This window comes from Oppia nitens, unplaced genomic scaffold (genome assembly GCF_028296485.1).
Source record: "Oppia nitens isolate AA-2021 unplaced genomic scaffold, nextdenovo-longstitch-racon4-pilon3 scaffold3_pilon_pilon_pilon, whole genome shotgun sequence".
In the NCBI taxonomy this organism is placed as follows: domain Eukaryota; kingdom Metazoa; phylum Arthropoda; class Arachnida; order Sarcoptiformes; family Oppiidae; genus Oppia; species Oppia nitens.
In genome coordinates, this window is record NW_026533221.1 from 5,383,978 (window position 1) to 5,493,550 (window position 109,573).

General features: G+C 24.9%; 15 protein-coding genes and 1 pseudogene across 16 annotated transcripts; 8 read left to right on the forward strand and 8 right to left on the reverse strand.

The window, feature by feature from the left end:
- The first annotated feature begins 6,013 nt into the window (after nt 1-6,013).
- On the forward strand, nt 6,014-13,438 carry LOC128957925 (transcription initiation factor TFIID subunit 1-like). The gene is made up of 11 exons (XM_054303741.1): nt 6,014-6,648; nt 7,140-7,696; nt 7,784-8,446; nt 8,505-9,200; nt 9,271-9,461; nt 9,530-9,644; nt 9,738-9,879; nt 10,089-10,450; nt 10,531-10,653; nt 10,805-12,400; nt 12,455-13,438. Exons 1-11 carry the CDS (start codon nt 6,192-6,194, stop codon nt 13,436-13,438), a joined length of 5,886 nt encoding a protein of 1,961 aa, XP_054159716.1. The 5' UTR covers nt 6,014-6,191.
- Nucleotides 13,439-17,032: 3,594 nt separating this feature from the next.
- LOC128957927 (uncharacterized) lies at nt 17,033-21,750 on the forward strand. The gene is made up of 7 exons (XM_054303742.1): nt 17,033-17,442; nt 17,520-17,579; nt 17,630-18,357; nt 18,517-19,022; nt 20,310-20,485; nt 20,543-21,309; nt 21,386-21,750. Exons 1-7 carry the CDS (start codon nt 17,267-17,269, stop codon nt 21,730-21,732), a joined length of 2,760 nt encoding a protein of 919 aa, XP_054159717.1. The 5' UTR covers nt 17,033-17,266; the 3' UTR covers nt 21,733-21,750.
- Nucleotides 21,751-21,785: 35 nt separating this feature from the next.
- Nucleotides 21,786-23,438, reverse strand: LOC128957714 (metalloendopeptidase OMA1, mitochondrial-like). Its single transcript, XM_054303521.1, has 3 exons — nt 23,051-23,438; nt 22,441-22,963; nt 21,786-22,374 (listed from the first exon to the last, which is right to left on the reverse strand). The coding sequence occupies exons 1-3, from the start codon at nt 23,416-23,418 to the stop codon at nt 21,823-21,825; spliced, it is 1,443 nt and encodes a 480-aa protein (XP_054159496.1). The 5' UTR covers nt 23,419-23,438; the 3' UTR covers nt 21,786-21,822.
- Nucleotides 23,439-24,749: 1,311 nt separating this feature from the next.
- Nucleotides 24,750-30,404, reverse strand: LOC128957928 (putative inorganic phosphate cotransporter). Its single transcript, XM_054303743.1, has 5 exons — nt 29,602-30,404; nt 25,500-25,649; nt 25,312-25,444; nt 25,011-25,252; nt 24,750-24,926 (listed from the first exon to the last, which is right to left on the reverse strand). The coding sequence occupies exons 1-5, from the start codon at nt 30,370-30,372 to the stop codon at nt 24,750-24,752; spliced, it is 1,473 nt and encodes a 490-aa protein (XP_054159718.1). The 5' UTR covers nt 30,373-30,404.
- A 737-nt stretch (nt 30,405-31,141) lies between these two features.
- LOC128957929 (putative inorganic phosphate cotransporter) lies at nt 31,142-32,856 on the reverse strand. Its single transcript, XM_054303744.1, has 6 exons — nt 32,052-32,856; nt 31,841-31,990; nt 31,628-31,757; nt 31,317-31,558; nt 31,230-31,253; nt 31,142-31,162 (listed from the first exon to the last, which is right to left on the reverse strand). Exons 1-6 carry the CDS (start codon nt 32,838-32,840, stop codon nt 31,142-31,144), a joined length of 1,356 nt encoding a protein of 451 aa, XP_054159719.1. The 5' UTR covers nt 32,841-32,856.
- A 4,461-nt stretch (nt 32,857-37,317) lies between these two features.
- LOC128957930 (uncharacterized) lies at nt 37,318-38,127 on the forward strand. Its single transcript, XM_054303746.1, has 2 exons — nt 37,318-37,372; nt 37,441-38,127. The coding sequence occupies exons 1-2, from the start codon at nt 37,364-37,366 to the stop codon at nt 38,125-38,127; spliced, it is 696 nt and encodes a 231-aa protein (XP_054159721.1). The 5' UTR covers nt 37,318-37,363.
- Nucleotides 38,128-41,713: 3,586 nt separating this feature from the next.
- LOC128957931 (uncharacterized) lies at nt 41,714-42,629 on the reverse strand. The gene is made up of 2 exons (XM_054303747.1): nt 42,621-42,629; nt 41,714-42,556 (listed from the first exon to the last, which is right to left on the reverse strand). Exons 1-2 carry the CDS (start codon nt 42,627-42,629, stop codon nt 41,714-41,716), a joined length of 852 nt encoding a protein of 283 aa, XP_054159722.1.
- Nucleotides 42,630-50,611: 7,982 nt separating this feature from the next.
- On the reverse strand, nt 50,612-52,454 carry LOC128958405 (uncharacterized). Its single transcript, XM_054304254.1, has 2 exons — nt 52,389-52,454; nt 50,612-51,374 (listed from the first exon to the last, which is right to left on the reverse strand). The coding sequence occupies exons 1-2, from the start codon at nt 52,395-52,397 to the stop codon at nt 50,718-50,720; spliced, it is 666 nt and encodes a 221-aa protein (XP_054160229.1). The 5' UTR covers nt 52,398-52,454; the 3' UTR covers nt 50,612-50,717.
- A 5,280-nt stretch (nt 52,455-57,734) lies between these two features.
- LOC128957573 (ABC transporter G family member 20-like) lies at nt 57,735-61,129 on the forward strand. The gene is made up of 4 exons (XM_054303363.1): nt 57,735-58,034; nt 58,098-58,565; nt 58,948-60,125; nt 60,813-61,129. The coding sequence occupies exons 1-4, from the start codon at nt 57,857-57,859 to the stop codon at nt 61,071-61,073; spliced, it is 2,085 nt and encodes a 694-aa protein (XP_054159338.1). The 5' UTR covers nt 57,735-57,856; the 3' UTR covers nt 61,074-61,129.
- Nucleotides 61,130-63,791: 2,662 nt separating this feature from the next.
- Nucleotides 63,792-65,630, forward strand: LOC128957932 (sialin-like; annotated as a pseudogene).
- Nucleotides 65,631-66,380: 750 nt separating this feature from the next.
- On the reverse strand, nt 66,381-70,613 carry LOC128958802 (amidophosphoribosyltransferase-like). The gene is made up of 14 exons (XM_054304738.1): nt 70,137-70,613; nt 69,676-69,719; nt 69,107-69,364; nt 68,541-68,668; nt 68,385-68,471; nt 68,095-68,203; nt 67,831-68,019; nt 67,687-67,757; nt 67,384-67,606; nt 67,194-67,316; nt 67,081-67,122; nt 66,975-66,996; nt 66,802-66,911; nt 66,381-66,738 (listed from the first exon to the last, which is right to left on the reverse strand). The coding sequence occupies exons 1-14, from the start codon at nt 70,316-70,318 to the stop codon at nt 66,563-66,565; spliced, it is 1,764 nt and encodes a 587-aa protein (XP_054160713.1). The 5' UTR covers nt 70,319-70,613; the 3' UTR covers nt 66,381-66,562.
- A 6,428-nt stretch (nt 70,614-77,041) lies between these two features.
- LOC128957933 (uncharacterized) lies at nt 77,042-78,485 on the forward strand. The gene is made up of 2 exons (XM_054303748.1): nt 77,042-77,392; nt 77,865-78,485. The coding sequence occupies exons 1-2, from the start codon at nt 77,384-77,386 to the stop codon at nt 78,483-78,485; spliced, it is 630 nt and encodes a 209-aa protein (XP_054159723.1). The 5' UTR covers nt 77,042-77,383.
- A 10,183-nt stretch (nt 78,486-88,668) lies between these two features.
- Nucleotides 88,669-93,934, reverse strand: LOC128957934 (uncharacterized). Its single transcript, XM_054303749.1, has 6 exons — nt 93,878-93,934; nt 93,444-93,779; nt 92,624-92,667; nt 91,704-91,758; nt 90,837-91,508; nt 88,669-89,366 (listed from the first exon to the last, which is right to left on the reverse strand). Exons 1-6 carry the CDS (start codon nt 93,884-93,886, stop codon nt 88,896-88,898), a joined length of 1,587 nt encoding a protein of 528 aa, XP_054159724.1. The 5' UTR covers nt 93,887-93,934; the 3' UTR covers nt 88,669-88,895.
- A 4,001-nt stretch (nt 93,935-97,935) lies between these two features.
- Nucleotides 97,936-98,368, forward strand: LOC128957935 (cuticle protein 16.8-like). The gene is made up of 2 exons (XM_054303750.1): nt 97,936-97,950; nt 98,024-98,368. The coding sequence occupies exons 1-2, from the start codon at nt 97,936-97,938 to the stop codon at nt 98,366-98,368; spliced, it is 360 nt and encodes a 119-aa protein (XP_054159725.1).
- A 674-nt stretch (nt 98,369-99,042) lies between these two features.
- Nucleotides 99,043-102,361, forward strand: LOC128957438 (beta-1-syntrophin-like). 2 transcript variants are annotated; one of them, XM_054303198.1, is made up of 5 exons: nt 99,043-99,764; nt 100,908-101,368; nt 101,434-101,824; nt 101,907-102,082; nt 102,147-102,361. In XM_054303198.1, exons 1-5 carry the CDS (start codon nt 99,266-99,268, stop codon nt 102,243-102,245), a joined length of 1,626 nt encoding a protein of 541 aa, XP_054159173.1. In that variant the 5' UTR covers nt 99,043-99,265; the 3' UTR covers nt 102,246-102,361. The 2 variants fall into 2 exon arrangements, with proteins under 2 accessions (XP_054159173.1, XP_054159174.1); XM_054303199.1 differs by having other exon boundaries at nt 100,935-101,368.
- A 2,380-nt stretch (nt 102,362-104,741) lies between these two features.
- Nucleotides 104,742-106,475, reverse strand: LOC128957936 (raf homolog serine/threonine-protein kinase Raf-like). Its single transcript, XM_054303751.1, has 5 exons — nt 106,417-106,475; nt 105,764-106,111; nt 105,452-105,704; nt 105,005-105,390; nt 104,742-104,927 (listed from the first exon to the last, which is right to left on the reverse strand). The coding sequence occupies exons 2-5, from the start codon at nt 105,917-105,919 to the stop codon at nt 104,742-104,744; spliced, it is 981 nt and encodes a 326-aa protein (XP_054159726.1). The 5' UTR covers nt 105,920-106,111; nt 106,417-106,475.
- Nucleotides 106,476-109,573: the final 3,098 nt, after the last annotated feature.

Here is a 109,573-nt window from a genome sequence, read left to right on the forward strand (position 1 = left end):
ATATAGTTTGCAATAAAAAAAGCAATTGTAAAATTTTGAATACAAATAAAAATTGACACATGCTATTACGTCAAACATATAAACTTTAAAATTAAAGTTATGTACTGTACTGTACTATATTATACTGTACCTAGGTAATATTCTAAACAGTTATAGTCATATTTTAGAGTTCACACGTGTTTTACTCTTTTAAAATAATATTTTTTGAACTGAATTTATAAAATATATAATTAAATAGAAAAAATACAAATACTTTTATATGTTTAGCTCATACTTTACATTAAGGTTTATTTTAAACATGTTTACATAATTATATGTTTAATATATGTATTTATTTATAATTTTGGATCATTAGTGTCTCAATTGTGTCTTTACTTAATACAAATTAATGTAATGTAATATATAATACAATCTAATCATTTGATAAGTTATAGCATATCATAAAACACATCTTTGAGCTTGATCATTTTAAATCATTTACATTATAAATGTAATAATATTTTAAATATACAGTACTATATAATGTATGTATAGATATTACCTGTATATATATTGATTTATACAGTAGTATAAATGTGTATGTATTATTTAATTTGTCACATATTACATTAGTTGATATAATTTATTTATCACAAAATTATAGATACACCAATAATTAATAAATAATGCATTATTAAAAATTTTATAATAGAAATATAATTTTGTATTATATATTAGTCAATAATCTTATTAATTATATTTTTAAATAATTGAAGATTTTTAATACAAAATAATATTTAATGACAACTTAAACAAAATTAACATAAATATTGATATCTATAAATAATTATTTAAAGTTGATTTAAATTAAAAACATTAATTTATGAATTATTTATTTGAAAAGTTACATATAATTAATATTTTATTATATTGTTATATTTTATATGTTATATAATGTGTTATTTTAATTATAAAAACTATTTACAACTAAAATTAAGTTTTAGTTTTTAATATGTTTTAATTTTAATAAGTGTCTGTTTTTCATCTATAAAAATATTATACTTAAAAAGTGACCAAAAAGTTAATATCACTCTTACTTTCAATAAGTTTATATCAGACTTGTGTTAATAATAGTCCCAAATTGACAGTGAAAACAGTCGAGTGTTTAGTAAAGTACTAACACATTGTCACCAAAAGTGTTTTGAATTGTAAGTTTTTTTTTATAAAAAAAAAACAAACTAAAAACTAATTATATTATAAAATAAAACTGTATTAATCATACAATTTATATTCATCAATTATTATGTAAAAATAATAGTATTTTAATTAAAGATAATTTAATTTATAAAACAAATAAAAGTAATAAAATATAAAATCCGGTATATTTCTCATATATGACCCTCGATTCATAAAATAATTTTATTTTTATATAATTGTAATAATATAAACAAATTTTTATATAAATATATGTTTGTATACTTATATCTGAATTAAAATATGAAAATATCAAATTATTATTATAGTAATTATTCAAAAATGCAATTAACATCTTTTAACAATATTTCTTACGTTTTCATCATAAATGGGTTAATTTAAAACATGTTTATTATACTATTGTATTTATACAATAAACCTGTTATTACTTAATGTGTTTACATTAAACATCCAATTGTTATTAAACAATGTTGACAAGTGTCTGATGATATTAAACTTATTATAATTGCAGTTAAAAAAATTAATTAAATTTTTATTTAACAAATCTTAATATAATTGCTTTATTTTTGTTTATTATTAAATAATATTCTTACATTGATATTGAAATTTCATGAATTAATTTTTATGTGATAAAATACAATAATACTGTATATAAATTTATATACAATATATTGATACTTTATTACAGTATTTTAATCAAAATTACATCTAAATTAATTGTTAATATAAAATAAATTAATAAAAATAAGCAGTATATATACACTGTATATTATACAGTATAATATATATATATATATATATAATTACTATTATTTACTAGCATAACAACTATATTACATAAAATATAAATTATATATTTATAATTACTAAAATGTATTTGTAAATTGGAAATTTTGTTTAATCAAAAAATCAAATATAATAAAATCTTTGAATTAATTTGTACTTTAATTTGTACTTTACTTTAATTTGTACTACAGATATATGCATACGTATATGTTAATTGTTAAATTATATAAGAGTAGTATATAATATAGTTGTTATATATAGTGATTATAATATATCTATGTGTGTGTGTAGTGATTATTAATACTAAAAATAAGACATTTTACATAATGAAAAAATTAATTTAACTAACTTTTTTAAATAAAATAATGAGAAACTGTAGGAAATCCAAATTATAAAAAATGATGAAATGTTTTCACTAATTTGCACAAAATATTGTTAAATTTACTTTTTATATGAATACAAATATCGATTGTCATATTGACGATGTGTTATATTCATACAATATTTGATAATCATTAATAAATACATTATATAATAATTAATTTATTAAGATTTTTAAAGTTGATGTCACACATTATAATAAAAATTGTAAGTTTGACTTACTTTTTCATCACTTAATAGCAACAATTAACTAGTTGATTTGTGGACACTATTGGTCAATTTTGGGATCAATTATTTATATAATTTTATTATTATACATATTTAATAAAAACAAATAAGTTTGTATATCATATGTCTAACCCAAACACCGACTTCCCGTATGGCTTAAAGCACTGGTATGTCTTTGACTATCAGTGCAACAGTGCTGATGAAGGTACTAAGTGAGTACCGAAACACTAGTGTCCACAAATCAACTAGTTAATTGTTGCTATTAAGTGATGAAAAAGTAAGTCAAACTTACAATTTTTATCATTATATAATATTATTTTTTGATTAATAATTATACTTTATATTATATAAATCTATTTTTGCACATTAAAGTTATTTTATTATTATATTTATGTCAAGATAAAATAAATTTACATTTTAAAAATTTAAATTATGTAAAAATTTTATATAGAATTAAAAACAAATATTATAATTTACTATTCAATTAATTTTTGTATTTAAAATTTTATATGGCTAATTATTTATACTTAAAAATAGTTTATTAAAAACTATTTATATAAATGTCAATATTTTTGTTAATTGTTATAAAACTTTGATATAAATGCTTAACAATTAGATTTACCGGTAGTATAAACAATATATAGTTTTGCTATATTGATATATTTTACTGATTACTGAATAATATTGTTATTATAATAATTGATAATAATAGGTCATGTCATATAAACTGATAGCTTCATATATTATCTCAATAAATCAAACATTACTTTCAATAAAGATATACTATATATACAATAAAACCTGACTTTAATACTAATTTACAAATTAAATGTTTCTATATTTAGAACTTTCATTTAACAAAACTTTTATTTTTTTAAAGAATATAATTATTTTTTTTTTGAAAACATTTAATTTATTTTATATGTAAGCAATTTAAAGATAAATTGTTTGAACCAAGAAATATGATTTATTATTTAAATATTAACTTTCGACAAAAAATATTACAAAATAAAAGCAAAAAACAATAATCTCCTTATTATTGGAAATTTGTATTCAACAAAACAAAATGAGTGTTAGGTCTACAAAACAAAATTTGGGCCATATATTTATATGATATATTTGAATTTATTTTTAGTAAATTTAATGCTAACAATTTATGTATAAAATAATAGTAAATCACTTATGAAAAAATTGATTTTAAATATTGTTATACATAGTTATAAATTACTGTAAAACATCAGTATTTCCCCAAAACTTTATTTACAGTATTTTGAATTAAAAAACTTTAGTATTTTTGTTTCAAACAATTTAGTTCAATGCAAACCAGTCGATCATATAATGCCATACAATAAGTAGCGATGAAATACAACTATAGACAGCTTTTTTGTTTGGTATAAACTTTTCTATCGACTCTTATTATTGATAGCTAAGTCTAGACTTGACTGTCGTATTAATAATGTCTATATTAACGGTGCATATTATAAAATATATGCGCATATAATTTAAGTCAATTTGTGTTTGACCTGAAAGTCAATATAGCTATTAAATACATTTTTAATTATTTTATACACTAATAAAACACAGTATTATAGAAAGTTTATAGTTTTATAATCAATTAATTAAGACTAAGTTAAAGACTCTTACTATTAGTTAAAGTAATGCAAAGTTTGAAAAAATACTCACAATTTTTAAAAATCAATTATTTGCTAATATATATAAATATTATAAATTGATTATCATAAATAAACAATTTACATTAATAAAACTTGTGTCAAAAATAATCTTTCAATTAGTAATACGATATTGAATATAACATTTTTTACAAAAATTAGATAACTTTTTCATAATTAATTATAATTTTATCAAATATTTATAATTTAATGGCTATACAAAATGTACACTAATGTAAATAATAGATTATAATTTAGTGTAAGACAATAAAATTTGTACAATTATTTATTGAATAAATTAAAATAAATAGATAATACAAATTGTATTATACAATTAATAATCCTTATAATGATATACATACATATATACTAAGTGGTCCATCGAGAAATGTCAGTTGAAAAACACAAATATTTAAAAAACTGATAAATTTATTTTATTCAAACAAAAATTTTTATAAAATTGAGTAAAAAGTTCCTATTTTGATAAAATTAAATTTCATAGTACCCGCCATTAATTGAAATTATATTTCAAAGTTGAAGACTGTATGAAATTTATTCATTTATAGTATTTTTATGCATCCATTTATTATTGTTTAAATTTAAAGAATTTTGATTTTTAAAATTAAATTACTCTTCTTTAATAAGAACATAAATAGTCATTATCACTAAAATTAAATTTAAAAATAAATTTTATCATTTATAAAAATATGAAAAATTTAAGTATTTTAAAATATTTATAACTTAGTTTTAATATATTTTTCAATGAATTTTTTATGTTTGTTAAATTTGGCTTTATATTCAATAACAGAGGGCTGATTACCATATTTTTTTAAAATAAAGGTCGTGAAGCTATTTAACTTTTTTTATAATTTATTTAATGTCTCATAACTCCGCCATTTTGATTTTTAAAAATTTAATTTTATTAAAATAAGAATTTCCATTTACTTAATTTTATAAAATTTTTTGTTTGATTAAAATAAATTTATCAGTTTTTTAAATATTTGTGTTTTTCGAATGACATAACTTTTTGGACCAATCAGTATATAATTTGAATTAAAAATAAAATAATTTTATAAAACAACGATTCTTTGAATATTTGTTTTATTAGATTATATAATAATCATATTATATTATAATATATATCCTATTATAATCTAGAATATATACATATCTAGATATAAATTTGAAATTTTAATAAAAATATTTTTTAATTAAAATACTTTATTAATAATATAAAAAATAACAAGAGTGTCATTATTTGCATATTAATAATTCAAAAGTATCTATTAATTGACGATATATTTCAATACATTCATGATATAAGTTATAGTATTTATTATATATTGTTTGGACAACAAATTAAGCCATTTATATAAATTATTATCATATATAAAATCAATTAACTAATAAATCAATAACATATAATTTATTAAATTGTCCATGTTAATCTATTTTATTTTTAATATTTATAAACTGTTGTATCAATTTGACTGTATATTAGCTATAAAGCGATTATTTTATTATTAATTAGTTTAAGTAACAAAATTTTTGTCATTTATTGTTGCATTTGAACGATAATAAACACATAAATATTTTTTAAAAGTATTTTAATATAATTTATGAATAAAAAACATTATAAAATACAGTATAAACTCGAAACTACTCTAATCTTATATTGAGTTAAGTTTAAACTTTAAACCCCTTTTATAACAACTATTTTTAACTGTTTTATAGTAACACATAATTGTGATAAAAAAGCATTGAAAGTATGTTTATAATTGAGTGCATGTAATGTGTTTGGAGTGTAGACTGAAATAAGTGTTTATTTGACAACAAATATGTCTGACTTATGAATTGTTATGAGTTTTGAAATAAAATCATTTATTTATTTATTTATTTGTTAATTGTGTTGTGTTTGTGACCATTAAGAGGATGTCATCCGATGAAGACTACGATACGGTGACGACCGGTCGCGATGACGGCGAAAGACATTCACGCAATAGTATGGCCTCCAGTCTGACATCAATATTGTTCGGCAATATCGACGCCGACGGCAATCTTGTCGACGATATCTTTGACGAGACATCCAAAAGACACTTATCGTCAATCAAATCACATTTGTTATCATATATACCATTCAATGATATCGTAGATGAAGACGACGATTACGAAAGTGGAGCCGAAGAGAGTGACAGTACTCGAGAGTCGACCCCAAGAAAAACAGAGGACAATGACTATAATACTAGTGATAATAAAGTGAATGGTCTTAACAATGATGTCAATGATAGTAGTGGTCAACGACGACAAAGACGTAATAGTATTGACAGCAGTTATGGTTCACAGAGTCAGTCAAACCAATTGGACACAAATGATCGTAAATCAGATGACTGTATGAATCATTGATTGTCTTTGTTTGCCATCATTTTTAATGATATTTCTGTTATTAGATTTACTATTGAATTCAAATCTTTAGACTTAATTACATAATACAGTATATGATATAAATAATAATTTTCAATAAATTTTGTTTAATTCAAAAAAATGAAAACTATTTTTATTAGATTTTTATATTTAGATATAAAATATTATTACTTATTTAATGTTCATTAAGATTAAATCAATTATTAGTATTAAACATTAAGTATTTATAAATAACAAATTATTCACAGTTTATCTGATATTTTATTAATTTTTTTTTCATTTTATTTTTTCTTTATTATTAATTGTTTTTATAAATAGTTTTGATTGTATTATTATTTTGACAAGTTTTGATTAATTTTTTTTTATTGATCTAATACTCTATTATATATTTTGTTTTATTTAAATTATCAAATATTTATTGAATATTTGTTAAATTTATTTATTTTGGTATATTTTAAGACGATTTTAGCAACAAATCTCCGACTGCTGTCGACTATTCGGATATTAATGAATTGGTAGACGTGAGCGCTGATGAGGAAAAATCATTTGAAGAGTCACTCAAACTTTCGACACAATTATTTAAAACAAAGACTGACGAAGACGACGATTATGATACACCCGATGTCACGGAAGTCAAAGTGGACAGCGATGGCTTTAAAATACCCGATAAAGCTATTAGTTCTATAAAGCGTGAATTGCAAACTAATCTGTCAGCTCTACAATTAAATAATATAAATAATTTAAATAATAATAATTTAAACAATGCTAATAACGAATCAAAAGAATTATCAGAACAAAAATCTAAAAAATTGGACACTCCTTTGGCCGCAATGTTGCCAACAAAATATGTCGATCTCGATGTTTCCGAACTATTCCCCGAATTTCGGTCGAACAAAGTTTTACGATTTTCCCGTTTGTTTGGTCGCGGAAAACCATCGAGTCTTCCACAGCTTTGGAAAGGAGTTAAAAATAAGAGAAAAAGGAAATTATTTGATACTTTAGTAAATAGACGATCGGTAAATGAATTTTTTTATTGGTTATTATTATTATTGATTTTAAATACTGTTTTTTGAATATTAAATATATTTATCACAAAATTTCAGTCTGAATCAGATGACAGCTTATCAGATGAAGACTCTAAATGGAAATTTAATTTCGCACCGACACCACCACCAGAAATGATTGAAGAGGATGACGAAGAAAAGCTTAAGAGACCTCTTGAGCTTAAAAATTATAGCGGAAGACAAGAAAATGACTCGAAAGATGAATCGAATCAAAATGTTGCCGATTGGAGGTACGGACCGGCACAGTACTGGTACGACAATTTGAATGTACCAGAAAATGGAGACGGTTTTGATTATGGGTTCAAAGTCGGCAAACAGGACACTTCAGATGATGAAGAAGCATATAATGGTGACAATGAAAATAGTATTGATTCAGACGATGCTTATCATATGGTAACACAAGTGCAATGGGAAAATGACATCATTTGGAATGGCGATGAAATAAAGTCCAAAGTTTTGGCCAAATTGAACGATAAGAATCACGCGGCCGGTTGGGTACCGTCTGGTCTTAACAGAACAGCTTCGGCATTCACTCAACATTTACGTGGAAGTGTTCCGCCGACGCCGACAATTAATAAACCAATTATTGCGAGTAACAAAAAAGGGGATAACAAAAAAATTGAGATTCAGGAACCACCCGACAATACCTGGTATTCTATATTTCCCGTTGAAAATGAGGAATTAGTTTATGGAAATTGGGAGGTAATGACAGTGTGTTTAGTTTGATATACTGTAAGTATTTAATATTGTTTTAAAACAGGAAGAAGTAATATGGGATCCGGAAAACATTTACAAAGTACCGGAACCAAGAATATTGACTCTCGACCCCAACGATGAAAATATTGTTCTCGATATTCCCGATGATATCGACCCGAACGCTGAACCACAGAAAACAGCTATAACTCCAAAAGAGAAGAAAGTGATGGTCAAGAAATCACGACTTATTTTAGGCAAAGCTGGTGTTATTGCTGAACCAGAGATGGCGAGTCCACCATCACCTATAAATGAAGAGAAAGATCCTTTCAATATATCAAACGATGAATACTATAATCCAAAACTGGCCACCGATGCCGCTCTTAAAACCAATGTTGGAGCTAATCTTATTCAGCACTCTATTCCAGCTCTCGAATTAAGACAACCGTTTTTTCCAACATTTTTAAATTATCAAAGATTACGTGCGTTTCATAGACCAGCTCTTAAACGATATTCTCACGGAGCTATAGCTGATTCTTTACCACACGGTGTGGTTCCACTCCTTAAGCATATCAAACGAAAGGCGAAAATGAGAGAACAGGAAAGGATTGCCAGCGGTGGCGGAGATATGTTTTTTATGAGAAAACCCGATGACTTGACCGGTAAAGATGGGGAACTCATACTTTGTGAGTACTCGGAAGAGCACCCGCCACTTATGATGCAAGTGGGAATGGCCACTAAAGTCAAAAATTATTATAAACGGGTTTGTTTTATATATTTATTTTCGTTTAGATTAACATATTGATTGAATATTTTTTATGATTAAATAATAGAAATTAGGAAAGGACCCGGGTCCTCCTGTATATAAATATGGAGAAAAAGCATACTTTTCGAAATCACCATTTCTCGGCAATTTATCTCCGGGACAATCACAACAAACACTAGAAAACCATTTATTCAGAGCTCCTATATATGAACACCAATTACCAGAAACAGATTTTCTTATCATAAGAACCAGAGAAAGGTATTGTTTGTAGAGTTTTATTATATGTTTTATTTATATTACTTTATGTATAAAATATTTTCTAACAGTTACCACATTCGTGAAGTGGAAACCATTTATACTGTCGGTCAAGAATTACCTCTTTATGAAGTTCCCGGACCTAACTCTAAAAAATCTAATAATTTTATTCGTGACTTTTTACAAGTATTACATTTAAAAAATTAATTTAAATTTACAATTAATTTTTAAAAATTACATAAAATAGTTGACTTAAATTTTGTTATCATTTTTCTTCAGGTATTTATCTATCGGTTATTTTGGAAGAGCACAGACACTCCTCGTAGGATTAAAATGGAGGACATAAAGAAAGCGTTTCCTTCACATTCAGAAAGTTCAATACGTAAACGTCTTAAGCTATGTGCAGACTTTAAAAGAACAGGTAATGGTAATTATTCCAATTTTAATCTGGTTTTTCCTTATGGGTTCGTATCTATCATTGGTTACTCTGAGCACTGCCTACTAATTGATTACTAACTAAACATTTCCGGTATTTTCGGGAAATTTATTTTTAACCACTATCTCCTGTGCTTACGGTAACTGATGTTAATTTTGGACGACATTCAAATTGTTTTGGTGTGTCAATCATAGGTATGGATTCCAATTGGTGGGTATTAAAACCAGAGTTTAGATTACCATCAGAAGATGAGATACGGGCTGTAGTGTCTCCAGAGGCTTGTTGTGCCTACTATTCAATGATAGCGGCCGAACAAAGACTTAAAGACGCCGGTTATGGCGAAAAGTTTATGTTTGCACCCGAAGATAATGATGATGAAGACGTTCAAATCAAAATGGATGACGAAGTGAAGGCCGCACCTTGGAATACAACCCGTGCTTTCATAGCTGCTATGAATAAAAAATGTTTATTACAGTTGGTTGGAGTGGCCGATCCTACCGGTTGTGGGGAAGGCTTTTCTTATGTCAGAATTCCTAATAAACCACAACAAACAAAGGTTTGTTTGCCAACCAAATGACATATTTTTTACTTTAAAAAATTGAATTATAAATTAACTTAACATAATATGTCAAACAGGAAGACAATCAGAAAGAGGCAGCGCCTAAAAAGACAGTTACGGGAACTGATGCCGATCTCAGAAGATTACCATTAAATAAGGCCAAACAGCTGTTGAGAAATTCGGGTATTTCTGATGAATTTGTGAGTTCAAATATTTTTGTTATTTGTATTTTCAAGTATTTTAATAGACATTCATTATATGATATAATTATATATTTTCTGTCATTTTAAAAATATATTTTGATTTCAATTAAAATAATTAAATTTTGTATTTATATATATGTGAAAACAGATAAAGAAGTTGTCGCGTTGGGAAGTGATAGATGTTGTGAGGACACTATCCACAGAACAGGCCAAACAACAGGGCGAGGAAACGGGTGATGTCATGAGTAAGTTTGCCCGCGGAAACAGATTTAGTATTGCAGAACATCAGGAAAGATATCTGGAAGAATGTCAACGAGTATTTGAACTCCAAAACCGTATTCTTTCTTCAAGAGAGGAGTTATCTACAGATGAAGATGAAAGTGAAGAAGAAGACTCAGATATCGAAGAAATGGGCAAAAATATAGAGTCAATGTTAGCCAACAAAAAGACTAGTCATGATCTCAGACGTGAGAGAGAAGAAGCTGAAAGACGAGAACTCAAGAAACTTATTATGGGTGAGGAGTCCAATCAAGGAGAGCCGTCATCCAAAAGGAAAAAGCTGGACAATCGTGACGATGACACCGATGATGCCGTTAGTCTGAGCTCACAGGCCGGTCGTATACTTAAAATATATCGAACTTTTGTTAACGCCGAAGGAAAAGAGTACGTCCGCATTGAGACTGTCCGCAAACCAGCAGTTATTGATACATATGTTCGCATTCGCACCACAAAAGACGATACATTTATTAAACAATTTGCCACTGCTTTGGATGACCAACAGAAAGAAGAAATTCGACGCGAAAGACGACGAATACAGGAACAGTTAAGACGATTAAAGCGTAATCAGGAAAAAGATAAATTAGCTAATAGTTTACGACAACAAATGGGTATACAAACGAATACCAATGAATTTTCAACTATTTTTTCGTCTCCCACTACACCCACTGTAACACCAACTAAATCACCGAAAGAGCCGAAGATTAAGAGAATTAAGAAAGAAAAAGAACTGAATGTTAAACTTAAATGTGGAGCCTGTGGTGCAGTCGGACACATGAGAACCAACAGAGCCTGTCCTTTGTTTAAGGGCACTGATATTGTACCTCCAGTTCAGGTGGCGATGACTGATGAACAACTAGAAGAAGAAGAAAGACTTGTATTAAATGAAGACCATTTGGTTAAAGTGGATGAAACAAAAGTGGTTCTCTCGAAATCACTTATTAAACATATGGACGAAGTTAAGAGTAAGGCGTTAAAACTGAAAATACCTAAACAAGCGTTGGCTATGAAACGCAAACGACGGGTCGGTACTGCTGACCACTGCGATTATCTACAAAAACCTGATTATAAATCTGCGAATCGGCGACGAACTGATCCATTGGTAACTTTGTCGGGCATTTTAGAAGAGATACTCAACGAAATGCGAGACTTACCCGACACAACATTGTTTCATTGTCCGGTCAACGCTAAGATGGTTCCCGATTATTATAAATTAATCCAAAATCCAATGGATTTGCAAACAATGCGGAGTAAGATTCGCGAGAAGAAGTATACCTGTAGGGATGACTTTCTTCAAAATGTTAATCAAATTATTGAAAACTCTAAACTTTATAACGGAATAAATCATGCATTGACTGCAACCTCACAGAAAATGATGGATTTGTGTCTCAAGAGGTTTAAAGACATGGAAGAAAAGTTAATGCGAATCGAAAAGGCTATCAATCCATTGCTCGACGATAACGATCAGGTAATCATATTATTGACTACAAAATGAATTGATTTTAAAATTATTTATAATTAGGTCGCCTTATCTTATATTCTCGAGACAATTATTGAACAAAAACTAAAGACAATACCCGAGTCGTGGCCTTTTCATAAACCGGTTGACAAGAAATTTGTTAAAAACTATTATGAAGTGATTGAAACTCCAATTTCATTGGAAGCGATAGAAAAGTCAATAAAACAACATAAATATCAATCACGTACTCAATTCTTAGACGACATTGAGCTTATGTTTCGTAATAGTGAGCGATATAACGGAGCCGACAGTCAATTCACAAAAAAGGCAAAAGAAATACTGGAAACGGCAAAGGAATACATTAATGTTTACGACGAACAGCTCATAGTTTATGAACAGGCAATCATTGACGCAAAAGAGAGAGCTCTCGATGACGCAGACAATGATTCTGTTGTTACCGGTATGTCTAAAGACGGCGCTGAAGATATGTCTTCAACTCGTCCACCTTCTTCAGCAGCACTTAGTTTTGGTGATAGAGAAGGAGATAATGCTTTTGATGATTTTGATGAGAACAGTGAGTCTAATATTATGGATACTAAAGAGCCCCGAAGCTCTTTGGCTAATGACCTGGACATGAGTCCAGATAATAGTGATAACGAGGAAATGGAAATCGTAGCGAATGTTAACAATAATAATGATAACGATGAAGATGTTATAGACGAGAGTTACGATCCGTCAGAGTTTTTACTCGAAAGGTTTGCTCAGCCAAAGACATCTCAAACCCAAATGAAAAGCCATCCATATTCTCAATTGTCGCCAAACTTTTCATCTTCGATGCCATTTTCAGTCAAACATTCTTCGGCAGTAAATATATCTCAAGATTTAGCCGTTTCTGACGACTCAGACTCTGATAATAATAATAATAATAATAATACTAATAATAACACTAATAATAATAATAATAATAATAATAATAATAATAATCAATCAAACGATATGCAAACTACTGATGATCACAACGACGAAGACAATGATCTCTGGTTTTAACAATATTTATATTTTTTCGATACAAAAAAAATTCTCTTTTAGTCTTCATTTGTAATATATTTTATTAATTGAAAATAGAGTTTATTTAATAACTAATTTAAATTTATATTTTGAAAATGTCTTAATTTTATGCATTACATGATTTGTTTGTTGGTTTAACGGTACTATGTTTTGCTTATATATTGTATAATAATGTATGAATTCATTAAAAATCATTTACATAAACATTGCATCCTTTAGTACTAAAAGTAAAACGATATACAGTTTTACTTTTAGTACTAAAATAACTTAAATTATATATTGTTTTAATAAATTATTTCTACAATATATTCATTTTCATTTATTTCAATTTTCAAACAAATTTCAAACATTTGGAAGAGTAAAAAAGTGAAAAAGTTAAAAATGTTAAAATTATTAATTGAAATCGAAAAATATTCGAAAAATCTTGGGGGTGGGAGTGGGGTGGGGTGGGGGTAGAGTTTATTGCATTTTTAAACAATTTTTCCAAATTTGAGTAAATTCCCTATAAATTAACTAAAAATGAAATATTGCCAACTTTTTAATTTTTTAATACTCTAAATATTTACTCAAAATAATATTTGTTTTTAATTTTAAAAATTATAATATTAATAGTTAATTAAAAACAGAAATATTGGATGAAGTTGTGGACAAATTCAAAGTTAAATAACAATTAAAATTAACGATATTTTTCGATATGAAGACACCTTATAATAGATTTGACGACATCTATGACTCCAACTTTTCAGTGCATTTGTTGACTATATTTTGGAACACTTTCTTAACCTTTTCTATAATAGCTTTTTAAGTGAAGATATTTTTTGGTTATTTTTCTTTTATTCAATCGTTTCTTGAGATAACCGCAGAATAAATAGTCCATTTGTGTCGCATCAGGACTATAGGTCATCCATTGTTCAGGTGTTATGAACTCTACATTTTGTTCCCGAAGAAAGTTTACTAACTTTTTAGACACATTACTGGGAACCGAATCTTTGATGCAAACAATAGTCATAATTCGGGTATAATTTCGGGATATCTCGACAAACAAATAATTTGTATATTATGTGAACTATTATTTTAAAATATAAATTATTTATATATAACTAATTTATATAAACTAAATATATTTACAATAATTATTATTACATTATAGACACGCACTGACTCTCGGTATGCTTTACAATGCATTGCCAGTTGATTATGCTATCGGAGTCAACACTATGTTCTGTGTGTTATATGCAGTAAACGGCAAACTTTATTAACAACTATATTGTAGAGTATATACAATACATTTATATGTAATTTTCAAATATACTAATATTTCATTTAATGCTTTCCTATATTATGGTTGTCTAATAAAGTTTGCCTCTTCTAGTGTTGTGTTGTATATAACATACAATATTAATCAATATTCTCTTATTTTTGTGATTTTAATTTAGTTAATAATTTGTTAATTATTTCATATTTGTGTGAATATTATTTTGGTGCCGATATCTACACACAATCAACAAAACCATTTAGTTAGTAGTCCTGGCCGTAGCCTATTCTGTGCATAACTTTTTGGATTTAGGCAAAAGGGGGGGTAAGACACAAAAAATGTCGATCTCAGAGGGGGTTCAATGCTTTAGAAACCCTATATAATACATATATTGTACACTATTATGATATGAATGACTATTTATTTAACTTTTATTTAACTACAATATATATAAACTTTTATTTAAATGGAAATCTATTGTAAATAACTTGAATTTACTATTAATACATAAATAGTAAACAAATAATGTATAAGTTTTGTGCTTAAGATACCTAAACTTGTATTAAACTTGTGTTTAAACGATTGGTTGAATTACATAAAGATTAGGCGTTGTTCACATATTACGTTCGCAGTTTTTAAAAAATCTAGACCCCCTCCCCCCCTATGTTCGCAATTGTTCGCATGTAATGATATCTAAAAATTACGTTCGCATGTCCTTAACCCCCCCACCATTTAAATAAATATTTTATAAAATTATTTTCACTTTTAAAATAATAAAATAATAAAATAAATTAATATTATTCAAAAGTCATATATTTATTCAAAATTAGTTATTAAACCGTTTATCAAAGGATTAAGTTTACTCAAAATTAATCCCTTAAATTCATTCATTATTTAAATGCGAACGTTCTTATAGACTTTACCCCCCCCCCCCTCGTTCGCAAAAGTTCGCTTTGGCCGACCCCCCCTCCCCTCAAGTGCGAACGTAATATGTGAACAACGCCTTATTATAATTTATAATACAGTAGTAGTAGTCAATTGACAATAAAAAGTGTGAAAATTGTTGACCCATTAATGTGATCAACACCTGTATGTACTGTACTGTAGTGTATGTTATAGAGTATTGGTATTAATATGAGTTTGAGTGACATATAGATTGTTGAGTCGACTCAACCCTAAACTTGTATCAAAAGATTAGTTGATTTCAATTATTACATTAATATTATATCAATATATTAAATAAATATTTAATTTAATAACTAAATCACTTTAACAACATTTAGACAACAGTCAAATTAAATAAAACTTATGTTTTATTTTTATTATAATAAAAAAGGACTTTTCGTAACAAATTTTACTAACATTTTCACCAAATTGTACATAAATTTCTACAATTCTCCACATTTTCGTGAAATATTTGTAAATTTATGTAAAATTAAATTTAGGTGAAAATGTTAGTAAAATTTTTCGTATTTTTTTTATAATTTGTGTATGAATTAGGAGAATATACTGTTTGATTGCTATAATTATAAATATAAGTGTTTTAAATGTTATACAATATATGATACCTTACTTTATATTATAGTATAAAAGTTTGACTGTAGTTCTCAATACTTGTGTTTCAAATGTACTGTTATTTTGTGTTATATAATATGTTGTCTCTCATAGACATCCCTTCACTCCAAATGCTATAACTCACACACACTTCACACTAACATTACCTCACATTTCACACACTTTTCAGATGTTTCTCTCAAATAAAATCATTTAAAACAAATACTTTTATCAAATTTGTTTATACTTTACTGTATATTATTTTTTGTGATTCAAAAATCAGTGAAAAAATAAAAGTATTTAAAAAAAATAAAATAAAATTAACAAAACAGTCATTCATTTGTTATTTAAGTAATATTATTGCTTACCATTGAAGACCTCGACAGCAATTAATGTAAGTTATATTGAAAATGTTTTATTTAAAACTTTATTATAAAGTAAACTATTGTTATATGATATAAGTATAATATTTTCAATAAATATCAAATTATAAAATATTATACATTATATCACATATTATTAACACAATTATGAATCAAATGAATATTTAGTTCAAATAAATGACATATTTTTAAATAATATATTGCATTGCATAGCATTGCCTTAATATTAAATATAGGATAACTTATAGTGTGTTTAATGTTAATAATATAGTAATTTATTATTAATTAACATAAATTCAATTGACTTTTATTATTATAAGAGTCAACACTAATGTTAATCAAATAAATACATTAAATTTAAAGTCATTTGAGTCTATAATTACGTGATTCCCGACATTTCACGTCTCGTCACTATTTAATCCATTCATACGTTAATTCAAAAGCTAATGAAAATAATTATAACGTTGTTTACGAATGACTCTATTTGTCAGATTTGGCCGATTGTTGAATGTATTAGTGATTAGTGACCACAAACTGACCACAATTTGTGACCAATTTATGGGTCAAAGACATCATTGAAATACATAATTGAAATTTTGGTCGTCATTATCATCGATGACAATGAATGCCGACTTATGTCAACTCGACTACCATTTGGACAAAAGTCGAGTTATAGTTCACATCGATATCGACTTCTTTGCGGTCCAACTATTCCTCAGACATCAGCCGCACCTGAAGGACAACCCGTGTATTACAACACAACAGAAAACAGTGGACAACCAGAACCCGAGGTATGCCATGAATTGAATTTCATGTCTTATTGATTGTTATGAATAACTTGTAATCCATGTCTTAATTTGATTGACAGAATCGTTTCAATCAATACAATCGGTAAACAATACGGTATTACACGCGACCATAGGCTTAGGTATTGATTGTTTAAATGATATGACAATTGTTATAATGGTTTGATTACAGAGACGCACAAAAATTGTGTCCAAATGTTGTCATATTTGAAGAAGAATTTAAGTACAACAAGACGTGGGACCGGAAGTGCGTCGAAGCCAGCGATGAGATCCTCGATGTGATCACACGTTATGCAGAACTTTATGGCAATATAATTGTCGAGAGAGACTCATCCGATGGATTTTTTTTGGACATAACAGCCATTTTGGAGAATTGTAATGAATATTACGATCAGCAAGTATTGGATCAATTAACAGATGTCAAAGTTGAATACGGTTCGGGCACTTATGGTCTCTGGAATTATGACGACCAAAAACATCAGGCCATCACTTGCGCCGCTCTTTTTGTTAACGATCTCCGCAAACAAATACTAAAACAAACCCGATTTCAGACATCTATGGGAATCAGTTATAACACACTTTTGGCCAAAATTGGTTGTGAACTCAATAAACCTAATAAAATAACAATTATATTGTCCAGATGTGCCATCACTAGAATCTTCGACAAAATGGACATTAAGTCAATTCGCGGCTTTAAACAAGAATTAGGTGATAGAGTGCTTGCATTGGGAGTGCGTAAAGCAATTGAGTTAAGAAAGTATTCAAAGAATGGACTAATCAATCGTTTGGGAGAAAGTGATGGACAGAAAGTGTGGAACATTTGTCGCGGTATTGATGACAATCCAGTGGTCGAGAAATGGAGAAACAATGGCGTCAAGTCTGCGAAGAGATATTTCAAAGGTATTCTAATTTTTGCTATTTTATTGAATTTTAATGATTGAAACTCAAAGTTATATATTCGATGCTTTTATTGCTTAGAAAAATAATTATTTATTTAAAAATATAATAAATTAGATCTGATTTATTGATTACATACAAAATAATTGTTTATCACTTTAGGCACTAATTTGATCGTTGGTTTGCCAAATCTGATTCTTGAAATTCTTAGTCTTTACGATAAACTTGAATATGATTTGCAACGAAACAAAAGAATTGCAAAACAAATCCGATTAGAGTTTTATCTGTCAAACGCCGAAAAACCCAAATTAAATGATGTCATTGTCTTAAGTGATACCAATTCAAAGTACAATCTGACAGAACTCGTGGATAAAATAAAAACTAAAGCGTTAGAGATTGTCGATGACATTAGTTACTATAAAAGTCAATTTGTTGCAAATTGTTTCAAAGATATGGAAAATGCGACACAAAAGTCGGACAAAAAGACAACTTCGGATCCAGAGAAGCAACAAAGTGGTGAAAATCCGTGTTTGTTTGCTCCCGAAACGTGGGACAGTAGATATGCAAAGTGGACTCATTTAAAGCCCGAGTCATCACTTGATGAACAATACGAGACTTTTCTTACCGAGAATTTGAAGTTACTTTATATCAATTCAGATAAAGATTTAGTATAATTAAACAATTTATGATTTACCTAAACATTTGTCTTACTTTAATACTCTTAAATACTTAAAATAAATTTCAATTACATGTTTTCTTTTTAATAATTTTATCACATTATAATAATTAAATCGTTTGAATAATTGATTCATTTTTGTGGTTAGAATATTATATCATATCTATCATACATTTTCAATTTTGTATTTATAAAAAACATTAATTTTATAATACATTGTAATATTAATATATTAGGTAAATAAAATTAATTAAAAACAAAATATAACTTTAAAAAGTTGCAATTATATTGAATTAATAACTACCGGTAGCTTATACTGAGTATTAACTTAGTAAAGTGCTATATTTAGTTGAAATTAAATTTATTAAACAATTCAATTAAAAATGAGACATTAGTATATAAGACACATAATATTTAACTAAATGATGATACAGTACGATCAGCACTTAGACTCCAAACCAACACTTATCATATATTTTAATCCGATTAGACTGACAGTCTTAATGGCAACTTTTGCCATTAATGAATCTACAATCTATTGAATACATACAGATATAATCATTTTAATTTTAATTTATTATTAAAGTACTATACTATGTATATACTATTGTACATATATACTGCATAAATATGTCTCGTAGATTATAAAATTTAATGTACGGTAAGTATAAATATATTTTATTGATATTTTAGAAAAGTAAACAATTTATTTATAATTAACGAATTCAGTGTTTTTACCAGTAATTAAAAATTATAAACAAATTTCACTTTCTATTTACACAATGTATTGTATATGTGATTCACTAATCCATAAATCTAAATTTGATTGTCACTAAAATTGATATAAAAATAAAATGTTTTATACATATAGTTTGTTTGTGTAGATTTTATTGGTAATAAACTTCAATTAATATTAAAATTTTTACAGTATTATTAATTGAAAAAATTTTCAACTATTAAGAGGTAAACTTTAAAATTAACAATAAAAACTATATTATTTTAAATTTATCAATAATTTAATATTTTCGTTAGACTTATAAATTACACTGTTATACAGTGACTGTACAACAATCAGTGTTAAAACTTTTTAATATTTAGCTTAAGTTTATAGAGTATAACACATTGACAAATGAATCTAATTTTTATACTAAAATTGTCATTGAATTAAAAATTTTGTCATATTTTTTAACTAATATAAGTTTACGTCAATATATATATATAATATAAAAAGTAATAATCTATTGTCACGTATTGATTGAAACTATAGTCGTGTTAAATGATTGATCGCACAACTGAAACAATGGTCCGAAGTTATCATCTAAACAAAGATCGAGTGATCGCACATTTGGACATCGATTGCTTCTCAGTTCAGTTACAACAATGGCCTAAATATAAGGGACTTCCGTGTGTTGTGTTAGGCAAATGTGAAAGCGATGTAAAGACAGAAAAGTACGGGTAATTGATTTCTAAAATTATTTTGTTTTGAAATTTTATAAAATTTTTAATTTAAAGGATTATTTCGATGAGTTATGAGGCAAAGATTATTGGTATCACTAAAGGCATGTCTAAAGATGAAGCCATTAATTTGTGTCCAAATTTAAAGATTTGCAAAAAATCTGAAAACTTGTCGAAAGACAAATCGAATCAATTGTTTGATGCGATCATAAACTTCTGCAAAAATAAAAGCGTGACAATAGAGAAGTCATCGGTGGACGACCTTTACATTGATTTGACTGAATTATGTACCAAATTCTTGAGAGATAATTACGATTATGACATCGATTTCTTCAAGTCATTGGATGCCTTAGTCGAAGGCGCTAACAGACAGTACTTATTTGGATGTATACCCAACACAAGTGACCGCCGTATCACTAAAGCTGTTGTTTTTATCACTGATTTATGCGATGAAATAACTCGTAAGACGGGTCTTATATGTTCAGCGGGGATCAGTTATAACAAGTTTTTGGCCAAAATTGCCTGCAAACTAAACAAACCCAACAATATCACAGTTTTGATTAGTAAGCCGGGAATCGCTCGCATCTCTCAAGAACTTCCCATTGAAAGTGTTGAAGGATTTGGACGAAAGTTGGGCCAAAAGATTAAAGCAAAATTGAATGTCAAGACACTGAAAGATTTGCGTAATTTTAGGAGAAGAAGATTAATAAATCAATTTAGAGGATCAGAAAACTTATGGGAGAAATCACGCGGTATTGATAACCGACCAGTTCTTCATAAACCAAGCTTTAATTTCATTGATTATGTCATCAAATACAGAACAGGTATATTAATATATTGGTTGACTAATATTAATAGCATTTGTAAATAAAACTAATGTAATAAATATATCAATTATAGGAATGTCACCAAAAGGAAGAAAACTTAGAGATGATTTGGTAGTCGGATGTCAAACATTTACAAATAAACTGATCAAACGTATGAATAAAGAGAGAGAGATAGCGCACACCATAAGGCTCGAGAGCTACGATAGTCAGGGACGGACTGATTATACAACTATCCTTTTGATGAATCAAATCTATCAATCGGATGATATTCTTAACAATATTCGGGCAAAACTAAAGTATTGTCTCAATCTTTGTCAGATCTATGGCTTCCGTTTTTCTGCACCTGTAATGAAAAAAGGGTCGAATTTGACTGATTTCAGTGAATTAACGAATCAAATGCATAGATTGACTATTGAATGAAAGAAATAATTTAAAATACGAATAAAATTTACTAAAATTGATTTATTAACTAATTATTATATTTTCATAATTTAAATAACAATTGAATCGTTAAGAATCTCTACGCAAAAGATTTGGAGGTATCGGAGGTTTGGGTAAAATAGTGACGCCTTCTCTTCGTTTAAGTTCGTAATAGTCTTTAATATGTTTCTTCATTAGTTCGATATTAGTTCTCGGATCGTATTTCGGTAGTTGAGGACAATTACATTTAGTCCTAAGTTTAATGGCGTCGTCCATCAAAGAGTCCAAGTATTGATACCTCGTTTCATGACTCGGATGTGTTGACAAAAACTCAATTTTTGTCGGTAACTGTATTTCGTCAGTTGTAACGATATGAAAGTCTTCTGCATTCTCCATGAGTGCCATTTTATGCCAGAAAACACTCGTCTCGCGGACATCAAAGCACGCCTTCGCTGCTAATTCTAGTCCTACAATATCTGCTTCGGTTTCAAGCATACGACTATACGGCGCATCTGATATTAAATTCATTATTAATCGCGAGATACCAGTTGTTATTGAGGCCGTGATGTCGGACGGAAGTAATGTCCAAATGGTAGCAATTAGACAAATGAACACCAAATCAATGAGATGGGCGTGACTTAGCTGTAGTGGACATTACATTAATTATAAATTTTATATAAGTTATATAAACACAATATAAGATAATACCAGTTCAGCTCCGTGTCCGAGTACGGCGTGTGCCATCTCGTGTGCCAATACAGTGCCCAACTGTTGGTCGTTATCACATATGTTTAACATTCCCGTGAAGACAAAAATCTGTCCCGAAGGCATAACAAAGGCATTTTTATTTTGTGGGTCATTGACTACCGATACCGACCACTCGTGATCGTGAATCTCTTGTATATCATTATTGCCATTAAGCAATTGAGTGGCCACTCGGGCCACACGTTTAGACGATTCATGAGACGACGGCAACAGTTTATCCTTAAACGTGTGTAACTGAACCTCAAATTCATAATTGTTTAGTTCTTCGACTTGTTTTGCCGTAAAAGCAACAAATCGTTTGCGTCTTGTGATTGGCGTCTCTGAGATATGGCTTAAATAATAGACACCAAACATAGCTATCAATGCGGTTAACGAGAGACCAAATTTCCATTTGTGGCGAATAAACCACTGATAAACCAATTGTCGCTTATTTGGTGGTAAGTCTCGCCACCACTTCCTCACTACTCTAAAGACAATACATTATCATTAAATGTTAAGTCATGTCAAATATCTGATTAAATTTGGATCAATTAATTTCAATCTTATCACTAACCTGCCGGTAATAACGGCTGCCACTTTGGCCACTTGTCTCAAAACAATGGCCACTAACGGGTTATATCGTTTTGGAGACAAATGAATAAAACACTTTTGTTGACCATTTGGACCAAATGTCTTGACTTTGGGATTAATATTTAATTTAAAGTTATTTTTATTACTTAAGTTTTTGTGTCTTATTAGTGGCCACTCGTGTCTCCACCGCTGTTGACAACAATTACGGACATTGCGGACAATGAGTTGAGTAGCAATTTGTGCTGTTTTTGGACTCAATAAGAGTCGTACCGAAGCCATAGTGTGGCCACAAATGGACACAAATTGACAGTCAATTTGACGACAAAACAACTGTTTATCAAAACATTGCATCAAAACACGTGACACTTATTGACACCAAATAACGTCATAATTGTCTAAAACTGTATTTATTATAATAAAACTTTTCGGTGATTGTGTCCACCGATTGTGATATCATTAAGACATTAAAATTACAATTGACTGACAATAAGACTTATTATAAATAATTATTCAAAGTATTTAACAGAAATACAATACAAAATTAATTCAAAATTTTCTCCAAAAATATAAAGTTATTAAACAAAAGTTATAGAAAAATAAAAAATGAATTATTAATAATCGGTAAACAAGTTGTCCACTTCTGTCTCATGATGTGATGTTTCGGCCAATAATTCATAAAATATTGAAATTTTCTGATTAGAGCTTTTGTTTCGTTTGCTATATCTTTTGGCCAGAAGTCGGCGCTTCACTGAAATGCCAAAGTTTCGGTTGTTTTGATCAAAATGGTCGCTAAACTCAAACGATGTCTCTGTTTGTGGCCAATCGGAGTCCACCATTGATTCAGTTGATTCTTGACTAACATTCAGACTATTTTCTGATTCTTTATTAAATTGACTAACAATTGGACTCAAATTAAAGGCAAACGATTCTTCTGAAGGTTCAACACTTGATTGACTTATTATCACTGATTGGCTCTGACTGTCAACTTGTGGTACCACTTGGTCTTTATCAGACTCGACTCCACTATTTGATGACAATGACGGCTCAAATGGTCGTTCATTTTCAAGTGACTCTTGAGATGAATTGGATATGAGTTCAATCTGTGGTACAATCGGTGGTGAATACTGTAAGAGTGGTGACGGAGTGATAATTATTGAGCTGTGATTTATAAATTGCGGTGTTGTTGGCACCTCTTGAGTGCCTCTTGAGTCTAATAGTGTAGTCATCGGTGGTAACAATTGATCAAAACTGTTGACAGAAAACTAGTGAATAATTGCAAACTAACTGACAGTCAGTTCATTGAAATCAATGCATTCGGTGTTTGACTTCAATTGTCAATACATTTACTATTCATTCATTGACTAACACTTGTATTCAATGCTTTCATTCAATACTTTATAATTTGAATCCAAATTCAAAGTTAAATAAATCAAAGTTATTATAACCAGTGTTTATATTACGAAAAATCATCAAAATTAGTATTTTATTAAAAATATTTAATTAATTTTTAAATTTTGTTATTGTACACCATATTTGCTAATTAGTTATTTAGCAACAAATTATTTTTTTTAGTAATGTTTTTTTATAAAATCAATATATTTAATAATATAAATATAACAATTATTATTATTAACTAAAAAATATTTTTACGAAATTACATGTAATATACAATTAATTATTGATTATCTCAGTTGTCTAACATTTAAATTATTATTATTATTATTATTTTCTTTATTATTGCCACCACTTATACCCCACGGCTGAAGCTCTGCCGTTGAAAATAATATATGAATTACTTGTGTGAATACATAGACTGCAACACACGTGTAAAATACATGCGACCAGTTCGCCAAAGTTTGCTAATTATTTTAAAAAATTGTTTTATTATTATTATTATTATATGTATATATCATTGTTTTTTAAAAAATAAATAAATTTAATACCCCTTTGGAGTAGAAGTTTGCGGCAACAATAGGTGCTACAAATCCCGGAATATTCCCGAAACAATTACAAATACCCATTAAAACTCCCGAAAAATCGGGTGACATATCGACATAATTGGAGTTAAATCCCGGATAACAGAAACCATTGAGTCCTAGAGCTAACACAAACAATACTATACAAAGAGTTTGATTGCATTCAACCGCAACAATGGCAACCATACAAATGGCCGGACCGAAGAAGGCTAACATAATAACACTTTCTTAATATAAATCTTTAATTGTTATATACTGTATATAATACCAATAGAATTGTTAATTTTTCTTAAAAGTGATACATTGATGACATCCCGTTCCCTAATCTTATCGCTTATATATGAAGATATTATTGAGACGATTGCTTGACTCAAATACGGAAGACTCGATAACAAACCATTCTTTAAAAATATAGTCATTTGTAATGTATTTTGTTTTAAATATTTTAAATATTACTGTTTTAATATCCATAAGAAGTATTTTAGTAAAATATGTGGGCATTAGTGTCAATATTGTGAGATAACCCCAATTCTGGCCAAAGTGTGTGATAATCATTGCATAGACTCTGTATGAACTGAGTATGGATTTCCACGGAATTACACGTTTCTGTAATATTTCAAACATTATTTATATTTACCCATAAAATTACACTAAGATATACTAAGATATTATGATTTATTAAAATATTCACTAATTATGTTATTAGTTGTGTTTTTATTTTAAAAAATTAAAAAATATAAAAAATATAATCAAAAAATACAATATGAAAACAAGGATCCGAACTCTGGTACTATAGTGAGGTGCTAATATTATTATTTATTTTAAATTAGATATATTTTCTATAATTTATAATATACCATGGTCAAAAAGGGGCGCATCAGGGAAAAACGTTCCATTGTAAGATATACTAAGATATTATGATTTATTAAAATATTCACAGTGAGAAAAATGCAGCGGAAGCGCCACTGTAGAATGAGTTTTCAAAGCTAATGGACCAATGAGAGACGAGATTTTATGCGCAAAATTTGAAGCATGTTGGCGTAAAATTGTGAAAATTCAGTCGACCAATGAGAGTCGAGCTTTCAGGCGCTCACTTATAAAGTTGTTTGTGCATAGCGTTGAAAAGTAAAAATTTTTCTCAAAAATAGTAATAAAAGTGTACACCAGATGTTGGGTCGAGTGTTTTTTGATTGATTTGATCGAAAAAGTAAAATCATTACTCGAAATTATAAGTCATGTGATGTTTTTGTTGATGGAAATCGTTGGAAAGTAATAATTTTTCTCAGATATAGGGAAAATATTGTCCACCAGATGTTGGGTCGAGTGTTTTTTGATTCATTAGTTCGAAAAAGTAAAATTATTACTCGAAATTATAAGTCATGTGATGTTTTTGTTGATGGAAATCGTTGGAAAGTAATAATTTTTCTCAGATATAGGGAAAATATTGTCCACCAGATGTTGGGTCGAGTGTTTTTTGATTCATTAGTTCGAAAAAGTAAAATTATTACTCGAAATTATAAGTCATGTGATGTTATGTGATGTTTTGTAATTTTGAAAAATGTTGAAAAGTAATAGTATTTCTTATAGATAGTAATAAAATTGTACACTAGATGTTGAGTCATGAGTTTTTTGATTCATTAGTTCGAAAGAGTAATATATTTACTCAAATTTATTACTCATATTTTATTTTGATAGCTTATTGAAAATTATTCTAAAGTAATTAAATTACTTTTAACTTACTGACACTAAAAAAAAGTATTAGTCATATTTTATTTTAATAGCTTATTGAAAATTATTATAAAAAGTGTGTTTATGTTTAGTAATTTAAAATAAATTTTACATGTTTTTCAAAAAATATATTAATTCTATGATTTTATTTCAAAATTTTAATTTTAACAACAATATTCAATGTATTATATAAAATTTTAATAAACAAAGCAAAAAATTATTATTTAAATAATTCTGTTTTATTTATTTTAGAAGAACTAATATTATAGTATAATTTACTCTATAAAACATTTTTAAGAAAAGTTGAACTACTTTATTATATAGTAACATAATATATAAATATAGAAATATTTTTTCTTTGATAGTTGTTGATAATCTTTAGTCTTTAGTCGTAGTGACTTGAGAAACCTTATTACTTTTGTTATACTTTCTAAATGAATTCATGTTTTTTGAAACATGTAATCTTAAATGCTTTCCACAGCGGTTATCAAATTCACGATTTAAGCATTTATCTTTAGCTTTAAACGATTCCAGTGTTTCAGTGTCCGAAACCCTAAAGGATGGTGAGTACTCTTTGCGACAATTATCAAAACAACAGACAAACTTTCCTTTATTCAGTCCTTTAGAATAATGTTCAATATAAACATGTTTACGAAAATTTTTCAAATCAATAGATATGAAATTACATTGATAACACTTGAAATCAGTTGACATTATGATTAATTGATTGAATGTTGTGAAATACAGTTAATATGAAATAATTGACAAATTACGGTATATATTTGTTAAGTTAAATGGAAAATGATAAATATATATATATACTTTAACATAAAAAAAATTATAATATATTTATTTTATAACAATCATTCAAAAAAATAGTAAAAGTTTACTAAAAATGCGTAATTATTTGTTGGATACTATCATTATCCAATAATAGTTGAGAATAATAAGTGTTGACGCAGTTTAAACTAATGCTTGTATTAATCTTGAAACAGTAAAGTTAATTAGTTTATATTGTGTTTAATGTGCTTCTATTGAATCTCTAATATTGGTTAAGTGAAGACATCACAATACTAAAATGGATGACAAGTCGTGTCGTAAATCGGCTCAAAAATTTCGAAAACCGATAAAGTTTGGGATCGACAACAACCAAACTGTTGCCACTAGTAAAAAAATCACTGAAGAGTTGTCAAAAACTATTAGTCATTCACTATCATCTCGTAAGTGATTTTTTTTATTTTTTATAATTTATAAATTTTATTTTAATGATAATTAAATAACTAACTGATTAAATAAATATATGGTACACTAATAATATTATGCTTAAAAGATATGCTTACGAGAAAACATTCGACAGTTAGTGTCTATAACAAGTGGATCAAATACCAAAATACTAATGTCATTTTTGCTACATGATTGTGCTCTTGAATCGATAGACAATTTGTCATCACAGTGATCAACAAATGGCTTATTTGATATTAAATTAAGGCCACAGTTCGATAGTACCGATGATTATGTAGAGAAAGTATTTTACTTATTTTTCTCGTCTGTCTATCAGTGCACATTGACCAATGACTCTGAAAAACAAGTCATATTCAAAGTATTCAATCGTCACTGTCAAGCCTATAATGAGTTAAGTTCAACAAATCTAATATAAATAATTAATATTGTTTTATATATTAATACTATACTATAACTCAACTTGAAGAGCTATGAAATTGCTGTCAAATAGTAAAAATGAGCGTCACTTTACGGTAATACGCGGTATTACGGCTTATCTTTTTTTAAAATTTCCTTTATTGTTTGGCTCAGCAAAGAAGACGTTTGTAAGAATTGAAAAAATGATTTTTTAAATACGTAAAATAATTATTTATTTTAACAAAGAAATCGCTTGGTATACAATAGACGTCATAAACTTAAGCAAAATGGTTGAACCAACAACATCAGAGCGATGATTCAGAGGCTAATGAGACTAACGACAACACAATATCGTATAAATGATTAGTTAACTTTATTTAATAGAAACTAAATAAAAAAATATAAAATTATATAAATAATTATTATTATCAGCGAAGATGAAGATGATGAGACTGAGTTGATGGATTGTCAATGTATACCAAAAACCCCACTACTAATGTAAAGACCCTGACGTGTTTATTGAGGCAAATTTGCCCAAAGATGCCGATTACGACAAACGATCGATTGAGTCGCCAACAATTATCAATGACGACGCCGACAATTAAGATGTTTATGTTGTATATAAAAATGCTTAATTTTTCAGCAATTTTGTTTCTTTTTAATAGAATTTTTAAAAGTAATTTTGTTTCTTTTTCATATTTCTAATACATTTTTAAAAGTATTTTAATTACTTTTTTGATAAGTAATTTTGTTTCTCTATGTTGTATTATAAAAGTAATTTTGTTTCTTTTTTATTAATCTCATTAGTAAAGTAACTATGTTACTTTACATTTAATCATTAATTACGTTATTTAATAAATATATTGTTTTAAAACGTTGTTTATGTATGTTTTTTAAGTAAATAATTTTCTTTAGAGAAGAAGTAACTAAATTACTCCGATGATGAATTCAATGTTGGAGTAACTAAATTACTCCGATGATGAATTCGAACTAAAAGTCAAGTTCATTGAATTTTTTTTGAATTCGAACTAAGTAATAAATTTACTTATGAAATTTTTTCAACAACAACAATTTCAAAGTAATAATAATACTTTTTGGTTGCTATAGGTTACAAATGTTCCGAAAGTAAACAAAACAGTGGCGCCCCACTTCCCACTGTGTTAAATTAAAACTATAATATAAAAAATATTACTGAAGATGTTTTCTCCAATCCCTGTCCTTTAATTATATAATTGTATTCACTTTCAGATATAAACGGATGATTATCAGGTGAGTCATAAACAAATACTGACCACAATATAAACCAAACAATTCCCATAATACCCAATACATAGAAGATAGCGGGCCAACCACCTAAAAACGATTGGTCACACAAATAACCAGTTAGTGGTAAAACTACTACTGATCCCAGAGCTGCACCGGAAAATATCAATGAAATGGCACGACTTCTCTCCATTTTGGTGGCCCATCGGGCTATCATAGCATTCATACACGGAAGTATGACTCCCTGTGCCAAACCTTGTACGATACGTGTTATAAGAAATGGCACATAACCCCACTGTGCAATTATCGGTCCTAATAGGGATAGTAATGATGTGATAAGCATACTGCCACCAAATATCCATTTAGCACCAAACAGTTCAGCCAAAGCACCGGCAGGTATTTGTAGTACTATATAGCCATAAAAATAACAGCCCAATACAGTTGCCTGTTGTTTGTCATCCCAATCAAATCCATTAACATTATCTTTATCGTCAACTATATCATTGTTTGTGTCGGAAACTCGACACTCCTGTCCATATGATTCGGATTTGTCACCATTTTTGACCATCGCTACGATAGCTACTCCTAAAAAGCCCTTAAAAGCATAGACCATAAACAGACCCCAAGCTGTGAGTAATATAAACACATATCTGGACGGTATGTATGAGAAACACTGTTGACCACCACTTTTCCAACTCATTTATATAATAAATACAATACAACAGCCAAATAATGATTAATTAAAAAATATTTTTAATAAAAACAATTTAAACTTTTAATTACAAATATTATTATTATTATTATTACATTAGAAGTAGATAAGTTTATTTTTTATAGTGGCAATTAATTAAATTATAATTGTTTTATAATAGTCATCATTGAAAATATAATTATAAAATAAAAAGTTTTCATTAAATAATTAAAATTTACTAAAAAATTGTAGTATTTTATTATATTATTAATTGCACCTAAATTATATTTTATTCTACAATTAATAAGTATTCATATATTTATTAAGATAATATAAATTATCAGATTAATATTAAGCAATAAATATATATTATATATATTATAAATAAATATTTTATATAATTTAATGAAGCAAAAATCTGATATAAACAGAACACTTTATTTCAATTATTATTGTTATAATTTAGTAAGATTTTATTTTTATTAAATTAAAAGTTACAAAAATAATGATTGATATAATTAGTGATAAAACAAATTAAAAATATTAATTATAATGTAAGAGAGAATCACTAAAATTTATGAAATAATAATTATAAAATATAACTAAAATATTATACAATTATGAGATAGTTAAATCTTAAATTATAATATATTTTTAAAAATTATTTAAAATACATAAATTAATAAATTAGAATCTCAATTTTAATTTCATTAATATAAAAAATTTATTTAACAATTATTTTTATTAATTTTATCAACACTTGTGTCGTAACTTTTATTCAAACCCCAAGATTGTAACTCTGATGTTGTAAACAATATATAAATAATTTGAGTAAAAAAGTAAATTCCTGAACAAATGTAAAAAACATAAGACCAAGTCTCTAATGTTTGCTATAAAAAATATATATATTTATATTTATAAAATTAATAATAATATAAAATGTTTACAATTACCCCATTTTTATAAATTAGAGATGCAGTTTGTGGGGCAGCAAAACCCGGAATATTTCCAAATGCATTGCAAAATCCCATAAGAATTCCTGCAAAGTCTGGCGCCATATCAACATAATTGGCTAAAAATCCAGAATAAGAGCAACCATTTAAACCCAAACCGATAACAAAAAATACAATACTCCAGGTTTTGTTGCATTTGGATAATATAACAGCAATTAAAAAAATACCGGTTCCAAAAAATGCTTGAAATTATTAATAATAATAGATTATATTATTGATAATTATAATATTTTTTACTTATATTATATTACCAATTGAATTGTTAATCTTTCTTAACAAAGTTATATTGACTCCCCTTTCCCTTAATTTGTCGGTTATATATGAGGCCAAACACGAGACTATTGTATTTGCAATATAAGGTAGACTTGAGATGAGCCCATTCTGACAGTTATTAGTAATATTCAGTATTATAAAACTAAATCAAAACCAAATTATTATTATTATTATTAAATTATATAGAATACTGTTTTGATATTCATATGCAAAATATTAGTGAAATATGTGGGCAAAAGTGTCAAAAGTGTGAGATATCCCCAATTGAAACCAAAATGTGCGACAATAGAGGCGTAAACGTGATATGAGGTTAGTATTGATTTCCACGGTATTTGTCTTTTCTATATTTAAATTTTAAAACAATTAATAAAAATTATTTGAATAAACTTAACAATTACTAACTGAAGTAATAATTTCATCTCCCTGTCCTTTTTTGATTAGGTTATACTCAATTTGTGATATATATGGATGAGTGTCGGGTGATTCAAATACAAATAATATCCAAAACACAACCCAAACGCAAGCGGCGATTCCCAACAGATAAAAAATTGCGGGCCAACCGCCCAAAAATGATTCATCGCATAGATATCCAGTTAATGGTAAGCTAACTACCGATCCCATAGCCGAACCGGCAAATGTGATTGAAATGGCACGACTTCTCTCAGTTTTAGGCATCCATTTAGCTATCATAGTGTTCATACAGGGAAGTATCATTCCTTGTGCTAATCCCTGTCCTAAACGTGTCAAGAAAAATGGTATAATTGAGTTTTGGCCCAAACGAGCCGCGACCGGTCCTAATAAAGACAATATGCCAGTGATTAATAAACTCAATGCAAACATCCATTTGGCGCCAATCTTCTCTGCAGCGATTCCGGCCGGGATTTGGGTCACAACATATCCATAGAAAAAAGCGCCCAAAACTAGAGTTTGTTGGCTGTCTGTCCACTCAAATTCACCCGATTTTCCATTATTATTGTAACCGTTTTCAGAGTCATCTGCGGGACACTCGGAGTCAATTAGTTTAGATGTGTTTTGGTGTTTAACCATTGCTACGATTGCTACCCCTAAAAATCCTTTAAACGCATAAACCAGAAATAAACCCAAAGACATCAACAATAAAAATATATAACGCGAAGGAATAAACACAAAACATAACTTTCCATTAGATCTGTTGTGTACTACCGCTACCATTGTTGGGTCACTTTTGTATTTCAAATTCAATTAAATGTCAAAATAATGTGTCATTAATATAGTATTTTTTTAAACTTAAACAAAATATAAATAATTAGTTTGTCATGATTTAAAAATTATTTTCATAATTCAAAAGTTATTTATGATTAACGTATAAAAAATAATTTTATTTAAGTTCTGTTAAATAAACATTAATTATAAAATGTAATTTAAAATAAAAATTAATTTATTTAAGATATTTAATTCATTTCATTTTTCATATACTTAAGTACTAATTCTTTACTAAATTATATTTATAATTTGCACTCCACTTGATATGAGTTATCATTTCATGGATTCATTGTTTTAATAGAATAATATTAATTAAATGACAATCAGTTTTACGATTAATATTTTATGACATTTTCTTTTATTTTACAATTTCTCAAATATAAATATAAAATAGAAATAATTAGTATACTCTAGTATACTAACTTTACTTATTAGCTAAAATATATTTTAAATGTTGACTACAAACTTTATGTTTAACTAAATGAGATTTAAGTATTATTGCGTTTAAAATAATTGTATTATTTAAAAATTTTGATAAGTATTTACAAATAATGAAATTTATAATGTTAAGTTATAAATCAATACTTAAAATTATAAAATAATACAAATAAAATATTAATGTTATTATATCAACTTAATATATTGTAAAAATATTTATCAGTTAATAGGATTGAAAAGAAATAGTAATAATTAGTGAATGTCTTTATTGATAATAATTGTTGAATACAATGTGTAAAAACTTGCAAACTAACTTAATAGACACTTAATTAAATTAATATACTATATTATATATAACACCAAAAGTAATCTAGTTAATATAACCCAAATTTATTATATAATTAAATTATATTATTATTATATTTAAAATAAAAATAAAAATTTTACAAATAATTATAGATTGTAATATTAAATTAATAGTTATTTAATATAATTAAAATAGAGAGAAAATTTCGTTTAAAGATTTTAGAAATGATTTTTATTTTATTTTTTTTTTGTATTTTTCTATAATATTTGATTGACACAAATTTGGACATTTCTAATATCAAACAATTCATCTGAAATGAAAAATTATTAATAAACAAAACAATGATATATAAAATTAATAACATTTTCGCGACATATTAAATATTACACTTTGCTATAAAAATTGTTTCGGTTATATTAAGCAAAATTATATTTAATACATCTACAGTATCTACAGTATATGCCATTTGTTGCTAATATAAATATTTACTATTAATTAATATTGTATTGAAATTCTATATACAAATAGAAAATTTAAACTAAATTATTATGAATAAACATTTTGTAACATTTATATTATACATTATTATTGTTTGCACTACAGTATAACATTTTTTAATAAATACTAAATGATTAAATTTTAGTAGATAATGTATTTTTAATTGAATAATTTTACCAATATTTTATATATACTGTATATTTATAACAATTATACTTAAATGCGATTTGACATGAAATAGTACAGTAAGTTTTTAAAAAACATTTTGAATTAATTGCTTATAATTGAAAATTGTTTTTATAAAATATTAGATAATTATGTGAACTGTTTAATTGAAAAATAAAAATTAATAAAAAATTGTATTTATAAGTGCATTTAATAGTTTATTAATTTTGTCATTATAATTATTAAACAGATAATTAGTATTATTATATTATAATTAATTATTTATCACTTAATAAACTTATAAAAAATTGATTATTTATCAATAATTTAAGATTACAATAGAAAAATTAAATTTGTTATAATTATAAAATAAGTGTTTAGTTTTTATAAGATAACAAAATATTATATAAATTAAAAAATGTAAAAACAAGTAAAACACAGAATATGACAATTTCAAAGACATCATTGATTTTACTGTTTTTGCTGTTTGTTAGCAAATCCCACAGCAGTCCCAACCCTCCCATTCATACGGGATGTGATCTGCCGGTTGAGGTACGAGAAGATGGACACAAATCTGAAGTTCAATGCAAAGCTGCCGGTTATTGTTGGGGACCTGGAGTTGGATCACCTGACTGTTATAGACCACATAATGACACTTCTATTAAAGTTTATATACATATGATGCCATGGTTTGAGACCAAAGACACTAATCCCGACCCTAAGGGCGTGTGGGGTCAACACTGGTCAATGAAAAACATGAATCCAGAAATAAAGGACGCAACCGGTCGAAGACAAATAGCCGCCAAATATTACCCACTCATTGATTTGTACGCTTCGGGAGACAGTCACGTCATAGACTGGCAATTGGGACTCATGAAGCTATCAGGTGTAACAGGTGTCCTAATTGATTGGCCGGGAACCGCCAAAATTTGGGACTACCCTGGCAATTTTGCTAATGTAGAAGCTATAATAAAAGGATGTGAAAAAGTTGGTCTTGAGTTTGCTATTGTATATGAAGACCATAACCTTGGTATGGGTCACGACGCACACCTCATCCCCGATATCATGGCTCAGGGAAAGCTTGATATGCAGTACTTGAGAGATAAGATGTTTAGCCATAAAAACTATATTCAAGTGAATAGCGCCCCACTATTGCTAGACTTTGGTCCGCAAACTCTTACCAAAACTCAATACGAAGAGCTTTTCCAAGTGTTCACAACAAAGCCTACATTTCTAGTTCTTTGGAACCGAAAGGATGACGGAGGAGATGTAGCCAAAGGAGAGTTTGCATGGATTTACAGCAACTATTTGGAAGGCCTTCAAAACTTTTATCATTATAGAGAACAGTCTCCTCTCAAGTTTGGCTGCGGTTATCCTGGTTTTGAGTCATCCTATGCTAAGGGTGGTTGGGACGGACCCACGTGGACCATACCTGTCAGTGTCGACACATTTGAAAAGACATTTGATTTGGCGCGTGCTTTTGGTATTAATTATCTACAAGTGTCCACTTGGAATGACTATGGAGAGGGAACTGGTATTGAACCGACCAAACAGTTTGGCTACAGTTTCCTTAAAGTATTACAACAAAGACTTGAACTCAAGTACACTGAGAAAGATCTGGAAAAAGTCACTGAAAACTATTATCACCGAAAAATGCATTCAAATAACCAAACGATGTTAGATATACTCGAAAAGGAGTATTTCTCTATAATTAATTCGTAAAATAATTTTTATGCAATTTTTTAATAATAAATTTCTAATTTTCATATTACTAAATAAAGACAGTATATTACAGACTATCTACAGTATTACTAAATTTATATATACTGTACAAAATATTATATATTAATAAAATTACATTTTATAATACTGTAGATAATACAGTATGTAAATTGATTTAAAGCATTAATAATGTGTAATTACATTAATAATATCTATAAACAATGTAATCACTGCAACAAAACATTTATGAAATCTATGACTATATATTAAACTTGATTTAATTTATTCAAACGTACAGTAAAAATAACTTTAAAAGTAAACAACAATTATTTAATATTTTTTAATTATAACCTTTCTGTTAGATAATGCTATTATTAATTTGTCTTAAATTGTATATAAAGTTATTTACATTACAGTATATTAAAGATATGGCACTATCTAATCATTAGTCAAAAAAAGTAACTCATTTTAAAGCAGTTTATATACTAATTATTAAAAATTAAAATAATTTTAATTCTTCCGTTTAAAATATATTATAAATTGAATAGTAATTTGCGATAATTTGTGATAAACTTATTTTTATTGAAATCATTTTTGGGAATCTCTACCGTAGAAAAAAACAAAACGACTCATTAAACTATATTTTTTATTAAAAAAAAATCTCATCCAATAATACCCTTCAAAAGTATTTTACTTTTAGTCTCAAAAGACTACTTGTTTTGACTAAAATCTTATAATTCAGATAAATATATATATATACTCTATGTATGCCGTATATCTGTATATATATTTTTTTCAATTATATTGTCTATTAATACGTAAACTTTAGAAATATTATACTTTACTACCGGTATAGTAATTTTAGTAATGAGCTCCCATTGCTGATCAATGTTTGATAATTTACTTTTTTGGTTACTTGATTTTTATGAGATTTCAAAAATACAGATATTATAAATTAAAATATATTATAATAATAAATATATTTATAAAAAATAAGAACACTTTTATTTAATACTATAATATTATGAGATGTGTGACAAATTTATCACATTTTTATATCAAACATAAAAAAGTTTTAATTTTTTAATGTATTAAATTAAAACTGTTTTCTCGTTAATAGAAATATCATCAATATTATTATAACATAAATATTTTTTTCAAACAATTTGAGGTTTTTCAACGTTTTAGTTCACAATTAGTTCACAATTAGTTAAACTATAAAATCCAAAATTTTGGACTCAATTTTAATCATTTGAATGATTTTATAAATGTGAATGTGTTTGGAGTTTGTCTGACTTGTCATTAATCCCATCGTATTTTTATTATTTATTTTTCACTAAACATGTTTCAAGTTTGTCTATAGTTTTGTTTTTAATTTTGTTTAATACAATTAAGTAATTTTGAATATTTATTTTTTAGGTTTTTATTGTTGTCCTGTTGTTTGTTTGTTGTCATGCATATGATTATAACGGACAGGTAGGCAGAGATGATTACGGCGGATCTCACTCCGCCATATTAACCGGTGGCCTCTCATCTCATATAAACAAACCAATTGGTTTCGGACACCAATCTCTACCTCTATCTTCGGCTTTTGGATTGGGAGGTCGTCTTCCGTTAGGTTCATTTGCATCACCTCAACCAATACATTCACATCGATCAGTAGAGGTGGCGCCCACCCATTTTGAACCGGCACATATTGAACCGCAAGTAATTGAAGTAGCAGGCGATGACCAACCCGTTCAGGTGTTGTTTCGATCGCAAGGCGCTAAAGTCCATATCCAACAACTCCATACACCAACACGTGGAGGTCAAGTTGAGTCGACCCGAACTGAAGAGGAACCGCACACTGTTGTCCACGAAGTCGTTCGTCCAGTAATACAACATATCAGAGAAATTATTCAACCATATCGTCGAGTGACACAAGAAGTCAGACCAGTTCTTGAAGAGATACATACAGTGGTAGCAAAAGGTGAAAGAGCACAACAGTTTGCTTCACCAGTAGGTACTGCACAATATGCTGCACCGGTTGCTGTTCCCATTGCTCAACCATATGGTGCCGTTCACGGACTAACCGCCAACACTGGCTATAAGTCTAGAAAAGCATAAATAAAATTGTATTTTAATTAATATATTTAATATAAATTAATGACATTCCTATAAATTATATACATGTTAACTATAATAAATATTTTTAATAAACTATTCTTAATAAATTAAAATTATAAAAAAATTGATAAATTTATTTAAAATTTTATTATAAATAATATTTTATAACTCAATGGATTTATTCTATTGATAGTAGTATTGCATTTATGCATTTATACTACAAATATAATAACACTATTATAACAATAACTATATTGAATAGTATTATAAGAATAATTAGTTTATAAATTAATATAAATTATTGCATTATAAAAACAACTTTATTTACAAAATAGTTTATTATTAAACTATATTTATATAAAAATTATCAATTTATAAATTAGAACATAATTATAATTAATTTTATTATATGATTAGTTAAATTATATAGATTATTTAATATTAAATCAAAAAATTGTCATTATAATAAAATTAATTATACTTATTTACATTTTCAAAATAATGTTAACAACTATAAAATCCTTACTAAACCAACTTTGCATTACCGGTAAGTTTAAACAATCTCACAATAATTGTATGCGACAAACAATTATTGTACTAAATAATCTGATATGGGGCTGTTCACATATTACGTCCACACTTTTTAAGAAATCTAGATCCCCTCCCTCTCCTATGTTCGCAATTGTTCGCATGTAGTCATTTTTAAAAATTTCGTTCACATGTCCCTAACTGCTAACCCCCCCCCACCACCACCACTAAAAAATAAAATATCTAAATGTGAACGTTCTTAAGATCTCTACCCCTCCCTCCCCTCTTTTGCAAAAGTTCGCTTTGGCCGACCCCTCCCCTTAAATGTGAATCACCCCTAAATAAATATTAAAATTTACTTAATTATCTTAATTTACTACAATAAAATTTACAATAAAGTTTAGAAAATTGAAAACAAATTAAATAAATGATATTTAAATAATAAAACATGTATTTTTATTTAAATAATATAATTTTAAATACACGAATTCTCATATTTTAAGTTATGATTTTTGAATGATTAAAATAATAAAAATTTTATAATTAAATGGAGATATTATCTAAAAAAAACATTTTAATATCCATGTCTAGCTATACCAACTTTAATGGCTCCACTGTATCCACTGTGTCCACTGTGTCCACTGTGTCCAAGTGAACCAAAAGCAAAACCAGCATTTGCTGCGCCAGTCTCTACTAAAGCTGGTTGAGCTGCAAAAGCTACAGGAGATGCTATAGCTATGGGTGCTTCGGCTACGGTTACAGCTGGAGCAGCAATAACAGCGGGTGCGGCCACTGCTACTGGTTCTACTACTTGGGCTCTTTGAGTACCTTTGGCCACAACAGTGTTTATCTCTTCGAGAACTGGTCTGATCTCTTGTTGGACTCGACGATAGGGTTGAATAACTTCACGAACCTCTTGGATGACGGGACGGGTCACTGTATGGACCACTGTATGTGGCTCTTCCTGTGAATGTGTTTCTTGATGACGACCCGGTTCACCAGGAATGTGAACTTGGTCAATTAGTACTGGACTTGATTTCGAAACAAATTTGATGGCCACAGGATTGAAGACACCGTCAACATTAATCTGAGTCAGTTTAGCCGGCTCTTCAACTGTGGGCACCGGAATCACTTCGTGTGTACGTCTACTATGAACTGCAGCTGAATATGGACCCTCATAATGACCATAACTTTGACCATAACTTTGTCCATAAGCAGGAGCTGCAAAAGCAGAGCCATATGAAAGTCCCGAATAACCTCCATGAGCGCTATAAGCCGTAACACATCCCAGACCAACAAATGTGAGTATCATATACTGCAAAATATAACAAAAATATATTTTATATATACATTATTGATATTTTACTTTAGTTTGAAACTTACGGAAAACATTTTTTTTTGGTATAATTTAGTTAAAATATTTAAAAAGTTATATAATATCAAAGTATTGATTATTCTTTCAAAAATAATGAAATAATACTTTTGTTTGTTTTTACATTCGGTTTATATACTCATTTGGTTTTTGAACATCTATTTGACATAAAACTCTTGTTATCACAAAAGGAAAAAAATAAGTGTAAATTGATATTTATTTGTCTCATTTCACATTCAATTAAATCGGTGACCCTTTACAGTGATTTACTACTGTTTTAATGATTTTGTTTGACAAATATCTACCAAAAAATTTTACTTATAGAGAGAATTAGAAAGTTTATGAGATAATATGTGATACACTTTATACTATCGATGAATATCATAAATAATTTGATGAAATCATTAACAAAAATATAGTTCACTTAGTATTTAAGCATTACTTAAAAATTTTACAACTAATCAAAACCCGGTCATCAAAACATTAAATTACACTAAAGTTATGTTTTATTATGTTTATTGTAAACTAAGATGTATGCCAACTGACTTTTATTTATAAATTAAGCAATTTATGTATAATTATATTTTATTACATAGTTTTAATCATTATTTGTTAAGTTATTTATTTAATATTGATATATTAATATAATATAAATATATCAATTTTTATTGAATAACAATTTTACGTTTTGATTACCGGTAATAATTGAAATTAAATATTAAAAATAAAAATTGTTTATATATTTTGAAGATAATAATAACAATATGTTGCTTTAAATTTGATTTAGTTGCAAATGTCATATAAAATAAATTGATAATTACTAATGTTTATTAATTACCAATAAAATTAATAATTTATTACAAATTACAAACACTTAAAATTTTAGATTTTCACAAAAATATTTTTATTGCAATTTATTATTTAATACTGATTTATATTTACTATTTTTAATTTAAATAAATGATAATAAAGATAAATATATGAAATATAAATTTGAAAATTAATAGCAAAATATAAATTTAAAAAAATTATTTTTATGATATTTTTCTTTGAAAACTATCCAAAAATTATTAAAAATGTCAAAACATATATTCAATCTTTTTTTGCAAGAAATCATAGTTTCAAATAAAGTATTATTATTTTCCATTTATCTATAGATAAGTTATAAAATAAGAAATGTTTGTCCATATATTTTGAGACTAATTTTATATATTAAACTTTATTTTATTATAATAACTAATATTTATTGATTAAGATTATGATTGAATATAAATTATACTTTCAAATAGTTTTGCTTAACGATAAGTCTCTTTAATAAGAAACTCTACATTTGTTTAAATAATTTTTATTTGTGTTATTAATTAGAGTCAAACTAAAAGATTTTAACTATATTAATTTATATTTTATTAATATTTTAATAATTGTCAAAAAATTAAATACAAACAATTTTATTATAATGAATAGTATCAAAATTTAGTAAACAAATAAAAAATATTTTTGTATCATAAATGATATTTTATTATTATTATTTGAAAATAAAAAATGTATTGACAATAATAAGATGTTTTAAAATTATAAATACTGATATAATTGTCAATTTATTGCAAATAAATAACATTTTATAACACAAAGACAATATAGCGGCAAAAAACTGAAAATAATGATATGAATCACACGATTAACTTCTTAAGCGGCAGCCTTTGCTCGTCGGGCTTTCTTTCTATATCCACCAGCACTGGGACGGGTAGCTCCGTAGGTCAATGAATTGTCATTAAGTTCTAGACCCCCAACAAAACCACCGGCCAAAGGAGCCTCTTCTATCAGTATAGGAGTGGCCTCTTCATACGCACCGAGACCTCCCAAACCAGAATGTCCCGAAATCCCTCCCGAAATCCCTCCCGAATGTCCAGAATTTGCTGAATGTCCTGAATTTCCCGAATGTCCTCTATTCTCACCTTTGGCTACAACAGTATGAACTTCTTCAACAACAGGTCTCACTTCTTGTATGACTCGACGATAGGGTTGAATAACTTCACGAACTTCTTGAATGACAGGACGGGTTACTTCGTGAAGCACTCTGTGCGGCTCATCCTCTGACTGAGTTGACTCAACCCGTCCGGGCTTTCCTGGTGTGTGAAACTGTTGGACGTGAACGGGACTGGAGGCCGATCTGAAAACAACCTGAACTGGTTGTAGACTAGGCTCAACATCTATAACTTGTGGTACAGGTATTTCGTGGTTTACCGGCACCCGAACCACTTCAAAGGTTCGCTTTGTGTTAACAGCAACGGACACGGGATGACCAGAAACATGACCACCTGTTAGTCCCATTGAACCAACGAGACCACCACTTGCAAAACCAAGACTGGGTGCTCCCAATGGTAAAGAAGCTAACAGTCCACTTAAAGCACCCCCTGAACTGTGATATGCAGAACCAGCAGTAAATCCTCCGGATAGTGAACCATAACTGTCTCCACCACTGGAACCATAGCCATAGACATAGGTTGTGGACAATAACACTATAAAAATCTTAAATAATATTTTATTAGTTTTTAAGTTGAATTATTAAAAAAATAATATTGCGATTCATTACTTTATACATGTTTTTAAAGTGTGGAAAAATTCAATATCTTGTTTCGTTAAACTAATAGCTCCTAATAACCGATCCGCTAATTAACTAATACATAACATTTGATTGTCGATTAACTCTTATATACCGAAACTTTTTCTATTAAAGTCTAATACTATCGCTGTTTAGAAATAGTATGTCATTTAGAGGAATGGCGGGTCAGATACATACATATGTAATGAATCAATTGGTTATGTGATGTATGAAATGGGAAGTGAATTATTAATGAGAAGACAAAGTGAGACACACTTTTACAACTGATCTTTAATTGTCACTTAAATTTGTCACTTATTTATCCAAATGTCTGTTAGTAATAGTATTACTAGATTTGTTATCAACGGAAATGTATGTATGAGTGCCTAAAGTTGTAAATTATGGTAATAATCATATATTACTTTCCATTTCATACATAGTTTTTTAATATCAATATATAGATCTTATTTTCAAAACATCATCAAATTAAAACACATTAACTGTTTTTTGCGTATAAATATTTAAGAGTTGTGTCTGATTTTTAAATTAATTATTTGTCAAATAGTATTATAGACGTATAAAAAAATAATAACACATTTTTAAAAAGTATTAAATAAAAACAGTCATAAACTATATGATAATAATTAGATCCATGAATTAATGGCAATTGATTTTGTAATTTATGAAAAGTTAATTATATAACGGTGTGTACGACTACTTAACCGTCGATATTCACAGGTATGACCCCAAAAGACAACCTAAAAAACAAAATGATTGTCACTTCCGATAAAAGGTTTCTGACTTAACCATTAAGTGCTCTTTTGGCTGAAAATGTAAATCTTATAATTGAAATAACTTAAGGATTCATGAGATGAAATATGTGTAACAAATAGTATAGTTTATATCAATGAGTTTTATTAGACTCAAATAAAAAGTTCATTGCTATCTATAAGCTTGTATTTAAAAGCAATTTATAATTGAGTTATATTTTTTAGTTATATATATAGAGTATAGTCTACATATATAGATGATTTCATATGTTTAAAACTTTTTAAAATTTATGATTTGATATAATTTATCCAACATTTTCGCATTATATTACATGAAAGTAGTGGGCATTGGGTTGTACTACTAAACTCCGTTGTCTTTAAATTTATGTATAGACAACATACCAGACTTTAAAAATATGTCATTCAGTAAATTGATCAGTGTCATATTTGAAAACTACTAAATTTTAAAAACTGTTATAAAATGTTAGTTTTATGGTTTTTAATCATTTGTTTCTTTTATAATCAACATAACTTATACTATATATTATAATACATAAAAAATTATTGTTATATATAATATATAGATTTACATATAGATATATATATATATATATATATATATAATATATATCTATATATATATATATATATATATATATATATAACATGATTACATGACGTAATAATAGAGAGTGATTTTTCGGCCGCAGGACTGTATAGTATATACAGTATATATTGTATATATAAACGAAATATAAAATAAAGATTTTATAATAAAATATTAGTAATGTATTGTATTATTTACTAAATGTCTTCTTTAAAATGTTTATTAAAAATTATATTATATAAAAATTACATAAAATCATTGTTTGCTTTAAAATCTTTATATTTTCATCTTAACTTCTATCTCTTATTAAATTAATTATTTTTAAATTGTTTTAACTTTTATATAAAAATAGTTATAACTTTGTAATTGTTAAATTTTTTATCATATATATATATATATATATATATATATATATAATTAATTTTTTACTAAGTTAATTATATCGTACAGTATAACTAATATGCTAGGCTTAGTTATGTAAATTATTAATTAAGTATACTTTAATCTACATTAGATAAACAACAATAACTTTTAAGTCTAAAATTTGCATTTATTATTTTTTCATGTAATTTAGTTTTAATAAATATTATTTTGTTTGCATATATTTATTGTATAGTTAATAATATTTGAAAAGATTGATTTATAATTGTTTTTATATACAAATTTATAAATCGCCAAAATGATCCTGATTATCAGTTTAGATATAATGTGATGTATCAAAATTTATGTATTACTTAATGACTAAACATTTAATTGTACATTTTACAGTAGAATGATTTAATTACTATATAATTAGAGTTGGTAATTTTTCAAAAAATAAATTTCCAAATAAATTTTCTCTCTCTTACAAAAATATATTTTACTTTATAACATCACAATAAAAAATACAAAAACTACAATACTAAGCATAAAACTAAATTTATATTGAAGTATATATAGTTTATTAATAATTTTGATTTCTCTAAATAAATAACTATATTTATATAAATCACTAAATTTAATACTACTTTTCAATAATAAGACTGATATGAAGTTATTATATAATTAACAAATACACGTGTCTTACAAACATATAATAAAATTTTTAGATTATGATTCAATAGATGGTATGACATTAAAATAAATTCCATCAGAAATCCCAAGAAACAGAAAAAATGTGAAAGTTTTGGAAAATCAAAACAAGAAAATGAATTAATGCATCATTTAATTAATATACAGTATATATGATTTGACTTTTTTTAAAACTTAATTTCAAATTTCTATTTATAAGAACACAAATATCTTATTTGAAAATAATGAAAATCTTTTACAATAAATTGCTTTTTCTTCAGATGTTTTGTAATAAATTTATTAAATATTTTAAATTAATAAAGTCTTATAATAATTTTTTCTTATTTACAATGAAGCAATATAGTATTTAATTAGTTATTTTGTCTGTTTATTTATAAAAATATTAATAATTAATTAAAAGACAAAACTAGTTTTTAATAATAATAATAATAAACTATAAATGTTTTTATTAATTTATTATATACAATTTTTTAAATATTTGTTGATAATGTAGAACAATTTTTTCCATAATAATGTATATCACTAAAAACAAATTTTATTAATAATAATAAATATAATAATATTAATAATATATTTATTTTTTTAGATTTCAAAAATTTAGTATTTATTTATTATTCTAATTTAATATATTTATAAATACAAACTAATTTATAACAAACAATAATATTATAATTATAAATACAGTATTTATAAGAAATATTCAAATACTAGTTGTGTGGAAAATCATTTGTAGATAAACAATAAAACATTAATTGCAATAATTTTTAAGTGATCTAATTTGTTTAATTTTATAATTATAGATTGCATTGAAATTTAAATTACTTTATTAATTTTAATAATATTAATAATAGTAATCACCTGTATACTATATACTATATTACAATATATATTTCCCACTTCAACAAGTTATATAACTTCTATATAGTACAGTTAAAAAAAAGTAATAATAAAAGACATTAAAATTATTATAACAATATGTTTGCATTGCATTTATTACATAACATATTATAAAGTTTATAATATTCACTGACATGTCGTGAGTAGTTATATTTAAATAATGATTACATATAAATATAAATAAAAAACTATATATTATTATATATGTATAAATTCATAATTAATTATTGGTTTTAAATGAAACACTAGCTATAAATAGATTGAAAGAAAGTATTTGGTTTTTATTATATATGAAAAATAATAACTGACTTCCTTTGTATGTAATTATCTAATTAATTATAATATTTATAGCACTTAACTATTATTTGCCATCAATTTAATAAATAAAAGAGTTAAAAATTGAATACAAATATTATTTTTATAAAATATAATAAATAAAAAGTTTACTACTTATAAAAGATTACTAATAAATTAGATTAAACTCATAAAATATTATTTTTTAAAAATATTAATTATACTGTACATTTAAGGTTTAATTAATTTATTGAATAAAATATATGTGAATTTAAATTATATACACTATTTTATATATATGCAATATAGGGTATTTAAATTATACATGTATATTACATTGTAATTGTAACAATTGTAATTTACAATATTGTATAATTATTACAATTACTGAAATTTTTAATAATGAAATTTCTAAATAAAATTATATACTATATATAATGATTTAGATATTTAAGTAAATATAAATCTATATTAATACAAATTATTTGCAAAATCTACTACAATTGTTAAACAGTACAATTAAATTAATATTTTTCATAAATAAACTTATATACTATAATTAACCTTGATTAAAAACAATTTGAGAATTATTACTAATTATTTACTTTAATTATATTTTATGATTAGTATGAGTAGCTTAACAATTGTTATAAATATTAGTGCAATAAATTTTAATAAGTGTTTTGACAAGTTTTGTATATTTATTTATTTTTATTAAATTAAAAAGTATTTATAATGTTTTATTATAATGTCTTATTATAATCTCTTATTGAAACATAAAATAATTTATAAAATCTAATTAACCAAAATTAAAAATATATATTGCTTTCGAAATATGCTAAAAGTTGAATAATCGTTTAAATCTCATTACATATCTATAAATATGTTTAAATATTATTTTTATTACACATTTATCTTTATTTCAATTAATATTTTATTGCCATTTATTAGTTTAGACTAACATCACGTTTGCAAAAATAGTTATAATTTTAAAGTCATAGCAATATTTTCTTAATAAAAAAAGTGAGAGTTAATATAATAATAATTATTAATATTTTATACTTTTATATACTGTACGCAAGGTTGCGCAAATTTTTTGGTCTAGAGGGGTATTGGGGGATCAACTGACAAAAATATCAAAAAATCTTAGTTAGGGGTACTGCGAGTGTCGACTTATTTGTTCAAAATTTGAAAATCAAGGAAGGCCATGAAAAAAGTTCTCAAAGTTCCCGAAAAATCCCATGTAATGGGAGGAAATTCCCAGGAAAATAGGATAATGTTCCAAATAAATTCCCTTATTTTTGACAAGTTTTTAAAATTCTAACTTAATTTTAACTATTTTACTTATCTTTACTTATTAATTTCATGTAAATAAGTTATAAAAATATAGTACTAGTTAATTATCAAATTTTAATTAAAATTTTAATTTTTATAAATTAAAGGGGGTCGTTTCTCATTTCCGAGAAAGTGTGGGTCAAATTTCTAAAATTTTGGTTTCAGGGGGTAAGTCGGTCTTAACCCCTACCCTTCAGATCGCAACCCTGACTATATGTATGTTGCGCTCAATAGATTGGATTTTATTTTAATTTTAATAAAGTATTAGTATATTTAAATAAACATATTTTTATAAACTTTTTATGGATTGTATTTATTAATGATATACTTGTTTTACGGGATGAGTCAAGTCGTGATACAAATTTCTAAAATCACTTAATATTCAAGTGATGTATGAATTAATACACTATACTATAGTGTGAGAGATGAGAATAAATGCTTTTGGGGTTATTATAAAAAATATTAACAATTTTTTAAATATAACTTTTTATTTTTAGATTTACTAATAGTTATTTGTGAAAATTACAAATTTGTTTTGCTAAACATAAAATAAATTTAAAAAAAAAATTAAAACTATTTTTTATAAAATTATTTTTATTAATGTAATGTTGTAATGTATCAACAATATATTTTCAAATTATTATCACTTATATTGTAGTTCTATAATTTGACACATATATAATATCATTTATTATTACTATTCAATTTTAGATTTTAATAGTTATAAATTATGAAAAAATAAATTATTTATCTAAAAAAACAAATATTATAAATTTAATAAAAATATAATAAAATTAATATTTGCATTAAAACTTTTCTTATCAATTTTAAATGCTCTTAAATTATTTAAAACATCAATAATTTTATTAAGCAATTGTATTTTTATTCACAAATAAAGTATTTAATACAGTATAATTAGATATATTATAATAGATAACAATTAGATAACAAATATGTTAGGTATATACTGTATATATTGCAAAGTTTTGGGTACAGTTAGCTCAGGGTTGGGTACAATTATTTGCATACAAATAACCTAAAATTTAATATTAAAACTTTATCATAGTAATTAAATCAATGTATGATTGCAATAACAGTGACTTTTGTTTTAGATAAAGCCGATCAATCAAATATAAAACTAAAATTTATATTAAATTAATATTTATTGATTACAATGTTTGCTATTACAGTTTTTAACACTATATAATTTACTATACTCACTTAATACTTTATACAAAAATTAAATGTATTTTTTGTAATATAAAATGTGTTAACAGTATGATGTATACAGTATAATAGTGATTAAAATTAAGTGTGAGCAGGCTAACTTTTTATATGAAAGTCTAACGTTATTTTCCACATTTGAAAATACAGATATAATAATCATATTAATAGATATATAAAATTTGACATTATTTGAGAAATTTAATCTTTTATAATATGATAAGAATTACAAATTAATTTCATTTTGAAGAATTAATATAATAATTGAAATAATTTATGTATAAATAATATTACTAATATAATTTTTTTAATTAATTTGCTGTAACATGTATTTTTGCATTAATTAACTACATTTTAAAATATAGTTGTTTTATTATTTAGATTTAGAAATTTATTAAAATATCAGAACTATTAATTTCATAGCATTTAATAATATTATACAATAGTTTATATTTAACATTATTAAAATCTGCATTTTGTTTAAATTAATTGGGGCCAAATTTCAATCTCATTTATACATATGAAATCAAGTTAAACAAAAATTTTATTATAATAAACAAAAAAATCAAAAGCAAAACGAAAATCAATTTTTATTTATGCATTAAATATATACAATAGTAAATATACTGAATTATATAATATGATATCAATTTCAATGCTAAACTTTTAAAATATAATTAAGTTTAAATTATTTTTTAAATACTAAAATTTATTCAAAATATGATTAATATTGTTTTGAAATGTTAACAATATTAATTTATATGATTTACTTTTTATAATATAATAAACTTTTTAATAATAATTATAATAACGAACTAATAATAATAATAAAATGCTGTATATAATAAATTATACAATCATATAAATTACATTAAAAAAACTTTTCTAAACTAACAATTTTTATAATTAAATAAAAAAATAAAAAATATAGTATTTTCTGTATAAAATCATATACATTATTAGTAAAATGAATACATAAAAATTTTGTAAAAATAGTAATAAATTTTTAAAAATAAGCTAAATATAGATAATAAAAATCTATGTGAAACTGTGTTGACATTTGCATTTTGTGTACTATTTTTGGCGCTTTAGAAAATATAAGTATTTAACAAATATATTATTGAATGATAATAAAAAATGGTATCTTTTATATTAAAAATAAGATATTATGATAAGAAAGTGGATTTATGGCAAATGCATTCAAAGTAAAATATTTATAAACCATACAGTATTGGCATAATTTTGATAAACATCTATATCTGTAGTTATGCTAATTAGGTTTATATTGAATGTGTTTTTAAGGCAACTAAAAAATAGATAAATTACATGAGTATTGAATGTATATGTATTGCAAATAAAAGTTTAGTCAAATAAAAAATTTTTATTTAAAAACATTCATATAAATAAAATATATATATAATGTCATATTAGTTATTTCATAGCATATACTTTATATAAAAATTGTATTACAAATTATTTTTAAAATATTTAAAAATAAATGTTTTACATATCATTTGGGGCAATGATGTTTGGTTTGTTTTTTCAAATTATAGACTAAATAATCCGGTTTTTAATCTGATATAATTTGCATGTATCTAATTATGACATTAAAATGTGGTTTTTATAAATTTTAAAATATAGTTCATTGATGTACTAAATAATTAAAAATAATCCAAAGTACTTTCTCTCGCTTTTTTAAGTTAAAAAAAATCAACAAATGTTTATTAAAATTAATTATTTGGCTGAGAATATTAATTAATTTATAATTAATAATATAATAGTATTACAATAATAATATAATACAAATAATGAAATATATGATTTAGAAAGTAAAAGACAATTGAATTATAAAATAAATGGACATAAAATCACAACAAACGCCTCCTAAAGCTAACGCCTCTCTCTCTGAGCGTGAATTCTGCTCATAATTCTGTCTCTTTGTGAACGTCTGTTCTCAAGAGGATTGGGACGACTGCCGGCCGAAAAGTCAATGGACGTCCTTTTAGTTAATGTTTGGCCCACTTTGCGGACAATTGGTTCGGTATAAACAGGTTGTGCAACAACACGACTTGAGGCACCCGATGCTGAAGCCACGGGGTATGACGAGGACTTGGAGTCTCCCTGTCCACCAATTTGTTTGCCATCTTTTCCATAGATAACTGTATGTCTTTCTTCAATAACTGGTCGCACTTCATGTGTCACTCGACGATATGGTACAATAACAATGCGTTCCTCAAATATGATAGGCTTAACAACACGGACTAGGATTTTTCGAGGCTGTGGGTGCTGTACAACCAGCTCCTGATGGTCAGGACCTGATGACACCACTTGTGGAGTTCCATAATGTGCGGGCAATGCTTCACCAGCTCTTAAAGTAAATGTCTTTTCTGGTGGTTGTGAGGCCAGGATTTGCTTTTGAAAATCAGCGTATGCACCTCCCAGTCCTGTCAGACTAGTCAGTACTGATCCAGAGGCTACCTGTGCGCTGTCCACAGGTTGAGCTTCTTCGGCCTTACAGCCAATAGCCAATAATAGTATAGCTAAATACTAAACAGAAAATTAATTATTAAGTAATAACTATTGTTTGTTTAAAAATAATAATATTCGTAATAATTTGCTTAAATTATTAACGATATATTATTTCTTAATCTAGATTTCAAAATAAATTAAATAAAATAAAGATATATAAATATTGTAATAATATAATACTGTATTATGTAATATTGAAAGTAATAGTGGTAGCAAAATGTTATTAATATTAATGTGTACTTTAAAGGCATTGATTTTTTTAGATGATTAATAGATAGTTCAAATTGCAGACAATAAATCAAAATTTAATAATAATTTTCACTCATATCAGTTGAATTAATAAAAGTGGAGTATATTTTGTTTATTTTTTGACCGGTTGTTATACAAGTTGTTTAATTAAAAATCCATATAAATTAATAGTAATAGAGATAACATAGTTTTTGTTTTTTTGAAATGAAATTTTTTGTTTTATTTGCACTAAATAATTGACAAATTATAATCAATATTATTTCAATAAATAAAAAGATAATGTTTTAAGATTTTATTGCTAATAAATCAGGAAGTCTTGTAGATAATAATTATATGTATGTGAAAAGTAAAACTATTTTTTATTTTACTGTTAATTATTAGTTCAATTTAAATTATACTTTAAATATTGGTATTTTATCAATTTGTCAATATTAACAATATCAATTTGCATTTAAATAAATTAATAAAAATAAATATGAAAAAATAGATAGATAAATACACAAATAGAGTAAAAGAGAGAGAGAGAGAGAGAGAGAGAGAGAGAGAGAGAGAGCAAAAGAAAGTTAACTATAAACTAATTTAAATGATATTTTTAAATATTGTAATGTAGAGTAACTTTAAGAGATATATTTATTAAAAAAAATATAATAATACAATACTAAATTTATAAATTATAAAATAGTTTGAAGAAAGTTTGAAAATAATTATTATATTTACTATTATTACATATAATAAATTTAATTGTATTTTATAATCAATAATTATAAAATAAACATTACTTACTTTGAACATTATGTATGTCCTTATGTGAACAAAATTTGTAGTAATGATTCAAATAAGCAGTGAATGGACACAATATATATATAAATAATAAATTATAAACTAAATCATAGACTAATAAGTGATACACTTATAGAAAGAGTCGTTTAGTCAACAAATGGTGTGAGAGTTGAATAACTTTCACTTAAGACTTGTTCTGTCTTTATATACGGCACTCAACTCTCAAACTTATTGGATGTTCACTTCAAGTCAGGTATACAGAGCACAGGTATACATACAATGCAGGTATTGCTGAATGCATTTGAATGGATGGCCAAAGAGTTTGCAGACCTAACAGAAATGGGAACACAAACAACACTTGAGATCTGGCTTTACCTCCAATTCATATCTATTTCTTAAACCTAACACTTGTTTAGATTTAAGTGAAGATTCCCTATAATTATAAACTATGGTTTACTTGTCTGTCTTTCCAACTACTGTATGACTGTATGACTTACAACTGCCATTATTTTTAATTATTTAGTACATCAATGAACTATATTTTAATATATATATATATATATATATATATATATAAAACCACATTTTAATGTCATAATTAGATACATGCAAATTATATCAGTTTAAAAACCGGATTATTTAGTCTATAATTTGAAAAAACAAGCCAAACATCATTACCCCAAATGATATATAAAACATTTATGTTTATTAATTTTCTTAAAGCATTGATATAACCAAACTAAACCATGTTTTATAATAAATATAGATTTAATATTATTTTTTTTATTGAATTTCATTTTTTATTTAAAATTATTTGATTTTTATAACTTAGAAACGATTGTAATAATGATAATAATAATGCATTTTCTAGTAATTATATTTTTACTAAATATTTTATAGTAATTTTTTAACATAATATATATTAGTTTTGTCAAACAAGAGGCCGACAATTACATCAAACGATAGTTTGATTGAATGATTTAAATAACGATAATTATAACGATTACATGTAATGATGGGGTTGAGAGACAAAACGTTACTAAAAGGAGGAAATGGATGTAATGTCTGTATGTGCGGTGTGTATGTGTTGTCCTCTATGGTCGACAGTTTTAAAATTTGTATAATACATGCATTACATTGTATTTTATTTTATTATAGAAAGTCATAATTGAAAACCTTGTATTTTCCAACCTTGATTAATATACTGTATATTAATATACAAACATTTGAAGAAAACACTGATGCAAATGTTTATTAGACACATATATCATAGTAACCAAAATTGTTTACATATATTAATTAGTTTGATAAAAGTTGGCGACAAATAATGTAGTATTAATAACTCTATTGAATACACATTATGTCTATTACTTAACATTGAAATAATATATTTTATCCCCAAATATTGTTATTACTTCTGTACTCTCATTATTACAATACAGTTTCGCCAACTTTTATCAAATTAATTAATATATCATATATTATATATGTAAACAATTTTTGTTACTATATATATATATATATCTACAAAACATTCCAATTAAAGTGTTTTCTTCAAAATGTTGGTATATTTAGTAACAATGTGTAGCTTTAGTAGTGCTATCATTGATTGTATTGAACTCTAATATAGGATGTAATAACAATATATAACAATATATAACAATATTTGAAACATTGTTTGTATTATAATAATGACACCGAAGATACAAAAACTAGATTTTTAGGTTAAAATACAAGAATAGATATCTCTATTGTTTCCGTTATTAGTTATAAAAGTTATTGATATTATTGATGTACAATATTCACGAACTCCTGAAAGGAGTACATATCTGAATTCAATATGTCCTTCTGTCCGCTTTTTATTGAATTTTAAAATTTTGACTTCAGATTTGGATTAAGTATATACTTTAAATATTTATATGATATTATCATTAAATGATTTATTTATTTAAATAAAATGGCGGCCGAAAAGTACAAAAATTTAATATTTAATTCTTAGATTTGAATTAAGCATCAAAAATAAGTTATATGGAATTGAAATTCAAAATACAATTTCAATGACATGTCTTAATATTAAATTAAGAATTAATTAAAAGGAGAAATTCAATATGTAATTGTATTTAATTAATTATTAGCAAATATAACTTTAATTAATATTTATATTTAATAATAATAATAATAATAATAATAATAATAATAATAATAATAATAATAATAATAATAATAATAATAATAATAATAATAATAATAATAATAATAATAATTTACACAATAATAGATATTATTATTATTATTATCTATTAATTAATATTATTGTGTAAATTATTAAATAATATTTTGTTTATTTATATTATAATAATTATATTAATTTTATATTTACTATTATTATTTAAAAAATGATTTAATTTTAATAAATTATCATTAATTTATTTTTATAATTTTCAAAAAAAATATTTAAAATACTATCAATACATCAAATATTTCATAATTAAAAATTTAATTACATCGCTATAAATATAATATTACAAAATATATGGATATAATACCAGTGTTACTAATGGGGTGGGGGTAAGACATCTTACAATCCCCACTTGGGATCGAGATTTTTTTGGGTCTTAACCCCTCCCCTGGTCTAAAGCCAACAAGTTAGAGCCCCAACCAATTTTGGCGCCTTCAACGTAGTTTTTTTTCAATTAGGCGTGGTTCACATATTACGTTCGCACTTTTTAAGAAATCTAGACCCCTCCCTCCCCTATGTTCGAATGTAAGTATTTAAAAAAAATACGTTCGCATATCCCTAACCGCTACCCCTCCACCACAAGAAATAAAATATCTAAATGCGAACGTTCTTAAAGTTTCTACTCCTCCCCTTCCCCTCGTTCGCAAAAGTTCGCTTTGGCTAACCCCCCCCCCTCAAGTGCGAACGTAATATTTGAACCACGCCTTATATAAAATTTAATATTAAAACAAAAAAATAAATGTTAAGTGATTTTTAATATAAATAAACAAATAAAACCTAATTAAATAGTTGTTATTAGTCTTATTGTTTTAATATTTTTACTAAATTATATTAAATTTTACTATTTTATTTTTTGATACGTAATAATAAATACAGAGCATATAATTAATTTAAAATATTGTAATTTTTGAATACTAAATGTTTATTATATATTTAATTAATTATTATAATTGTAAAGTTTTAAAAAAAAAGTAATTATTGTATTTGTTTTTAACTTTTATATATTTTTATGCAAAACTATTTATTATTTTCTAAAGCTTTGTAAATAATGTAATTTTATTTTTAATATAAACATTTTACTCAATAACATTATTTGTTAACTTATTTATTTAAAAAATATAGACATGTATTAAATTATATACACTTAATATCACGTATAAAATGTTTTTGTATTTCATATGTAAATAAAAGCTTTACCAAAAAGTAGAAATAATATTATTTCTATATAAATATATAAAATTATGTTTAGTTCAAGTATCAGATAATTTAATAGCTAATAGGGTTGACAGAGACAACATGTTTGTATTATACAAAACGTATTAGGCGTGGTTCACATATTACGTTCGCACTTGAGGGGAGGGGGGGGGTAAGCCAAAGCGAACTTTTACGAACGAGGGGGAGGGGAGGGTAGAGACTTTAAGAACGTTCGCATTTAAATATTTTATTTCTTGTGGTGGAGGGGGGGTAGCGGTTAGGGACATGCGAACGTATTTTTTTAAATGATTACATGCGAACAATTACAAACATAGGGGAGGGGGTCTAGATTTCTTAAAAAGTGCGAACGTAATATGTGAACCACGCCTTATAGAGTATAATACAATGTATAATACATGACCAATTTAGTACCACCTTATGCTAAAAGAATTGATATAAGCAAAGTAAGTCATGTTTTATAATAAATATATATTACATATTATTTTGTATTGAATTTCTATTTTTTATATCTAAATTATTATTATTTAGAAACAATGATTATAATAATAATAATGCATTTTCTAGTAATTATATTTTTACTAAATATTTTTTATTAATTTTTCAACATAATACATATTAGTTTCAAAAATTGTATAATACAAGCAATATTATACACTGAAATCAATCAAAAATTCTAAAACATTGTATTTTTCCAACCCTTGTGGCTAATAGTAAATTGTGATAATATGAAAATAATTTTAAATGTTTCTCTAAGAGGTGATTCACACATTACGTTCGCACTTGAGGAGGGGGTCGACCAAAGCGAACTTTTGTGAACGAGGGGGAGGGGAGAGATAGAGATTTTAAGAACGTTCGCATTTAGATATTTTATTTTTCAGTGGGGGGGGGGTTAGCGGTTTGGGACGTGTGAACGTAATTTTTAAAAATGACTACATGCAAACAATTTCGAACATATAAAGGGGGTGTAGATTTCTTTAAAAATGCGAACGTAATATGTTAACAGACCCTAATTAAAACTTTTAGAAAGATAAGAGTTTGGTTTATATTATAATTTAAATATTTGCTTTTATTTGCACTTTATTTGCATTGTGTTAATCATTATTTGTATTGACATAAAAGATTAGTAATAATGAAAGGTATGATTGATTTACAGTATATTTTTACTTAATCTTAATAAATCTTGCTTTATATAAACTACTGTATAGTACTATAGTTTTCAACATAATATTTATACATTTTAAGTGCATATTAATAATATTAAAATTTATCCTTCATATTAAAAGTTTTTATTTTACTTATATGAATCTCCATTATTCCTATATATTTCAGTCAAATATAGTTTTATATTAAATTATTAATATATTAATGCAAACATTGATAATAGATTTTATCGCTTATGCGATAAGTGCTATTTTTTAAAAAAGTAATAGTTTGTTAATATATTGTAAAAATTAACAATTATTTTATATGATATATTAGTTACATGTATAAAAGTTTTGTTTATAATAAAATTTCACTTTTAAAAAACTGTGTTAATATATCAAATCTGTTAAAAATGTGAGTTCACAATATTTTATAGGCAAAAATCAAATAAATTGCGGTTTTATTTGTACTCAATTTTTATAGACTTGCGCTTAACAACAACTGCTTGTTTTATAAGTTATAATAAACATAATATATTATTAATTTTATTTATTGAATTTTGTTTTTATGGGAAAACTTTGTCGCAAATTAGTGCCAAATAATAATATAATCTCTTATTAAAACTTTTTTTAATTAAATAATTGTATGAAAGTGTATGAACTATCCTGAACTTGAGCTCAAGGATTGGTTTATTTAAATAAATTTATGGTTTTTATGTACTTTTAAATTTAAATTATAAATTTTTAGTAGTTGTCAAGTAATTGGATTTGACATTAAACTTGAACATTTCATTTAAAAAATATTTAAAGTAAAGCTAATCTAATAATGATTTTAATTTTTAATATATGAATGCTGTGATAAAAAAGTGTCACAAATGGAGCCACAATTGATTCGTATCAATATATTTGACAAAAATAATACATTTAATTATACAAATGACAACATTTACTCAATACTGGACTCCCGACCGGCTATTGATGTCCACAAAGTTGACTTCGGTTACAATAAGGATAATCTTATATTAAATAATCTTACGATTAAAATACCAAAAGGTTTTGATATTTTTAAATAATTAATAAGAAATTTGTTAATTTTAAAGTAATATCAATAAACAGGTCGTATATTTGGATTGTTGGGTACGAGTGGGTGCGGAAAAACTACTCTTTTGAGGCTAGTTTTGGGTCGTTTGCAGCCTAAGAGTGGAATAATTAAAGTGTTTGGTATCCGTCCCTCTTCTTCAAAGTCCAATATTCCCGGCAAAGGTGTTGGATATATGCCTCAAGAAACAGCTTTATTCAGTGAATTTACAATAACCGAAATGCTATACTATTTCGGTATATTATATGACATGGATTTAAGTAAAATAAAGGAAAGGATTAATCATTTGAAAGATTTACTGAATTTACCGCAAAAAGATAGACTTATCGGACAATTGAGTGGAGGACAACAAAGATTGGTCTCAATGGCTGTTACTATGTTTCATAAGCCACCACTTCTTATACTGGATGAGCCCACTGTTGGTGTCGACTCTATACTCAGGTGTCGTATTTGGGAATATTTGGAGGACATGTGTCAAACTGATGGTATGTTTTTATACTTATTATAATAGTTTATTGTCAGACAAAATATATGATCATTTTATAATGTAATATAAGAAAAATATTAATTTCCCTATATTTAAGTGAAAATTATTATTTGGATACATTTAGTCATTGAATTTAATCGATTATTAGATCGATAGAAATTGATTAGATTTATGATAAAAATTGTTTTTCTAATTTGCATTTTATATTATTAAAAATATTTTATCATACAATAAATAATTATAATAAATGAATATTTAATTTTTATTTAAAAACTTTAATTGATTAAATTTAATATCAAATTAATTATCAAGAAATATTTTTAAAATGTTACTCAATTTAATAATAAAAAATTATATAAATATTTAACAATTGTTTATAGGAACTACTGTTGTAATAACAACCCATTATCTGGAAGAGGCTACAAATGCATCAAATATAGCTTATATACAGTCGGGAACATTATTAATACAGTCTAAACCCAGGGAGTTGTTGAACACATATGAGTGCTTAACATTGGAAGAGACGTTCCTTAAGATATCAATTGAAAAGAAACAAAACAAAAGACCAATAGATAGGTCACCAAAACATTTGAACGAATCGATTGGTGTCTCAAGAAATATACAAAATCTATGTCCAAAACACAAGAAAGTTATTGATTGGAAACACATTAAAGCTTTGTTATGGAGAAGTCAAATAAGGATTACCAGAAATCCGATTATTTTATTGATGCTTCTTATGTTACCAGTCATACAAATCACACTGTTTTGCATTTGCACCGGTAGTCGACCCCAAGACATCCCGATAGCCGTTCATAAGCCCGATATTGACAATCATTTGTCTCACGAATTTCTTCAGTACATCGATCGCAATGTAATTCGTGAAGACTATTACAAAGATAAAGACATAGCTATTAATTCGGTAATTAATGGAAAGTCCTATTTTGCACTACTGTTCCCTCAAAACTTCAGCAATAGTCTTGAGGCAAGAATTCATAATCCATACGAGCTTTCAGATGAGGAAATAGCGGACAGTCAGGTCAAAGTATACGCGGATATGACTTATTCAGCTGTCAGTCCACTTATTTACCACTCATTTCTTGAAAGTTCTCAAAAGTTTTTGAATCAATACATGTTATCCCTGGGCTATAATCCAAGAGCAGTATCACTGCCTTTCACTATTGAGAAACCAATCTATGGACAAATGGACTCAACGCTGTATGAATTTACAGCACCGGGTGTTATCATCGCTACAATACATGTGACAACTATGCTATTTTCGTCTCTATTAATAGTAATTGAGCGAAAAGACGGTCATCTGGACAGGGGTTTAGTGGCGGGACTGAACTCATCAGAAATCCTAATATCTCACATAATTATGATTTTCTTATGTGTTATCGCTAAATGTTTTCTTCTCATGTTTTTCTCATTTATCTTATTTGACATACCATTGAAGGGATCAGTTTGGGATGCATTTGCTTTAATAACGCTTCAGGGCTTACAGGGCATGAGCTTTGGCCTACTTATCTCTGTCATGAATACTGAGGAGTCAATAGCACTGGTATGTATCGAAATAAATAATAGATATATATAAATAGCATATAATACATTTTAAATAGTTTAAATAAATTTTAATAATTGCCAACCGTTTAGGCGTGGTTCACATATTACGTTCGCACTTGACAGGAGGGGGGTTAGCCAAAGCGAACTTTTGCTAAAGAGGGGGAGGGGTCTAGATTTCTTAAAAAGTGCGAACGTAATATGTGAACAGTCCCTTGGATAAATTAACATGAGTCCAATTTATTGCATATTCTTTCAATAAAATTATTTAATATTTTAATTCAATTATTTTTTACATAAGGAATTAAATTAAAAAATAATAATCTGTGATCACATCCATAGTTAATCTCTAAAAGACATAAAATTTTTCAATTTAAACTGTCATTGAATTATAATGATTTGAATTTTAGTTAATATTGATAAATATTTTGATAATCTATTTGTAAGTCTGTCTAAATTGAGACGAAGGTTCTCTATTTAAAATATTTATGCATTTCCTCAATGATACAGACGATTGATAGGGACGTAAAGTCCCAAATTAATGACTAAAAATTGATAAAAATCTATATTTTGATGATTATGATAATACATACACTAAAAATAATAAAAATGTTTTTATTTATTATTATAAATTTACATAAATTGTAACAAAGACTAATTATTAATTTTATTATTTAACATTTTGCAGATACTAGTGTTTAGTATAGTGTTTCCCATGTGGTTCATTAGTGCCGTGTTTTGGCCAATTGAAGCCATACCTAAATATCTACACATCATCTCATATATGACTCCATTGACACTACCTATAGATGCTTTGCGATCAATATTATTGAGAAATTGGTCTGCTTTTGATGATAACGTCCTCTACGGTTATATAACAAGTTTGGCATATATTTTGGTTTTACTTTTCTTATCATTTGTTATGTTTAGAAAAAGTTGTAGCAATTAATCGCATATATTATACTCATTTTGACAAATAATTTAACTTAATTATAAAATTCATTGTATTATAACTTAATATTTAATATTATTTTACTTGAATAAAAGATCATTTGTATTACATTAAATATGTAAATTTAATGTATTTGTGAATATTATTTATAAATATTTTAGCCCTGGATTGTTATGATTCATTATCGTTTTTATAATATAACCCTGAATAACTTTAAAATTAATGAATTTTAATGTCAAAAACTAGTTTAATCTATAAATATTAAAAATATAGATTTATTGATAATCGAAAATACATTAATATTAAGAAATAATATACTGTACTTTAGTAGACTTTAAATCTTCAATAACTTAGTTTACTAAATCATATATTGTTCAAGTAAAATATAATTACATTAAAATAGTTAATTAAGTACTCATTTAATAAGCGATAAAAATTTGCAATAATAAATTTATATCAATTAATTTAGTGTAAAATATGTGAATAACAACGATTTTATACATTCATACTAGACTTTATTAATTATATGATATATTAAATTCTAACAATTTGTATTGTAGCTAAATATTGTACAGTATATACAATATATATTGCAATATTATATATTACATTATTATTTATATATTACAATATATAAAAAATATATATTGAATATTGTATTTCCAAATAAAGTACTCTTCAAAAATTGGGTTAAATATTTATTAATAAAATTAAAGACAAGAAAAATCACTAATAAAATAAATTAACGAATAACTACTTCGATAACTTTAACATTATTTTTGACTTTTTGTTGTCTTAAAAGTCAATTGAGTTTCATTTGAATCAGATTTGCTTTTGTCACTATTGTCTCCACTTTTGACACCATTGGATAATTCTATAGATAATTAATAATTTATTAATTAACAAATTTATCAATTTTTAAAAAATTTAATATAACCTGTTGTCTTAACGTTCTCCAAATTGTTGAAAAGTTCTACAAAATATAACAAAAATTTATACAAATTTATAGGAAATTAAATTTTATATTTACTGTTGTAATTGAAATAAAAATATATGACTAAGAATATTGATAAAAGAATATAATTGATTATTATGGGAATCAAAACTGAAGTTATCATAATTGAATAACAATTTTGAAAAACTATTTTTGTATAAATTTTAAATATTTATATTCTATACTCTATAGTATAGAATAGGTCCTCAATTTACAGATATAATTGTTAAGATATTATTGTCGCGCGTCTTAACCTATTGTAACCAGTGTTGGCAGAGACAAAGTGTATGTATAATACAAAGCGTAATACAAGTACAGTATAATACAATGTAAATTACATGGCAATTTTGGCTTACAAAAAATTTTTAGCGCCACCTAGTAACAAAAATACTAAAATTCATAAACAAACACACATTTTGTAATAATAATAATTTTTTTATTTTGAAAAAATTGAAATTAGCTATTCAATTTAATTCTGGTATTGAAATATATTAATAAAATAATTAATATTAATTTTTAATAGTTTTAGAAAACAACGATTCTAATAACGATATTGAAATTATGTAATAATAATGTAATGTAATCATTGTTAATGTAATTTTTCTATATTGTAAAATACATCCAATACATTGTATTTTACTGTATTTTACAAAGCCAAAATTGAAAACCTTGTATTTTTCCAACCCTGATTGTAACTTAATTTAAACTAAAGTAAAATTGATTGAAATATTATAGTGAGACAACAATAGACCTATTGTTCATTATTAGTGATCAAATAAGTCATATGAATAGACATATGGATTATCTGTGTTTTGTTTTATTTTTAATATTTTAAGCAAATATTATTATACTTAAGTGTGAATTCAAAGCTATGATTAGTATTGTAAAATATTAGTAAATATAGTAAAATTAGTATTGGTAACTTATATTAATTAATTGTGATAACTATAACATAATTTATGTATTGCTAGAGAGTTATAATATAAATACATAAAAATATTACATAAATAAATATTATACATAAATTATATATTTTTTAATTTACAAAGTTTTATGGAATGGCAAGTAATACAATGGGTATATGCGATATACAATATTTCAAATTACTGTAATTTGATAATAAAATATTTGATAATTGATAACATAAATAATTTAAGTAAAAACTTACTTTAATTGAAAACACTTATAATCACTAAACTAGTGAATTTGTGTACAATATATCGACATTGTTTGGGTGGATAACAGCATACCATCATCAGCACTATTACACTGTCATTGACATGTAATTTATAACCACTGAAACAATATACTGTAGATTATTGTATACCAATTCACTAGTTTAGTAATTATAAGTGTTTTCAATTAAAGTAAGTTTTTTAATTAAATTATTTAATAATGTGTGAAAACAACTATAAAGTGCCTAATAATAACTTAAATGATAACATAAATTATTGATTGATAGAAAGTGCATTATATTAAATTATTGCATAGATTAGTATAAATAGTATCTATAATTTTACAGAGTGTACCACAGGAGCTGACAATATTGACAATTGATATCAAAATAATGATAAAATATAAAGTATTTGTATAATTGTTTTGTACTTAAATATCTATGACATTTAAAATTACTGTATTTTATGCTAACATATAAATCATTTAATTGTTATAAATAATTAAACATAAAAACATCACTTTATTTATTTGTATTGACACAAAAAATGAAGACAAACAGCAATAGTGTTGAATCACAGAATAGTGTCGATTCTGTGGATTCTGTGAAAGAGAGAAACAGTTGTTTCCATATAATTCCTATGAGATATCTGTTTGTATTCATGGGTTTTGTTGGATTTAATCTCATTTATGGCTACAAAGTAGTACTAAGTGTAGCCATCGTAGCGATGGTAGGATCTAATGGTACATCAGAAAAGAGTGATCAGTGCGCAGCCAATGCCGGTAACAACAGCTCAAGTGGTGGCACTTCTGGTGCATTTGATTGGACAGACACTCAAAAAGCTTCACTTTTAGGCGCTTTCTTTTACGGGTATATTATAACTCAAATACCGGGAGGTTTGTTGGCTGAAAAGTTTGGAGCCAAATGGATATTCGGGTCGAGTGTCCTCATAGCAGCCATATTATCATTGGTCAGTCCAGTTGCCGCAGATTGGAGTTACAGCGCATATTTTGCTGTCAGAGTTGGTCAGGGATTAGCTGAAGGGGTGGTATTTCCTACAATGAATGCTTTGTTAGCCAAATGGTTGCCAAAAATGGAAAGAAGTTTGGGCTCAACAATAGTATTCACGGGCGCACAGATCGGTACCGTTATAACTAATACAGTGGCCGGTTATCTCTGTAACAGTTCATTTTTGGGGGGTTGGCCTTCAATTTTCTATATACTCGGCATTTTGGGCTGTCTTTGGTTTGCTTTGTGGGGGTTTATCGTCTTTGAAAGTCCCGATAAACATCCGTATATCACACACACAAAGAATTGCAATTCATTAAGACTGGTCAGGGAAGTGAAGCCGTCAAAGAGGTACAGTATTATAATTATATTCATATATTTATTAATAATATAACATAAATTTAAATATAAAAGAGAGCACCGATACCCTGGAAGAAAATGGTTACATCAGTGCCGATGTGGGCACTGGTTATAACTCATTTCGGACAAAACTGGGGATTCCTAACTGTGCTGACTCTGTTGCCAACATATTTTGAAAAAATTTTATTAATGGATTTGGCTTCGGTATTGTCATTATTAAATCGTTTGATTAATTAAATTTTAAAATTAAATAAATCTAAAGAATGGTTTCTTGTCGAGCCTTCCGTGGCTCGTCTGTGCACTCATGAGTTGGATTGTGGGACGGATTAGTGATAAATTGCGCTCAAAGGGAAAGATACCAATTAATTGGATCAGAAAAGTTTGCAATTCTGTCGGTAAGTTATTTTTGACAATTATTGAAAATAATAAATAAATAAATTATTTTACCGGTTATAATAATTTTTGATGCAATTGACAGGATTTTTGGGACCAATGGTATGTCTGATTGGTGTCATAATAGCCAAATGCGATACGACTGCCAGTGTTACACTATTTGTCATTGCTATGGGTTTAAATGGGTTTATATTTTCTGGTTTTATGTGTACTCACGTTGATATGGCACCCGATTATGCGGGAACTTTGATGGGTATTACAAATAGTTTAGGAAATTTGCCCGGAGTTTTGGCACCACTTGTGGCCAATGCTTTTACTAATGGAAATGTATTAATTATATTTACAAAATTAGTTTTTATGTTTTAAAATAATTTATTTTAATTATTCTTATTAGCAAACATTGAAGGCCTGGTCGTATGTGTTTTATGTGACGGGTGGGGTCTATATCGGCACAGCACTGGTATACATATTTTTTGCTTCGGCACAACTCCAAAATTGGACAAATAATAACATTATTAATGATAATAATAGTAATATTAGTAATAATAGCGATAATAATGACATATTACCACAAGAGACCAATAATTATTACAATAAAAATAATAATAAATTTACCAGAGATTGATAATTGGCTTTATTTGCATTTTATCGATAGTTAAATATAATACTTTAAGCCATTTAATACATGACAAATATTTATTTACCGTACTAATAGATTTTTGTATTATAAAATACAGTATTAATAAATAATTTTTTAAAAATTGATGAGCATTTTTGTATTGTTTTTGTATTTATTTATTTTTGTATTATATTATTAATATTATATCAAATATCGTACAATAATTATTGTACAATCATTGTTCATTGTATTACAATATTTATGATAAGTTATCATTGATAACTGATATACAATGTATTTGCACTATTTATCAAATTGTATGATATTTAGTTATATATAGTATGTAAAAATATTTATACTTACTCTATAAACTTATTTTAATTGTATAATATATAAAATATTTTATGGCATACTTTTTCTTAGTTTATTATCTTAAAATAATAAGTATAAAAATATATATATCTTAACAAGTTGTTTGTTTACTTTATATAAAAAATTTATAATTGACATTTTATAGTTTTTTAGTAATATCAAAATTTATTATTATTATTTGTTTCATAAAATCTAATTATTAAACTACAGTTTGTTTATTTATATTTACAATTGTATTTTATCACACTTTATAAATATTATCTAATTGTTCGTTAAATGTAATTTGAGTTTTTAAATGCAATTGAACTTATTGTTACATTTACAATATAAAACCTTTAAAAAATAAAGTATAAGATCAATAATATCTCATCATAACTAGTCAAATGTAATATATTTTATATAAATTTTTTAGCTAACATTTTTAATACTTTAATATAGATACTAACATAAAAATTACTGGCATTATAAAAATAATCAGTGATAATTAGTATCAAGGTTTATCAAATGTAAAATATTTATTTTTTATGATATTTTTATAAATGTATAAAAAATGTTATATCAATCAATTAAAAACTCAATTTAACCGGATATTGTCCGGTGAGACAAGCGGTGCAGTGACCGATCCTCTCTTGTAGATCACTCTCTTCCCATTCCGGATCTGTTTTCAACATTTCATCTCTAATTCCCGACTGAACCGACTTTTTCAAGCCGTCCAATGATAAGTACACGAGAGAAGCGGCGCCTGAATTACATAATATTGTTAAATAAATTGATAAGTTTTTAAAAATTAACAATATTTTTTAACCTAATGTTTGAGCTAATTGTTCAGCTTTGAGATGGTTAGCCACCAGTTCCTCTTTTGTAGGAATATTAATACCCATATAACAGGGGAAGTGTAGCGCTGGCGATGCAATCCTAAAGTTAAACATTTATGTTATAAAGTATTTTATTATTAAATAATTTTAAATTATTCATTACCTTATATGGACCTCTTTAGCACCTGGCAATTTTAATAATAAATATTTAAAAATAACAATAAATAACTAAATATATCAAATAAATAATTAAAATAATTATTGCATACCCGCATCTTTTAATAAACGAATCAATTGTCCAATAGTTGTCCCTAAATAGTAATAATTATATGATATATTATTTAATTATTGTATACTTATAATGTATTGTAAATAGACATACCTCTAACAATTGAGTCTTCTATTAAAATAATTGATTTTCCAATAAAATTTTGGGAAAGGGGTCCAAACTTTTTTGCTACTGCCAAACGCCTTAATTTAATTGATGGCTGAATAAATGAACGACCTATTATATAACAAATTAATTTAATTATATTCACTTTAAATTTATCAGATTTCAATAATATACTGACCAACATATCTATTTTTGCAGAATACTTCAACATAGGGTAGTTTTGCCTGTTGGGCGTAACCCAAAGCAGCTGGAATAGCAGTTTCGGGAACGGGAGCTACGATTAGGTCGTCTGAAGCAAAACCAAGATCTGTTTCACCATTTGTTAAGCCATTAGTTATGGGATTAACAGGCGCTTCGATGGCTAATTGTTGACCACATTTCATACGAACTGTATATACAGTCTATAATATGAAAAAAAAGTTAAAATTATAATTTAAATACACATTAGAAAGAAAATTAAGATATTTTAATAATCAATGACCTGTCCCTCCATCATAGAGTCTGGTCGAGCAAAGTAGACGTACTCGAAAATACAGAATGCCGGGGGTGCAGCTATTCATACATTCATTTTATTAATAATATATATATATTTATATATTTTGTAAATAAAATCACAAATTATTACCCTCAGGTCGAGGAACTATTGCCAATGTCTTAGGTTTGCGATTCTTCTCTAACTTGACTATCTCTCCGGGCAATACATCCCGATATAGTTTGGCACAAACTGATGGAAATGAACACGATTCCGATGATACCACCCAACCGTCCACTTTGTTTGGTAAACCCTGAGTACTTAGTTGATTGGTTGACGAGACTTTTATTTAAATTAATAACAAAATAATTATTTTATTTAAAATATTATATTTTAACATTTAGTTATACCAAATACCTAAAGCCCCCAAACATAGGGGTCGGTTACCAAATGGGTCCCGAATGGCATAAATGCATTCGTCCCACATTACAATCAATGAATAAGATAAAGGTGTCAATGACATCAACTATTTTCACAAACAAAAAATATTATTTAATTATTATTATAAAGTCATAACTAATATTTTAACTATTATTTATTGATATAGATATCTATAAATTATTGAATTTATTATATATTTTTAAAGAATTGTGTTTATATTATTAATTTAATAATGAATTTATAATATAATATGAAAGTTACAATACATGCAAAATTCTGGCCACAAAATCGGAGTCTTTTTGAGACATATGGCTCTGAGCGTAGGGATTAATAGCTGATTGTTTGTGTTCAGTCTATTTAAAAAAACAGTGCAATAATTAAAATAAATATCAAAATCATTGGCTAAATGTGTGGTCACATACGTGTCCGTTATGATCGACCGAACATTTGTCACAATTGTTAACACTATTACTTCTTTCATAATTAAATTGTTTGAACTGTTGGGGCGGTTCCATAGACAGTGCTTGTGTTATGAGCTCAGAGTCACTGCCTAACCGTCAAAAATACAAATATAACATTTTGTTAAATTAATTTTCAATTGTATTTATATATTCAATGTAATGCAAATTTTATAATTATAAAAAATAAATATATTCAAGTTTTAAAACAAATATTAGCATAAACTGTTAAATTATATATAAAAAGCTAAAATACAATATATACATACAAGTACAGTATTATAGCGATGTTTATACAAAATAATTGATAAAAGTTTCTATAAATCATATGATATATAAATAAATTTCTATAAATCGATGAAATTGTTTATAAATTTTAAGCTTTAATATAAGCAAATTTGATTAGTGATAGTGTGATGTGATTTTAAGATAAAATTGCAAAAATATTTTGCAAAATTGAATGTTATAGCTATAGCCTATTGAAATGAAAATGTATAGCAAATAATCTATTGAAATATTAAATGTAAAACCTGTGGTAAGTCCGACACCATTCCTGAGAATACGTTCTCTAAGTGTCTGTGAATTGACTAACTCTCCGTTATGGGCCATAGCTATTGCTCCATAAGAGGTGTGTACCACAAATGGTTGGGCTAATTGGATATTGTCTGCACCGCCAGCCGTTGAATATCTATTGTGACCGATACCCAGATTTCCTTTCAGTGTCATCATTATGGGCTCATTAAACACTTGAGATACTAAACCCATTCCTCGATGAACTGAAAATGGCTCTAAAAAATAAATTTATATATTGTAAATAAAATCACATTTGTTTAAATATATATATAATGTGTAATAATGACCAATTGTTTGAATTGTTTCGTTTGAACTAAATTTTAAGTTAAATCATATCTTACATTGAATTGTTAGAAATTTTAAACAAGTTTAGGTCAAACATTGAATATCTATTATATTCTCAATACAATTCTAAAAAAATATAATTTTTACAATAATTGTATATTTCTAAAATATAATTAGCAATTATATGGTTTATTTTTGTTTTATTCAATTGTCATTTTTATAAGTAACAAATACCACAAACCGTGAGTCCATTTGCAGGTTACTATTCCGGCTGACTCTTGACCCCTGAAATTAGAAAAATACAGTATTTAATAAATGTTTGTATTGTATATTAAATAAAAATCTACCATTTAATAGAAATATTTTTTTAATAAAGATAAATATAATTATGTATATATTATTTAATTTACTACAATGCATTAAATGTAATAAAATATTTTCTATTATGCTTAATGTAATACTGAAAATTACAATTATATACTAAACAATTAATTTTTAAAAATAATTGCTAAAAAATTTTACTTGTAATGTAATTTTTACAAATTATATTTATATATAATTAAAAAGAGCTAAAATAACATAACAATAACAAAAATAAGTAGATTTACTACAAAATTTAAATATCTACTCATTGATGCTATTTTAAAGAAATCAATTTTTAGGTATGTGTTATATATTATACTTATGGTAATAAAAAAATACCTGTGCTGAAGACCGACCAGTCCTAGACATATGATGTGTGCGACATCGAGAGGAGTGGGCCACTCGCCATTGGCAATGCACCCAAATATGCCACACTTTTCTTGAAGCATTTCCAACTGATCATCTTCCAGGTCATTGTCGAGATCCAGTTTTGACAATTTATTAACAATATTATCAGACATATTATAACATCTATTATATATAAATATATATGTTTATTATATGATGACAATTAAAATTATGAAAATAACAAAACAAATTAAAAAGAAATTCAATGAATATATAAAGTTATTAAAAGTGGAATCGTTTATAAAATTATTTATTAGTCGATATGATGTCTCTCTTTCTCTCTCTTTCTTATCAAATCACAAAACACTACATTAAATCAAATATATTAATAATAAGTCAGTATTTATGAGAATTAAGACCACATGTGAGGTACGGCTCAATGTGTTATCAAATCAAGAAATCATTTTATGATCACAACTATCACTCAATAAATATATGAGACCATCATTTGACTCATAATTTATGATATTTTAGTTTTTCTTATTTATATTAGATTTTGTCACAAACTGTTTCTCTATAATCAGTTTATTATTTTCATAAACATTAAATTCAATTTTAATATGAATAACTCTTTATAATAATAATGGATTACATTAATTACAAATAAATAGTATTTAAAAATAATTCAATAAAAATATAGTAAAAATAAAATAGAAAAGTTTTTGATAAATATTTGTAAAATATTTTTTTAAAATATTTAGTTATCTCTAAATATTGAAATTAAAAACAAAAACTCGTTCAACTGCTTTAAGGTTACTAATAATTTTTAGTTACCTAAAAGATTATTATAATATATGAAAATTTTTACTAAAAATCTATATTAATTTGTTAATTAAATATTGCAATCTTATAATTGTATTAAAGTTTTGTATGAACCTAATTAACATTTAGCAAAAAATAATTGGATACAATTTAGTCAAAAGTGTCCAAAATATACATTTATTTATTCATATTATTTCTTATCAATTGATGAGACTTTAGTCAAGGACTTGAATGCCTTATATTTATATTGAAAAACCTCTGTTTCCAACACTCACTGTTTTTAGTCAAATCACAAACCTATTGCATAATTAGTTAATATTACTTAACTTTTCTAAATTCATATACAGTATAAGTTATATACAAAAATAACTGTATGAATATTATGGATATATATATATATATATACTTTATAAACAACTAAACTGGTAAATCATTTTCTTGATTAATTTGATAGCAAGTCATGGGTATTCAGGGATTAATTTGGAAATTTTGACGTCAACTTGAATTTTAATTAATATTTTAAAACTAGATTTTTAATGAAAAATACGTATATATTTTGTATGAATCAGTGAAAATGTAATAACTTTGTGTACAAATAGTTTGTTTTATTGTGTATTGTAAACAACATACATATTATAAAATATTATCTAACTGTTGTTATTAGTGATAATTATTTGTGATGTTTTCATAGTATAATCAAAAAATACGAAAATGTATAATACATAGGATAGTATTTACTATAAATGTAATAATACTAAATTAATATAAAGCATTTTTAATAGTTTTATTTATGCCATCGAAACAAAAAAAACTTTAATAATATTATAAAATACATAATCTTTTAACTTATGATCGTTTTTTTTGAAGGCTTTTTCTAAACAACAGACACTTAGATGACTACTAAATGTCTGATTTCGACATTAATTATCTAATAATGAGTTGATTAGTGTATTACAACCATTACATTGATGGTAACCCTTGTTGACAACCGAATCAATAAAAAAAAGTCCCATTGATTTGTTATCACATATAAAGTGTCGTTAATATGTTTATGTCTTAATTTTTATTGATTTCCTATCGATAAATAATCATACGATTCATTGAAAAATATTATATAAAATTATGAGTTATTTACTTCATAGCACACAAATTTTTTTAGATGTTATTTAAATAACATAATTCAATGTTTTCAATAGATAGACATCAATTTGAAATTACAAACTTGCAATTAGATTTATAATACAATATATAATATATATTATATCAGGGGTTAAACATGGTTTGGATCTTTAAAAAGTATTGGAAAGTAAAAGTTGTATGAAATGGAAAAAATGAAAAAATCGGAAATATATACCTTTTTATTGCATTTTTAAATTAAACGGCAATTTTTTTAAATTTTGAAATCTAGCGATCAAGTTCTCAATAAATTCCCAAATATTCAAAGTAAATGGGAGGAAATTACCAGAAAGTAGGAATATATTTCCAATAAATTCTTTAAATTTAAAAATGAATAATAATTCTTCCTTTATAATGTAAAATTAAAATAATAAAATCATTAAATTTTATCGTATAATTTATTATAATTATCTTAAAATACGGTAATATTCTATTTGTAATATAATAACTTTCTTAAATATATATCATTTTTAATAAATTAAGAAAATACTCCAAATTTAAAGAATTTATTAGGAATTTTATTCCTAATTTCTGGAAATTTCCTGAAAAGCATATAAAATGGTGACTTAACTCTTTAAACACTTAATTTAATTTTAAAAAATAAACTATATATTTAGCAATAAGTGTTATATTAAATAATTTATTGATTATAATTCTTTTTTACCAAAATATAATGTAGTGTTTAAATATAATTAAAATAAAGAAATATATATATATTGTACATCAGGTTTATGAAGATTTTGAATTTTAATGGAGTATAAGGGAGTCAAATGACAAAAATATTGAGGAATATATAGTTTGAAGCGAAAGCTTTTATTAAATTTTTCAAAAATCCAAAAAAGGGGAGTCAAGAGTAATTCCCAGGAAAATTGGTAAATATTGTCAATAAATTCCATTATTTCTCAAAATATTTTTTATAATTAATAAAACTATTAAATTTTAACAAAATTTAAATAAAATAATTCTGTATTTAAAATTTAAAAATACATTAATATATAGTTTATGAGTTATTTTTAGTGTTTTAATTATTTTTAAATAATAAAATACTTATAACAACAATTTTTAATGTTTGTTTTAGATAAATAATTTTTATTTAAAAAAATGTTATTTTTAGTTATATAAATATTGACTGAATATTAATTATTAGTTCGTTAATTATTTAAATTTTAATTCAAGTAATTATAAAATTAAAAGTGTTATTAATAAAAACATTATAATAAACAGTATATATTGTTTTTCAAACTTTATTTATCTTAAAATTCTATTTTAATTGTACTGTCTTTTCAACAAATTTTAAGTGATTTTAAATATCTTACTTTTTATTATTTAATAATTACATTAATATGTTTCAAAAAACATAATAACATTTAATAAAATATTAGGTCATTTCTCTTCGTTTTTAAACAACATTTTTTAATTTCGTCAAAGTCTTGAAGGGGTAAAATCAAAATTTTAGGTGCATTTTGGCCCTACCCCCTTATTTAACCCTGATATATATATACTCTCTCTATATATATATATAAACAAACAAAAAGATTATTTTTATTGAATATAGTTAGTGTTGGCAAAAAGAGAAATTTCTAGAAAGTTTCTAAAAGAAATTTCTATCTATGGGATCCCCATGGTTATTTTGTAACAATGTATGGTTTTTACAATTAATAATTAAATATTATTATTAGTAGTATTTTAATTATTAATTTAAATAAAAAATAATTAATTTTATTATATTATACTAAAAATTATATTAAAATAAAATAATGAATAAAATTTTACAAAACTGATTATTATAAAATAATTATAATTACTGTATTTTATATATAGATATACAATTTTGTATAATAGTGTTGTACATTTAATATAGTATTATATGTTTATTATTATGCCTCATTAATATAGTTATGGGGATCCCATTGTATCACAATAAAGTTAAATTTCTATAGAAATTTTATAGAAACTTTCTATTTGCCCATCTCTAAATATAACGCTAATTGCTTCGCCAATTAAATAAATATTTGTAAACAGCTGATGATATTTTAATAAACAGTTTTATTTACATATATTGAAGTAATGAAAGTAATGATTAAATAAAATAAATATTTATTTGATTAAATAATTATTATGCTTGATATATAAAAATAATATAAGAGTTGCATAGATGTTTAAAAATATAAAAATTAATAATACTCAATTAATTATCAATTTTATAAATTTACGCTGAATGTAATAGAAAAAAAATCATTTAATAGAGCAAATATATTTTAAAATATTATAAATACAATTATTTATAAATAAATTTTAAAAATCTATTTATATTTTTGTCATAAAGCATATTATACTTAAAAACTTTAATAACTACTACCGTTTGTAACATTTAAACCAATTTTTGTTTTCGGCCACAATTGTAGATATTTATTACAATAATTGTGATAACAATCAAAACAATATCTACACAATATATTTGTAACAAATTATTTATAAAGAGAAAATCACCAAATAAGTCATAATTCACACAATATGTTAGTATTAATTATTATTGAAAAAATAAATTCAAATTGTTTATAAAATGAATCTCAATATCATTTATCATCAATAAAACAGTTTATATTATAGTAAATGAAATATTAAAAAATTATAACTCATTTATAAGTATATTAAATATATACTAGTTTTAAAAGTGTTGGGAGAATAAAAATATTATTATTTTTGACAATATTTAATTAGAAACAACATTTTTACACAATTATTTTAATTATAAATTTAAAAAATCAAATCTAAATCATCTGAAATAAAAGTAAATTATTAACAAAAATAAGATTCTGATGTAATATTAATTTATACTTTATTTTTGTGATTATTTATTGCATTTTTTCTTTTTTGTAAACTTTATGTAAATATTATGCAATAATTGTTGTTTTTATTTTATAAAAATAGTTGAGATAATTTTTGTTAAGTTTACCAAGTGATTAGTAATTAAATAACTGCAATACAAAATTTTAAGATAATAAAAGTCTAATTAAAAATAATTAATACACTATTAAGAATTTATAATAAGAACTTTATAAATTTAAATTATAAAAATATGTTATAAATAATAATTGATTATTAATATAATGAAAGTTAACAATTAAAATAATAATTTTAAATTCATGATTAAGTACTAATAATTGTATTTTTAGAAAATATAATAAAATTAAAAAATAGAGATTTTCTTTTAAAAATTCAAGAATTGTTGTTATATTATAATGAATTTTAATAATACTGTAATTTTTATTTGCCTAACATTAGTATATTAACACTATCTCATCAAAACCAAAACCAAACACTAATTAAATAATATTTATATTTATATCATATTATAATTACTCATAAGTTACGAGTTAGTCAGTATTTATATTATATTTAGACATTTCATTAATTTTATTCATATATCAATTGTGTAGTTTTTATATTTGTATCAATATATTTTTTATTATAGACATTCATCAATTAAATCATAAAATTGTTATAACAAATATTATAGAAACATAGCTCATGTATGATTTTAATGCTTTAATGTAAATATTTCTAAATATTTCAATTAATTTTAAATACACGTTTAACAATCAATTAAAACAAAATGTCATTTACTATTGATTTGTTGATAAAGAGGTCATAATTTGATATTAAGTTTAGAAAATACTGTATTATACATCTAATATTGATAATACTTTATTAAAATATTAATTTTTATATTTTGTTAACAAATAAATATAAGCAATATTTTAATGTTTAATGATTTTATACAATGTTACACAATGTATAAGACTGCATTACAAACTAATTGTGAAATATTACAAAACTGTAGCCTATATAATATTTTAAAATATTAAAAAACAATAAAATAATAATTTCATTTACAACTTTACTTTGCATATAAAGTTAAATAATGATTTACATATGATTTAATAAAAATAAACATATTATTTATGCTTAAAATATCTAAGTGTTTTATTAAAACTATGCTATTATTATTGTAGTCTTTAAATATAATAATGATTATATGCAATATGATATAACATGTGCTGTAACATATAACATTGTATTATACAGTGTATAACAATTAATATCTATGTTAATATATCAATGAATAAATTTTAATCTAAGTATAGTCTTAAATTTTATAGTATTAAAAAATATACTAAAATATTTATAATTTAAAATTTGTAATTAACTGTATATGATTTATTTTTATATGTTTCAATATTATAAATTTCAAGCATTTTGTGGCTCAATCAAAATTATATACTGTAGATAATATAGTGTAAAATAAAAATAAAATATAATGAATATGTCATTTGGTTTATGACCTTTCAAAACAAAACAAAAAAATTGTATTTTTATACATTGATAGATTGTATTATATTAATCAGATTTATTACTTTTGTGAATATGTTATTTATCATAAATTACTTAAAATAGCAATGATTGGGACAGTTAGGTAAGTAGTGGTCATTAATAATAATAATGTAAGAATAAGAGGATGTTCTCGTTTTTGGGAACAAAAATACAATATTTTATTATAATATATTGGATCTAAAAGTGCTCTAATTTAATGTCAAATTACTTTTTCAATTTCCCATCACAACATGTTAATAGGCCATACCATGTGAAAACCAAATATAGTTTATTGAATTAGAAATAGAAATTTAAATTTTGAAAAAAATAAATCAATCGCCAACTTAAAGCATATATACAGTATATATATATATATATATAGATATATATATATATATATTCAAATAAGATATGAAGAGCCAGTGATTTCCCACTGATTTTGTAATATAAATAATAATAATAATAAATAAATATAAATAAGTGGTTTTAAAAATTACTTTAAATATATTACTTATAAAGAAGAGCTACACTCAAGAGCTGTCGTCAAATGTAAAGATTATTTAAATGTCATTTTAAAAGATATGAATTGGAGGTAAAGCCAGATCTCAAGTGTTGTTTGTGTTCCCATTTCTGTCAGGTCTGCAAACTCTTTGGCCATCCATTCAAATGCATTCAGCAATACCTGCATTGTATGTATACCTGTGCTCTGTATACCTGACTTGAAGTGAACATCCAATAAGTTTGAGAGTTGAGTGCCGTATATAAAGACAGAACAAGTCTTAAGTGAAAGTTATTCAACTCTCATACCATTTGAACGATTGATTGTATAAAACTTGTGTTTGTGTTCACTAAATAACGGTTTCATAATGTATAGAGTAAGTGATTATCAATATTTCATACAATTTATCTAAATATAAATATTAATTATAAGAATTATTTATTAATAGTTTTATTAGTATTTGAGTAATAAAGTATAAACTATAATGTTATTTCATATCTATAGTTTTTATTTATTTTAGTTGAAATTTTTATATTTAAGATATATTTAGTTAAAAAATCATGTAATAAAAGTTAGAGATTATTTTATGCCAAAAGCCTATAAGCTATTACTCTAATTTTGCTAAATATATATTTTATAATTAGTTATAACTTAGAAACAAAACTTCCTGAATTTATGCTTAATGTTAATATAATTAAAATATAATAATATTTTAAATATCTAATAAATTTTATAACGTTAGAGCAATTATTTTTTTTAAAAACATTTTACTAATAATAATAAAAATAATATTTAATCTTAAAAACAAATTATAAACTTTTGTTAAAATTTTAAACTTCACTCAAAAGCTTGCAGTAGTAGTATTGTTTGCCATTGGATGCAATGCCAGCGGTTATAGTGGTAGTGTCGCACAATTATCATCGGGTGCTTCATATGGAGGACAGACATTGTCCCAACCCTTACCCTATGCAGTTCAAGGATATGGTAGCGCACCGGCCTATGATGCGGCTATTCAGACACGAAGGACAGTTGAGTTGAGACCAGTGGCCACACAACAGGACTACTCTCAGCCACAAATCATAGAAGTAAATCCCGATCACGTGCCAGTTCAGGTGCATTTCAAAACTGGTTCGAGTCGTGTTAATGTCCATCAGAGCCATACACCCGGTTCCCCACCCCAAGTAGAGCACGCCTCCTTCCAGGACGAACCACACCGTGTTGTCCACGAAGTTGTTAAGCCCGTCATCCAAGAGGTCCGTGAAATCATTCAGCCTTACCGTCGAGTGACTCAAGAGATTAGACCAGTCATTGAAGAGGTGCACACTGTTGTCCACAAAGGAGAGGGACGTCGAGGTCAACAACAATATAATGGTGGTGGCGGTGGTTATGGCGGTCAACAACAGTTTTCAGGTGGATTGACCCACAATCAGGGATATAAAGCTGGTGCCAAAGCCAAGGGAAGGGCATAACTTTTCTAACTATTTTACTAATTAATACATATATGTGTAATATATATTTAGTTAATTAGTTTTTCATCTATTTTATAATATTTTATAATATATTATAAAATAAATGCAAATAATGTATTTTAAAATCATATATTCATCAAAGTGTATGTACTGTAAATGTTTTATAAGTAAAGTTTAAATAAAACTCATTTTTAAACATCTAATATTATTAAAAATATATTATATAATATCATTTACCCAATGTTATTCAGAAATGTATTATTTAAAAAATTTAATAAAATGTATTTTTTGTTTAAATTATTTTTAATAATTCTATTATAAATAAAATATTATTTTAAAAAATAAAATCAATACATACTAGAAGTAGAATTATTAAGATTATAGTTATAAATATAATACTAGATTGATATTACATTATTATAGTACATGATTGGTATAATGTTATTCTATTTTTTGTTTATTTATTGTTTTATTAAAGTTTCAATTATATAATAAACGAACCCATATTTGAATATTTCATTATTACTTTACTTTTGTTTAAAATTTATTTAAGTCCAAGTTTTTATACTCAACAAAATGTTATTACAAATAAATGAGTTTCTATTTATAGATTACAACACTACAAATGACTTGATTTTTCAAAATCTTTCTCATATTATGTTTTCTAAATATGAGATATGAATTATAAAGTACTTAAAAAAATAACACATCTTTTTTGCAGTTAAAACAGGAAATCTTGTTTTTATGCTAACAGTTATTTTCATATTATCTCAGAAAGAGAGAGAGAGAGAGAGAGAGAGAGAGAGAGAGAGAGAGAGAGAGATTTTAATAATATATATTTATTTCATGTCTAACCTAATTCAATAGTTTAAAAACCATATTTAAATATGCTTAACAAATATGAATATATTTTAGTTTTTACATTTACATTGTCTATTTTTTTATTTGAAATACAAATGTAAATTATGATGCATTTAATTAGATACATTTTAATAAAATAACTTAAAAGTAAATTAAATTAAGATAATTTTGTATAATATATTATACGAATGTATTTTAGGATTCAAGTGCAATAAAGTAAGCATTAAAATCATTAAAATTGAACATTTGATAAGTTATTATAAAAATGTTTTCCTGAATTCAAATTTAGATTTGGATTCTATAGTTAAGTATTTATTAATAATTATTGAAATAATTAGGTAATCAACACTTGACTAAATAATTTAAACAATTTAAATGTCAAATTACTTTTATAAATCTTTGTTTCCTTTAAATTAGTAAAAATTAATAACAATTTATTGTTATTATTAAAATAAGTATATTAGTGTCATAATATTATAATAGTTTAAATAATTTTAATTATAATTAATTTTCTACTTTCATAATTTTATTTATGTAATATATTGTAATCATAATTATAAACATTTTATTTATATATGTTTAGTAATATTTTAAATAATTAATATAATTGTCTATAATTAAAATACTTTAATTTTGTAATGATTCATACATAATTTTATGCATTTTAAATTTTACTCTAAAATTGTGTATTTTTAATATTTTTAAACATAATACATTGATAATCGTGACTTTGATTTGTTAATTTTTAAAAGTTATTTTAATTTATTAAAAAATTAAATTTTATTTATAAAAAATATGTTTACTATAATACTGTATTTTAATAATATTAAATTATAGTAAAAATTTTGAAATATCAATAAATTATTTAATCAAATATAATTGTTATAATAAATAAAAATATATCTTTGAATATTATAATTACTTATTTTTAAAAGGAAATGTTTAAGATATGTGTTTTGCAATTCAAGTTTGATTTTGTGATGTTTACTAAAAAATATGTTATTTATATTTTTTTAAATAGTGATGATTTAAATATCGAAATATCTTATTTACGTATAATTGAGGGTATCTTTATATAAATGTTTATTTGTTGCATTTATTTTTTGTGTCAAACTTTTATGTTGATTATTGAGTCCATAAAGTAATTGCCACTGAGTTTGTTAACCGCAAGTGTCTCTCTAATTGTTATTTTTAGTGTCGATTAAAATTATTTTCAATTATGTCTTAAAATATATATCTCATCTGTTTTAATGAATATTTAAAATAATTTAAATTTGTAATAAGAAATAAATATTATTTGTAATTATTAAATAATTTGAAAATTAACCTTTATTAAAATTGTATTTTTTAATTGATTGACACATTTCACTGATGGCCAATGTTTAGCTTTAAGTAAAATATTTTAAATATTTTTGTATTTTTATTTTGAAATATAGTTTGACATAAGTAACATAATAAATTGATTTTAAGTTTTATTTAATATAAAATCTAGATCAATAAAATCTATATTCAAAATTTACTTATCAATCGTAAAAATATTATGCAAAATCTATGGTATGATATGATACAAATCTACACAAATCAATGTTTATAATTATACAAAACATATACTATATATATACAGTTGTTTTTATACCAGTATAAAATTTAATTTAATAATAATTTATATTATTACAAAAATCATTTATTAATTAAAATTTATATTAAGTTTTATATAAATAAATAAATTACTAAACTAGTAAAATATTATAATTATAAACTACTGTATTGTTAAAAGTTATGATTAAAATAAATTTACTTAAATTTCTTTCAAATTTGTAATTTATATTTTAATTATAGATAGCATTTAACAGTGATTATCAAATAAGTATACGACCTCTAATTTTACTTGAAAATATGTTACATTGCTTATTTTAAAATTTGGTTTTATATAATTTTAAATTTAAAAATATCAATAAACACATCATTAAATATTAATATAAATTTACTGTTTAAATATATAGCTGATTATAAAAAAATTTAAGAATATAATTAAAGATAAAAGTATTATGTAATTATAAAATATAAATTATTAAGTTTACAATAATTTGTATTAATATTCAAAAAACATAACGTTGTTTATGTATACTAATCGAAAGCTTATTATAATTAATTGATTTGAATGATTAAAAAGATATAAAATAAGTTATAATTTAAGTCACAAATAAGTTACAATATAAGTTAGTTATAGAGTAATAACTTATAATATAATTGAAAAATATTTCTAACCAAAAGCAATAGTGAAAAATCAATCAATTATTGTAATTAAATATTTAGTTTATAGTGCAATAAAAAGCAATTAATTTAAATGATTTCCCATTTCTAACGACAAAATTATTTGCAATACTCTATAATTTAGTTTCTATGAGTTTATGCATTAATGCTTTTATTAATGCAAATCGATTTAATAATTTAAAGTTTAATTTAATGTAATTATTAAACAAACAGTTTTATTTATTTGATGTTTAAAAATATTTAAATCTAATTTTTAAATTTTATATAAAAGATAGTATGTCACAATCAGGGTTGGAAAAATACAAGGTTTTGAATTTTGACTTTGTATAATACAGTAAAATACAATGTAATGCATGTTTTATACAAATTTTAAAAACTAATATATATTATGTTAAAAAAATTACTTAAAAATATTTAGTAAAAATATAATTGTTAGAAAATGCATTATTATTATTATTATCGTTGTTTCTAAGTTATAAAAATCAAATAATTAATTAATTTAATTAATAAATTATTTTTAAAAATAATATTAAATCTATATTAATTATAAAACATCATTTACTTAGCTTATATCAATGCTTTTAGCACTATGTGGCGCTAAATTTTTTTTTGTAAACCAAATTGGTCATGTATTTTACATTGTATTATACTGTATACTACTCTTTGTATTATAAAAACATTTGGTCTCTGCCAACACTGGTCACAATTAAATATATTTTTATAAACTTCAGTAATATTTAATTATTCAAGCTTTAATATTCATTATAATATTTAATAAAAAATGTAAAATAATTATTAGATTTTAATATTTACATATCATTAAATCATTAATGTTTTTATTAAAGTATTACAGAAAAACCTGTATTAATGTCTCAGATGTTATTAATTAAAAATATCTATTTATATAGATTATTATTGTTTGATTATAACTTAAATTTATTTATGTTAATAAATTTTAAAAAAATTGATTTATATACAACTTTTAAGGAAAATAATTATATGAAAGTAAAATATCGTATCGTATCCTATAATGTCAATAATAATCTCGTTGTGTATGTTTGACCTTTATATCCACTTAAAGCAAATAGTTTTTTGTATTAATATAATATTTTATAAACATATTAAAGTATTTATTATATAATAAATTTAATACAGTATTAGAGTAATATACAGTAATATAACTTAAACTACATTTACAATTTAAATTTTAAATATCTTATCATTTATAATATCTAACTATTTTTAATTAGAATTCAAACCATATGTTGCATTAAATATTTGCACATTAGTTGTAAACAAAACAAAAATCATATATTTTTTTAAGAAAATTTTATTAAAATAAATTTAATTTTTAAATAATTTAAGTTCTAAGTTATAAAATATTAGTATAAAATTTTAAAATTGAATAATATCATAATAACAGAAGAAAACTATTTTGATGACACAAATTAAGCTAATTATTACTGTAATTAAATTAAGTTGAATTAAAAAGTTATCTGTTTTACAAATCATTTGTCCTCAAAATTGTATAATAAAAATATCTTCCGGTTAGTATCAATTGACATCTTAAATACGATTGTCATCATTTGATTTTATTTATTAAATAATATATTATTATTTTTATTTTCAAAATTAAATATTTTAAAATAAATGGCATTTAATTTTTATAAATATATTATTTTCAAAACTATGGATTTAATAATAAAACAATTATTAACAACTGTTTATAATATCATTTTGAGACTATACTGTAAAAATGTCTGTCAAAAAATATTTTTACAATTTTTAATTATACTGTATATTAATTAAAATAAAAATATATAATATAATCAATATATTTATTAATATTAAAAACAAATTATCACAATTGAAAGTAGTTTCAAAAATAACACAATTTTAAATATTTCGTAACTTTAGTTAAACAATGGCTATAATACCATACAAATCAAGTTTATTCTAATTTCAGTTTTTAGTATATATTATATTAAAATAAATTATTCAGTTAAAGCATTGTCAAGTAAAGACAATAAACAATATAAAGATTTATTTTTTCTACATTAATATTATAATAAAATAAAAAAATATAACTTTTATTAAATGTAAGTTTAAATAAATAATTTAAAATAATTAAAAATATTTTAACGTAAATTTGGTTTAATATCAAAGATTTATTTTTACTTATATTATAATTATCAATATTTAAAACAATGTTTAAAAATACATGACTTAGAGTGATGTCATTTAAAATATCATATCTAACCAGTTGAGAATGCTATAAAACATTTATAGACGAACTTTATAAATAGAGGTATCAAAAGATTCAGTAAAACAAAATAAAGATAAATAAACTCATGAAAGGTATTACATGACTCAGTATAACAAAATAAACAACTTTAGTCATGTAGGGTATCAAATGACAGTATGACAAAATAAACTCAACTTTAGTCACTTAGAATTTCAAATTACTCATTGTGACAATATAATATAATTTAGTATAATAAAATAAACTCAATTTAGTTATGTAAGGTCAATGACTCGATATAACTAAAAAATATGATATAAAAATTTTAATGTTGATCCTCTTTAACTTATTTTTGATGCTCTACGCAATTCAGACCATAAAGATTTAAAAATTTAATTTTCGCATTTGTGAGTTAAGGAGTTCGTATGGAAATGCTTTCTAGCATTCTCAACTGGTTTATATTTATATTTGACCGCCATTTTCTCTATATTCCTGAAGATATATAAAAATTTCAATACTGATCCCTTATATCTTATTTTTTGATGATTTATCCAAATATGAAATCAAAATTCCAAATTAAAAAAAATCAGACAAAAGGACATAAAGAATTCAAATATTATCCTCAAAAAATCCTTTCAGGAGTTCGTGAAAAATATATAAATAGTAAAATATTTGTTTATCAGATGAAAACATTACTGAATACAATTGTATATAACAAATATGTAAATAATTTACTTTTATAAACTTTAAAAAATTAAATTATTGAATTATTTTATATTATATTCATATATTTAATAAGTATAGTAAAAATAGAAAAATAATTTTATTTAGTATTCATAAATCTTAATATAACTCAATCATATGAATTAAACAAGAATTTAAAAGTATAAATTAAAATAAAAGTTTCATAAATAAAATAATAATTATTTTTAAAGAAATTATAATTTAGTTATAATTTGCAATTTTCTTGAAATACAATTTTGATATTTTCGATACCTTCTGATGAAAAGTAGACAAAGAAATAGCGCTATCAATGTATTGACAGTATTGCAAATTGTAGTATAAATTGTACCGAAAAGTCTAAACAGATTTTAAATATTAAGAAAATAGTAATTTTTAACTAAAATTTTAAAAATATTGTTTAACTTACTTTGACAACACTTATATCATAACAACAATTATTTAGTTGATTTGTGGACATTAGTGTTTCGGTACTCATTTAGCACTAGTTGTCCACAAATCAACTAAATAATTGTTAATACAGTAAGTGTTGTCAAAGTAAGTTAAACTTAATATAATGTGATAAAAACTTTAAAAATCTTAATAAATCTTTTATTTTATTTTTTTAGAAATAACTGCAAAAAGTCTCAATAGATGTCATTAAAAACTATTTAAAATATATATACTTTATATACTGTATATACTGTATATACTGTATATACTGTATATACTGTATATACTGTATATACTGTATATACTGTATATACTGTATATACTGTATATACTGTATATACTGTATATACTGTATATACTGTATATACTGTATATACTGTATATACTGTATATATTGTACATTTTTGAGTTAATAATTTACGGTAATTCATATTTTTTGAGGATACAAATTGTAGTTTACAATTAATAAACTAGGTCATATTATAGACATTAATATGGTGTTCATATATGTAATTATTATATTTATTATATATTAATTTAGTTATTAATGTCTGTTAATAGTTATATTAATTATTAAGAATATTCAATTAGAAAAATAGATATTAAAACTATTTTATAAATAATTTAATGCTTTATATTATATAAAAAATAGGATTTAATATAAACTGTATATCAATACAATAGAAATGGTTAACAAAATGAAACAATAAAATAGAAAAAAAATTGATTAACTGTGAAGTTATATAAATTTATCTATTTGTTTTCAAATACAATAAAACTTAAAATACAAACAAAAATTAAAAATTTATATTATAATAATTTATTGTTTTTTATTTTGTTATTTACTCAAAATTTTTATAATAACAAAAATTCTAACAAACAGTTAAATGAATAATATATTTTCAAAATATTTTTAAGAATAATCTATTACTGAGTTATTGTTTTAATCTTAACACAAGTCGTCCTCAATTAATGTTAAAAATAAAATTATATGCAATTTTAATAAAAAATAAAACACTTGTAATAAATAAGTTAAAATAGTAATTGATTGAAAATAAAAATTAGAATATTGTTTTATTTATATGAAAACTTAATTTAAACTAATTTAAAATAAATTGTATAAAATATGACGGATTGTTTCAATTGAATGTATTTTTATAAAACAAATTTATTGAATACTTGAGATTTTTAATTGTTTCTAAATTTAATTACAATTTAATTTTTTTAAATATACCAATAAATGTTTTTTATAATAAATACTTTTATAATATTAATATTTTGTATTTTTTTAAAAAACTAATAATAAAATCACTGTTAATAAATAGAAAATCATTATTTTAACTAATTATTAATTAAACGACTGTAATATATATATAAATAATAAAAAGTAAATTCAATAACATTTAAGTTTTTAAATCTTATTTTAATTTATTTCATGAAATCATTTATTATTTCAGACATGATTTTTAATCAATTAACCAAATTTATAAATATATGAATTACTTAATTTATACATTTTTATTATAATTATAGTAAATATAAATATGTAGTATATTAATATTATCGAAACTTATGTGTTATTTTATAAACAAAATTATTGAGTATTTTTTATAAACTTTTTATTTATAATTTTTTGTGTATTTCAAGGTAGTATCAATTTTAAACGTTTAATTGTTTTTTAAATAATAAATCAATAAATTGTTATTTTGATAAACCATATAATTGACGATAAATTTAGAGAAAACATGTGATATATTAAACCTTGATTTAGTTGATAACACTTGTGTCTTAAAATATTGAATAAAATGTTAAAAATAACAAAAGGATGAATGAAAGATAATTATATAACAATTAGATATTTCAATTGATATGATGGCTAAAAACAATTTGATTTGTCATTGGATTGTTAGTTATTGCTTGTATATAACATTTAAATAAATATACGTTTATTATTATAACTTATTAGTAGATATTCAAAATATCACTTGTTTTATAAAGTTTTTTAAATATATATATATATATACAGTAAATATGTCTTTGTTTTATAAATATTAGAATAAATAGTTTTGAATCACAAAGTTTATGTCTACTTAAATGCAATTAGTTATAATTTTTTATTGTAAACTATTAAAAATGTAATTTTATTCAAAGATAATCAATGTATTAACATTTGCTTTTTGCACTAAAATTTAGATTTTGTATTTATTTAATGGTCTAATGGTTTTCAGACAACATTTATATGATTTATCTACACGTTGTTGGAAATTCCGGACAATTATTGTTTAATCAGAGATATAATACAAGCAAATAAATATACAAAAATATTGACTTAATCAAGGTTATATGTGTTTTGAATATAAATTTTATAAATTTTAATAAATTTAATATTAATAAAAGGATTCAATTTCAAATATCATTTATTTAAAAATCATAATTGTATTCACTTTTACTAATGGTCTGAGAAAATATTGTTTTCAAAAATTACAATAAATGAGACTTAATTATAATGATTAAGTTGTGGTTTCCTAACAAACGTTTTGTTGGTCCGATTAAATGAAAAATACTATCCATTTATCACGGATTAAATTAATTGATCCGTGAATTTTATAACATTTATAAAACATTAATAAATAATTATTTAATTATTTTAGCAAAAATGATCACATTTTGAATTATTCAATTGAGACCTACAGTAATAAAGTTTAAAGCTATCTTATATAATATACAAAACTAATACGTGCAAATTGTTATATTATATAATTATAATTGTCTATGTTATTGTATAAATATTTATTATATCAATATAGAAAAGATAAATAAATTTTTTTTAATAATTTTATATTGTTTCTTATTGTTGGATATATTATATTTCAAAGTTGTTATAATAAACCATTTGAATATTATATGGACAGTAATTAAAACAAATAAATTGTAACTAATAGTCGTTTAAATACATATATTATTTTAAATTATATAATAATAATAATAAAGGCAATCATATTTGTAGCTTAGCTTTTGTTACGTAATGACACATAAAACAGACAAAATTGTTAGTAATCTTTGGCCTCAATTAAAAGGATAACCCATTTATGTGTATTGAATATAATGGTCGCTAAAAGTAATCACTGAATCCACGAAAAGGACTATCGTTTTAAAAGTACAGTAAATTTAAAATGCATTTCAATTTTATTTTCATACAAAAACCCAAAACCATAAATGAAATGAAAATTATATGAATAAATGATAAACAATTTTATAGTGAGTTTTAGTTTAAATAAAAGCTAATTTAATTTTTGTTTAGTACAAAAGTTTTTATTATAAATTTTATTTAATATTAAGAAATATATTGTATAAAATACAAAAAATTACTAATTATTATTGTAATAATAATAATTGTGATAAAAATTTTAGATAATAAAATTTTAAAATATATTATGTGAATAACACTTAAAAAAATAAAAATGTTTGTAATAACATTATTTAAGCAAATTATAAAAAGCAGTGATTGAAAGTATAATATTATTATAATATATTTATATGGATAAAACAATACTACAATGGCATTAAGTATAACAATAAAATAATAACTAAATAAAAATAATTAACTCACAGATGCGAGTCATTAATAAATAAATGTTTTAATAACAATAATAAATGATTAAATACTTCTTGTATACTAAATATAGGGGAATAATATTGAATAAAACTTAAAAATCACAAATCTATCGCACTTTTAAAATGTTTTTAAAATATATTGTATCAATTCAATGAAAATATTAACAATTAAAAGTAAATAAAATGTAATAAACACTTATTTTATCACATAATTAAACTTAAAGTGTTTGAAACAAAAAATTATTTTATGATTTAATATACTCAGCGTCGGCAGCTTTGTGTGATATAACTCCCGGTTCATTGGTATTGATGACAGCAGTAAATCCTGCGCCTTCGTCCCCGTATTCAACTGTACGAACCAATCCAGTGGCGTCCCTATACTGATAACTTCCCCTAACGTGTCCGTTGGCGTCTCCCGACTCCGTACGTGTCAATGTAGTGCCGAACTCATCGGTTGTATCGTATGTAAAACTGTATGGTTCGGGTGCCGGATGCCCTTCCTCTACTTGTTGTGTTTGTCTAACTGGTCGTATATAACCGGATCTTCGTTTTGGAGCTTCAGCTGAGGAATAGGATGAATATACAGGTGCTCGATATGAGGCGGAGGCCACTGGGTTGCGGTGACTAACACGAGATCTACTACGAGCTCTACGACCAGGAGATTGATAGTCGCGGGCATTAATTATCACAACTAATGTGACTAAAAGTAATGCTAACTATAAAGTCAAATGAAAAGCAAATTTATATATTTAATTAAATTAAAATTTTATAATCACATTAAATTATATTATTTAACTATTATATATTATTATAATAATAAACAATTTAAGAAAAATATAAATGTGAGTAAAAATACTGTTTACTATATAATTAATAAATTAAAAGATAAATGCTAAAAACTATATAAATTATTAATTTTAAAATAATAAAATTTATTGAATATTTTATTTCAAATATATAAATATAAAAATAATTAATAAAAAAATATTAATTAAAAATTAATTTACCTTAAAGTTGAACATTGTGATCGTAAATTGCAATTCAATTGTTGGTAAAGTTATCTTTTAACACAAACGCAGTTTTAAATAATAAATTGTTGTATTGTTTGCAAAACTTTTGGATAAATAATGTTTAGCTCTGAGAGGAAAGTGGTTTTTGTTGTCTCTTCTCAAAGCAGCTCAGGTAGTGTTCAGATCAGTATTTGAGAGAATAAGTTATAAGACTCGATATTTATATGAACTTGAAATACAATTTACTTAACCAACAAAACAATTACTACTTTTTTATATTCAACTCACTTTCTCTCCATTTCTTTGTTCAATCATTTACTCACAATTTCATCTCTTTTCCCACAAAATAACCAAAACTTTGTAATTATAATATATTAAAACATTTGTGCCATAAATTCAATGGTATGCGTCATCTTTTTTGTTGTTGTTGTTAATCTAAGATATATTGTTTTGTTTGCAAAATTGAAAACTAAAACAGTATTTAGTATTTAATCATTCAATCAGTTAGCCATTCAATCATAGCATCAAATAATAGTATAATGTTTTTTTGAGATTTATAATTTTGATTGCTTTCTTTATTCACTATTAAATGTTACAATTTTTAACTATTCATTGATATTGAAATCTAAACTTTTGTTTAAAAATAATAACACATATTACATATAAAATTGATTTCCAAAAAACAATTTTTGGTTTTATATTGCATTTAAATTATACAATTTTACAAAATAACTAAACAATTTATAAACAACAGTATAATAAAGTAAACCAATTATACTTAACAAAGAATTTATTCAAATTCATTGACTGATATTTGATTTTTTAAATCATAAAGAAAATCATTATTTATAAATTATAATACATCATCTAAGGTATTATTGTAATGATATAATATAGACTTACAATTAAGATTTATATTAAGTAAAAAAACTAATATGTATTATAAATTTATTATATATAATGTATATATGGTAATAAAAATTTTAATAAAATTAAATCAATACAAGTTTTGCTATAATTATAAAAAAGTAAAAGTTTTTAAAAATAATATATATATATACTTACTAATTCAATAAAAAAAATTACCGCAAAGTAACAATTCATTTACAGTAAAGTTTTTAAAGATTTTATCTTTAATAAAGATTATGAATTATTTTTGATAAACATTTAACCGACATTATAGATGGCATCTGCCGGTTGGTGGGGAACAACACCGGCTTCGTTGGTGTTGACGACAGCCCTGAATCCTGATTGATCGGCCACATAATCCACTTGTCGATACTGACCGTACGGATCCCGATAACTATAAGATCCCTTAACATTACCACTTCCGTCAGCATTTTCTTGTCTTCCCTGTTGAGTCCCGTATTCATCAACAGTATTATAAGCAAAATTGTATGGTTTATAGCCTTCACTATAACCACTATATCCACCAATAAATCCAGCACCATAACCAGCATTATGACCACCATATCCAGCACCTGTTGCTTGTCTAGCTTGATATCCTCCACCATATGTTGATCTTGGTGAAGCATAAGAAGCACCTCCACCATAACCTCTAGGTGCAGGTGCAGGTGCAGGTGCAGGTGCAGGTGCAGGTGCAGGGGCAGGGGCAGCAGGGTAACCAACTTGTCTTGCAGATCGAGAAAAGCCATAATTTCCCTGTCTTCCAGTGTTTCCATGATTTATGGTTCCTCCATATGCTATTTGACCAGGCCTTGAATTTGAATATGTAGACTGTCCTCCTCCTCCTCCATATCCTCCATAAGCCTGACTTCCCAATTGTCTTTGGTTCCAATGTTGGCCATAACTTATTGTTGTAAAAGCAGTTAATGTTATTAATAATACCTAAATTAATTAAAGCACAATTATAATTAAATTAAACATTAATTATATAGTTTAAAATTATTTTAATTTGTACAATAAATTAATTATGTGGATGAATAAATATAAAAATTTACATAAATACAATAAATACAATAATTACAATATAAATTATAACTATTACTTTAAATATAAATCTTATACACAATAATAGCTTACTTTAATCATAATGAATACAATAACTTTAAAACAGAAGACAGATATTAAATGTAAACTATTGACAAATTAATGTAAACATATAATGAAAAGTGAGATACAATCAGTTTAGAGATAATCCTTTATATAGGATAGTCATCTCAATATTAAACTTATTTTTTTACTAAATCATCATTTAATGAATACTATTAAAAAATATGTGATTTGATATTCAGTAGTTTATAGAGTATTTGAAGGCTATCTACTTATTTACCGACAAAGCATATAATTATATGCAAATTTACAATTAATTAACCATTTTGTGATTCAAATTAATTTTGTTGCTTAATTTATATATTTTTTGAAAATATTTTTTCTGTAGGTTTTTAATAAATAAACAAAAGAAATTTTTAAAGAATCTTTATTTATATAAATAACAAATATATTGTATTATTATATAATATTTCAAATATTATTCAAAAGTTACATTTTAAATCCATAAAAAGCATCAAAATGTTTCAATTAACGTAAAATGACAATACTTTGCAATTATAATGCTCTCCTAAACTCTATTGTGATATATTATAAAATTATGTTTATTATTATTATTATTATTACCAAAAAATACATTTATTTAGAAAAATTGAAGGACTTTTGTTTGTGTTTATGTAAATTTAATGTATTTTTATATTAATTGTTTTTATTTAAAAATTGTTTAATTTTATATTAATTCATATATGTTCATCACATTAGTATCAATGCTAATTTTATATCATACATCACTAACAATTTGATAGTTAATTTTGTTGTTTGTTTTTATTTCAAAAGAAATTGAGTAAATTGTTATTTTTAAAATATAATTGAAATAAATATAATTTTTACAAATTTTTACAAATGGGTGGACAGGGATTTTCAGTCATCAATTGACATATTGTTGACCTGACTGTATGGCCCTAATTCTCAGACCAAGCGATGCTCTGTCAGGAAACTGCTTTTGTAAACAACTTTTTATAAAAATTAATAAAAAAAAATATGAAGACTTTTTTCTTTTTAAAGGAAGATAAAGTGATTTACAGTATTTTGTTGAATATTATAAACATTACATTTTAAGTGAATCTAATGTGAAATTAAAATTCAAAACTAATTTGTAAAAATATTATACACTCTTGAATAATGTATTTGATTAGTTTTCAACATTAATAACAATAATTTTATACAATATGTAAAGACAACGTTAAACTTTTAATAAATTTTAGTTTTTATAATTTAAAAAACAAATTTTTTATTTCAGTTGCAGTCATTTGAGTCAATTTAATAAATTTTTAACTTATAATACTTTTAAATTTTATAATTTCATGTTAACATACAATATGATATAATACTCACATTACAAATTAATAGTTAACAATTGATTAAAAATTAAAATTTTACAAATTTTAGTTTATCGTTTGTAAACCACTACTAAAATGTTACAATCTTATAATAATTATTATTCATTTTATAATTAAGTAATTATTATTTTTATAAAAATAGTTGTTTTTACAAACAGATAAACAGAAAAAAAATTTTTATTTCAGATCACATTTTATGACAATTACATAATATTTTGCATACATAAAAAACTTACAAAAATTGTTTAAATAGAAAAGTTATGTTTGCAATGTATAAAACATATTAAATACTTTATAAACATTTATAGAAACAAACAATTATTGAATAAAACATTATATGTTTTATAGAAAGTGTCTATTTTTTGTTGGCAACATTATAGACGACACCTGCGGGTGCACTACTGACCAAACCCGGCTCATTGCTTTGCACCTGAGCTCTGAAACCATTGACATCATCAGCAATGTACTCGACAGTCCTGAAGATGCCGGCGGCGTCCTTATAACTGTAGGATCCCTTAACCACACCATTTCCATCAGCAGTTTCCTGACGAGTCCATTGAGTTCCGTATTCATCGGCGGCATTGTAACCAAATTGATACGGTTCTGGTCTCTCATCCACCAAAAGAGCCGGTTGTGGTACTAAACCTAAGCCAAGTCGGTTTGGATTTCCGGTGCACAACACAACAAACAATGACATACAAATAATTGTCTGAGTTTGCAATCAAATCAAATTTTTAAATATAAAATTATAGTTTAAAAATATATTAATGTAATAAAATTGTATAAATAAACAATACTTTACAATACCTTAAACATCTTGAAAAGTTATATTTAACTTATAGTTGATTTGTAATACAAGAAAGTTTGTTATTTAATGACTGAATGAATGTTTTAAAAAGTTTGTCAGTTTATATACTTGTCATTTGGTTCACTATTTTTCTTTAACTTTTACTTTCAAAAGTAGAAATGATTTTATTTTTTGTACAATTTTGTGACATTAAGTCACATTTGGATTGAAATTAATTAAAGAAATAGCAATAACTGTCAGCCATTAATGAGGGTGAAGGTAATACAGGTTAGGCTTAGACATAGATGTATAAACTGTAGGCTTTATAGTCCTCAACATTATTTGGTGACTTTCTCTTTTAATAGATATGATTACTTATAAAATGTAAATTTTTTTAATAATTAAACAAAAATAAAATATATTATATTTAGGTAATAGGGTGACCAAATTATATAAAATTTAGTCATATAGTCTGGATTTATTTTTTTAGATTTTATATGTAAAGAATTAACTTGTTTTAATGAAGTAACGTTTAATAATTTAAAATTATAAAGATAATAAAGATAGTTGTTATATTAAGTAAATTGTGTAAATATTTTATAAATTTAAATTATTTAAAATTGATAATTGTCTAGTCACTGTGAATAATGATTTAAAATTATGTAATTCATAGATATAGTATAGGGCGAGTACAATATGATGTCTGCAACAAATCTCATATTTTCACTATTAAAAATGCAATAATAATTAACTGTTGACCTAAATTTAAGCTTAAAATAGGTGACCAAAAAAAGTTGATTAATTTCACATTTTTGAACATCATTTCTATGTTTTATATTAGTACTTATTATTTAATAATTAATAATATTTCACTTAAACAAATAAAAGAGTTAGAAAAAGCAGTATTTTATTTGTTATTATTTAGATTATATTTTAATAAAACAGGAAGAAATTGAAATTATAATAATATGCTAAACATTTCATCTCTTATGTAAACGTTTATTAATAAATGTAGTCTAAAAATATTTTATTAAAAAAACATTCAATAAGATAATATGATAATAATAGAAACAAATTTATTAGTTAACAATACATTGCATATGTATTAATAAACGTGTATCTGTTTTACATTTAGTTATTAATAGTTAATAATTTTTTCTAAATAATTTTTATTTCAATTGTAATTTACAAATCATAATATAATACTATTTCATATTAATATAAACTAATGCATTCAAAATATATAAATTTTGTGATAGAATTCGTGATTGAATTAAAACAAAACAAAAATACAATTATCAATATGATATAATTTATATTCACATATTATCTATTATTTTTATTATCATCATATTTTATTATTACGTTTAAATATTTAACAATGATTGAATTAAGTAACTTTAATCACGCTTTAACATAAGTAAATTATAATTTTTTTAAATTATATACAATGAACATAATATACTAACTAATATAATTTATACTATAGATACGTATTAAATATTAAATAAAAGTTTGAAATGTGATGTAATTATATATTATTTTCTTAATTATTTAAAATCTTAACTATTTTAAGTTAAGTTAAGTAAAGTAAACTATCATATAATGCATTATTTCTACATTATAGTATGTTACATTTTTATTTATTTATTTAATTGTATAAAGTAATTGTTTTTATTGTTATTGTTTTTATTACTACTCATATTCATTAATATCAATTAACATATGTTTTTTCATAATTTGTTTCAAATCTTATAAAAAAAATTAAATGTATAGAAATATAATGTTTTATTATATGATTTAATAGATACTTATATGTAAATAAAATTTATTCAATTATTAGGCAAATTAAATAATTATTAATTTAGATGCAATGGTCATTGCAAGCTATCTCATATACATTTATAATTAATATGATAAATAAAAGAAATACAATTGAAATTCAAGGTATACAACTAATAAAAGCTCATAATAACTAAACATAAAAGTTAATTAATATTTGATAGAAAAATTCATTAAATAAAAATAATCTTAATGTAAATAATAAGCATTTTTAATATTCATTATTTTTGTTTTGTTTTAATAAAAATCTAAATAAATATAAATTTATTAATATCAAAATTGCCATATAAAATTATAAATAAATATTTGTAATATAATAATATAAATTATTCATTTAAATGTATATTATTTACAAATGATGTTTAAATTACAATATTAACTTTCAATTTATAGACGCCTATCCATTGAAATCAAATGTGTGGGTAATGAATACGTGTTAATCAATGCCATATTATCATTACATCAATGAGTAAATTAAAAACTATTACAAACGTTTTACATACAGTATAATGCTTTGATATAATTTGTTGCAATTAACCTAAAATATAATTTTTATAAATACTATAAACATTTATTTTTTATTTTCTAACTTTATTTAAAAGTAAAATGTTATTATTTAAGTTGAATCAGACTCTAAGTATTGAATTAAACTCAAGAATTTGACATATTTTAAACAATTATTTAAATTCACTAAAAATGACAAATATGAGTAATTTTATTGATTATATTAACCATATAAATATAATTAAAGATTTTAATATCTCATTCTAGTATTTTTAATTTAATTTTAATTACAATTTATATTAAATTAAAAATTCAACTGATATTCATGAAATAAAACTAAATTATTGTAAATTTTAACTTTAAACTATATTTTTATAACAAAATCAATTTAATAAAAATGATTTATTCAGATATTATACAATAATATACAGTATTTAAAATGATAGCTATTTAATAAATAAAAAGTTTATTTATTATATTTTTTGTTATACTGTAGTATAATGTTAGTACAAATAGACTCAAAATAATCATTTGTAAGACAATATGACAGATAATATGATATACAGATAGAGTTTTGTAAAAAAGTAAATTTCTAGAAAGATTTTAAAGGTTAAGAATTATATCTAAAAAAATTTAGAAATATTGTCGAAATGATATTTCAATTGCTTTTTTTAAATGTGTTCACAAAAAACATTGTGCGGACTATCAGAATAAACATTATTAATAATGAAATGAATTTGAGTAACAAATAATAATTATAAAATTTGTATTTGATGTACATCTTGTAGATAATTAATAATTAAATACCACTTAATTTGAAATAAAATCTATAAAATCTATAAATTATAATAATTATTAATATTTTTAATTACGATAATAATATGACAAATAATTTTATTAAAACAATACAAGTTAAGCTACAATAATATCTAAGATAATAATTTTTAGGACATTAGAGGTCTTATAAGTTTAATAAAAAAAATGATTAATTTTAACTAAAATAACAAATAAGGATATTTTATTATAATTTATATTATATAAAAATTTAGTTAACTAAACAATATTAAGCTGTTACTCATCTTATTATCGATTAATTAATATTAGTATACATATAAAAAATGTGATAAATTAGCGCTTTTTCCTTTAAAACGCTTTAACTACACTTATGGACAGTGATGTATAAACTATTAAACATATAAACTGTTTTTATATTAAAACGGAAAGTTATGCTCTACTTTATATATAATATTACATTATAAATATAAAAAACATATTATATATTAAACTATTATCAATTATAGTAACAGGATACTAATAATATATTTTATTAATAATTAATTACTTTTTAATATAATTTAAAATTTTTAATGCAATATTTGACAATTTGTATTACTTTTATTAAAATAGATTATCGATTTTAAAAGCGAATTCCTCACTGTCCACAATTACTAGTTTTTATATTATAAAAAACTTGCAAAAAACTGTAAAAAGTAAACTGTAATCAACTGTAAATCAGCTGTAAAATGAGTTTAAATTATAATGTTTAATCTGATTTAAAAAGTTTGGTCATACAGTTATACAATATATATATATATATATATAAAAGGGATGTTACCTTTCTATAGTAAAACAGTATAAAAGAGCAAAAATTTTATTGTCAACCCATCAGTCTTTCAAAATATATTGTTTAATAACAGTTAAATTGTTAACCAATTTTCTAAATACACTAAAAATGTTTAAGGTATTAGTGATTATCACTGTTTTATATGATTTATAATTTGTTTATTTATGTGAAAATTTGATTATTTTAATACATTTAGTCAATTGTATGTCTGTTGGCACTGATAGCAGTTTGCAACTGTCAATTGGGAGGACTGCCAATAGCCCGGGCACTTGCCGTTCCCGTTCAACACGAGAGACCGGAGCCATACTCTTATGGTTATACGGCGTCCGATGAATTTGGTACGACATGGACTCGACAGGAATCGGGTGATGAACAGGGAAATGTCCGCGGGTCGTACTCGTACCGCGAGGCCAACGGCATCGGCAGGACTGTCGAGTATACGGCCGACGCTGTCAATGGATTCCAGGCTCATGTTGTGACCAATGAGCCGGGAACTGTCGATCACGCAACTGCCGGTGCTCTCTATAGAACTACACAATAAGTTTCCAACAAATAGTTGTAATAAATTAACATATTTTTTATTTAAATCAATTTTTCTTATTTTGTAATTAATAGTATATTATAATAAATTATATTTTATTTTTAAATTTATTATTAAATTATGTTTTTTAAAACAATTCTCCGGAATATTCTTTGGATGGCATTTGCTATACATTTGAATTCAATATTATAATAGTTTGTTAAAAATATATATTATTTAAAAAAAAGTCACTTAAAAAATCTAAGTTTTTGATATTGAGATTAATTGTATTATATATATATACATATGATTTATATAAAGTTATACTAAGTTATACTTATATGTTATAACTTATATCATAATATCATATCATATAATACATGTATAACTGTTTGTCTATTAATTTGTTAAAACCTGTATTAATATAGTTTATACCTGTAATCAACTTTCTATTAATAATGTTGTATCTGGTATTCACTCTATTCCATAAAAAGGTACAAATATTTTACTTAATTAGTGAAACATATGTACCATTTTATTAGTATAGTTCTATTTGAAAGTAATGATAAGACAATTTGTAGATAATTTGTAGACAATTTGTATGTTAAATGTACGGCAAAAGTCAACAACATTTGTGTTGCGCAGAACCCGTTAATACTGTAAATGTATTGACTGTTTGCGCACTCAATAACACATTTGTTTAATAAGACTCACAACTAATTGAATCTATTTTTTCAATTCATTTAAATTGAATTAATGTCTAAACTATTAGTGAATTAGTGTTACAATTGAGTGAATGTGTTGTATAAGTGATGTCATGTGTGACACGTGATTGAGTCGATCGGTGTCACCGATAGATAGATAGACGACACCTGTGTTTACCCGTCGATTGGCTGCCGAACGACAATCTGGACGACAATGGCCTCACACGATGGCCACTATCGGGCCGGGTATCTGGAAATCCTTGTGCGACACAATTGGTATAAAGTGATGGTCAGACTGGACGACAACTATCTTCATATAACTCTCGATGAAAACTTCGAGTCGATGAACGCCCACCTCTTAAATGACACGTTTAATCAAACGGAATGTAACGGAAATTCGGTTAAAGACGACAGCGATGGCCACTCTTTTGTGACGCCCGACCTGTCGGACAGTTTGACTCACAAAAGACGTATTGTTCGCATCCAGAAGTCGGACAGCAATGGTCTGGGAATCAGTATAAAAGGCGGTCGTGAAAACAAAATGCCTATTCTTGTGTCCAAAATATTTAAGGGTATGTCTGCCGATCTGACCGGTCAACTGTTTGTCGGCGACGCCATACTATCTGTCAATAATGAATGGGATCTCAGAGATGCCACTCATGACGAAGCAGTTCGCGCTCTCAAGAATGCCGGCGATGTGGTCACTCTCGAAGGTATGTCCACTCATACGACTGTCCCATATGTCTTGTATTGTCATTCATTGTCACCCATTTGTGTCATTTAATTTCTTTTTTGTAATTTTTTAAACAAATAATTTTTGTTACATTTTAATCATTTATTTTCCTTTAACTTTATATTCAATTTATTTAAGCATTATTTTCTCCGTAATTATCCTCTATTTTAATAATATTTTTTCATTACTAAGCTTTTATTATTAGTAATAATTTATTACTAGTTTTATAAAATTTATTTAATGCTATTTTTAAATATCCGTTTTCAACAAAAATTATTATATTTATTTAGAGATAATATTAATTAGTATTTTGTGTTTTATGGGAAATTGATATAATAATTAATTATTGACTATTTTAATGGCTAATTCTTAAATTAATAGCTGAAATTTCAATGTAATTATTTAACTGTTTATTACTAACTGTTACAAGAGATATCAAATTTTGTTATTATAAACGATTTTTAAAAGCATTGTTTGAAAATTTAAAACAAATGTTTAATACTTGACAACTATAAAGAAACAAATATATTGTATATAATAAGCTCTAATGTTTAATATTAAATAATCCGTTTGTTAATACTTATTATCATATGTTACATGTAATGTACACACATATAAATTTACTGTATAATATACTGTGTATATAAAAAAGTTAAATATAGGATATATTAAATATTAATGATAATAAAAGATTTGCAAATATAATATTCAAAGCATTGATATAATTAGTGTCTATTTATAATAATTTCCTTATAATAAAAATTTGTTTCATTAATTTACTACAAATTTGTATCTAAATCTATTAAATTTTGGATTTTGCTATTTATCTCTTTTAGATTTATTTAAATTTTTATGTAATTATTTATTTTATAAAAATTAATTTTATTTTTATTTATGATTTTTATGATTTGGGTTTTGTTATGTTCTCTGATTTAATGGTCGTTACGGTTATTACTTTGGTTTATAATGCATGCAATCATTAAAACATACAAAAATTAAATGACACTAAATTTAATTAAAAACATAAACAAACTACTAATAACTTTTGCCTGAAAAATATACAAACGTTTGTTTGTTTAATGATTTTGTTGATCACAAATGTTTTGATGACTACTAACATCAGTCGTGCCGTCATTTTCTATAATTTCAGTCAAATATTTGAAAGAAGTGATTCCATACTTCCGGAAAGCAGCCATTTTGGCGGACATCGGCTGGTCATTCAATGGCGAAGAATTTCTACACAATTCTGATGATATAACTATAGATCCGACACATCAAACACCACATAGAAGTGATACCAAATCAGTCCCACTATTGCTCTGTCATTTGACACGTTTGTTAGATAATAAACAAAATAATGGCAAATATAGCGATAATTTGAATGTAATAGTAATCTATTCACCTAATCGTCAATCAAAATGTGTGTTAAGATGTGCCGATTCAGCTCAATGTAACGTATGGTTTAGTGCCATTCACTCGGCCTCCTGTAAGCTTATGGCACAAGCAGTCATCCAAACCAACAAACTATTAACTGAATTTCTGGACGGCGCCCGACTCACACATATGGGTTGGCTCAGTGAAAAGGTATATATTTTGTTTGTATAGATTAAATAATATTACATTTACTAAAATTAATATATTTAAATTAGAGTCAAGATGTTGGTCCACACCCGAAGTGGAATCCAGTATTCCTTGCGGTTACCGATAGAGATCTTTTATTTTATGATTTAGTTCCATGGACTCGGGAGGCGTGGGCTGTACCGGTTCATACATATCCATTAATATACATTCGTTTAGTACATAATAATAATAATACAAATATTGGCCTAACTATGTCATCCAAGTCGACCAATTCAGGTGGTGCTATCATTGCACCCGGAATTTCTGATAATATTACATTTACAGTAAGAGTTGGCACAAGACATGGTATAGATTGTCATACAATGCAAGCTGAAAGTCACCGGGATCTGGCAAATTGGGCCAGACATATTGTACAGGCCGCACATAAAACTGCAATGACACGAAAAGAGATCTCATTTGGTATATGACATAATAATAATAATTATTATTTTTAATTATCAATAATTTGATATAATATTGCAATTTGTTGTAACCATTATAGCATGCATTTACAAGAATAACGAGTCTTACATCAGTATAAACATAGAGACCGGCTTTACATTAGTAGACAAGGAGTCGAACAATGTTTTGTGGTGTAAATCATTTGAACAGCTCAAGAGTACCGCCGATGACAGCAAACGTATTGTTTGGCTAGAATTTCATGGAGAAGACCAAAAGGTTTTATTTGATTTTATTTACAGTAAATTGATTTTATTTAATATGAATTTTATTTAATTGACAGGAACTGGATTTACTTCAGAATCCCAAACCTTTTATATTTTTGTTGCAAACATTTTTATCAGCAAAGCTCACACATTTGGGACTCAATTTTGATAGTTAACATATACTTGTATTTGTGACCATACATCACATGATTACACTCTCTCTATAAACAGGTTGTACTAAATTAGTGATGATTAGCAATAATTATAATAAATTATATAAATCGATCACCAATTCTATTGTTAATTACGATATTGATATCTATATACATATATTTTTGATTAATATTTTATTGATAATTAATGACATTTTATTAAAACGTAAACTAAATTTATTTATTTTGTTATAAATTATTATACTGAATGGACGTATGTATTTAGGATTTATTTATTAGATATTAAAACATTTATCAAATAGTTTATTTAAATATATTGCGGTAACTAATTTAATTTAATGTTAATTTTTGACTGTTATATAAATTATTATAATTTTACTATATTACTGAATAATACTATTTGAATTGACTTTATAAACAAATTCTAATATTTGTTAAATTGTTTATAATTACTCTATACTAATGCAAATGTTACAAAAAAATTCAAAATTTAAATGCTATGAAAATTTCCACAAGTTTACAATATTAATAAAGTATAAATATTTATTTTAAAATAACACAATTTGTAACTATTTAATAAAATAAATTAACGATAACAATGCAAACAATATTATACAGTATGTGCCTAATTGTTACACAAATGCAATCATTAAAAACAAAGTTAAGCCAATAATTTTGATCATATGGTACATAAATATACCAAAGTTTGTACATTTATTGCAGAGTATATTAACAAACAAATGGTATATTTAATATTTAGTAATGTCATTATGATTTGGCTTAAATTTGACTTGAATTTCGCAATTGGTTTTAAAATCTCATTTTTATTATTATTACTGTATTTAGAAACTTAAATATGTTTTAATCACTGTAAACAATGTTGTCATTTTCAATCATTTATATAATATAATAATAATAATGATTTTTAAATTATTGAAATCAGTTATTAAATATAATGAATTGTTACTAAAAATAACATTATTAATGTAATATTAAACATTTGTAATGTCAATGACCTTAATAAATAATTTGAATACTTTTGCAAATTGTTATGGATTGAACTATTTGCTTTTGTTTGTTTTATTAATAATTATGCATATATAGCCCAGGTGGATTCAGCTATCATATCTGAAATTTTTATTTATTGTATCAATAATAACTTATTGTCTGTTATAAGTACAGTAAATACTGTATATCCTAGAGTAGGATTCATAGATAATGCCTATTATTTTTTGATAATTAAATTATAATTTATTTATTAATTTATTACATATTATTATGGGTAGAAATTATAAATAAAATTATAACACCTATTTTGGGATAATACATTAACGTTATCGTAGTTACCAGGGTTGGAAAATATAAGGGTTTTAATTTTAACTTTGTATAATACAATGTACTGCAAGTATTATACAATAGTTAAAAGTAATATATATATATACTGTATATATATATATATTATGTTAAAATATTTAGTAAAAATATAATTTCTAGAAAATGCATTATTATTATTATTATTATCGTTGTTTCTAAATAATAATGAAATAATTTAAAATGAAAAATGAAATTCAATAAAAAATAATATTAAATCTATATTTATGCTTTTAACACTATGTGGCGCTAATTTTTTTGTAAGCCAAATTGGTCATGTATTATACATTGTATTATACTGTATAATACGCTTTGTATTATATAAACATTTTGTCTCTGCCAACACTAGTAGTTACTAATAATAACATTAACAATAAGCTGTGACCGATAATACTGTATGTGCTTTATTATAATGTATTTGTAAATTATAACAAATAATTTATTGCAATTGTTTATAATTGTTAACAGTATTGTTATTTCTAATTTATTTCTACAATCCTTATAAAATATGATATACCGGTAATATATTCAAAATTATATTCTACAGTATATACACAATAAATTTCATTGATTTTAAATTGTTATATAAATCTATTCTATGCTTTTTATCATAAAATTGAATAATTGCAAAACAGGTATAATATTAAGAATTAAGTGGTTATTTACATTGAAATTTAATTTTTTGATTTAATGAAAAATATTAGTATCTTTATTTAATACTAAATCATATCACAGAAATTACATTATAAATTGACATTTTTTTGTAAATGGACTTTCAATTAGTTTCCTGATTTTTATAGAATCTTATAGAAAATATGTACATAAAAATTATTATACAATTTATAAAATATTTATCAAAAATAGTGCCATTTAGAAATTTAATAATTTGCATAATTTACTTATTATTATACCTGTATATAAAATTATATATCTTATTAAAAAATAAATAATTTTATAATTGATGATATTTTTAACAAATATTTTACATTACATTAAATTAATTAAAATTTAAAAAAATGTTTATAACAATCAAATGATTAGGAAACTAAATCATTACAAACACTTAACATTAGAAATAAATGGATGACAACATTGATGGCAATTGTTGTTACATTGGATGACTTGCTTTTAGACCACTCCGGTTGTGAAGAAGGGAAAGGCACCAAATGGTGAACTGAGAGGTGCTTTAGGCGGTACCCAAACCGTACCCCAGAAGTCATCCCATTGTAATTGACTTGTATTTAGATTTGGCTCTGACGTCGACCGATGAATCTTAGGAACCGATTGTTCAATATTTTCCAATATTTCCAAAGCCTGTCATATAATTCATATAAAAATAAAAAATATTTTATGAATTTTCCTAATTTGTTGTTAATTTGAGTATTGCTTACCTCATGAAAAAGTGGTCGCTTTTCGTGGTAATAGCGAATGCAATCTTGTATTAAACAAATTAGTAACTTTGGTGTATCTTTTCGACACAAACTAAGGTCTGGATTTATTAATCCGTGTCCCACCAAAAATAAGAGCTGATCCTTATGGTTGATATGTTTGTATGGCAACTGTCCAGTAATCATCTCATACATGACTATACCGAACGCATAGACATCACTTTGAAATGTATAGGGATTTGGGTCTTGCATTCGGATGACTTCTGGAGCCATCCATAGGATAGAACCCGTCGGTTGGTTAAACTGACGCGAGCCTTGCCATCGAGTCTTCACAGTTGCCAAACCAAAGTCACCAATTTTTACAGTCATATTATCGCAAAGGAAAATATCTAATTCAACAAAAATTAAATATTATTTCAACTAAAACAACACAAGTGTACAATAACTTACTGTTTGATTTGAGATCGCGATGAATGATATGTTTTGCGTGTAAGTAATCCATTCCCTGTGCTGTTTGTCGGGCAATGTCTATGAGTTGCAATAATTCAAATCTGGTCTCCAAGACATGTAAGTGCTTGTAAAGTGATGACCCTTCACACCATTGAGTAACTATTATTAACTCTTTATGAGTAACACATCCCATAAACAATAAGATATTTGCGTGACGTGTCTTACGAAGGACAGCCACTTCATTCTTAAAGACCTAAAAATTAAAAAAAAAATAAGTTTTCAAACAATCTTTGCTGAGATATAGTTTTATACCCGAAGTTGGGCAGAGGTCGGATTGACTTTAAGTTTTTTCAAAGCTACCGGTCCATGCCAATAGCCCTTGTAGACTGTTCCATAGGATCCCGAACCAATTCTAGGTCCTGTATATATTTCACCAAACGGTATCTCCCAGTCTTCTAGTGAGTGCATCTGTAGTTTGGATGTAAATGCAGAGAGTGGTTGATGTGTGTGTTTGTTGTCTCTGACTCTCTGTCTGTGTATATTATGTTTCGTCCGTTTGTTAGACGACGACGACGTGTGTTGGGCTCGTGTCCCACACCTGCCACCACTGCCACCAAAACTTCTGGCACACGCTCTGCCTCAGCCCTCAGCCTCTCTGTGCTATTAAAGTGAGCATATGTTCAGGTTTTCTCCCTTTTCATAGTTCTCTCTCTCTCTCTCTCTCTCTCTCTCTCTCTCTCTCTCTCTCTCTCTCTTTCTCTCTCTCATTCATTCATTCATTGACTGCGCTATGTTTTTTAAGTGCAATTTATTATCTAAAGTTAGTCCTTAAACACCTGGACTACTTTACCTGATGGTTTCCCTCTCCACATCTCCACAACTCTACAACTCTCTCTCCCTCTCCCCTCTCAATACACTCAAAAATTTAACCTTAACTTTGCTTATCAATAGGTAGGCATACATACCATTAGCATACACCTCATACATCTGGTCTCAGCATTACCAGCAATAGCTCCTGGATTTCAATGTCCAAAATAAGAACGCTTTAATTATTGTGCACTTATATACAGTAGTATATACTATATATATATATATATATAAAGTTATATATAAAATGTATTATACGCTATGTTTAGCATATATCAGGGCTCCAGAAAAAAACGTTACGTCTATAATATGTTTTTTGAATAGTTTGGTCCCGAGGAATGCCAAAAATGTGTCTCCAAGTGCTGCATGAAATAGTGTGCACCCGTCCAATGATATGCCAAATACATCGTACGGTGCAATTGAATGACAAATTTTTAGGAAAACATTTCACAAATTATTATTAATTTATTATTATTATTACAAGGAAGAGATTTACTTATTAATTGCAACAATAATTACCAATCAAAATGTAATATACGGTAAACTTTGAAACAAATACAAGTAAAAAAAATAAGTTCACTAAACGTAACCAACTTTTTGATAAATAATTGCAAACATTTATCTGTTGCTAACCGAAAGCGGGACCAACTGTTTGGTGAAAATAGCAGTTTAATGGCAGTCACTATTAGGTCTATTGGCAGATATATTAATAATATAATGTGTTTATACGTATTGATATGTTTGCATATGTCTCGTATATTACTGATTGTGTTGTTATATCTGTTTGTTGACCCACTTGGCCGCTGCCAATCACGTCATCCTAATTAATAAGCCGTCTATTTTGAACACAATTTATTACAATTACCAACAACTATATATCGATGCTCTGTTGCTGACTGAACCACATATGAAAACTTGTTTTCCCCGTTAGCTCTCTATCTCCGCCCCCAATGCCCGGGCTTAAGGTTTTCTGTTTCAGCCAACAGTTCCCCACTTTTTTGCATTGACTTACTTTTCGGCTGAATTTGCTTTCAATACCACACAGATATTGTATGCTATTATAAATTCAATGGGAAAACTCAATGACTTTTATCTAATGCTTACCCTTTATGTTTGGTATTATGTGTATTGTTACCAGCATTGCATTGAAATACCATTTGATAAACTGATATGATATCAAAACTTTAAGTATTGTTATACAAATTAAAACAATAATATATATATAGATTACAATTAATTCTATTAAATTGTTTTACAAATTATTATTAGTTTTGCTAATAATAATAATAATTACACGATTTTTGGCTTTAATGTTATAATGAATATGAATTTTATTTAATTGTTTGACAAAATAAAAGTTATATTAATATATAATTGATAATCAATTTTTCAATAAAAGAAAAATAAAAAATCATTATCTCTTGAGTATCAGTCATGACATCAATAATATGAGTCATTTAGTAGTTTTTTGTGGCCAAAAGTGGGCCCTCTTTGACAAGCAATGGTCCGGCTGAAAGTACGGGTTCAGCTTTGAGCAGTGGTGCGGAAGCGGTTCGATAGCCCTCACCTTTGGCTACAACGGTGCGAACCTCTTCGAGCACTGGCTTGACTTCTTGGATGATCTTACGGAATGGTTGGATGACTTCACGGAATTCTTGAATGACTGGTTTGTAGACTTCATGCAACAGATGTGACGGCTCCTCCTCCGATCGGGTGGCCTCGTGTGTTGCGGGCGCTCCCTTGTGGTGGACCTGTTGGATGAGCAGAGGACTGGTGGCTGAGCGGAAAATCATTTGTACGGGTTGTTCGAAGGGCTCAACTTCAATGACTTGTGGTGCGACCGCTTCCAATGGAGTGGCCAATGGGATGTACTCAACCGATCTGCTGGTCTGAATGGCAGCGTTGACGGGTCCGGTCGCGATTGGGAGCGCACGAACAGCCGGAGCAGCATATGGTGCCGAAGCAACCAATGCTTCACCGCCATAACCACCGTAACCATTGCGACCTAAAGTGCCGGCGTTGACATATGCGATGGCGAGGGTTAGAACTACAAACTGGTAGTGTATATAATCATTACAAATAAAAGTCATTCATTAAATTATATGTCAATAATAAAAAAAGTCATAAAAAGTTTAAATTATTTGACTTACTTTAAACATTTTGTTAAATTTTAAGTTTTTTTGGAGATATGATCAAAATGAATGTTTGCTTTGAATTGTATGATACATACGATTTGATGACCATTTTTATAGTCCCATCACTCGCTGATCAGGGAGTGGTTGTTTTGGCCTACAATTGTCTAATAAAACAGATATAACAGTTATAAAAGTAATTTTACATCTTTGTGGGGCAATATTAGAGGTCTATCTGTCTGGCGATTGTATTATTAAGGAAATGCTTATCTGCCAGTGCTTTCAAATTAATACCAATTGAAAGTTGTTTTTTGAGAACAATTTCACTTTTATGTGAATCCTAAATGAATTATTTTAGGCTTTTGGCTATCATTTTTAGCATATATTTTACGCTTTTCTAACAAACCATAATAAATGGTTCACTGATAAGAGAGATGACTTACATAAACATATTTCCAAAACTCCCTGTCCTATCGATCTTTAACCTTATAAAAATATACTTATTGCAACATTTTTTGTGCTTTTATTATTGATAAAAACAAGTTTACTATAAATGATTGCTTATAATAACTATAGACATGTCTGGAGTATTATTATTATTATTATTATTATTATTATACAGTATTAGGTATGATTTGGTGAGTATATGTCAGGTCATCCAAAGATAAAAAACTTATTTTCTCAATCATTCCCTCGATTTGTATTACCTGAAAGAAAGTTCCTTTATTTTTGTATTTCATTATTCATTTACTCTATTTTTATTTACTATAACAACATTGAAAGCGTCTCTCAAGACGTAATATCTAATTAAAATACCTATTATTAGATGTGTTTAAAATGCATTTAATTAGTTAAAAAATATTGCAATTACTGATTATACATAATAGGAGTTTCATTAATATATTAGTTATAAAATACATTTTAGATATCATTTCTATAGCTCTAAAATTTCTATTTTTATTTAAAGCAAATTAGTAATTTAAACTATATATGAATATTTAATAATAAAAAGACAATTTTTGCAATATATTTATAAATAAATAAATATATATATATATAAATTATATAGTTGTATATTTAATATAAAATATTGATAGTTTAAAAGGTCCATGACATTTATATA

What these genes read in the sequence shown, in the direction of transcription:
- LOC128957925 (XM_054303741.1), top strand. Translation starts at nt 6,192, where the DNA reads ATGTCATCCGATGAAGACTACGATACGGTGACGACCGGTCGCGATGAC. An exon ending in TGCAGACTTTAAAAGAACAG is followed by an intron (nt 9,880 to 10,088) that starts GTAATGGTAATT and finishes TGTCAATCATAG; the next exon opens with GTATGGATTCCAATTGGTGG. An exon ending in CGGGTATTTCTGATGAATTT is followed by an intron (nt 10,654 to 10,804) that starts GTGAGTTCAAAT and finishes ATGTGAAAACAG; the next exon opens with ATAAAGAAGTTGTCGCGTTG.
- LOC128957927 (XM_054303742.1), top strand. Translation starts at nt 17,267, where the DNA reads ATGACAATGAATGCCGACTTATGTCAACTCGACTACCATTTGGACAAA. An exon ending in GTGGACAACCAGAACCCGAG is followed by an intron (nt 17,443 to 17,519) that starts GTATGCCATGAA and finishes TTTGATTGACAG; the next exon opens with AATCGTTTCAATCAATACAA. An exon ending in TGTCATCAAATACAGAACAG is followed by an intron (nt 21,310 to 21,385) that starts GTATATTAATAT and finishes TATCAATTATAG; the next exon opens with GAATGTCACCAAAAGGAAGA.
- LOC128957714 (XM_054303521.1), bottom strand. Translation starts at nt 23,418, where the DNA reads ATGCAATGTTTTGATAAACAGTTGTTTTGTCGTCAAATTGACTGTCAA. An exon ending in GCAGCCGTTATTACCGGCAG is followed by an intron (nt 22,964 to 23,050) that starts GTTAGTGATAAG and finishes TATTGTCTTTAG; the next exon opens with AGTAGTGAGGAAGTGGTGGC. An exon ending in TCGGACACGGAGCTGAACTG is followed by an intron (nt 22,375 to 22,440) that starts GTATTATCTTAT and finishes TGTCCACTACAG; the next exon opens with CTAAGTCACGCCCATCTCAT.
- LOC128957928 (XM_054303743.1), bottom strand. Translation starts at nt 30,372, where the DNA reads ATGAGTTGGAAAAGTGGTGGTCAACAGTGTTTCTCATACATACCGTCC. An exon ending in TTCTTATGGATATTAAAACA is followed by an intron (nt 25,445 to 25,499) that starts GTAATATTTAAA and finishes ATATTTTTAAAG; the next exon opens with AATGGTTTGTTATCGAGTCT. An exon ending in AAAAATTAACAATTCTATTG is followed by an intron (nt 25,253 to 25,311) that starts GTATTATATACA and finishes TTATTATGTTAG; the next exon opens with CCTTCTTCGGTCCGGCCATT.
- LOC128957929 (XM_054303744.1), bottom strand. Translation starts at nt 32,840, where the DNA reads ATGGTAGCGGTAGTACACAACAGATCTAATGGAAAGTTATGTTTTGTG. An exon ending in AAAGATTAACAATTCAATTG is followed by an intron (nt 31,559 to 31,627) that starts GTAATATAATAT and finishes AATAATTTCAAG; the next exon opens with CATTTTTTGGAACCGGTATT. An exon ending in CTCTAATTTATAAAAATGGG is followed by an intron (nt 31,254 to 31,316) that starts GTAATTGTAAAC and finishes TATTTTTTATAG; the next exon opens with CAAACATTAGAGACTTGGTC.
- LOC128957573 (XM_054303363.1), top strand. Translation starts at nt 57,857, where the DNA reads ATGGAGCCACAATTGATTCGTATCAATATATTTGACAAAAATAATACA. An exon ending in TACGATTAAAATACCAAAAG is followed by an intron (nt 58,035 to 58,097) that starts GTTTTGATATTT and finishes ATCAATAAACAG; the next exon opens with GTCGTATATTTGGATTGTTG. An exon ending in CTGAGGAGTCAATAGCACTG is followed by an intron (nt 60,126 to 60,812) that starts GTATGTATCGAA and finishes AACATTTTGCAG; the next exon opens with ATACTAGTGTTTAGTATAGT.
- LOC128958802 (XM_054304738.1), bottom strand. Translation starts at nt 70,318, where the DNA reads ATGTCTGATAATATTGTTAATAAATTGTCAAAACTGGATCTCGACAAT. An exon ending in TCGTTTATTAAAAGATGCGG is followed by an intron (nt 66,997 to 67,080) that starts GTATGCAATAAT and finishes TAAAATTGCCAG; the next exon opens with GTGCTAAAGAGGTCCATATA. An exon ending in ACAATTAGCTCAAACATTAG is followed by an intron (nt 66,739 to 66,801) that starts GTTAAAAAATAT and finishes TATGTAATTCAG; the next exon opens with GCGCCGCTTCTCTCGTGTAC.
- LOC128957934 (XM_054303749.1), bottom strand. An exon ending in CCGCAGGTGTCGTCTATAAT is followed by an intron (nt 92,668 to 93,443) that starts GTTGCCAACAAA and finishes TTACAAAAGCAG; the next exon opens with TTTCCTGACAGAGCATCGCT. An exon ending in CGGCAGATGCCATCTATAAT is followed by an intron (nt 89,367 to 90,836) that starts GTCGGTTAAATG and finishes TTGACTTTATAG; the next exon opens with TTAGCATTACTTTTAGTCAC.
- LOC128957438 (XM_054303198.1), top strand. Translation starts at nt 99,266, where the DNA reads ATGGCCTCACACGATGGCCACTATCGGGCCGGGTATCTGGAAATCCTT. An exon ending in CGATGTGGTCACTCTCGAAG is followed by an intron (nt 99,765 to 100,907) that starts GTATGTCCACTC and finishes TACTAACATCAG; the next exon opens with TCGTGCCGTCATTTTCTATA. An exon ending in TTCATGGAGAAGACCAAAAG is followed by an intron (nt 102,083 to 102,146) that starts GTTTTATTTGAT and finishes TTTAATTGACAG; the next exon opens with GAACTGGATTTACTTCAGAA.
- LOC128957936 (XM_054303751.1), bottom strand. Translation starts at nt 105,919, where the DNA reads ATGCACTCACTAGAAGACTGGGAGATACCGTTTGGTGAAATATATACA. An exon ending in TCGCGATCTCAAATCAAACA is followed by an intron (nt 105,391 to 105,451) that starts GTAAGTTATTGT and finishes TTGTTGAATTAG; the next exon opens with ATATTTTCCTTTGCGATAAT. An exon ending in AGCGACCACTTTTTCATGAG is followed by an intron (nt 104,928 to 105,004) that starts GTAAGCAATACT and finishes ATTATATGACAG; the next exon opens with GCTTTGGAAATATTGGAAAA.